Source organism: Mesoplodon mirus (genome assembly GCF_964341445.2).
Source record: "Mesoplodon mirus genome assembly, chromosome: 12".
Taxonomy (NCBI): Eukaryota; Metazoa; Chordata; class Mammalia; order Artiodactyla; family Ziphiidae; genus Mesoplodon; species Mesoplodon mirus.
The window spans coordinates 2,901,684-3,044,993 of NC_138988.1; the positions used below are offsets into that span (position 1 = coordinate 2,901,684).

Consider the following 143,310-nt stretch of genomic DNA (forward strand, 5'->3'; position numbering starts at 1 on the left):
ATGAACTGCCACCAAGAAGGGCTCAGGGAGCATCTGAGGAATGAGTGACTGAGTGGGGCAGAGCCCCCACCCCCAGAATCAGCACAGCTGTCCTGCCCAGAGCCTGTGGGCAGGAAGGTGCCCACCCAGGGCTCTGTGGGGCTCCCAGGCACCCTGAACCCTCACTGGTAGGAAGCAGGGGCCAGACAACAATGGGGGGCTTTCCCCTCCCCCTGCACATGCTCACCTCTACCTCTGTCTTCACGCTCCAGCTCACCCAGATCTTTGTTGAGGAAGTGCAGACAAGTGGTGGAAAGTTCCGAAAGACAGACAAAAAATGGTGGAAAGAGCCAGGACTTAGAAATCCTGCTTGGCCACCAACTTGCTAATAAGCCCTGGACCACCATCTTCAGCTCTTGAGCTTCACTTAACTTTTATGTAAATGGAAAGACTAATCCTCCTTTCCAGGCTGCTCTAAGGATAAATTAAGGTCATATATGGAAACATGGAGAAAGTGCCTGGCACGGGGTAGGTGTATATGACCTCATCCTACCTTTCCCCGACTCCCTGATCCTTGCCTCAGGGATTTATCAGCATTCACAAAGACCAAGTTGGAAGACAGACACTGTTAAACAATAAACATTATTAGAAAATGAACTATGTGTGTTAAAAATATAAAATTAGTCACTAGAAAAACAGAGATAGAAGGCATAGTTTTCAAAGCAGTAGGGGGGGAATGGAATAAAGATAATTTGATCAATTTTAAAATGAAACACATGAAATTATGATGAATTAAAATTAAAATAAGATGGCCAAGTAAGTCTAAACAGATCAACAGTACAATAAAGGTTAATGTCTCCCACTCTCCTATCAAAAGGCAAAGACGCAGACAGGATTCTCATAATGCCGAGAGGCATGTGTTTAGGAGAGTTAAGGCATCTCAAGAGCTCCCTGGGGGTTGGAGTCCATGCTGGCCACCTCCCACCCACCTCACCTGTCCTGATGCTCCACACTGCTAATTCTCAGAGCTGGCCATCAGGCCCTTCTCTCTCTGGATGGCTGAGGAGCACTTTGTGGGCACGCTAGCTAAGGCTGGTTGGTGATTGCAGTCACCTTATCAATCACCTTGTTTCTGCAAATCAGGAAGGTCCTCATTCCTCAATTGTCCCATGTTTTAGGAGCAGGTAACTGGTCCTAAACTGGTCCTACAACACTGCTGCTTTCAGTGACTCTCAGAGCAGCTGCACACAACCCACCACAGAACTGAAGCGCTCACCACGTCTCTCATCTGCAGTGCCAGGCTCCTGAAGCTTATGTGCACAGAATATAACATCAGGATTCAGGCCTGTTCTAAGTGCCTTTGGTCCACTCTCTGCTGGACCTATAGGGAAGACGTTGACCTGCGCTTGAAAGAAGCAGAAGACTATCAGAATAAGGAATCTTCAGAGTTAGATCCTTAGCACTGGAGCTTGTCTGGGTTAGCAATCCTTATTACAAATGGGAAGGCCCAGAGAGGGGGACTGATTTGTCTGAGGACGCACAGCATGTTAATTGCAGTCCACCCCAACGGAACCCCAAGTTTGGTCATTCAAATGCTGCCTTCGTGATGGCCATCATTAAAAAGTCTACAAATAATAAATGCTGGAGAGGGTGTGGAGAAAAGGGAACCCTCTTGCACTGTTGGTGGGAATGTGAATTGGTGCAGCCACTATGGAAAACAGTATGATGGTTCTTCAAAAAACTAAAAATAGAGTTGCCATATGATCTAGCAATCGCACTCCTGGGCATATATCCAGACAAAACTATAATTCAAAAAGATACATGCACCCCTATTTCATAGCAGCACTATTCACAGTAACCAAGACATGGAAACAACCTAAATGTCCAGCACCAGATGAATGGATAAAGAAGATGTGGTACATATATACAATGGAATATTACTCAGCCATAAAAAGGAATTAAATAATGCCATCGGCAGCAACACAGATGGACCTAGAGATTATCATATTAAGCGAAGTAAGTCAGAAAGAGAAAGACAAATACTATATGATACCAATTATATATGGAATCTAAAATACAACACAAATGAACATATCTACGAAACAGAAACAGACTCAGAGACATAAAGAACAAACTTACGGTTGCCAAGGTGGGGAGGGGAGGAAAGGATTGGGAGTTTGGGATTAGCAGATGCAAACTATTATATATAGAATGGATAAACAACAGGGTCCTACTGTGTAGCACAGGGAACTATATTCAACTATATCCTGTGGAAAAGAATATGTATATGTATAACTGAATCACTTTGCTGTACAGCAGAAAGTAACATAACACTGTGAATCAACTAAAAATGCTGCCTTCATGAATTTTGCCGAGTACACGCTAAACATGTATTTGATTTTTTCTTTACTTTGTTAAACAAAAATATTTTTAGTTTAAGTTTTCTTATCAAATATATTTAGTCTGAAATGAAACTTTGTATCTGTTGCCATAATTATGAGGTCATCCATAAAGTAAAGTAGAATGGAAAAAAACGTTAATTTCTAGCTAGAAATTGTTGTCCTTCTACACTGTGAGTGTGGGGCCTGTTCTTTCTCGATTAGCAAGTGCTGGAGGGGCGTTGAAGACCCAGCAGCAGGTGGCCAAGTGCTTCTCCTTCCTATAATCAGGATTGAAGGGAAATGGGCCTCTCTGCCCTGTCATCCCATGATGTTCAATGCTCTTGGGCCCACATCTCCTCAAACAGCCTCGGGGACTTTGTCTCAGGTGTACCAGGGCCCCACAGCGTTGTCCTGACGTCCCAGCCTCTGCCTTTTCATCTGTAAAATGGGGATAAGAACATCTGTCAATGTTGGAGGCTGTGGAATTCAACGTCCCTCTGAGGGACTGCAGTTATTATCACTCCGCAGTCTCTGTAGGAATGGGGGTGGGGGGCTCTAACAGTCCTCCTCATGGGAGGAACATGCCCAGTGGGGGTCACCTCATCCAACCTTCCCCTTTTACAGACGGGGCGCCTGCAGCCCTGGGACAAGGCCGCCCCTTTAGCCGCTGGGGCAGAGCTTCGGCAGCCAGGAGCCTGTCAGGGGCCCAGGAATGTGTTTGAGATGGGGTAGAGGAGGGAGGAAAAAGACACACTGACATGTCAAAATGAATAAATGTTTAATTAAATGTCCACAGCACAGAACATCAGTCAACTAGTCAATTGCATCTTGACTCAGCGCCATATAGTTATATATAAATTCTATTTAATGAGGCATGTGGGTGCTTTTTAATCTGTCTGCCGTGACACGGTGTGGATGTGCCCACACAGGGCCTAGCAGGAGGCTTAAAATAGCCCTGCCAGGAAAAGGAGGGAGCTGCCAAAGAGCCCTCATTCATTCATTCACTCATTCATTCTTTCTTTCAGCAAGCACAGAGTCTGCCGGGCCAGCAGAGGCCAAGTGAGGGGCCCTGATTCTCCCTCTGGGATCCTGTCCTGAACGTGATTCTCCATCCGTCCCCCCAAGACTCAGAGGGAGCAGGGCAGGCCTGACGTCACAATTCACCCAGTTAGCCGCAGGGCAGGATAAGCACCCAGACCTCCTGCTGGGCCTCTGCGGGGAGCGGGCAGGCCCGCATCCCCCTGGACCCTCTCCCAGCACCCCATGAATATTTACACAGCTGACCCTGGCCTCCCCCTTCCAGAAGTCTGCAAGGAAGCCCATTACAGATTCGCGGGGCACTGGCTGCATCTCTGATTAGGAGAACAGGATTGTTCTAATTTTAACATCACTCCCTACTACCTCGACCGCCTCCCCTCCCTGTCATTCCTGTGAGGGAGGTTTTCACCTCCCAGGAGCGCGATGCAGCCCCAGCTCTCTTGTCTGTTACTTGGGATGAGTCATCTTTTGGAGAATTCTCCATGACGTGGGTGGCTTGAACCACTTGTTCCGGGGTCCCTGACAGACACTTCCCCCATTAAGCTAAAATGCCCACCCATTTAGCACCTGGAGCAGGATGGAAGCTGGAGGCCACGGCCCTGTTAACCATGACCCTGAGAATGAAATCCAGCCACCTCCCCAGGTCGGCCAAGCCCCGCCTGCTTGCTGACTCATCTCCCCCAACTTCCCCCCTCCAGCCTAGGATTGCCAGATAAAATAGAGGTTCCCAGTTAAACTGGAATTTCAAATAAACAACAGATTTTTTTTTAGTATAAGTATGTCCCATGCATCGTTTGGGACATACTTATACTAAAAAAATCCTCTGCTGTTTACCTGAAATTCTAATTGCAGACATTTAACTGGGTGCCCTATTATTTTTATTTGCTAAAACCTGGCCACCCTTCTCCAGCCACATTGCCCCCATGCTGTTCCACAGTCAGACCCAAAGCACTCCCACCTCAGGGCCTTTGCACACGCCGTTCCTTTGGCCTGGCATGCTCCTCCTGCCCCATCTTTGTTGATTCCTTGGCTCTGAGATCTCAGCTCAAATATCACTGCAGAAAAGTCTTCCCCGACCAGCAAACTGATGCAGGGTCCCCTCCACCATGCCATCATCCTCTCTGCTACCATCTTGCTTCTCATGGCACTTAGCACTATCTCTGCAACCGGGTTATCTATTTATACTTTTTCCGTGCCCCCCACTACAGTGCCAGCTCCATGAGAGAAGCCGAGCCTGCCAGGCAGAAGGCCAGGCACATGCATGCCTATTGGATGTTGCTGAATATTTGCAAACACCCCTGCAGGAGAGGTTTCACACTGCCCACAGTGCAACTGAGGAAGTTGAGGATCGGAGCAGTGGACCACCCACCCTTGGTCTCTGGCTGGCCCTTTATATGCCAAGAACTCTTCCCAGTACTTTCCCTTAATTAACTCATTTAATCTCACATCAGCCCAAATGATGGAAGCACCATCATTGCCTCCATTCCCCAGGTAAGGAAACTGAGGCACAGAGAGGTTCATCAACTAACTCACGGTCACACAGCACATGAGAAGCAGAGTCAGAATTTGAACCCAGGCCTCCTGGCTCCAGAGCCTGCACATAGAAAACAGTGGCCTGGTCCAGCCCTTAACTTCACTTGCTTAAGTGTTTACAACAGACCTGCAGAAACCCTGCCCCAGACACATAACCTCAACATTCTCCTGACCTCTGCTACACACTGCCATGCTACTGAAACTGCCCGCCCAGCACACACACACACACACACACACACACACACACACACACACACACAAACTCCTTGTCCTCTCCCTGGTCATCTTTGCAAGTGCTGTTCCCTCTTCTTGGGAACCCTTCCCTCTTTCTCTTGTCCACCAGAAAAAGCTGTCACTATTCCACCAAGATGCCTGAGCAAGTGTCCCCTCTTCCAGGCAGCCCTCCCTGACCATCCCCTCCCCTACACTTGGCTGGGCCTCCTCCGAGCTCCCTCAGGACTGCTCCCCCTCTGGCCCTGGTCTAAGCCTGGGCTGTCTCCGCATGGGACATGAGGTCCGGGAGTGCAGGAAGGGGTCGGAAGCCTCCTGGGGCCCTGCAGCCAGTGCAGGCTGGGCTTAGAGGGTGAGTGAAGTTCAGGATTGCGAGGACCATCCCTCCCATCAGCAGGGAACCTCAACTGCTTTTGTCGTTTCTGTCCTCAGCAGGACTTTGGTCCCCATCCCTGGCTGTGCCAGGCCGACTGGAGTGAACTCCACTGGGACAGAGATGGCCACAGTCAGGGCGGCTGGTTCAGGGAGGGGCTTCCAGAAATTAAATCCCGGTTGGGATTTTGGCTCAACAACTCTTCCAACCCACCCAGAGAAAAGCACATAAGGCCATTTGCAGCAACATGGGTGGATCTAGAAATCATCATACTAAGTGAAGTAAGTCAGATAGAGAAAGACAGATATCATATGATATCACTTCTGTGGAATCTAAAAAAAATGAGACAAATGAACTTATTTACAAAACAAAAACAGACTCACAGGGTTAGAAAGCAAACTTGTGGTTACCAAAGGGGGAGTATGGGAAGGGAGGGATAAATTAGGAGGTTGGGATCAACATACACACACTACTATATACAAAATAGAGAACCAACAAGGACCTACTGTACAGCACAGGGAACTCTACTCAACATTCCGCAATAACCTATATGGGAAAAGAATCTGAAAAAGAATAGATATGTATAACTGAATCACTTTGCTGTACACCTGAAACTTATACAACGTTGTAAATCAACTATACTCCAATATAAAATAAAAATTAAGAAAAACTCTTGGGAAGAAAGAACAGCAAATTGAAATCGGAGCTGGCAATCAGCAGAGGGGCTACAGGTGATGTTTCTTTTCTTGTCTGTATTTTCTACTTCAATTAACTCAGATTACTCTGTAATTAGAAAAGTGCACACAAGTCACCTGGGGGTCTTGCTGAAATGCAGGTCCTGATCCAGCAGGTCTGGGGTGGGGCCTGAGAGTCTGCATTTCTAACAGGCTCCCGGGTGGCGCCCACACTGTTGATCCGAGGAGGACCAGAGTTTGAGTAGCGTGGCTGTAGGATGTCAGAAGAGGGAGTCGGAGGGGGAGGGGGAAGGGAGAGTGAAAGGGGGAGGGGAGGGGGAGGGGTGCAGGAGGCAAGAGGAAGAAGAGAAATTGCAGAAGAGGTGAGACTTCTGCCCTGAGGGGGGAGCCAGGCAGGGGGAGAAGGGAGAAGAGACAAACAGAAGGGCAGACCGGCCCAGGGGCTGACGGGAGCATCCCCAAGGCCCCAGCGGACCTGGGGTGGGAGGAGCCAATGAGGCTCAGATGTTCCGAATCAGTCAGGAAAGCAGGGCCTGAGTGTCCTGCCCTTCAGAGCCTCACAGCGGCGTGCTGGTTAAATCGGGCCGCCCAGCCCCACTCAGCTGTGGCCTCTAAGGTTTAGTCTCTCTCCTGCCAAGAGCAGGGCAGCCCCCGGGGGGCAGCAGCTGTGCTCCCAGAGGCTGTGGATCCAAGGGGTGGGTAGGTGGGTAGGCGGGGCCGGGTGTTGGGTCTGCTCCCTTCCTGGACCCACAGCCTTTTGGAGCTGGGGCACCTGATCAGAACCAAGGGGAAGCTGAGACCCAGAGAGGGGAGGGGACTGGCTGGACAGTCAGGGCTGGAAGCAGAAGCCTGGGGGAGCCTGGTGAAAGGACCAAGGGGCAGAGGTGAGGTGAGTGCACGTGTTTTCCCCAAATAGAGCCTGTCAGCTCGCACTGGACGAGCAGTCATCCTATTGGCTGCCCTGAAGGGATTCCACTCACACAGACACCTACCGCTAGAGTGACCCTCACTCTGAGCCAGTCTCTGGCCATGGCACACTCCTGCTCTGGCACCCTCCATGGCTCCCCACTGCCTACAGGGGAAGTTTCACAGCTTTTTGTGTGCTCCCTCATAGAATTTGGGAAAAACTCTATCCCCCACCACCATTTCTAAGTTGACATCTGTAGGAAGTAGAACATATGAAACAATTTACAGGATGAAATACAATGAGGATTAACCATAATTAGAATATTTTATGACAAGACTTGATAAAATAGGTTTTAATTATCAAATTAAATAACCTACTCCAAATCTGAAATTTTGTGAAATTTTACTGAAAATGGGTTTTAATGTAGGTCGAAAAACCTACAAGAAAGTCCAGTTAGATTGTGAAGAATTAACTTTGCTGACTTCTCCCCTCTGGGTGTCCTGAACTCAGAACATCTCAACCCAGTCACGTGTGCCCCTGGGGAATGTTACAGGACCGGGGGTGGGGGTGGGGGTGGACAGGAAGCCTGGTTTGAATATACTGACCCCGGTCACCCCAAATCAGTATTTCCCCACATCCCCTAGCTTGGGAGCCAAGAGCTTTTTATACCCAGAACAACATGCCATAACTCTATCCCAAATGGGTGAGGACTGGAACCCAGGCCACTATCTGTTCCTCCCCACAGGAGGCTAGAAGTGTCTGACCTTAGGCTCAAACCGGCCCCTCCGCCTAGACACCCATTGTTCCCGCCCTGGTTCTGACTCGCCTCCTCCCAGGAGCCTCTTCCAACCCTCCAACCCACCAAGGTCCCTTTCCCCACCTGTAGAAGGTGCTCTGAGCCTTGTCTGTCTCTCTGCCCCTCCACAGAGAAGCTCCATCTGACTCATCACTCTGCCTTCTGCCCTGCCAGCTCCTTGGGAAGCAGGGCGTTGATAAAGGCTGCCAACAGCCCCCCGAGGTGGTAACAGCATCTCAACCTTCCTGGCGTAGGGAACAAAATTATCGACTTGACAGCCGACACAAATCTGTCTCCGACTGGGGTGCCCAAGAAACAGCCCTTGATCATTTTCCTTTGATTTAGACCATGAGCGCCCATTCCCCTCCCCACAGGGATGGTGAATGTCATTTCAGTGGTTCCTGAAAACTTAACAAACTGATTACAGTTATACACTTAAACTTCCTACCTCTGCCCATCAATCTCCTCACCCTGGACCCCTGGACCCTGTGGGCAGTAGGGGCAGGTAGCTGGGGCTGCAACATTTGCCTACTTCTTCTGCATTTTAAGATGCTTCAGTCCCAAATCAATACTTCTGAAGGAAAAAAAAGACACATTCTAACATACACAGCATCTTTTAGCCACTCCCTCTGTCTGGTTGCCAGAGAAAAGATGATACCTTCGCATCTTTGGTTATAGGTGAGCTAAAACTAGTCCTTTCCTGCCTCTAAAATGAGGGGCTTGGAGTAGATTAGGGAGGACGATGGGACTCCTCTCCTCTGTCAACACCAGCTGACTGGCTGTGGCTGCCCGGATGCTGGATTGTAGGGAATCTGAGGCAGAGTCCTGCTTGAGCAGGAAAGAGTGCTGGGAGCAATTAGTAATGTCTGCCGGGGCCACAGGAAGGGACTGGGGAAACACACGAGCCAGAATTTTACCAGTTATGAAGAAATTCAGAGATTGAAAACTGGTGGCCCGAGGGCAGGTTTCTTTGGCCCACACAAGTTTGTTTTTTTTTTTTAATATTTTTTAAACTTTAATTTTATTACCATTATTTATAAGGTGGAAGGTTTTACTACCCCCCAAAGGACTTTTGGAGTCTCTAGAAAGCTAGAAGAATGGGCCCCACTGGGCTTTGTCCCCACCTGGCAGCTAGAGGTCAGTGGGTGAGGCCAGGCACTCAGGTTGCCAGCGTCCACCTCCAGCCCCTTGCATTCGGGGGCTGCCTGCCTGGCCCATCATCCACATTTGTGAGCCTGGACCTGACTGTTGATTTGCTTCAGTTGGCCGGGTGAGCAGTGACAGGGACTCCTGGGGAATGTGTCATGGCCCCCAAGAGAGTGAGGACAACTGTCTCTAATCACCAGGGAGAAGAAGGCAGAAAAGTTCATATTTACCGAGCACCAAATGTTTGCTCACCACCGTGCTGGGGGTTTTAATACAGGAGCTCATTCAGTCCACACGGCACACCTACGGAGGAGGTAGTGTGATAATTACCACTCTGCAGACGGGGAAACTGAGGCTCAGAGAGGTGACAGGAAGTACTCAAGGTCAAGGTCCCCTGGCTGGTTACTGGCACAGGCAGGAGATCTACCCGGTGCCTGGGCCTTGTCCACGAGGCTTCGGGCTGCTGCCCTGGGTCTCCCGATGTACCCCTCTGTGGAGAAGGACCCAGAAAGGGAGCCGGCACTGCCCTGGAGCCATTACACCTTGCAGCTGTGGAGCAATGGGAAAATGGGATTCCACTTTCCTGGTTCTTATAAATTGTCTTTATTTGCCTTCAGTAAATACTCCCCACATGAAAGTGGTCACCTGATGAGTCTGCTAATGAAATCTTCCACGGAAGTTTATGTGCTAATTACATACAACATAAAACAAAATAATAGACAATCACAAAACCCAAGGTCCCGGGCTTTGTTTTCTTCCTCTCTCTTTAACTGAGATTGCTCACTTTATGTGATGTTGAAATTGTGGATCTAGACAGGATCCTTGAGAATTAATCATAGGGTGAAAGGCCCACGCCATTGACTAATGCGTCCTCATGACCTGTGTCACTGCTCTGGGGAGGTGGGGGTGGTGGTGGGGGACGACCTTGACCTTCAGGGCCGGGGCCTGGTGTGCTACTCAGGGGTGGCCCCTGCTAGTCCCTTCCTGTCTCTGGGCCTCAGTTTTCCCGTCTGTATGATGTATGATGAGGGAGTTGAACAATAAGAAAAAAAGACAACCCATGATTGCTTTGTGTTAATGACCTTGACTCTTTTGTTAAATACATTTATTTATGTATTTAATGACCTTGACTTTTGACCCCTCCGTTCACATCTGTGGCTTTGCAGCTCCTCCCAGCCAAGGTAGACTATTCCTGAGCCTTGATTCTAGATTCAGACTCGTGACTAGTTTTGTTCAAGGGACTGGAGAGCACAGGCCAGCAGGCCCGTCCCAGCCCAGCCCCTGGGCGGGGGGGGGGTGTTCCCTCCCGCTCTCTTGCTCCGGGTTGTCGCCATGAGCAGGACGTGTCTCACCCAGCCCATTGGGGTGACAACAGGATGAGAACAGCAGCCCGGGGGTGAGGTTGACTGGGTCCCTCTCAAGAGGGAGGAAACCGGGGCCTCTGAGGTGCCTGCCTGAGTGCCTGGCCCAGGCTCTGAGCGCCAGGCACCCTTCCAGCCTCTGCCAGGGCCACTGGAAAGCCCTGTCCAGCGGGATGGGCCAAAGGGGCAGCCCCGGGCAGGGCCCAGGAGAGAACAGACTGAAGGGAAGGGGCCACAAGGCTGCAACCATGTCAATCAGACTCTGTGACAAGTGGCAGAAACCTGCCCTGATGGGCTCAGCCAGAAGAGAATCCATGCCACGCTTTGTATCAGTCACCTACTGCTGCAACAACACTGCCTAACAAACTGTCCCCAAAGTCAGTGGTTTGTAACTATCATCATTTACTCTCAAGGTCACAAGTCTGCAGGTCAGTTGGTCTGGGATGGGCAGATTTGTCTCAGGTCCCTCTTAGATGTCTCTCCTCCTCCTGGGGCCAGCAGCTACCTGGGTTTCCCTGTTATTCTGTCAACGGCAGAAGGACAAGGAGGGTGAGCAGAAACTGGTGAGGCCTCTTTAAGCGCAGGCTCTGAACTGACATGTGGTCACTTCCACCCACTTTCCGTTGGCCAAAGCAAGTCACGTGACCATGGCGCCCCCTCCATGGGGGGAATGCAATCAGCCTCTGGGGGAGGCACTGGGAGGCTGAGGGCTGGGAAGAGCATGCAGCCCACCTACCACCTCTTCCCCCAGAGCCACTCAGGGTGGCAGGCAGGCCAGATGCAGACAGGGGAACACTGCAGCGCAGGGAGGGAACACAATTCCGCTCTAGCCCCAGACGGGGGGCCTGCACCCCTGGCCACCTCATCTCTAAACTCCATGCCTTTCCCACCCACCTGGATGCCCAGGTTCTGGGCTGTCTCGTAGCTGGTATTTCAGACCTCGAGATGTAACATTTCCAGTATGCCCCCCACACCAACACACACACAGAAAAACAGGGGGAGACAGAGAGAGAGACACAGAGTTATTTTCTGGCCAAACTTAGGAATTCTGGAGGAAAAAAAAAATCTATATGCAATACTATAATTTTAGCGCTAAATGGTGCTAAAAGCATTTTTTGGCACCCTTTAGAGAGTGAAAGTTGCTTGGTTAGTTTGGGAACAGAAAGCTGAAGCACGTCACTGGGTTTTGTGAACGCCCTCGCCTCTGGCCGGGTCTGGTTGTTTCTAGGAGCACATGCTTGAAGATGACAGTGACGTCTGGGGAGAAGAAAGCCCAGAACTCTTGCCCGTATGCCTGGGCGTCAGGGGAGGCTGTCCCGGGTTGGGGTGCAGGCTGGACACAAGGACGGCCCAGCGACTCTGGTGGCCCGACTGTCCTTGCCAGGCAGAGCCCCACCGGGTCTGCTGAGCTGGCAATGATGGGACGGGAGGTGAACAGGGCACCTATCCCTTCAGGGCACCGTTTCACCAGCTGCCTGGGACACAGCCGCTCTGTTCTGGCCCCAAATGTAGTCACATGTTGGCTTCTAGCAGCACAAGGGGCTGGGAAATGCAAATTTTGCATTGAAATTCTGGCTGCTCTTTGCCCAGCTCCTCGTCAGGGGCTCAGACTCTGAGGAGGCCGGCAAGTGACGTCAGGGACAACTGGTCTCCACCAGCAGCACCTCTGGGTGGCCTGCGACCTTGCGTGGCTACCTGTCTCTAAGCCTCCATTCCCACCCGTGACACGTGATGCCAGGCCCTGCCCCACGGGACACTCAGGATGACCCCACACGAGTGCCCCGTGAAGGCCGCAGGCAGGGCCTGGGGCTGGGAGGGCCAACCCTGAGGGGCACAGGGTGAGGGGCCGGGGGACACAGAGGAGGGGCTGCCAGCAAGGCAGCGCCAGTTAACTAATGGGGCCGGTGTCCGGCTGTAGAGGCCAGGCAGAGCGCTGGTGACCCGGGGAGATGGTCTCAGGGGGTGGGGTGGTGGAGCCAGAGCTGCAGAGAGAAGGGGACGGCTGGAGAGGGAGGGGAGCTGAGAGGCCATCTAGGTGACCCCAGCGATGTGTGGGCAGGGCTGCCACGTCCTCCGACAGGGAAGGCCTGTCTGGGGGCCTTGAGCAGGCAGCTGTGGGCAGACACCACGGCACCCCGCCCTGGTGCCTGCTGGTCCCTCAGGGGTGGGAGGGAGGCTGGGCTGTCCAGCCAGAGAAGAGAGGCTGGCAGGACACAGACCCGCTCCCCAAATGCACACAACGGCAAGCAATGTCACCAGGCCTGGGTCACTTCTGGGCAGGACGCATGTGATTCTGGCAATAATCACGCTCATCTTAAGAAATTATATAGAGCTTTATTAAATAAACCAAGTAGAAATGCGCCTATTTACATCCAAGTTGCCAGTTTGAGCTCAAGTAATATGCAAGGCACAATTCTTCCTGTCTCCAGCTTTAAAAAAATAAATTGCGCGGCCCAGTCCCAAAGGGCTGAGGCAGATTCACATGTGCAGCTCGGGGTCCACGCCTGCCGGGCTCCGCCCTTCCTGGGGGCGGCACGGCACCCCGGCCTCAGGAGGAGCCGCGTCCTGGAGGTCTCAGCTGCTGTGTGGACGAGGGCTGGGAAGGAGGGCGTTTTCCGAGTCGCCCCCTCCCCAGCCCGTCCTGGGAGCTGCCCGGAGGGAGGCCGTCCCGAGGGGCGGCAGAGGCTCAGATCCGCGAGGTGCTTTGTACAGAGGGAGGGGCAGAGAACACGGGTCTGTGCGTGGGCGGAACAGTGGAACACAAGGAAAGTCCCTGTCTCCAGGCCAAGGACACTTCCCAGCTCCGATTCCGAAGTCCCTGTGCTGATAGCGAAGCCAGGAGAGGGAGGATGAACCGGACCCCCCAGGGCCGAGGCCAAGTACACCGCTCGGGAAACAAAGCACCACAGAGGATGGCCATCCACTCACAGTGGCCCGAGGGGGGCAGGAGGCCCAGCTCCCAGCTCCCCGGCGTCTCAGGCGCTCCCGAGGCTGAGCCGGGCGCCCTGGCCCCGGTCCTGAGGCTACTTGTGCAGGGATGGGGCGGCTCCTGTCACTCGTGTCTGTTCGCTGCAATCAATTCCCAGCAGCAGCCCGACGAGGGGGAGAGTCCAGTTTCCAGAGAGAGAAGAACCCACACAAGTAAAAAATCCAATAAAAAGTCCTTTCCCTGAGACCACTGCTATCACAGCATCTACAGACCCCTTCTCCACAGACTCCCACCGGCTCCAGGTCCTGAGAAGGGAGCGATTTTAGAGACCAAGAAACTAAAAGCCAAAGTGTACATCGTCCCGAAACCCCAGACAACCGGGTTGAGGAATGAGTCAAGGTCTTTGCCTTTGCGAGACTCTCAGCAGAACAAGACAACAACAAAAGCCCCCAGACAACAAACTTAAACTCCTACTTATAAGAACAAGCTCGTGAGCACGGCCTAAACTACAGTTACAGGAAGAGGGGTGGCGGCGGCGGCGGGGCTTGCTCCAGCCTGGACCCAGCAGGCCCGGCCCCGGGGTGGTGGAGGCACGGGGTCCTGGCCCTCCTGACTAGTGGGAGGGGTACACCCGGCTCCACAGCCCCGAGGGAGGGCTGGCTCTGCGAGCAGGAAGCAGCGCGTTGAAAGGCGTTGGCGATGAGGCAGGAACATCTAGTGTGGGAAGAGAGCCCCGGTGAGCAAGGAGCCAGAGGGAGACCTCTACCTTCCTCACACCCCGCAGGGCCTACGCCAGACAACGGCTCTGAGGGGCTGCTGCCTAGCTATGCCCCTGGCTCCTGGGCCAGCGCACGAGGCCCACAGGGGCCTGCTGAGCTGCGCACGCAGCGGCCTGGACCGTGACCCTGACCTCCCGGCGCGCACAGCCTGCCAGGTCCCAGGATCCCACAGCCGTGTCCCATCCACGGGGCACACGGGGAGCGGGCCTGTCCATCTGGGCAGAGAAAGCTGCACAAACAGACTCCAACGTGTGCGAAGGGTCTGGAGTGCTCAGGGGGCAACGCGAAGTCCCCGGCGTGGCTCCAACAAACCGGGGAGGGGCGTGCTGGGGGACGCAGTTAGCAAGACGAGCGCCCACTGCAAGGACAGCTGGATGATGAATCGGAGTCGACATGGGGAAGCGAGCTGCTGAGCAGTCCACGGCTTTCCCTGGGCGTCACAGGCCTGAGAGAAGGCTGTGATTCTAGGGGTCCAGGATGCATGTAGGATCTTGTCACCCCAGGAACACCAATCTATATACACAGTTGTGTCCTCTTTCAAAAAACCCATGGAGACCTTGAAGCCAGGCCATGGCCCCATAGGTCAGTAGACACCCCCTCAAGGATTCCTCGTGGAGGGAGAGAACCCTTGAATGGGAATCCGGAGACACAGGGCTGCCACGTACAGCTGTGCAGGTTGGGTACTGCACAGCCTCAGGGGACACCACTCACAGAGAGAGGAGACCCTGGGGTTGTGCAGGGTCACCAGGGCTTCAGAACCACCAGAGGCAGGTGGACCATTAACAGAAATGAGTCCAGTGATTCTTCTCCATCCGAGAAACACCTCATTGGGACCTCCCAGAACCCTCATCTCTGAGTCAGCCCGTCCAGCCCCAGCTGAGAGCCCTTCGCGGTAGCCCCAGCGGGTGGGACCCCGGCCCCACACGCACACCCGCAGACACAGGGCTCCCTGGCACCAGCCCCTCCGGGACCAGCATCCGCCAGCTCCCGTTCCCCCACCAGCTCCCAGGCCTGCCCTCTGGGCCTCACACCCCAGCTGCAGCTCGTGCCCAGGGCCAGGCCTTCTGAGACCTGGGGACCCTCCCCCGCCGCCCACTCCTCAGGGTGGCTACTCACAGTGTGGGCTGTGCCGAGGGCTGGCTCGCGGGGAGAGGGCTGGTGGTGCGGTGGGCTCCCGGGGTGTGCAGACCGCGTGGTAGGCTGCGAGACGCACAGGTGGTTAGAGTGGGGGTGGGGACGGGGGAGCAATCGGGGGGTGGGGACACGGCACGCCCGCCTCACCTATGATCGTGACCGCGGTCCCGGCCATCAGGGCAAACAGCGTGAAGAACATGACCTGGTAGGAGTCCAGGACGTGCTGGAAGAGGCCGGCGCCGTCTGTGGTCCAAGGAAAGAGAGTTACCAAACCGTCCGCGGAGCCCCTCACGGCGTGTGCGTGCTCAGAGGGTGAGGGGCCCCGGGTGAGAGACACATCCTGCATTTCTGCTCCTGCAGCCTTCCGACTCGCGGCTCCACTCCCACCTGGAGCACTCTGCCCGTCCCTGCTGCCAAGTCCCTCCCAGCGGGTGTCCCGTCCCGTAACGCACGAGCACCAGGTCCCCGGCGATCCATCATGAAGGCCACGGTGACAGGGATGGTGATGGCCTGGTTAGTGGTGGGGCTGGAGACGGTCAGGGTGGTGGACAGAGGCCCCTGGCTGCCGGCCGTGGGGTCCGAGATGCCGACTGTGTAGGTGACGAAGCTGGGCAGCCCCAGAGACTTCTCCTTCACAAAGGCCAGAACAGCCGGGGACCCCGACTTCACCTGGGAGAGACGTCAGGGCTGAGGGCCACACCCCACGTCTGCCTGATACACGTGAGGTGCCCTCCTGGGCCCGCGGGCCGATGGCGCAGACCCTACCAGTTCCCACTTCCCAGGCAGGTGAGGAGGCCTGGGCACTTCTAGCTGACAGGCGTGCAATCCGCAAACTCAGGGAAGCACGCTGTCTATGCTGGGGCATTTTTAGGGAAAGGACAAATCAATATCATGGAATTCTAATCCAGAGCTCCTTAAAAAAAATGCTGCACTGCGTGAGCGATCACCAAACTCCAGCTTCCCAAGGGAGCAGCCAGGAGCTCTGTCCGTGGCCCGTGGCCAGCAGCCCAGCCTGGGGCCCAGCAGGCGCTCCACCACCAACAGTGACGTCATCCCCGTGTCACTGTGAGGACATTCAGCTACATTTGCCGCAGCGAGACCAGAGAAGGAGCCGGCGGAGACGCCAGTGAGCCCTTCACACATCACCCTGACCTCCTCCCGGCCTGCCGGGCCGCAGGACCGGTGTCCTGCCCGCCACTCAACGGAGGGGGAAACCCAGGCCCAGAGATGGGGACACCATCGTCCCCAGGTGTGCGGCATCAGTGGATCAGTGATAGGTTAGAGGTTAGAGCTTTTCTTCCTGCCCCTCGTCAGCGTGCCCTCCTGCCCTGAATTCATTCATGGGCACGTGACACGTTCGCTGAGCAGATGCCATGTATCAGGCAGGCCCTGCACTCAGCGCCTCCCCCGTACGTCACTTCCAGCTGGGGAAGACCGGGGGCAATCACGACCATTCACACGATTCTACGGGCTGACAGACAGCAGCAGTGCTATGGGGAAAAGGGTAAAGGGACTTCATCTAAAAAACGTTTAGTTCTTTAATTTTGCGCCATGCAGCTTGCAGGACCTCAGTTCCCTGACAGGGACTGAACGAGTGCCCTCAGCAGTGAAAGTGAGGAGTCCTAACCACTGGACCACCAGAGAATTCCCTTAAAAGTTTTAATTTTAAAGAGAGGTGGTCCAGGATTTCCACACCCCAGCTGGTCCTCCCTGCCTCTTGGTCCCCTCTGAGGCCTTGGCTCCTGCCTGGTCACCACTCACCTCCAGGTTCTCCAGAACTTCCATGGCACCAAAGACCTTGACCTCGGAGCTGGTGTAGTGGTTGCTCAAAAGGATTTCAGCTTGGTCAGTGTAAAGCCCTGGGCTGAAGGGCACCTCAGCCCCGACCTGCTCTCCAGAGAAGTGGCTGCCTGGGAGGGAGGGAGTGACCAGCAGTGCTGTCCTCTTCAGGCTCAGGTGCTTCAGCTGCTTGTCCGTAAGCCTGAGCATCGTCACCGAGCAGAGGTACTGGCCTGTGGAGACGAGGGCGTTATTCCACCTCGTCTCCGCTCCACCTAGGCCCTGAGGCTAATCATGCTCCCTGGAGGACTCCTACCCACCCTGCAGAGCCCGGGTGAGGCATGCCCTCCTCCAGGGGCCTCCTGGGAAGTCCCTCTTCAGTGCCCCCCCCCACCTTGGACACCCTTTCTGTGACCGGCTCTCCCCCTCTCTGTCTCAGAATCCTCTGTTCATGGATTCCCCCAGGGCAGGAATGCCTGGTCCAGCTCTGCATTTCAGGGCCTGGCCAGTCTGGCTCAGAACAGGGGTGAGGGAATGGTGAACAGATACCAGGACCCAACACTGGCCGTACGTGAGTGGGGGTGAGCCCCAGTACTGCTGACGCCCCAGGTGCGGCAGCAAGTTCTGTGGAGGCCTGGTTGGGACTATTCAGGGTCCGTGCCTGACCCACAGTGGGTAAAAGAGCCGAATGAACACTGCTGAGTGGTGCCTCGGAAAGCGCCAGATCCAGGAATCAGGATACCTGGGTTGGGGTCCCTCCTGTGCTCCCACCAGCCAGGAGCCCCCAGGTGAGTCGGCTTCCTTGCTGACTCTGTTTCCCTTGTCAAGTGGGGGTAACATCGCACCCCTTGTGGGGCTGTGCTGGTGAATCCACAGGGCCTGGGACCACCAAGTGCCTACTCTGTGCTAAGCCCCAAGCTCAGGTCTTGCACCCCGTGTGCCCTCAGGATACACCGCCTGTATCCCACACGGCAGCCTGGGTGCTGAGGATGCTTTTGTGCTGCTGCCAGAGGGACAGAGACGCAGAGTGAACCAGGGAGAGGAGGGCCTCGCCTGGCCCCTGGGAGCTTCAGGCTGGTGGCAGCGGATTCTTAGAAAGAACTGAGCAACATGCCAAACGGTCATCCCCAGACCCTCTCACGACAACACCGACAGTCTCGTTGCACGAGCACGGGACTCAGCGTCTCGGCATGTGCATGAGCTGGGCACCGTGCAAGCTCATCCCAGGGACTGTCCTGAGCACTCATGGCATCCTGTGAGGGGTGGCCCTCCTCTTAGAGTGACCTGGTGACACTCAGGTCACTCCACTCGGCCAGCACGCCGCTCCCACCCGTGGTGCTGGCTGCCAGTTCCACGGCTCCGGTTACCAGTTCCGTGGAGCAGTTACACTCCACAGATGCCCATGCCCTCAACTACCAGTTGAATAAAGGCCTGTCCATCCCTCTCAGAGCCCCGTCACGCCAGCAGAGCAGGGCACCACCCCTCCCATTTCACGAGGGAAGCAGCCTCCTCGCCTGCAGGCTCTGAGCCAAGAAGAGCAGGAAAGGCCTGGAACCAGGTTCCCAACTCTGAACCGAGTCCTTTCCGCCAGGTGTAGGTGGCTGCTGAGAGCAGCTGGGAATGCCAACCCCTCCCGGCGGCTGCAGGGAACCAGAGGCCGGGGTGACGGCATCAGTCCCCAGGCCGGGCTCCTGACAGATGCCGCCCCCTGGACAGACGGCCATCGTGAGCCGAATGAACCGCAGGCAAACCTGCCACGCAGCTCAGTGTTCACTTCCAAACCCCGCAGACTCACCCAGGGCAGCGTCAAACTCCGGTTCTACAGTGAAAACCTCACGGGCTGGGAAGTCGAAGATGTCTTGCTTGAACTGTAGCTGGCAGCCAAGGAGGGATTCTGGGTGCAGGGCTGCGATGCTTTCCACCTGGCTGGGGGAGCACTCACCTAGAGAAGGGAGGGGGTGAGAAGGCCGCACACCCCGGCCCCCGAGGCCCCCACCTGCAGAGCCCCGGCATGAGGACATGAGAGCAGGCCACGTGGAGGCTGGCCGGCCCGAGACCCGGACCTGTGCCCACATTCCTCCTGATGATGCCGCAGTTTATAAAAGCCGAGGACAAATTACTCATTATGTGGGAATGGGGGGCATCCTGTAGCATGGGCCATTTCAGCATGTTTTCAGAGCCCACATCCAGGGGCACGGCAGCAGGTCAGGCCCGGTAGTGCGTGTCGCCTGCTCCCGTCAGCAGGGAAAACGGGCGATTTATCCCTGGACGTCAGGAGGGCACTAGTTCCCCACGAATACCCTGAGCAGCGTTTGGGCAATGGCACAGTGCTGTCCACTTGCACTGGAGCAGGGAGAGAGGTGACCCCGAGGCAGTAGAGGTGCGTCAGAACGACGACAGTGGTAGTGAATTCTACCGGTTAAGTGGTTTTTAAAAAACAGCCTGTATTGATGCGTTTATTTCTGGCAGCTGCTGTCCAGGGCGGTCACAGGCAGGGGATGAGGTCGAACGTTCTCTGCATGACTTGGCAGAGGTAATTACGAAAATCAAAATCGGCGGCGAGGCCTCTGCTGAGCCACATTCTCTGGGATGGATAGTGGCTTTCTCTACTTGGGTGCCCTCGGGCTGACACTGCATCTCCAGCCCAGAAACAGGCAGTTTCGCGGCACTGGGCTTTCAGGAAGATCCCTTCACTGCTTCTGCCTGTGGAGGACTCGAATTTCTAAACAGCTGGAAGGGGTGGGCCAGCGGGGGTTAAATGCCCTCCTCGGAGTCAGCGAGTTTGAGTGGGAAAAGCAGCAAAACCCCATCAGAAGGGCCCGAGGCCCCGAGCCTGGCAGGGCCCACGCGGGACACACGACCCCTCACTCCTTACCTCTCAGGTTAGAGCTCCGGTCTCCCACGGTGACCATCACTTTGGAGGCCGCAACCTCCTGGAAGCTGGTCTGGACGGGACGGGTGTACCGGGCCACGATCCTCTGAGGGACGCTGACCACTATCTGGGGGGGAAGCCGAGGCAGGCCCTTGAGCGCTGACCGCACAGGCCCGGCGCCTGGGACGCAGGCACTGCCCTCCCTGCGGTACAGGGGACAGGACTGAGGCTCCGGGGCTACGTGACCTGCTCTGACGGGGCAGAGCCGGACTAGACCCCAGGCTGGCCTGACTCTCCCTGGAGCCGGCTGCCCCAGCAGCGGGGCAGGGCGACACCAGGCCTGAATGGAAGCAGCAGTCGGGGCGGGCTGCAGACTTTGGCTCGCCTGTCAGTTATGATTGTGTCCCTGCACATCAGTTGGGTTACTTAATCTTTCAGCAAAGAGACAAGGATCCAATTTACTTCACTGCCATTTATTCAGAATAAATCAGCCTGACCAACATGCAGACCCACACGGCCCAGTGGTGGCGGCCAAGGCTCATCTCGCCAAGTTATCTCCTGGCTCACCCCTGCCATCTAACCACTGAGCACCTTCCTGAGGCAGGACGAGCCTTCCTAGGCCGGGTACCCCTTCCACCCTCCTGCAGGGCCAACACTCCGCTGCGCAGGCCCAGCTGCGGGCCACCACCTCCCGGTGGAAGGCCGTCTCCGGCTCTGGGCAGGCGCCGAGCACTTCCTGCCCCCCACGGGCCTGCTTCCACCAGCACGTGAGTCCCTCGAGAGCAGGGACGGGGTCTCACTCCTCCCCAAGCTCCCGCAGACCCCGCAGCCGTGGCCGACGCTGAGCTGGCCGGCCGGCCCGTCACCCTCCACACTGACCACAGTCGCCTGCGCCCCCGCCCGGGTCCTTCCCACTGCCCCCGCCTCCTCTGCTCCTGACTTCCGCTCTGCAGTCTCCTGCCCCGTCGTCCTCCTCCACGCCGGGCAGAGGGCCCCAGGCCTGGCCCCGCTCCCTCCTGCTCCGGTAGGCCCTGTGTGTTCCCGCCACCCCCAGGGCTTCAGACCCATGTCTGTGCTGCAGGCACCCCACCCTCCGCTGTCTCCAGCTTTGAGCTCCAGACGCGCCGGCCCAGCTGCGTCACCACCAGCCCCACCTGGAGGAGCTACGAACACCTCAAACTCCCCATCATCCTCCCCCCACACTGGCGCCTCCTTCTGTGCTCCCCTCTCTGCAAAGGGCCATCCTCCCCCTCGTCGCCCCAGCCGGACCTGGAGACTCATCCCCAAGGCCTGCCTCTCCCAAGCCCCACTTCCAAGCGGTCGCCAAGCTCTGGTGACCCTCCCTCCTGAGTCTCTCCAAACCCACCCTTAGTTTCAGCCTCCCCAGGGGTGCCAGTGAGGGCCCCTCCTCTGTCTCCCGACTGCCACCCTGCAGCTATGGCCCCTCCCTCAGGCTCTTAGACTCAGCCAGGCACCAGGCAATCTTTCCAAACATACTTCTGATCTGTATCACTCTTTGCCTTAACAAAGTCTCTGATGAATCCCAACTGTGTCTGGCGTCAGTTTCAACATCTTTACCCCGAACAGCAGCAGCAGCAGCTCATACCCACGGAGCACGTGCTCTGTGCTGAGTACCATGGTAAGGGCCTCGCACACATTAATGATTCATTTAATCCACACAACAGTGTTAGCCCCATTTTACCAGTAAGAAAGCCGGGGCACAGAGAGGTCAAGTAACTTACCCAAGGTCACACAGCCTCTCAGTGGCCCAGCTGGGATTTGAACCCAGGCAGCCCGGCCCCAGAGCTTAACCACTGTCATGATCTGATCGCAAAGCTAGCCTCCGTTTCCACACACCCCGGGTTCCAGTCCCAGGGCTGGCTCTCAAACCCTGCCCGCCTTTCCCGTGCAGTGCCCTCCTCTGCCAGCTCCCTCAGCCCTGCCCGACCACCCTCTGGAGCTTTTTGGGGGGTCGGGGGGGGCACTGCTTTACTCGTCTCAAGGTGCCTCTATCTGCACTGGGCTCATCCGCACTGCAGGGTCGCAGCACTAAACACACCCGCTATTAAGTTAAAGTGCTAGATTCCACAGGGCACACGCTGCTCTAAAAATGAGACGCGTGGAACGCAGCCAGATTCTGCTCATCGATTCATTCTCAGCTGGAGATAAACAGAAGAGAGAGCGGTTCTGTTCACCTCCAGAAAGACTCAAAAGGTGACTTGCTGGGGGAGTTTAACTTTGCCGGTGACGCCAAATTGCTAAGTGGGACCACCTACGGCCGCGACTCCCGGGGGACGCCCAGGCAGACAATCCTGCCCCCAGGGCTCAGCCGAAGCGTGTGGGCGCGGGGATCACCCCCAGGAGGCCGCCTCCGTCCTCCCACCACTGTGGACAAGGGAGCCGGCAGCCTGGGTGGGGGAACCTGCCCCGACCAGGCTCACGAATCCCCATCCGCCTGCCTCCTGAGGCGCTGGAGCGGCCTTCTCCCTAACAAACGGGAATCACTCAGTACAGAATCTGAGGGTTCCACCCCGAAAGGCTCGGCCACGTAGGCCCCCAAACCCCACCTCCTTGTAGGTCTTCAGGTGCCCGGCGAGCTCGTAGTAAACGGTCACAGATCCCGCTTCCCGGGCCACGGCCACGCCCGTCTTGGGGTCGACATGGAGGATGCTGCGGGCTGATGAGCTCCAGGTCCCGGGGATGCCTGGGAGGGGAAGCTGCACGTGACCCCTCTGTCCCATGACTGACACTCCAGCCACCGCGTCTCACCTGGGTCACCTGGGCAGTGTCCTCGCCGCCCCCAGCCCCACGCTCCACTGCCCCACCACTCGGCTCCTGTGTGCGGCCACAGTGCCTCCCTGCTGGGAATCTCTTGGTCATTTCCCACCCTGGGGTGACCCGGGCGCTGGCCCCCCAGGACCGGCCCACTGCATGCCTCCCCACTGCACCGCCCCTGCCCGCCCACCCTGCTCAGCAATCCCCTTTGAACAAACAAGACGGTGGCAGGCTCTGAGCTGTCACTAGACGGCGGTCCTCAGTGAAGAGCCAATCTCATCACGTGATAAATGCAATGAAAGGATTCAACAACCACATTCTACTTGTGGCAAATAATACGTGCTTTTCTTTAAAGGCAGCGTGTAACTTCCTTTTACAATGAGTTTAATTAGGTTTAAAACAAGGGAGCCAATTAGGAAAAAAATTAAGTAAATGACTCCACGTGTGGCTCGTGGATGCACGGGTGGTGCGGACAGTCGCCCCACCGCCTAGCGGCTTCCTTGGCTGAGGTTCCCTCCTAGAGGCACCTGCCCGTGTAGCAGCCCCGCCAAGAAGCTCATCAACACCGAACAGTCAGGGACTTCCCTGGTGGTCCAGCAGTTAAGACACTGCACTTCCACCGCAGGGGGCGCAGGACCAGGGCAACTATGATCCCACGTGCCATGCGGCACGGCCACAACCACAACCAAACAAAACACAGAACAGTCAGCTCCTCAGCTGCACCAGCCACGTTTCCAGGGTCCCGTGGCTCGTGGCTATGGGGGTAGACGGTTTCCACAAGGGTGGAAAACCCTTATAGCAGGGGGGGCAAGCTTCTCTGTAGAGGCCCAGACTGTAAGTCTTTGGGGCTGTGTGGGCCCGAGGGTCTCTGATGCCACCACTCGGCCCAGCAGATGCAGCGTGAAAACGGCCACTGATGACACGGAGATGGAGGGGTGTGGCCGAGCACCAATAGCGGCCTGTTGCAGAAAGAGACGGCAGGCTGGCTGTGGCCGGGGCAGCAGTTTTCCGATGCCCGCTCTAGAACGTCACCGAGCTCCATGTGCACACCTGTCACAGCAGGCTGAGAGCCCCGTCCCACCTCCCAACCACAGAGATGGCTCCCTCGGCCAGAATCTCTCGTACCTTCCAGGCTGACCAGAACCGTGGCCAGACAGAGGACGTCCCCCACCACCACTGCTCCGGACAGCTCGGGGGAGATGGCCTGCAGGACAGGCAGCGGGACGAAGTCGGAGAGGCCGCCGTGCGCTGCGTCCCACGCTCTGAGCAGTGTCAGGCCCACGCTGACCGCACGGACCACGCAGGTGTTGTTGGTGGCGCCCTTCCCGATCTGCACAAACTCGTCCCTGGGCACAGGAGACGTGGCTCTCAGTCTCGGGAGAGGCCCCAGCTCTGAGGGAGGAGCCCGCGAAGGGCCCCCACACCTGCCCACTGCACCCTGATGTCACCCAGGTGAGGGACCCACAGGCCACACCGACCTGATTCACCCACCACCCGGGTGCGGCAGGGGGACCCACAGCCCAGACAGGATGGCCAGCGTCGCCATCCCCCCAGAGGAAAGTGATGTACCCTGTGCTCCCATCCCTTCCCAGTAGGGAACCAGGACACTCGGGGAGGCACAGGCTGCCTTCTGACGTGTTACTGGGACCAGTGACATCGCCCCTGCCCACTTCCTCATCTGCCGAGTGGGGCTGACAATGTACCCACATCACAGGCTTGATGTGAGCCGCAAACCCGGTCAGCAGCTGGAAAGGGCTTAGGCCAGCAGCCGGCACATGGTGGGCACTCAGTGACGGCAGCCCCCGCAGGGCTGGATGGACGGCTGGCTGGGCAGGGGGAGGGTCAGGGTCTCTGCTCCGCTGCCTTCCTCCCCACACCCCCAAGCCCTGACCACTCTCTTGGAGACGGATGTTCCCTGCCACAGAAGGCCCGTGTGACTTCTGCAGGGGAGCAGGGGGGCTGGACATGGGGCTCTGTTCCCTCCAGGGCAGGCTTCTCCCCAGACCGGCAGATGCCCTGCTGTGTGCACAGAGCGCCGTGGCATGCCAGAAGCCCTGGCAACCACAGCCTCAGTTGGTGGCCCCGGGGACTAGGTCACGTTCTCCACGTGACAGGTGTGGACACAGCGGCCTGGAAGGGTGACCCGCCCAAGCTCACGGGCCCCATAAAGGGCCAAGCCCGGCTTGAACAGGGCCCAACTCCAAACCCTGCTCTCCCAGGGCCCGGGCCTGGGTGTGTTCAGCCACAGGGGACACATCTGCTCCAGGGCCCACGGGAAGCCCAAGCTGCAACGGTCACCAACACCAGGACATGACCTTCTGCGCCCAAAGAGGACTCTCTGGAGCGCTACTCCTTCCTCCTAGGTCTGGGGCTCCTCTCTCCTGCTCTTAGCTTGGTCTGCGTCCCCCAGGACAACGGTTCCTAACCTTTAGAATCACCTGAAGGCCTCATTACAGCCCAGATTGTTGGGCCCTGAGAATGTGCATTTTTAAGTGTCCCAGGCGGTGGTAATGATGCTGGTCTGGGGACCACACTTTGAGAACCGCTGCTCCAGTAGACTCAGACATGTGGGCAGGTCTAGCCTGAGGCCACAGCTCTCTCTCTCCTGGAGACCACACCCTCTCTCCTCACATTAGGCCTGAGGCTGCATTTGTATCTCAGAAGCATCAGCCAAAAAGAACTGCCCTTGGAGCCCAATGGGACGTGGTATTCAAACCCCACTTCCTGGCTGTGTGGCCCTGGACAAGTGGCTTGACCTCTTGGGCCTCTACGAACGGGTGACAGCGAGGAGTCGGCGAGACGGCACGCAGAAGGGCCTGAGCGTTGGAAGGTGTGTGACGTCTCTGACCAGCTTTTGTAGCAGGTATAACTGGTGCTCTCCATCCACTGACCACAGGGCCAGGCCAGCGACCAGGGCTATATGCACCTCCCCTGCAGCCCAGCCTTCACGGCTGCACAAGATCTTATGACAAACCCCAACATCTGGGTTTTACTTCCTGCCCACTGTGGGGACACCTCTGCTGAATGATTGCAGTCCTTCTGGTAATGAAGACTCTCAGCCACGCCTCTCCTTGCTCCTGATGCCTGGCCGAGCCTGGTGCTTCCCCCGTGGCCCTGCGAGCAAGGCGCAGCCCCTGCTCTTGCGAACCGTGACTAACAAACTCTCCCCTCGGTGGCGCTGCCCTCTCCGTGTGGTCATCAGTCCCCTGCGTGAATCAGATCTGGGTCTGATCGAGACGTGACTTCATGTGGGGAACGAGGGGGGGCCCACCCTGCCCACCCTCTACCTGTTAGTTGCAAAGTTGAGGACAGAGTTGTGAGCATGGAAGATATCTCCGGAGCTGTCGTGGAAGTGGACGGTGAAGGTCACGGTCACTCCCAGGGGCAGGGCCGCCAGAGCCTCCTTGTTCTGGGTGTGCAGGGCAGGGCTCATGGAGATCCTCAGGTAGGAAACAGGGGACACCTGGGGACAGTGAGCAAGGGCAGTGACAACTGCGCCAGGAACACCTCTCTGAAGAGCCCCCTCCCGAGAACACCTGGCCCTAGCCAGTCGCCGTCTCAGGAGGCATGGGGGCTGGACCGACTTAGGGTCATGGAGAGACCGGCTCAGCCCGCGACGTCGGCACCTCCTTGCCTGGCGGCCGGTCTCGCTCTCAGGAAACCCGACCCACAAGAGTCAAAAGCCATGACTGTGAAAAATTAGATCATTATTCATGTTGCAAAAATATCCTCTGGGCTTTGACTGCTCAGCTTCTTTGGAGGACCTGGCTCTCCGGGCATTTAAAGTAGAAACAATGCCCGCTCGGACTGCAGGGGCAGCGTTGCCTGGGGACCTCCGTACGCTACAGAGCTGCCAGGAGCAGATGCCCCATTTGAAGGGGAGACGGGAAAAGGAGGGGACGATGGGTTTCGGGAGCCCTAGAGCGCAAGCTCTTGAGAGAGCAGACGTGGTTCTCTGACTCCAGGTAAAATCCATCCTGGCCAAAAAGCCAGCCCCCAAAAAACCCAATTTCTTTGACAAAGATCAGGGGTGCAGTGACCGGCACAGAGCTGGCGCTCAATACTATTTGTGGACACAGGATGGGTGGTCAGTCACTTTCACTTACTCGAAACTAGGGTGGAGGGTTCCCTGCTAGACACCCATCTTGACACAAAAAGATGTCAGGAAGGAAATAGGCCCAGGACCCAAGCAAAATCTAAATATTACAGTGGTCGTGTGTTTTCTCTATCACTGAGGATCAGTTGTGCAAAGAAAACTCTGTCCAGGATAAACCCCAGGACCCGACCCAGGGACGCCCAAGGAGAAAGTCCTGTCTCTGAGGAGCACAGAATGGCAAGGGGACACAGGAGTGCTGGCCGGGACTGGAGGACACCGACCGGGCCAGGCCGACGTGGGCTAGAACCCAGAGCCTGACTCTCAATTACTGTGTGACACTCTTGAGTCTTGGTCTCCTTGCCTGTATGACAGGTCACCTCATCCTACGAGGTGCCGTCTGTAATGTAATGGTTTCTGGGTCAAGAGCCAGCACACATTCACTGCTGACTGGTCAGGACACTGGAGGGCCAGTCCCAGAAAACCACGGACCTCTCTGGGCCTCAGTTTCCCCATCTATGAGACGAGGTCATTGCCATCAATCATCTCCAAGAATCTTCGGCTCCAACATCCAGAAGATGCTGCAGCTTCTCACCTAGGACCTTTAATAAACTCTTCCAGACAATTTCTTGGCTGGAAGGTGAGTATATTCACTTACACACCTGCGAGGGGAAAAGAGCACTGCTGATGTTATCACTCCAAAAAGGAGGCGGACGGGATCCTACCTTGACAGCCACGATGATGGTCTGGTTGGCCCCAAAGGCCTCTTGGGCGGTCACTTCGACCGTGGATGTCCCGATCATGGACCCCGACACCAGGAAGCCTTTCTCATCAACGTGCACGATGGGAACCTTCTCGGGACCGTCCAGGACATGATAGCTCAGAGAGGCGGCGCCATCCCTTCAGAAAACAAACCAGACCCGTGTTTGCAGACAGCAAGAGTGTCACAGCAAGGGGCCCGGGGTTTGGGAGTCCCGCTGCTCCCGTGAGAAGAGGCCCAACCTCAGCCCTGCCGTGCACCAGGACCCTGTGCACAGCCTGCTGCAGCTCGTCAGTTGCCAACGGGATACCTAATTTGTAAAACCAAGGGTTCCAAGGAGAGCGGCACCTTCCACGAGCTGGTCAGTGGGAGGGAAGGATGCGGGAGCTGAGGGTCCCCTCAGCAGCACAGACGCTTGCTGTCAAAGACCCTTCCGTGGTCAACTGTCTTCAGTTTGCTGAAATAAGGCAGCCTGGTGCAGCGGGAAGAGGATGGGGCTCTGAGCTGGATGGAGCCCAAAGGCAGACCCAACAGCCCGCTGACAACTGTGCATCTTTAGGCACATGTGTCCCCTCTCTCGGCCTCGGCTTCCTCAACTGTGAAATGGGAGTTATGGCCCTGCCCTGTCCTATTTCCAAGGGCCAGTAACTGGATAAGGCCACTTGCTAAGAACGTGGTTTGGAAAAGTACTGATAATATGCACTGGGGAGAAGACAGATTATGCAGTATTTTATGCTCTTTTACATATTCATTGACGTTATAAGGAAAGAAAGGAAGGAAAAGCCTCCCAGGCCTGGCCCCCGCTCACCCTCTCTCTGTGCCGCAGCCCCACAAACCCTCTGCAGATGACTTTAAGCAAATGTCATTGCTTCTGCCTCAAACTTCTCCTCCCTCATCAACCCCAGCCTCTTAACCTCCTATGCATCCTTTAAGTCCCAGCTCCAGCATGTCCACTGGGGGCGTGCCTCCCCAGATCCCCGCATGGAAGGCCTTCCTTTGGGCTGTGGCTTCAACACTGTACCTCGTTTCATTACAGCCCTTCTCTCTCTACACTGCCCTCTTACCCCCTGGACTCAAGGGCACGGCTGTCAGCCACCTCTGACCTAGAGCCCTGCACGGAGCCGGGAGGTGACACTTTTGGCCGTGCATCCCCCACGTCTGTGTGTTTCTCCAGTGGTCCTTACAATGCCCAACTTTGCACCCGCAGTTCACACACAAGGCATCACTACCCAAAGCATCGTCTCAGAATGCTGGGCAGGAGGCAGGTTTGCAGGCGGGTTTCAAAACCCCGCTTCTCTGCGTTCATGCATGTCCCCACCACCCAGCAGGGGCCGAGATCCACATTTTCACGAACCCCCAGGTGACGCCCCGGCTCCTAGACTACACGGAACAGCAAGTCTCGAAGACACAGGGGCATTCGAGAAACTGAACACCTCCAAGCTGGCACGTTTCCACCTTTGAAGCAGTGGATGTCCGCAGAAAGCATGACAGGTTCTGGGCCACAGGGAGAAGAGGGGCCCATGGGGAGATGCTGCAGACGAGCAGGGGACGTCCACAGTGACGGGGGAGGAGGGCAGAGGTCGCACCCGCTTCCGGCACGACACCAGGAGGGAGGTGCAGCTCGCCCGAGGCACCCACGGCTCCTGACGACTTCGACAAATGAGCCGTCGGATGTGAGCACAGCTTCAGAACCTGGATGAAGCCGTGTTGAGTCATGTACCTGTTTGTCTGGAGCTTGACAAATGAGTTGGGCGACATTAACACGTGTTCTGCTTCTATTTCAGGGTTCAGCAGCCGCAGCTTTTCAAACACCTGGAAGAGAGGGGGAGTTTTGTTTCCTGTGACCCCCGGAACCACGTCCAGGGTCTGCTTGTCTCCCAGGGGTGAGAGAGCCCTGTGCCAGAACCTGTCATGCAGCTGGTGATGTGGTGGTAAGGGCTGAGCTTTAAGAGGCCGAAGGCATGGTGAGGAGGGGCATCCTCCTCCTTCACCCTGCGCTGGTGAAGCCCCTGGGGCTGCTTCACAGAAGCACGGGCCTCCCCTGAGCTCTCGGGACATATGTGTGTGGAAAGCAGCAGTGACAGGGTCTAAGGTCCTGCTCGCTGATGCTGCCAGGACGGAGCCTGGAGAAAGCTCTCCATTCGCCTCTCATAGAGACATGCCGTTCCTTACGTGCCCCTCCGAGATCCACCCCCTCAGCCCTGCCTCTCACCCTCTATCCTGCCAGGCTCCAGCAGGATCCGCACAGACCTGGTATGGGGTGCCTGGTGACCTCAGGCCAGCAGCCGATACACCCGATGATGTCAGATGGACTCTAATCCTGCCACGGGGCTCCAGACCCCTCTCTGCACGCAGCCTGACGCGCCCAGCACCCTTCAGGGACCTATCTCCAGGGACCCTCAGGGCTGCTGGCGTGCTTGGCATCCGAGCCTAGATGCCAAGCACAGCTTTGGCTCCCCGCTGGCTTCTGCTTCGATCAGACCAGCGGGACGCTCCTAAGGGCCTGTGTCTAAAGTCATCTGAACTGATGGATGATTTTCCAAGAGGAAACTGGCCTGACTCCCCGCCCTCTGCGCACCGCCATGTTCTGACCATACACTCAACCTCGATTTCCTCATCTGTAAAAAGGGTCTAGAAGTAATCATCCTTGCCACGCTTGTCTCACAGAGCTGGGGGATTCGTGAGACACGATGGAGTAGCAGTGCTTCCTGACAGGGCACGGAGCATGGCCTTGGGAGCCAGACCGGGTTCTGGAGTCACGTGAGCACTTCTGCCAGGCAGGCGGCATCCAGAATGAAGCTGCCTCACTGATTACGTATCTCGCAGGAAATGCACGCACACACAAGTCCCCTCCCACTTTTCTTAGGCATGGACCTCTGTGGTCCCTCTTGAGATGGAGATGAAGGTACAAGGGAGACCTTCCTCTCCTGTTATGTGGCCGGCAGAAAAGCACCATTGCCAGCAACATGGTGACCGGCCTCGGTGCCAGGGAGACGATGGGGGCTGGGGGCTGTGATACTGGGGGGCACGTCTCCATCAAGGGGAGGCTGGCCCTTATCTCTTGCTGGTTTTGCCGTGTGGCATCATGCCATGTATTCATATTGGGCATTTAGACAAAATCTTCCTATTTTTAAATGTTGGCAACAAATAAAAATTGTTTCAAAGCACGGAATGAGCCAAATTTAACACCTCTGTGGGCTGGACGCAGCGTCTCTAAGTTTCTGATGTACTCAAAACCCATCTGCCGTCAGCCAGGGACACCGAGGCGCAGAGAGGTTAGATGACCCGACTGAGGTCACAGAATTTGGCAGCTGCAAAGCCCTGTCTTTAATTTCAGGATAGGTGTCAGAACTTGCTTCGTTTTGTTTTCAGCTAGAAGCATGTATTTGTGTGTTTCTGTGTGTATTTGTCTGTGTGTGTTTCTATGTGTGTATTTGTCTGTGTATGTGTGCGTGTCTGTGTGCCTGTGTGTGCCTGCGTGTGTATGTGTGCGTGTCTGTGTATCTGTGTGTGTGCCTGTGTGCCTGTGCAGGCAGGGGTGAGGGGGGTTGGCAGACAGGCGTTTCTCTCTTTGAAATCTGCTTCTTTGCCCCTAATGAGGTACGTGCCTGGTTTAGAAATGGTTTGCTCCTTCCTGAAGAGGGGGCTTGAACCCATTTCTTTTCTCATGATACTTAGGGGCTGCTATCAGTTTTTCTTTTCAATTTAGGGGAACCCAGACATTACTGAGGCCCAGATTAGCAGAATGGGGTCCCTGAAGCTAAAAATGCTCTTCGTTGTTTTTACAGAGGGGCCCAGAGCGGGCAGGGGTGGTAGAGAGAGACGTGGGTTGAGCCCTGGGCTGGACAGGGGTGGCTGGGCTCCGGTCCTGCCTGGTCCGAGTCCTGCTGGGTGCCCCCTCGAGGGGTTCTGTGCAGGCCACCTCCCGTCCTGAGGCTCGGTTTCCATCAGTGAACGATGGGTCGCACCCTCTGTCTGCCAGGGCACATCCCTCGAGGCCGTTCAGGACCCTCTGCTGCCCGCTCCCTGGGACCCGCAGGGGCACTTCACCCCCAGGGCTGCGGGCTCATCTAGGGCAGCCACACCTGCAGCTCCTGCCCCGCAGGCTCTGTAGGAGCCGGCCTGGGAAGTGGGGAGAGTGTGTCTGCTTCTGCTAAGTGCGCCACGTTTGTGAAATATACAGACAACTAAATGAATGCCCGGCTCAGACAATTTTCCAGGCTTTTCCCCCAAGAAGGCACCCCAGACTCTGAGCTCAGAATTATCTGCTATTCTGGGAGCGCATCAAGCTACTTCAGACCTTCAGCCCTGTGCACATGCCAGGCCCCCCAAGCCTGAAACGTCCCCCATCCGTGAAGCCCTGGGTCACCCCATCTCTGGGTTCCCACAGCACCTCATACCCCCAGCCCCAACCCCCAGCCCCCTGACACGTGCCCACACGGCCCCTGGGAGGAGCAGGGCTGCTGGGTTGGCCTTTGCTCTCCCGCTAACGGTGGCTTCTGCCCATTTGTCCTTTACCTGGATTTGGATCTCGTCAGAGAGCTCTTTGGCGAGGCCCAGCAGCTGCCCGGCTGTGGGGTCCAGGGCCTTGACCACCACCCTCAGCCCGGTGCGGCCCTTCACCCGGCCGTGCACGTTCATGGCAAAGTTGTACTGCGACGGCAACCGGAGCGATGCCTGCGACAGATGTCAAAAGTGTCCCCAAAGGGCAGAGCCGGACAGGAGCCCCAGACTCCCCGCACTGCCTGCCTGCTCTCATCCTGCTGCCTTCCAGCCCCGTCAGGGCCTGCTAACTGGGGGCTGAAGCCCGTGGCCACCCACCCCAGCACGAGCGCGGGGCACCCCATGCTGCGATGCACGCTGTTCACAGCAGCCTGTGGAAGAGGCTAGGCCAACCAGCGTTCTCACACAGGACTTCTCAGGGCCTCGACTGTGCGGGAGGTCAGGCGAATCACCGAGAAGATGTTAGACTTGGGGTGTTCCCCCCCAGAGCCCCTGTCGTGGGCTATCTGTGAAAAAGTCACATGTCCGGGTACCACGGGAACAGTCTGGGGACAGGACTCTGGTCCCATAGGGTCGGGGGGAGGCCCTCGTCCTGCACTAGATGAGCTTCAGGCAGCCTCCAGAAGACCCCCATCCCATGCCTGGCCCCCTCCCCCCCATCCACGGATAAGACAAGAAGAAACCCCCGGCACCAACCCCACTCGGGTCCTGGGTGACCAAGGCCCACCCGGGGTGGCAGCCTGTAGTTACCAGGGCCGGCACCCGGCCCACAGCCCACTGGCTGGGCGACCCTGGGCGCGTCCCCCCTCCTCACGCATGGGCTCCAGCTCATACAAACGGGGGCAGTACGTTCTCTCCAGCTGAGACTTAGGGAGGGGCCGGGGACCCCCTAGGGAGGCCTAAGGGGACAGGGGTGGGGTCCTGGGATAAACCTGGAGAAAACCCCAGGGCTGCCAGGCGTCATCTCGGAAAGGGGGTCAGAAGCTACAGACTGGGGACCCCAACAAGGACCCCGAGATGTTTTGGAACTTCTGTGACGTCCCCACCAGGCTATCGTTTTTGCTGCCTTCCGCTAACAGGTCACTAAGCCCCTGTGCAGCGCAGTGGTCGGCAAGAATGGGCTTAAAATGAAAAGGCTGCGGACTGTCCTGGGAACCGCGAGGGGGGAGCTGGGCGGCCGGGATCCTGGACATGAGCAAGACTGAGAGGCCGGCAGGGACACCGGGGAGGGACAGTGTGGCCGCAGCCTTGGGAGAAGGAGTCGGGGAGCCGCGAGAGGGCGTGAAGCGCAAGACACGTGGTGAGAACCCTCCCACCCCAACACTGTCCGGGACGGAGTCGGGGGACTTTGGGGGGGGCAGGTACCTCGTGGTGCCGCCCCCGGACGTCCAAGATGTCTCGCTTGGTGACAGACCAGTGGAAGGTCAGGCCCGGCACGGCATTGCCGAAGGAGAAAGGGTTCTGGTTGTTGGTGATCCCGGTGACGTAGACAGGCATCTGCGGGGAGAAGCCAGGCCCATGACCACCAAGATCCAGCAGCCGCAGCCCCACCCCCCGGACGCTTGGGGCACTTCCCCGTCTCCGCGGGGCAACGGGAGCCGCACCCAATTCCTCCCTAAGCAGTGGCAGGCGCAGCACAGGTCCCGGGAGGCCTGACGAAACAGCAAAGGACTGAGCGGAACACAGCGCCAGCCCCGCCCCTCCCGTCCTTCTTGGGCCGCGGGCTGTCGCAGCTCGGCCGGGACACCCCATTCCTAAACGACCGCCTCTAGCCCTGGGCACCTGCAGCGTCCCCAGCCCCTGCCGCACAGCTTACCCTGCTCCCCTCTTTCTCAGTCTAGCGGGGGTCCCTGCTCACAAGGGGTGGACTCAGTCTCCGACAATCTGAATTGACCGAGCGCCGACCAGAGGGAGCACGTGGAGGTGATGCAACAAAAGGCGGGGACGGACCTGAGCCAGCATGTGGGTCGGCGCCCCGTCCCGCCGCCTACCAGCTGCGCAGACACCCTAAGCCTGCCACGTGCGCACCTCCTCCTCTGTGACACAGACGTGACCCCGGAGCTACCTCTCGGGGCTGTTATGTGCACCATGTGGACTAAAACACAGAAAGCACCGAGAAAGGTATGCACCGTGCAAACAGCGGCTCCGGCGAGGTGCCAGGTGCTATTCTAGGTGTGGGAGGGCAACAGACTGGTGGAGACACAGGCACCACCTGCTGACGGCACCCACACGGGGCGACAGGCGTAAGCGCCGTGTGTGAGAGGAGATGGCACCATTGGGGACAATGGCAGGGAGCCCTTGGGCTGCAGCAGGAAAGGCAGGGGAGTGAAGCCGGACCCCCGGGTAAACAGGGTCCAGCAGGTGAAGGGCATGGAGAACTGTCCCAGCAGAGGGAACGGCGTCCGGCCAGCAGCCCCAAGCTCATCCTGAAGCAGAGCTCAGGGCCTGACCCTGGCCAAGAGGCCGCTCCGAGAGCTCCGACAGGAGGGCCTGGAGAGGTTCCCGCCTCACCTGGGTCCCCGTCCTCATCCGAGTGATGGGGGCACGGATCCTCACAGCCTGGAGCAGCAACACCTCCACCTCCACAAGATCCTAGGAAAAGGGTTTTGGGGCTCAGGCTGACTGTGCGTAGGCGCTGTGTGCTAGTGACGGGAATTTCAGGAAGGGACACCCTCCCCAAGGAAGGAGGCTCCTACCAAGGCCAGCTCAGAGCCACGTGGCCAGAAGGCACCCATGACGTTCCTCTTCCCTAGGAGGCCTGGCTTTGTGGGTGGCTCGCCCCACCTGGACCTGGCTGCTGCCTCTTGCCTGCCCCTGGGGGTGCCAGCCTGGTCCTCTGAGCCTACAGACCTGTCTGATCCATCTGCTCTGCAGATGCACTGCAGAGACCTGGGGACACTGACCAGGGACTGCTCCTCTCTAGGCCAGGCAGCCCTCACAGGACAGGTCTCCAGACCTCCCAACCCCAAATCCAGCCTGTCTGTCTCTGAGCAGAGTACCGGGACAAACGCAGGAGCCACAGGCAGAGTGTGATTAGAATAGACTATATCCTCCTTCATTCTGAATTCTATACTCCTGTTAATTTGGCCAAAGACTAACTTTACTGGCTTCTTTGTAGTGCTGCTGACACATGCTGAACCCAGGCTACTAAAACCCTTAAGCCCTTTTTACATACACTCATGTGAGTCCATCTCCTGTGCCTTGTGATCTGGGCTAACTCCCGGCACATAGTAGGTGCCCAGCTAGCATCCCTTCCCTTCCTTCCCTTCATCCTTCTCACTGCTGTCTTCCCCTGCTAGTCCTGGACTATTCCTCGGCTTTGGGAGCTGATTCTTAGGGTGACCTGAATTGCACAGATGGAACCGTGAGCTTCTGACCAGAGTCGCATACCCTCTGGGACACGCGGACCTCGGGGCCTCAGGCTGAGCCCCCACCTGCCTGGGCTCAAGGAGACGCCTTTCAGATGGAGCTGGTGGTGCAGCCTTTCCATCTACCAAGGGGCACCGGGGCCTTCCCCCATCCCCTCCCCCAGCCTGCCAGATGGGAGACGCAGAGAGGTGGCCCAGTGAGGTCAGCCTAGAGAGGAGGTGGCCAGGAGGGACTGCATGGCCTTGTGTCCTCTGGACCAATCTCCAGCCAGTTGCTGTGTCAGCCACGCGGGCCCCCAGGAGGAGAAAAACAAGCCTGTTCTTGAGGCTGCAAACCTTTCTTTAGAGAGAAACAAAGCAGGGCCTCCTTGGTCCTTAATTTTACTCTCACATGCCCAGTGGTTTCTCGTCTTTATAAAATAGATAGGTAAACTTGGAGTATCCACCCAGTGATTCAAAAGGACTGCGGCGTAAGCGGGATACTTGGAGAGAGAGTGGAACTGCTGGGAAAGGAGTAAATCGACGCACTCAGTGTCGGGTCAAAGTCAGCCCCACCCCCTCCAGGGGGTCCCAGCGCCCAGAGCTGTGTGTTTAGGTGCTCCTAACTCAGCGGTGTTCCTGGACCGCTGTCAGGAGCCCAGTTCCTGTCCACAGCCACACCACCCAGGACAAAACGCCCTCTTCGAGCCGGGGTTCCAGCGTGGCCTGACCACCAAGCCAACGCTCCTGCGGGTCACAGCAGGCCAAGGACACGGGGCAGAATCCAAGCACCCTGAGCTCTTCTCAGGAGGGGGACATGCTCTGCCCTGTCCTTCCCAGAGGCCCACGGAAGTGCCTGCCCCTGGGAAAGACAGAAACGATCAGACTTATAGACATCCGCTTTCACCTGCTTGGAGTCAGTGCCACCGATATGGGACAGGGGGACCCTCCTGGGTGAGGCTTCCCCTGAGTCGGCCTCCAGCATCTCTGCTGACCCAGGAAACTGGTCAGGAAATGTCCCCCACTCCAGCGAGGAGGCGGGGGAGATGACTTTACTTCTAGCTGAGCAAAGACACTGGCGGATGACTCAGGCTTTCTTTTTCTCCTGGAAATATAAATCCAGGTCTGAAACACTACTGGTGTCCAGTTACCCTCGTGTACAGCAGCCAAGTCAGCACGTGCCTCCAAAAACATACACCATAACCCAGCAAGTGTGTCAGAGCCTAGAGCAGCCCAACTCTGCTAGAGAACATCTCCAAGCCCAGCTGGAAAAGAAGACCTGAAGGCGGGAGGGCTCTGATGCTGGCAATACTAGGTCGGGTCCTAGAGCAGCCGTGTGGTGGCCGTGGGTCGCTAGCTTGTCCCTCGGGGGCAGAGCAGAGGGTCCGGAGAGGACTTGGGGAGGCACGTAAAGCAGAGTCTGCTGTCACGACGGCTACTGCCCGCCTGCACTGCAATGTCCCCAGGGCGTGGGGCTTGGGGACCCCGCCCCTTAAGGAGCAGCCAGGGAGCCTCAGTCTGGAGGAGGGCAACCTCAGGGGTACGAGTGCAGGGCTGGCCCTGGTGGGGGTAGGTGACAGGCAGGGGCTTGGGCTCAGAGGGCAGAAGCAAGACCCTGGGAGAGGGCGGCCCTTGGCAAGAGCCCCAGCCCAGCAGCAGGGCTTCCTCCCAGCCCGGGTCACCAACCCCGCCAGCTGCCTGGGGAGTGGTGAGCCTCACCCCAGAGGCTGTGTCCAGGGCGGATTTGAAAGGTGCCCGCCGCGGTGCAGCCCACGCCCTCACCTGTGACACGACGACGAGCCTGCCGCTCTCGGCATCCACGGCCTGCACGACCCCCGACACGGTGCCGTGGCCCACGGAGAGGCCTCGCACAAGCCCGGCGCCGCCCACCAGCGCCACGGTCTCATTGCTGATGGAGAAGAGGATGTTGGACTGAGGCTGGGGGCCGCCCTCGGATGTGATCTGGAGGGAGAAGAGCCGCGCCCATCAGCCCGTCCCCCGGCGGCCCGTGCCTCACCCTCGGGGCAAGGGTGCCAACACCCCAGCACTCTCCACAGCCCGTCCTGAAGCCCCAGGCAGGGGACACAGCCAGAGCCCGGTCGCAGGTGGGGGTGGGGCGGGGGCGGGGCGGGGGCGTGGCCTTTGGTTCCTACCTGCATCGTGGCCCCGATAATCAGCGTCACCTTCCTGGGTATCAACCTAAACGGGGGAAAGACCTGGGTGTGGAGACACAAGGGAGAAAGGGGCCCGTTGTGTTCCAAGCTCCTGTGGCCGGACACAGTCCCTCCCATTCAATCCCAGAGAAGCACGGTGCACAGATGTCACTCCTCTGCAGGGGGTGCCGGCGAGCGCCTGGGGTCCTGGCCAACCCTGGGGGAGCCCGACCCAAGCAGTCCCCACGAGACCTCATCCCACCCCTGGGCCCGAGCATCTGCGGTTCTCGGGGCCGTGTTCTCCTCCTGTGGAAGCCACCTGGGAACTGTAGGAATGCCCGCTCCCCGGCCTGCCCCAGACCTGCCAGTCAGAGGTGGGGTCCTGCAATGTGTTTCAACAAGTCCCCACAAGATCTGACACGTGTCCAAGCTTCCAACCCACTGCTTTCGAGATTTCGCCAACTCCTCTTTGGAAGGTGTCTCTTCCACTAAATGTCTCCAGATTTCTACTCATTGCCTTAGAAGAGCCCTCTACGTCAACGGCCTCAACATTTGCCAGAGGAGGAAAGCAGGACTCGAGGGGCAGGGACGAGGATGCCCCCGTCTCTGCAGCAGGGCAAAGCCCCCAGGTCCTCCTCCTGTACCCCTACAACCCCTGCTTTGCCGTAAGCTGTGCCAGTCGGCCCTGGGCTGCTTTGTGCGTGAGGAGTGGTCTCCGTGTGGCTGCGTCATTTGTAGGCAGACAGGACTTTCTTCTCAGAAGGAGAAGAAAGGTGCACTGCCATCTAGAAGCACCAACCGCGTCCGCCAACACCAAGCCCACCGGCCCTATGTGGCCGAGACGGTGGAGGAGGGGGCAGGACCGGTTTAGTGCTGCCGAAGAATAAACTTGGACACGACTTCCTGGCCCTGGCGGCTGTGGGGCTCCCATCACAGCTGAGACGGTGTCGGGGCCCTGGAGCTCCCTCACCCAGAACTGCTGCTCCTGGAGTTCCCTCGAGGAGCGCACCGCCTCTAAGGCCCCGACTGTCAATGGGCACCTCTGCACACGAGCCCAGACCTGTCCGCACACCTCCCCAGCCACCCGCTTGCTGTGCGGCAGTAGCTCCCCTCCCGAGTCACGCCACGCCCCCTCCGTTCCGGAGACAGTGAAGTAACCCAGCCCCCTCCCTCCTGTGGCCCCAGGTCCCCGGGACCAGTGAAGGCCCCGTTTTCATCAGAGGACACAGTAGGGCGGTTTAATATGGCCCCTCCACGTGGCTTCCTGGGCTGCCCCTAAAACGCCCAGCCTATCACAAAAAAGCCCCAACATGCAACAGGGGCTGGGCCGAGGCCATGAAGCATGAGGGGAACAGCTTTACCTCAATCTGCTGTGGGGCTGAGTTGATTCTCTGTCCAGCCTTATCAGTCACGGTTGCGGTGAGACTGGTCTGGCCAATGGCCACGCCGTGGACGCGGAACACGGCAGTGTAGTCGTCTGGGGCCTCGTCGAGGGCCCTGGAACAGAGGGAGGAGCTGGGACTTCTTCCCCCAACAGACCTGTCGGCAATGCCCTGAGATGCCCTCCTCTGAGCCCTGATCCTGCAAGGACTCACACCAACGTGACGATCTGGGAGGCTGCCCGGAGATTCAGGTCCATGAAGGCCAAGTACTTGGCCAGGAAAGGCTTCTTGTGGAAGTCCAGCACGCGAACATATGCCTTGACCGTCTTCCCAATCTCCACCTACATCAAGGGGGACAGAGACTCAGGGGTGGTCTTCGAGTGACCAATGCCACCACCTGTGGTACCCTACGGCTCTCTGCGAAAGCATCAACAACTTCAAACCTACAGACCCAAGATGACCTTCAGACTATCGGCCCAGCAACAAATGAAAATCGGTTACGTGCTTTCTGTAGTCAAGGGGCCTCGGGGATACTTCGATGAATAAATGACACATCCTACTCTGGAGAACTAACAATCTTGGAGGGGATAAATTAGAAGTATGGGATTAACAGATACACACTACTATGTATAAAGTAGATAACTGGATTTACTGTATAGCACAAGGGCTATATTCAATATCTTATAATAACCTATAATGGAAAAGAATCCGAAAAAGAATATATATATGTATAACTGAATCACTTTGCTGTACACCAGAAACTAACACAACATTGTAAATCAACTATACTCCAATAAAAAGAAAGAATTAACAATCTAGTTAGAGAGATAATCCATAGCTTAGAATAGCAACAGGCATACAGTGGGGGTTTAATAAGTGCTCATTGACCCAAGAGTTCATACCTGGCACATAATACACATGGTGAAAACTCTGGGAAACATGAGTCAGAAATGTTTAGTGAAAGAACTCAAGTCTGGAAGCAAATCACCAGAGGAAATGAGATCAGAGGAGGACTACCTGAGGCTAAGAGAATACTGACTCTTAAGCAGTCCAAGTTGCTTGAACGTCCCCCTTTAATTACCAACTATTCTCTCCCCCCAGGAAGATAGGACTCTGACAGTATCCCTCTTTAAGCCTCACTGCAGTTACTTCAGGTATTTGGAGTAATATAAAATCCCTCTTCACATTAAAGAAAAGCCTAGATCTATTATGTATTCATTTTGCAAAAGCACTTGGCATTAGTACATCTTATTCACTTGCCACTGAAATTTCTGAGAATCCAAAATGTACATACTGGGGAGAAAATTCACATTCAGCAGTGCATGTACCGGGCTGGTTAGTAACTTGCACCAGTCAGAGGACAGGAATTCCCAAGCTGCAGCTAACGTGGGGACAACTTCCACCGGGATTTACAGCCAGGTTTTACAGGTGTCAACTGAGATGAGACGGATACCCTCGGAGGCCGCTCTGCACTGAGCCCAGAATGCTACGTGAAACAGCACTGCGAGCTGCAGGTGGACAGGAGGAAAGCACCCCCTGAACCCCCATCGCTCTCCAGGCCTCCGCAGGGAGGGAGCCATAACGGGAAGTTGACACTGACCTTGTCCACCACGCGGATGTACAGCTCCTGAATGTCCGAGACATAAACGTCAGCCTTTGCCGGGGCTGGGAAGGCTAAGCACAAGTCGTGGATCATGATGGTTGAGGTGCCCGGGAGCAAAGGGTGCACCTGCAAGGTCAGAGGTGGGTGTGGTTACACAGCTGCTCACGGCAGCAGCCTATCGCCCGTGGGACACTGTCTCCCAGAGACTGTGGACCAGGGCTTGGAAAACCCCACCCCTCAGCATGAGCACCCACTGCCAGCCAGGGGAGGGGCTTGGGATGTAAAACGTTAGTGCCAGGATAGATTTCAGAGAGCATTTATTTTAACTTTGCACAATTTACAGAGAAGAAAATGGAAGCTGCTTCAAGGTGGGGGTGGTCAGAGCTTGGCAGAGTGAGGACTCACACCCAGGGTTCCGTATCTCCTGTCCAGGCCACCTGCCCCTGCAGCTCCCATAAGAGAAGAGCATCCCATGGGGTCTCCTGTGAAACTGCAAGTCAGGGGCTGGTAGAGTGTGAGACCACTGCTTTCCAAATGAAGCTCTCACTGGGAAATCCTAATCTGAACCCACAGACTCTCAGAACCTGGGAATGGGCCGAGGAGGCCATCAAGTCTTCAGTGCGAGCTCTCTGAATCTTGCCCATCCCCACATTCACCTCTACCTCTGCTGTGTTTGCAGTAGAGCCCTCATAAAATGTTTGGAGTGCAGGAATTCATCTAAGCTCCTGTTTTCCACGCTTTCACTGCCAAAGGCCCCCTTTAAGTCTTCTTCTCTCTCTACCTCCTTCCAGGGATCCCACCTTCAGAAGAGTCTCTCCCCAGACAAACTGCATCATCACCACTCTCTCATGTTGGGGATGGACTCGCAGTAATTTGTCATATTGCTTAGGCTTGCATCTCAACTGAGTGGTCTTGGGGGCTGGGCAGGTGGACGCATGTCATAGAGCTAGTGGGTGGGCCCCACGGCTGCCTCCCATCTCTACCTGGCCCTGGGTTTGCTGCCTGAGATTTGTGGTCTTATATTCACTGGGGGTGGGAGATGGGTGGTGGGTACAGTGAACTGCTCGGTGTTGGCAAAGCTACAGTTTCAATGTGAAGAACCTGTGGGGGAAAGATGTCAGGAGACAACCAAATACTATCCCACTGCACCCAGGTTAGAAGCCTTCAAAGGCTGACCAGAGTGAGCCCACATCCTTAACACATCCTATAACAACCTGGCATGATCTGGCCCCTGCCCAGGGCTCTGGTTTCACTGCAAAACACCCTCCCCCATGGCCATCACACTCCAGCCAGCTGGCGCCTGTCTACCCGCCTCAGGGCTGCACAGTCCACCTTTGAGGTCTGGGGGCTTGTCCTCCCCGTGTCCACCTGCTGGCTCCCACTCACCCTCAGTCCCATTCAAGTGTCCCTCCTTGGTAAAGTCTTCCCTGATCCGGAAGGTCAGGACCTTTGCCCCTCTGCTCTCTTCTCCTGCTGCAGCTGTACCACTCTTCACTCCAACTCGGTGTAGACTTCCCTGTGCATCCTCCCCCCAGGCTGTCTTCTCCCCTAATGCAGCCTTAGGACCGAGCCTCACACCTGGCCGAGACCCCCGCCCAGCGTGTTGAGTATACTGAGATCCAGGGTCACAGCTCCAAGTCGCTGGTTAACGTAAGGAGTCCTGCACTTCCACCAGCTCAGCTTCAGTCCTGGCTTTGTCAACACTTGGGAATTTTTGAAAAAAGGGGTCTGCAAACCCCAGGTACTGTCATCTATTTGGGAAGTGCTGATTCTGGTCCACATCCTTCAGTGAACACATGGGGAGACAGGCCCACCCAGGGTGGGAACCCATTCCTTGAAGGGGCGGCACTGGGGAGGGAACACGGTGTCCGAGCCCCCAGTTTAGGGCTTCTTCTCCCACACTCAGCCACTTCCCAGAGCTGGATGCCACCAGCAGCCAGAAAGGAACCGTCGGGCAGGGGAGGCGGCAGGGGCTGGCAGCTTGAGAACTCTGCCAGCAGCACTGGGCTCACAGGCACATCCACAGATGAAGGGGGCCCAGGGTATTTCACACAAGGACTCAAGTCGCTTAATAAAGATTCCAGAGTGGAAATCACGCTGGTGCTCCGAACAACGGCTGTGTAGTTTGACCCAGGTCCACGCTAGCCTGGTATCAAATACGCTGAGGACTGGGGGCTGGAGGCCACAGGGCTCCAGTTTTGCGGAGGACGATTCACTTGGCTTATTACACATCCCCCAGAGAGAACCCATTTAAAAATCACAGGGAGAAGCGAGAGCTCTAATCTGATCCTCCTGCAAAAGTTGCCGCTGTCAGGAGCGGCACGTCCTTCATGATGCAGAGAAATGACGCGCTCGCTGTACCGATGGGGCCAGACCCGCACAGGGGGCACACGGAGGCGTTCTCTCTTTTTCTTTTTCTCTCCTTCGAAAGAGCCACTTTGCGCATTTTAAACGAAGACATAAATGATGGTGGGGAAATCGATTCCTTTTCCGCTTGATTTCCCAGCAGCTGGGCGTCCAGGCGCCTTCTGGATGATGGAGCGGAAGACGGCGTCAGGCTGCCACCCACCAAAGGGCCGCGTGGCCCGTCCGCTCATCAGCTCCTGCCAGCCCACTGAATGATGAACAGCGTTTTAAGGGCGTGCTGACCTGTCACTCCAGAGACAAACCACTGGAGGAAGGGAGGGGACGTGCCGGCCAGCAGATGGCACAGGGGTGGGGGTGGCGGGGGAGGGATCCTGTCCCCCCCCGACCGTGTATGTGTCACCACCCCCTTCTCCAGGCTCCAGACCCACCTGCTTCCTGATGGACGTGTGGGGGATGCATGTGCAGGAGGGGAGGTGGGTAAACCCACGCCCAGCATGAATTCTTGTTCCCAAGGGGTAAAGGTTCCCACTGAGAGCCCAGGAGAAGTCCTGTCATCTCTTTGGAGACGGGAAGGCGTTACTGTGCATTAAGATGCTATGTGTGGCGTCAGGGGCCGCTCTGCTCGCGCCGTCCACCTGCGCCCGCCAGGCCCCGAGGGGCCGCCACGTCATCACGGCCCCCCGCTTCCCAGGGCCCATCACACTTCACACTTGTCCCTTGACAGGTGGCATCTACAGAAGAGCAAGGACCCTGAGGATACTTCTGAACATCGCTGGCACCACCCGCTTCCGTTTCCCATGCGTGCCCGTCGACGTCTCGTGGTGGCCAGGCCGTGCCATGCGAGAGGGTGGGGATCCATGCCCCCGGCAGACATGGATGCCCTTGAGGCTGGTGGGGGATGACCAGGGTCACACTGAGATGAGAAACTTCATCCAAGGGCCCCAGCCAGCCCGGAGGCTTCCCGCAGGCGAACACACCGCAGACGGGACGCACCCGAGTTCACGCCCCACTGCTACCACTTACCACCCGCCCCGACCCAAGGAAGGACCCCCTTCTGATGCACCTCCTCAGAGGTACAACGTCACTGTGACCAGCCGCACATCCCAGGACCCAGAGAGGCCCTGTCTGACTGCTCCCCGCTGAATCCCTGGAGCCTGGACCAGGCCTGGCACGTGATGGGCACCCACCTTTGCAGGGTGAATGCGTTAATGAAGGAGTGAGGGCTCAGCACACGCTAGGTTACTTCCCAGCCGCCGACCTTATAATCACCCAGCTTCTGCATGGAGGGCTTATTTTGAAATGTAAAGAACTGGTGAGAAGAAAGAAACCCTGAGTTTAAATCAGGTAAACACCCCCATGTGTAAACTAGCCAAGAAGGAAAGAGAGGTGCCTTGCAGAGGGTTTGGGTCTGTGTGAGCCTGCACAGCCCTGGGTGCGTGGTGTGGGCATAATCACCCCACCACAGCCCCGGTGCGGTGCGTGAGCGCCAGACTGCCTTCCAGAGACGCTTGGAAGCTGACACACACCCACCAGCCATTCCTGCCTCCAAACGGGTATCCATAGGAAAGAAAGAGACAATTCTCTCTGAGCTAACTGAAGAAATGTTGTGGGCTTCCTTGTCTCTGTGATTAAGGGAAATGAGAATGCTGCTAATTAGCAGCTGGAAAATGCCATAGAAACGTGTAAACGTCCTTCAGAAACAGCCCTCCGAGAAGCTGCGAGGAGCTGTCATCGGCTGTCAACACTCCATGAAAAATCCCTCCCGCACTTTACAGAAGAGGCAAAGGGAACCAGAACCCGATTCCACCTGGAGCCGCAGTGGTCTTTGCACAGGCCTGACGTGGGGGGAAGCAGAGACCCTGGCGGCCAAGGCGCCTCCAGGATACTTTCTGGGCAAACATCTGCCTCTGAGAAAAACAGGAACGTTATGACGTGCTTCCTCGCCCTTCACCGAGGGGCTGCACTGTGAGAAAGCATCCTTCCAACAAGACAGCTAAAGACCAAAGTCGCCCACTGGAGGAAGGTAAGAAAATGTTAGGAAAACAAAATAACAAAAAAACTAGATCATCCTAGAAAGACACATGCTACAAAACTGACTCAAAAAGAAATAAACAATCTGGATAGACATGTAAGAAGTGAAGTGTTTCAATTCATATCAAAAACTACCTATGAGGGGCTTCCCTGGTGGCGCAGTGGTTGAGAGTCCGCCTGCCGATGCAGGGAACACGGGTTCGTTCCCCAGTCCGGGAAGATCCCACATGCCGCGGAGCGGCTGGGCCCGTGAGCCATGGCCGCTGAGCCTGCGTGTCCAGACGTTGTGCTCCGCAACGGGAGAGGCCGCAACAGTGAAAGGCCCACATATCGCAAAAACAAAACAAAACAAAAAACAAACAAACAAACAAAAACTACCTATGAGGAAAGCCCGTGACCAGGTGGCTCCACTGGTTAATTCTACCAAACTTTCAAGAGTTACTGTTACCAATTCTACCCAGACTCTTCCAAAAATTAGAAGAGGGAACATTTCCAAGTCATTCTATGAGGGTGCTATCACCCTGATACCCAAACCAGACAAAGACATCACAAAAAAGAAAATCACAAACCAAAATCTCTCAGGAATTTGAACATAAACTCAACAAAACACCAGCAAACTTTAACCAGTTACACGTAAAAAGAATTATATATCATGAGCAAGCAGGGTTTATCCCAGAATGCAAAGTTAGTTTAATATCTGAAAGCCAATTAATGTAACACATCATATCAATAGAATAAAAAACAAACAAAAAAATTATTTTAAGAGACACAGAAAAAGCATTTGACAAAATCCAATACCCTTTTCTATGTGTGTGTGTGTAAGAATAGGGAGGTGATTACTGAGGTATTTGGGGGTTTTTTGAGGTGATAAAAAACCTAAAACTAACTGTGGTGATGGTTGCCTGCATCTATGAATACACTAAAAACCACTGAATTGTGACATTAAATGGGTGAATTGTATGGTATGTGAAAGATACCTCAATAAAACTGATAGTAAAAATAGTAAAAGTTGGCGAGGGTGCGGGGCAGCTGTCCCTTAGCTACAGTCTCTGCCGTCTAGTTTACCGCAGCCCCCACCACGCCCTATTAGCCTCTGACGCTGAAGCTAAGCATCTGGTGCCGGTTAGCCCAGCTCTTCCCAGTATGTTCCTCACACCCCACTCATTTGCCTCACTTACTCTACACCTGTCCCACTTCAGAGACAACTCATGTTGTGGCCACTGTATCCAGACAGTCAACAGATGCAAAAAAAAAAGTCAGAGAAAGGGACCAGTGGGGAGTTATGGCTGGAAACCCTGCAGAGAGTGAGGTGACATACTCCTGATTCCCGGCTAGGACACACATTTATTGCACAACCATGGGCAAGGCAGCCGGGCTGTATTTCTGAAAGGAGACTGTGGAACCAGGTCTCTGCGAAGGCTAAGTCCCTGGAATGCGTGTTTTGTGCTCTCGCCAGTGGTGAGGGCTCCCCCGCACGGACGGGCAGCGCTGAAAGCAAGTGCGGGCGGCAGGATGGCAAGATGGCTCTCCCCTGGCTTCCCTGGCTGCACCACAGGAACCCCCACCATGCGTCAAGCACGGAGTGCCCCCGCCTCTCTCGAGTCCAGGACAAAGTCTCGCTCGGTGCTGGGATGACTGGAAAACTCCTCCAACACCTGGCAACCAGCCTTCACCAGGGGAAAGCAGGTCTTAGGCTCTGAGCAACCCAAAGGCCACAGCAGAGCTGCAATTTCAGGACACCGCATGGGTGTCACGGTCTCTTGGTTCTTGGCTGCCTGCAATTGCGACTCACAGCAGTGGTTTGACACTCACACTCAGTGGTCAGAGTTTCCTTTTAAAGAAAGTTCAGTTTTCACGACAGAATAATAACTCACTGCGCCAATATGCAGACATTTAGGACGTTGGTGTCTGTTTGCCTTTACTCTTTGTCATAATTATAGGGCGATTCGTTAAAAAAAAAAAAATTAAACACCCTAAATGCTCTACAAGGAGAGAATGGCTGAGTACAAATGACTGTGAGAAAATAATCAGCCAGCCTACATAGCAACACGGAGAAAAAAAACCTTAGAATAAAAGCACTGAAAAGAGCAGAATGCTCAATTCTTCCACACCATGGGCCCAGCTAGGGAGAGGGTCAGGAGAGGAACGTGGAGAAACAGAAAAAGCTGATACATCTTTTAAGGCAATTTCCTTATGGTTCTTATACTGGCACTTATGTAATAATATTTTCATCTTAATTGAAAGGAAACCAATTAAGATGAAAATATTGTTACTAGGTAATAATAATTATTATATAATTATTAACATTAATTAATCATTAAATTAAATCATTATTATTATTATTAGGCAACTACAGTGTGGGTAGTTTGTGGAGATGGAATACAAACCACAAAGGTAGCTCGTGAGTTTCGCAGTGAATCAGAGAATCTGAAGACTCTGCTCAACACACCAGCCGAGGTTAAGTGCCAGCTTCTACAACAATCTGTTCACTAACACGAAGAGGAGGGCAGGGGCAGGGCCCACACTCACCGTGGCAATGCCCAGGGCTTCCTGATAGGCCGCCTTGACCACATCTGCGTTGCTGGTGTTAAGGAAGAAGTAGCCAGAGCCTTCTCGGACATGCAGCTCTGCCTGTTAGGAGGGGCCAGGTTGGTGTCATAGGCACGGGGTCCCCCAGGGGTCACACCCAGGTACTGGAGCAGGGGGGAGGCTGTACCTGCACGCCCGGGTGGTTGTAGATGGCCACCTCTTCTGGACTGACCCTCACGTCCTCCACCAGCATGAGTTCGATGGAGGCCGACACGGGCATGAGGGGATGGTGCTGAAGGGGCAAAGCCAGCACTGTCAGATCCAGGGGGGCTGGGGGCCACCTCAGGCCAGCCCACGGCCTCCCCCAGAAGAGCAGGATGAGTGGCCCCAGGGGCTGGCACACCCCCCAATCCGGGACCTCGTTATGGCGGGGACACGAGCCCAGTAACACCCATCGTGCTTTGAGACCACAGCCCTGCGAGGCCTCCCGGAGTCATGCCCAGGTGGGCGCCCCATCCCACCTGCCAGGCTCCGGGGGTGGACGACTCACACGCACCCCAGGAAAGCGGGATGGCGTTGCAGGCAGTGGGAGCTGCGGGCTTAGGGGATGGGGCTGAACCAGCTGGGCACACTCAGCTGGGGCCGTAAGTTGGGCCGCGGCGGGGAAGAGGCTGTGGCCCGAAGGCCTGAGGGCCCCCGAGGCGTGCGCCAGAGACGGCATGTGGCGAGGCCCCTCTGCCTTTCAGCTGGATCCCTCTGTTGCCTGCGTGCAGGGTGTGCAGCGGGGGAGACTGAGGCAGGAAGCCCGATGAGGAGGCACCCCTGATCAGGGAGTGGTGGGTGACCAGGGTGCAGCCCAGCGAGGGGCTCAGGACCCTGGGACGCCGGGCACAGCACAAGAGAAGCAGGAGGGCTCCCCGCCCCGCCAGGGCCCTGGTCAGTACCGGCTGCTTCACTCTGGCCATGTCCAGGTGGGACTGCTGGTAGCCAGTGGCAGTGGCAGAGATGGCCGTGGTGCCCGAGGCCTGGTGAACTGAAATGGCCTGCAAACCTGAGTGCGGGAGAGAAAGCGGCGTCGGGTTTGGGCCCCATTGCTGCATCTGTGAGGCGGCCCCTCCTTCCCTCTGTCTAATTTGTAGCTTTAAATCTCCCACAGCCCTAAAAATAGGTGATGGGCTTCGTTTACACTGTGTGCACCATAAGAGTTAACGGGCCCTGAGCAAGGTTCCCGGGGCAGCTTAGAGGAGCTGGAAGAGACGGCTCAGCTCCTGGCCGTCGAGGGGTCTGTGATGGCAGCGTCACAGGGCCTTGGCGCCAGGCCGGTCTGTGCACAACCTGGGGTTTGAGACTCAGCTGCCGTGTGCCCCGAGCTGTTTCCCCATCTCCCACACAGAGAGGCCATTCCTACGTCACAGACGTGTGAGGATTAAAGGAGAGTCCCACAGCTCCCTGAGCTTTAGTCCCGGACAGAGGGGGTCCCAGCCCTCCACCCACAGCTGCCAGCCCCTCTCGGCACGCGGCTCGTCTGTCTGGGGCCACCGCTCACCACCCGGCTCACCGTGCAACTTCTTTTGGCCGCTCCCATCGTCCCGGGACACCAGCTGTAAGGGCGGGTCCAGCTCGATGCTGGCCAGCGATGGCCTGGTGGACTCCCACTGGACGCTCAGCGAGCTGAAATTGTCGAACCTGCGGCCCTGCTGGTCATAGGCGGCCAGGTCCAGCAGGGGGTTGCGATGGCTGGAGACTGGAACCTGCAAGAAGCCGAGGTCACCCGCTATGCTGCACCCGGGCCTGGGCGGGGCCGCCCCTGACCACACGGTGCAGCGGACCTGCCGGCTGCCTTGTAAGCTAGTAGGGGTCCCGGTGAGCCAGCGGGGGGCAAGTCGCGAATGGATGGTCACTACTACCAGCCAGCAAGGTGCCCCTCAGCCCTATGCAACCTGGCCTCCAGCTCCAGTCCGTGGTCCTCAACGGGGGCCTTGGCAGGGTCTGGAAGCATTTTTGGTTGTCACACTGCAGGGGGCGCAACTGGCATCTAGTGCGTAGAGGTTGGGGTGCTGCTGAACACCCTAGGGTGCAATGGGCAGCCCCCCAAGAAGGGAGGACCTGGCCCCAAATGTCAGCAGTGCCGAGGCTGGGGGACCCTGCTCCACTCAGCCCTCCCCTCTCCAAACCCTGCCACCTCCCCCCGCCCCATGCCCACCTCAGCCCCTCCAGGACACCCCCCTTCGTGGTTCAACAGGAACGCCAATTACACCCCAAAGTGTCCCAGAGCCACTGGGATGGCAAAGCTTTCAGAGCCGAGTTCTCAGCTGGCCTTGACCAGCCTGGTGATGGGGGCTGCCACCCACCCACTGAGGGTGAGGACGGGTCCCGGGGGCGGGAAGGGACGGAGGTCCTCGGCGGCTGAGCGGCAGGCCCCTCAGGTTCCACTCCAAAGCCCACCTCCTGCTGCGCGCACCTGAGCAGCTCTGCCCCCCAGGGCCCGTGGGGGAGCGGCCTCATTCCCCCAGACCGTGGTTCACCCCGCCCTCCCAGCCCGAATGGACGCCCAGCTCCCACAGCTCGGACTCAAGCCCACCTCCGCCCAGGCAAGCCACCCACTTTCTGGGGTTTCTCCACATGAAGTGGGAATTGTACGAGATCGTCCTTCCAGGGCTCTGTTTTAAATAAGGGTCGCGTGAGAGCATTTTAAGGGGCCTGGCTCGTGTCACTCAGGCAGGAACCTGAGCTCAGCAGTATCCATACTTCACCAGGCACGGGTCCAGGAGGAAGGACTGGGCTTCTCTGGCCCTTGCAGTCAGGAGTAAGGGCATCACTTGCTTTGGCCAGTGAAATGTGACAAGTGGCTCGTGACAGTTCGGGGGCAGAAGCTTGAATGGTCAGAACATGATCTGCCAGCTCTGCTTCTCCGCCCGCATTCAACTTGGGGGCCGCTCCACCGCCCAAGTCTTGGAAGGAAGATAACGACAAAGTGGGGCCCCCAGCCCCCTGCGATGCACACACTGCGTGAGCAAGATGTGAGCCCTTACTGTGCAGGGGTGTCGGTACTGCCGCCGAGCCCACCTGGCCCGCCCGACGCAGTCAGCAAACTCCCACCTCCCTCGCCCCCGGAGAACTCTAGACCAAAGCAGGTCCCAAATTCTAAATGCAGGTAAGCATAATCACCTGGGGATGCAAAGGAGTTTACAACCACTGTGGACGCAAGCCGGGAGCTGTGACTGTGGCCGGGGAGAACAAGGTGCACATTCTAGAGGCCCCACTGTGTCGCCCAGATGCGACCCGGGGCGGAAAACTAACGTTCTTCCCTTCCTCCTCCTCCCCGGGGCGGGGCGGGGAGGCGGGGGGACATGAACAAAGCATCAATCATGCTTGCAGGTTCACTGGTCCTGCCAATGGCAAGAGCATCATCCCCAAACGGGGAGGCTGAGGCTCAGAGATGTTAAGTTGCTTGCCCAAGGTCACACAGGTTTAGGGGTGGAACTCTCCGGTCTGATTTTAAAGCCCACAGGCCTCGCCAGACGCTGTGCAGCCTCTCCCCAGCACATGAGTCAGGAGGCAGCTCCATTCAAGCCCCAGCCTGTCACCTTCTGGCCGTGAGCTGCACGGCTGATGCCCAGCTCAGAGGACTGGGGTCAGGCCGGAGTGCAGTCCCACTTTGTCACTCCGACAGGTCAGCCCCGTTTTAGTGCCTGGCCTCGCTAGTGACCGACTCTGCAAACATGTCCTGGGCAGCCTCTGGCTTTGGAGACATATAAAGTGAAACTGATTTGCACCAGGATGTGTGGCAAAGATATATCTTCCTCAGGGTCCCCTGGTGAGACCATAAATCTCAGGGGCCACGCCTGACTGGCTTGCGGCTCTGGAATCGCAGCACGGATGGATCACAAGGCAATTCTGTGTTTGAGCAAAGATCTACGACACACGAGAGCCAATGCAGAGCTGCACTCACTGCCGGACCGACATCTTTCAGCCAAGAGACAACCCTGGGCTGACCCCGAGGTCACAGCCGACAGACGGCCAGACTCCACTCCTTCAGCCAGTAGCCCATGTTTAAGTACAGGAAAGAGGCACGTGGATCTGACTGTTTTTTCCTTTGAAATTGAGAAGGTTTGGCCAGCCTGGGGTTGAACAGGCTGGAGCTGAGGGGGGCTTTGGAGGAGCACCCGCTGTTCAGACCTGACCATCCCCCTCGCCCTGTCCTCAGCACCAGGCACGTGAGTCTACAGAATAAGGGCAGGGGGCGGGGGGTTGGGGAGGGGTCCCTGGATCACTCATCCATCCACCATGCACTGAGCTCCCACCACGAGCTGGGCCCTGAGAGAGAGAGACTCACAAAGATGAAAATGAGTACAGGTACAGCTCAGAGATGTTGCGCTTCGCAGATCCCTCGTTTTTACAACCTGAAGGTTCGTGGCAACCGTGTGTCGAGAGATTCGGTCAGTGCCATTTTCCCAACAGCATTTGTTCACTTCATGTCTCTGGGTCACGTTCTGGTAATTCTCGCAATAGTTCAGACGTTTTCATCATCATTACATGTACTTGTTAGGGTGTCTGTGATCGGGGACCTTTGAAGTTACTGCCATGACTCACTGAAGGCTCAGAGGTCGGTTAGCGTATTTTAGCTATAAAGTCCTTTTTAATTAAGGTCTGTACGTTGTTTCTTGAGCCATAACACTATTGCACACTTAATAGACTATAGGATAATATAAATGTAGCTTTTGTATGCCCTGAGACTTGTTTTATTGCGATATTCGCACTGTACTGCAGGGTCTGGAACCGAACCCACGCTGTCTCCGAGGTCTGCCTGTGCGTAAATTCTACAGCATTAGTTGATGGGAGGTGCTTGGGGGCAGGGAGGGGGAGAAGGGAACCGTGTAGGAAATGCTGAGTGGGGACCTTCAGATAAGGTCTAAGGCTGAGGAAGGCCCCCCACCCCGAGAAAGTAACGTGTGAATAAAGAGCTGTGGGTTCGGGAGGGAAACAATTCCAGCCAGGGGACAGCAAGCCAGAACGTGGGACTGTCCCAGCATCCGAGCACTGATCGCGGGGGGAAGGTGACGGGTGGTCTCAGGGCCTGCAGGTCCCGCTCTGACTCCCTACGTCCAGTCCCGCTATCCCCCACAGTAACTCTGGATGTCACTGTCATCGCTCAAAGGAGACGGCTGCACAGCGGGTGGGATTCAGGCCGGGCCTGAGTCCGGCTCCCCGGCACACGCACGGTGGACCCAGCAAGCCGGGTCTTCCAAGCACCCAGACTTACATGATGTCTTTCTTTCCACAAGGGCTAATTTGTTGAGTACATAAAAGTGATTTAAAATGTAAAACTTTCAGGACATTCATCTCAATAGCCCCCAACGTCTTTTCCTAAACACACACAGATTCTCACCTTAGGGAAGACGATCAGCCACTCCATGACATGCACACCCAGGCCTGGGACGGGGAGGGTGCGGCACCATGGCAACGAGCCTGCGGAGGGGCCCTGGGCCCTGGGCCCGGGTCTCCTCCGGCAGGAGGATGCTCCCTGCAGGTCCGCGGGGCAGGGGAGAGGGCCCTGAGCCGCACACACAGACTCCTCACTTTTACCAGTGCCATCGAGGCCCCAGTCCTCACGGGACCAGTGGAGGGGCTCACATGCCTCAGAGCTGAGGGGTCAGTGAAGCCCCCCACGATCGCCAGAGCAGCGGGAGAAAAGCTGAACTAAGCTCACAAGGACAGGAGGCCCAGAGGCACGGGCCAGATGGTCCCAGGCCCTGGACTCTGGCGCCTCCCCTAGAGCTTCAAAGGGATGCAACTTGACCAAACAGCAGCAGGAACCGACTCCCAATCTCGCTGCCCCAGGCAGGCAGCTGGACACGCCCCAGGGCTGACTGCAGGCTAGGGCTGGGAGAGAAGCATCTGCAGGGCTGCCGAGGAGGCACCGAACTTGGAGCTGGACAGACGTAGGTTCTGCCTGTGGGTCCAGCCCTCAGGGACGAGGAACAAGACACACACAGTGGCTCTGATCACTGTGTGGGCAGCAGGGATGCAGAGACCCTGGGCTGGCCCCGGGGCCTTTGCACTTGCTGTTCCACCTGCCTGGGGCACCCTGAGCTTGGCCCCTCTTGGCTGGCACCCCGAGCACGGGCGTGAGCCTGTGTGCCCTCCTCACAGGGGCCTTTCCCTATAGTCTGAGGTCCCCTGTCTCCACAGGGCTTCCCACCCGCCCATCCACCACGTCTGCTGTGGGCCTCCTGTCGGCTCCGAGGCCCAAGCCTTGCCTGCCCTGGCTACTCTGCGTTCCAGAACCTGACATGTGCCCGGCACAGGGGGTGAGATCCAACAAACGTATGCTGAGAGATGAGAAGAAACAAGCCTGGCTCCCTTCCGAGAAGGGCCGCAGCCGGCCAGCAGGGCGTGTGCATGCCTGACCCTGACCAGGGGGCTTCCAAATCCTCCACGTCCAGCCGTCCGGTCTCGAGGGTCTCAGGGGTGGAGGCTGGACTGCTGTTACCTCACATCCCTGCTCTCAGGGACCCCAGTGACTTTCTTCCCTCTGCTCGCAGTGACCTTGGAAACACAGCGCCAGCCCCCGCACTGTGGAGAAGGCTACAGCCAGCCACTCCCTCTGCAACTCCCGCCTTGAGACAAAAACCCCACCTTAACAGCCTCGAGCCACAGAGGAAAGCAACGAGATCTGTACAGACCGCCAAGTGCCCGCGCAGAGAGGCGGCAGAGTCCAGGCGCTGCCACCAGCAGCTGTGACGCAGGGGATGCCCCACCCCTCCAGGTCCCGGGCCCCACGTGTCGCACGCAGACAAGTGCCCACGGGACAAGGAGAGTGTAGGGCTGAGGGGGCAGCACCGGGCGTCGCCTGGCCTACCCACGCCGCCCCCCCAGAAGGCCACTCACCACCTGCTTGTTCTGCTGCAGCAGCGGGCAGGACAGGTCCAGCTGGGGGCTGGCATAGACGGGCACCAGGGTGAGCCTGGAGGGCGGCGCACACACGAACTTCACCACAGCGGGCTCCAGCGCCGGGAAGGGGTTCGTGATGCTGGGCCTGTTCCCCACCGTGAGGGCGATGACCTGGAGGAGCAGAAGCAGCTGTCAGACACCCCAAGTCTGAGTCCCTGCTCCACTGGGAGCCCCCGGGCCTCAGTGTGCTCTTCTGCAGAACTGGGATGGTGGTGATGCCCACATCCCAAGCGGGTTACAACGGTCCAGCGACACACGCCCAGGAGAGAGCTCCCTCAACACGCAAGAGACCTTCCGACAGGGGCCCTGGCGACCTCTACTAACAGAACAGAATCACTGCCTGCTCCTGGGCCCGAGGAAGAGGTGGGTCGGGGGAACACCGTGCAGCTTCCCGGAACCCTACGAAGACCCCAAGGCTGATGAGCAACTTGACAAGCTTGTGCGTTTTGAATGAGGAATCCATAGTGACTTGAAGACACCCATCACATCGAGGTGCAGGCGCTGGAGAGTGTGTCTGATGGACTGAGCCCCTTGGGGAGGGACCAGCTAAGGGGTACGGAGGGTGGGGCCGGTGAGCAGGTGCTGGAGCCACAGCCCTGCCCTCCTTTCGGCTCTTAGAGAAGCTCAGTTGGAGGCTGCAAAGACGGAAATTAAAGGTGCAAGAAAAGACACGGAGATTTATGTTTGCTTTCAGAGCTGGGACCTCAGAAGTCAAGCCCGGGCCGCGTTTTAAGAGCAACACGGCTCACGGCCAGTCCTGAGGGAGCGGCCCCCGGCCCCTCAGTGACACTCACTTTCACATGCCAGAACAGTCCGGTCCAGAAGCCCCTCAGCCTCCTGACCACGAGGCAGGACCGAGGGCAGTGTCCTTGGTGACCCCCAACACCCCAGGAAGCAACCCCAGAGCACCAGGGTAGGGGGCTCTCAGGGAGACCCTGCTGAGGGTCCAACCCCTACCGTCCGAGGGGGATACCTATGACTGAGCCAAGCCAGGGATAAGAAAGTTCTCTACGTTAATTTTTGACTAAGTTTATTCTTGTTGTGGTATTTATTATTATGTCTTTATTTTTCTTATTCTTCAATTGATTTTGTAAAAAAAAAACAATGAAGCCAGTGGAACTGGGCCTCTCACTGTGCATCTTTTCTGCTCACACCAAGCCAGTCTCGGTGTGGCCGGCTTCATGAGGGTGCCTTGGGGGGAGGGAGGGAGGGAGGGAGGGAGTGTGTGTGTGTGTGTGTGTGTGTGTGTGTGTGTGTGTGTGTGTGTGTGTGTGTGTGTGTGTGTGTGTGTGTGTGTGTGTGTGTGTGTGTGTGTGTGTGTGTGTGTGTGTGTGTGTGTGTTAACATCAACTGACATGCTTTGTACTAGTAAACAAACACAGAAAGGTGTTCTTCACTTCCCCCAAGAAATGGGCTCTCTCCTATCTTTCTTGATTCACGCTGGCCTCCTCACCCCTTGCTTTCTGTTTCCTGGCACCCTGGGAATGGAGGGTTACACCCTGGGACTGAGCCCGGGACTGCCAGGCACAGGGGAACGGAGGGGCGAGCTGCTGCCCTATCCAGCCGATGCCGGCCCTGCAGGGATCACAGGTGCATTGTGCTCAGTCCACCCAGGCTAATTTTTTTGGTTTTCAGCTTTAAAAAAAAAAAAAAAAATCAAGACGCTTCATACACCTGAAGTTAATATACTATTGTAAATCAACTATATTTCAATCTAAAAAAAAGATTTCACAGAAAAAAATATTGGGATTCTCGGCTCATCCTGAAACACCGAAAAGATCTGCCCACCCTGGGTCTGCAGTCTCACTCATTTATAATATTGATACTTGCCTGACCCTGGAGGCCTCCGACTTTGCCAGCCCGATCTCATCCCACCTGGACTTGACAGTGGGGAGTGCTGACGCCCTGGGGCAAGAGATCGCCCCAGGTGTGGAAAGAGAGGCAGGACTGGCCAGCGTGTAGCGCGGTCCCAACTGCCGCACCCCACTAGGCCCAGATGGTGTTCACTCAATCACCCCACCAACCTGATCCTCAGTCTGCCTGTCTATGAAATGGGTACAACAGCCACGGCTGTCTCTCAGGGTTGCCTCGAGGAGTTAGATAAAATAATGCTGCGAGGCACAGCGGGGTGCTTGGGGGACGTGACTTTCCATTCCTCGCTCTGGGCAAGGTGGGTCTGGGAGTGGCCGCCCGCTCACCTGCTCGCCCAAGACCTGGCAGGTCACAAGGATCCAGTGTTGCTGGTGACTCCGGGAGGCAGGGGGCCCAAAGAGAGCCAGACTGACGCTGTCCATGTCCTCAGAGGTGACGTTGCGGAAGAACTTGGAAGGCTCCAGGACCCAGGGTCTGGGACCCCCCTCGAAAAGCATCTCTTTTGAGGAGCCGAGGGTCACCAAGGCGACAGAGGAGGGGTCCACAGCCTGCGGGAGAAAAGAGGGGAAGAGTCAACGTCTCCCTGGGAGAGGCGAGCCTGCCAGGGCTGGGGTGGCTCACTCTCTGGTCCTTGCTTTACTTGGTGCTCGTTGTCCTGCCAGGAAATGATCTGTTTGGGCGTCTGTCTCCCCAACTGGCCTACAGGCTCATTAAAGGAAAGGCATGTCTGTTTCCTCTTGTATCTGCAGCGCGATCTCAACCACATGAGAAATGAAAGACCTTACAGACAAACTGAAATATTTTTAAGAGTAAATTACAACTACACTGTGATACTAGTTCTCTGCCATCTGATTAGCAAAAATCCAACAGTCTGAGCACACACACTACTGGTGAGTCTGCAGGGAAACACGTACTCTTTTATAAAATTAATTAACTTGTTTTTTGAGATATAATTGACATATAACATTATATTAGTTTCATTAGTACAACATAGTGTTTTGATATTGGTGTATATTGCAAAATGACCACCACGATAAGTCTAGTCAACATCTGTCACCACACAAAGTTACAATTTTTTCTTCTTGCGATGAGAACTTTTAAGATCTATTCTCTCAGCAATTTTCAAAAACAGTATTATTGAGAAACGGGTTCTATCCCGCAGGAAAATGGCACAACCCCAACAGAGGGAAATTTAGCAATATCTACTAGAATGACAGTCATATTTATCCCTTGTCCAAGCAACATTCCTTCTAGGAATGGACTCCGAAGATATGCCTCCACGAATATATAAAATATACACACAGAGCTATGCATTACAGTATTATCTTTAAGAGTAAAAGCTTGGAAACAGCACAAACACCCATCAGCAGGGGCCTAGTTAGGTAAACTGTGGTCTATCCATAGGATGGAATGTCAAACAAAGATCTTCCCATGTGGATGTGGAGAGATTTACAGGTTATTTTCTTTATCTTCCAAGCAAAGAAGCAAGGCGCAGAACAGGATATCTAGCATACTACCTTTGAGTAAGAGAGGAACGGGCAGGGCATAAGAACAAATAACCGTTCTTGCTGACTTTTGCAAAAAGAGACACTGAAACTGTAAAATGGAAACTAATCAAAATAGTTTTTGACAAGAGGCAGGGAAGGGATGGAAGTGAGGCTTCTGGGTGTACTTTGAATACAGGTTTAACTTGGGAACCACATAAACAACTTAGACAAAAAATAAGGTTAAAAAAAGCAAACCCTAGGGCTTCCCTGGTGGCACAGTGGTTGAGAGTCCACCTGCCGATGCAGGGGACACGGGTTCGTGCCCCGGTCCGGGAAGATCCCACGTGCCACGGAGCAGCTGGGCCCGTGAGCCATGGCCGCTGGGCCTGCGCGTCCGGAGCCTGTGCTCCGCAAAGGGAGAGGCCACAACAGTGAGAGGCCCGTGTACTGAAAAAAAAAAGCAAACCCTAAAACTGAGAAGAAATGGAAACAAATGATTCTACCTGTGACAGGTTGATCATCTCAATGCTGAGAAGACCAAACCTGCATCAATCCCCTCTTCCTGGACTAACTGACCTTAACCTCTTGTGAGTCCCAGTATCTTCTAGGCCAAGAGTTGCAAACACCTGTTAGCTCCAAGGTCCAACTCTGATTGGCTGGTAATGGCTATGGGGGTGGGGATCTGTGCTCCTGAGGCTGAATCAGTGCTTGGCAATAAAGGCAGCCAGGATTGATTAGCAATGTCTGCAGTGGGCATAGACTGGCACACACAGAAGCTGTGCCTGCATTAGACCAGAGTCCACAAAGGCAGAGTGACTTCTCGTTCAGAATCGCCAGTGTCCTAGGCACGTGGACGTTACCAGGAACCCACATCAAGGGAGTCCTTGACAGCTTAATGCCCAGAACACACAGAATACTTGACAGTTACCTCCAGGCCCAGCTCCCCCAAGCCCTACTCACCTGGACCCCTTAAAGCCCTGTGAGTGTTCGTGCAGATCAGGGCACAACGACCCATCTCAGACCCTCTGCAGCAGAGACCCTGTGGGGATGTCATGAGCCTGGGCTGAGCCAAAGCCTCTCCTACCCGGCCAGTGCCATCCTCCCCTGTTCCCTCCATTTTGGCCCACTGTGTTTGCCAGCCCGCTGCTGTGGTCATCTCTGCTGACCTGCTCATCAGACCCCTGATGCTCCGCTCAGCTCTTTCCATGCTCTCACCCCCATGGGGGCTGCTTCCCCCAACTGCCAACAGCCTGAAGCCCTCGCAGGTACAGACTGATAGCCACTCAGCTGTCACCGCAGTCCTGGACCTGGAGCAGTGCCCCAGCTAGATGCACCTCCGTATGGAGAGGGAATGTCACTGTGTGACAGCCTTAAGCTGTCACATACCCTTGAGGATGGAGGCAGGTCGGGGCAAGGTGATGATCTGCCGAGGCCTGTGGGGCTCAGGTCCCCTTGGTTGGGTGCTAAACCCTTAGTAAAGAAAGGGCATCACTTGTCAGTGAGAATTCTGTCCTTTTGACTTTTTTTTTTCAATATGAATAATTTTCTGAATTTGCTGTCAGTTAGCTCTCCAGGCATCCCTCCCTGAACACATGTGCCCAGGTGTGTACACACACAGAATTCCAAGGAGCCCCCCCACAGACTCTATCTTGCTACATGCCCACCAAAGAAACCATCAACAGGGCCCTTTTCCTGCACGTGACGAGGGCCTTTGGCCCTTCCTCCCTGGACCACCCCTCCCTCCTCGAGACAGCTGCACGGCCTGCTCCCGTGCTTCACTCAGGCCTCTGTGCAAACCTCCTCCTCAGGGAGGCCTTCTTGGCTCCCCCGTCCAAGGCAGGACCTCCTGTCACCTGTTACCTCCCTGCCCAGCTGGACCGCCCTTCTCACCACCTGCCAGCACTTCCTGTGTGTTCTTAAGTGCATTTGCTTCTCTGTCCCCAAAGCTAGAATGAAGCTGTCACTCAGCTGTGTGACCTTAAGCAGGTTAATGTCTATAAGGCTCAGTCTCCCATCCTATAAAATGGGTACAATGAGAACCCTGCCTCATGGGTTATCGCAGATTCAAGGGGGCATGAATGGGAGCCCTGAACACACATGTAGCATATGCTCAGTAAATGGCCCCCACTACTGTCAACTGTCACCCCCATTTTGCAGATGGAAAGAGTGAAGCCCAGCAAGCAGAAGCAACTCGTCCAAGTTCACCCAGCCGGCGGGCCCGGGTCTGTTCCGACTCCAGATGCCCTGCTCTCACCCGTCTCGTCACCACAACCAGAACAGCTCTGCTATGGACAAAGCAGGTCACTGTAAACCTTGCAGGAGGATTTTTTCCTGACCAGCCCAATAGGAAAGACTGTGCAAAAGTACCACATGTCCTATAATTAAAGCTGGAGAATGATCAATGATCACCTGGCTGTGTAATTCTCTTCCCATCCAGGCATACAAGTGTCACCGAACCGTGTGCCAGGGAGGTAGGTTAATAATCAGCATGGCTAATGAAGGACACTGATAAATCGTACTGGGGGTGTCAACACGCAGATACCAGAACAAGCCAAGCAGGAGAGGAGGGGCCCCGTATCGCAGTCGAGACCTTCTCTCTCAGGGACTCAGTTTCCTGGTTTGCAAAACAGGAGGGCATCTGGTCATCAAGAGGCCCTTAGCACTAGCAGTCTGCGTTTCCAGGAGATGGACTACCTGCCTCAGTCCAGGATCCAGAGAAAAGGAGAGGGGAGGGGAGGGGCAGTCAGAGGTGACAGTCCCCCCTTCCACCCCGGCACCTGGCTGACCCAGAGGCTCCAGGGTGCACAGTCCACGCTGACATCACCGGGATGAAGGAGACAGGCGAGGACCCCAGACGCTGGCACTCCAGGTCCCCAAAGGGTAACCTGCAGGTAGGGTGACAATGTACCCCAAACTGCTGCAGCCAACCAGGCTGAAGAGGAAGTGGTGTGTTGGCCGTGAAGGGAGTTAGAGAACCGGCAAGACAGCCCCCCTCTGTCTGCGGGCCAATTAGACAGAAGAGGTTACAGGTAAGTCAGGCGGGGGGGTGGGGTGGGGGGCTGGCAAATGGCACCTGAAAGATCTGGGGAGGGTCTTTCTTCTGCCAGTGGGGGGCGTCCTTACAACGTGCTTCCAAGACATGGCCACTCACCCTCCCCGCCAGCAGCAGGGGTCTCATGGGTGTGACTGTCCTTCCCTGACCTCACCCGCTGCCCACTGCTGCAGGAGAACATCCAGCTCCTAACGCATCTAAACCCTCGCTCGACCTGACCCAGGGAGCCTCCACAGTCTCATGCCTCACCCCGGGATACGCACACTCCTTCCGGTGCCCCACCAGCCGAGCTTCCTGCCTTCACACTCTCCTTCTGCTTCTGCGTTCACAGGTGACCTGTGCCCACGGGACTCTTCGTTACCTCTACTACACTCACTGTGTTTGTCTGCACGTCTGCATTCCTCACAGATGGGCAGCCTCCCAGGGCACAGAGGGTGAGATATTTCCCTAGATCTGTCTCCGCACCCTGAGCCTTGTACTAACAAAGCACCAGGGACTGTCTGCAGAGTGAACTGGCAAGCACAGGCTGGACAAGAACTGTTAGCTGCCTTTCCAGTTTCCACACTCCTCTCTTCCTCAGAGAAAGAACTTCCATTTTATTAGGGTGGTAAACTGCCCAGCTGAAATGATTCCCCAGTCTCTTACAGCTAGCTGTGGCCAGCAGATTAAGTTCCGGCCAATGAGGTGCAGGTGGAAGCTGCTCTTTTAGACTTCTGACAAGGCTACTACAGGAAGCTAACTCGGCCGAGAGATGAGCTCTTTCCCCTTCTGGCTATATGGAATGCAGATGTGATAGCTGCAGCTCCAGCAGCCACTTTAGAGCATGAGGCAACTTTGAGGATGAAATCCACACATTAGGATGATGAAGTAGAAAGACAGAAACCTGGGTCCCTGATGACTACAGAGCTGCCACACTAGACCTGTGTGAAACCTCTCATGTGAAAGAGGAATAAACTCTCTATTCACTAAGCCACTGTTATTTTGCGTTTTGTTACTTGCAAATACACCTACTCTTAACAGATATCAAGGCACAAGAAAGATGAGAGAAGAGACACATATCCTGTTCTTTCCCCTATAATTCCTCCAGTCAGGAAGCCACCTTTATTGGGGACATGTCCACTTTATCTTCATCCTTACATCTCAGCTTGGGACAGTGAGCTCAGGGGTTGGCCCCTGATGCTCCACCAAACACCCAGATAATCAGACCATGTGGTCATCTGGACAAGCACCCAGGAGGGGTCCTGAAGAACCTCCTACCCAGGCTCCGTCACACGGCTGGCTGTGGCAGGGCCTCCCCAGGATGACCGCTGCCATCTTAGGGACTCTAGTTTTCTCTCAGCCCTGCTCCCCGAGCCCTCTCACCTCCAGGGTCCTGGTCAGTGAGACGATCTTGACCTTTCAAGTTTACGCTGCCATCTTTCCTTCCTCTGCCCTCCCTATCACCCCTTCAACCTTTACTTTTTCCGTGGCATGCATATACAAAATACATCACTTATTAGTTTACTTACTGTCTGTCTCTACCTCTGTCTCTGCTACAATGTCAGCTCATGAGGAAAAGGATCTCTGTGTGGTTTTTTGCACTGTTGTACCCCTAACGTTTAGAGCAGGGACCGGCACCTATGAGTAGCTATTCATATATATTTTGGTTTGGGGGATCAGGAGACCTTGGATTCAGCCCTAGCTAGGTAACCCTGGACACATTTCCCCACTCATTCCTTCTAAATTAAACAACTCTTCTCAAAAAATTAAAACCAGAACTACCATATGACCCAGCAATTCCCATAAATACTTATGGGCATTTATCCAAAGGAAAGAAAAACACTTACTTTAAAGGAAATCTGTACCCCATGTTCATAGCAGCGTGATTTACAATAGCCAAGATATGGAAACAACTTAAATGCCCATTAATGGATGAATGAATAAAGAAGGTGTGACATATATACATATAGATATACAGATATAGATATAATAGAATATTATTCACCCATAAAAAGAAGGAAATTCTGCCATTTGCAACAACATGGATGGACCTTGAGGGTATCACACTAAGTGAAATAAACCAAGACAAAGACAAATACCTTATGATCTCACTTATAAATGGAATCTAAAAACAAAAAACAAAAACCACAAACTCATAGAAACAGAGAACAGACTGGTGGCTGCCAGAGGCAGGAATTGGGGGCAAAACGGGTGAAAGTGGTCAAAAAGTACAAACTTCCAATTACAAAATAAGTAAGTCCTGGGAATGTGAGGTACAGCACGGTGACTATAGCTAATAACACTGTGCTGCATATTTGAAAGCTAAGAGGGTAGATCTTAAAAGTTCTCATCACACACACACAATTTGTAACAATGCATGGTGATGGATGTTAACTAGACTTAGTGTGGTGGTCATTTCACAATAGATACAAATATTGAATCACTCTGTTGTACTAAGGAAACTAACACAAGGTTATATGTCAATTATATCTCAATAAAAAATCCAAAACAACCCTTGGTTGTGGTCTGCTCTGTATCAGGCAGTATGCCCAGGGCTAGGGGTGCAGCGATGAAGAATTCTTATGTCACTGAGCTTGCTTCTAATGGCTAAGGGGGAGAAGAAAATGCATCCTAAATCAAGGGGACCAGAGCTATCCTAGCGGCTGGGACTGGTGCCCGGGAAATGCAAGTGCTGACTGGCCCAGCCTGGGAGGCCCACCCCACAGGAGGGGCAGGCCCACGCTCCCCGCGTCTCCCGAGGGAGGCTGCCTGGCCACACCCTGGAGGAAGGGCCAGGTCTTCCTTGTTCACACAGTAACAGCTAACCCTTCCTGAGCGCTCAATACCTCCTAGGGACGGTTCTCAGCCCACTTGGTTCGTTAGCTCAGCTCAACCCTGGGAGGCAGGTGCTCTATTAACCCCATTTACAGGCAGGGAAACTGAGGCCCAGGGAAATTACATCAGCCAAAGTCACAGAGTTGGTGTTGGACCTGGATTAAAACTCGGGAGTTGGTGTCAAACAAAGGCAGCATGCTCTGAGTAGGAACACGCTAAATGCCTTCTGCACGGATACGCACGGGGGACCCAGACGCTGATGGTTACCTGGCATCAGGTGAGTGGCACATCCAGACCTGACCCAGGCCCCAGAATCTGCACCACGTGCCAGGGCCGATGTCCCCACCCCAGGGTTCTGTGGAGACCCTGCAGGGTGAGTCTCTACTGGACCAGGAGCCCCTCTGTGCGGATCCCTGTGGGAATCATTTCATCCACAAGGCTGTCGGCACTCACTGTCTGCCACCAGGGAGGCCCTGCCCCTGCTCCGTACTCCTGATTTCAGCTTGACAATCACCTCTGTAGCTGTCCCAAAAGCTACTCTGAACAATCAGTGTTTTAACACACATTCACCAGAGCAGATGGATAATTTGCATCAGGGAAGGTGGGGAGGGCAGGGCCTGGGGCTCACCTTGAGGGGCAGGTAGGCGGCAATGGTGATGCGGGCGCTCAGGTGGACGTGGCCGTGCCTGTAGCTCACGAGGAGTGCGGCATAGCCCTGGGCCTCTGCCCTCACCGTGACACCACTGCAGTGCTCAGGCCCCGGCCGCAGCCTCCCTGCAAGAAGAGAACCACGAGGTCACTGAGACCTTGCCTCAGGAAAGACAGGACAGTCTGACGGCCCTCTTCCATCCTGGGCTTGAAACAAATCTTTTTAACTTACCATTTTAAGTATGATTCCCACACCAAAGAGCACATGACACATGGTAAGCACACAACTCACAATTTTTCCCCCACAAGCTGAACACGCTCTGTTTCCAGGACCAGGATCAAGAAACAGTGTGACCTGCACACGACCCCTGGAATCTCCTGTGGACCCTGCTGGTCAGGAGCCCCGCCCCAGAGGAAAACCACTGTGCACTGACTTCTAAGAGCACAGTTGAATTCTGCTGGCTCTGGACCCATACGAAGGGAACCGCCTTGGTACCTATCCTCTGCAACTCAACACTGGCGGTGAGATTCCACCTCATGTTTCGCACGCTGTAGATCTTCCATTCCCATTTGTGCGTTATGCTGCTATGTGAACAGACAGCGGTTTCTCCACGCTACAGGGACCACGCAGGGCTGCGACGAGTCGCACCGCTGTGCACGTGTGCTTGTTTCTTTGCGGACGTATTCACCTCTTCGGAGGGGTGCACCCCGAGGAGTGGGAGTCCAGATAATGGGAGTGTGTGCTCAGCTTCCCTCATTATCGCCAATTACCTTTCCCAAAATGGCTGATGGACTTACGCTGCCTCTAGTGGCTGTGAATCATCCCTGCCAATCCTTGGTAAATATTTTCCATCTTTTACTAATTAAAAAAAATTCTGGGGCTTCCCTGGTGGCACAGTGGTTGAGAGTCCACCTGCCGATGCAGGGGACACGGGTTCGTGCCCCAGTCCAGGAAGATCCCACATGCCACGGAGCAGCTGGGCCTGTGAGCCATGGCCGTTGAGCCTGCGCGTCCAGAGCCTGTGCTCCGCAACGGGAGAGGCCACAACAGTGAGAGGCCCGCGTACCGCACACACACACACAAAAATCTGGTAAAATACACATTAACATAAACTTTTACCATGGTAACAACAACGTTTCCAGTCCAGTGGCATTAGGTACATTCACACTGTTGTGAACCACCACCCATCTCTAGACCACTCCTCATCTCGCAAAACTGAAACTCTGAACTCATTAAATATAACTTCCCATCCCTCACCCCCTCCAGCCCCTGGCAACCACCATTCAACTCTCTGTCTATATGAATTAATGCTGCTATAAACATGGACATACAAGTATTTCATCAAGATTCTGCTTGCAATTATTTTGGGTATATGCCCAGAAATGGGATTGCTGGATCATATAGTGGTTCCATGTTTACTGTTTTTTTCATTTTCTTGGCTGCATCAGGTCTTAGTTTTGGCACACGGGATCTTCGTTGAAGCACGCGGGATCTTTCATTGCGGCATGCAGGCTTCTCTCTAGTTGTGGCATGCGGGCTTCTCTCTCTAGTTGTGGCACCAGGCTCCAGGGCACATGGGCTCTGTAGTTTGTGGCATGCACGCTCTCTCATAGAGGCCCGCAAGCTCAGTAGTCATTGCACGCGGGCTTAGTTGTCCCAGGGCATGTGGGATCTTAGTTCCCCGACCAGGGATCGAACTCGCGTTGCCTGTGTTGGAAGGCGGATTCTTTATCACTGGACCACCAGGGAAGTCCCCCATGTTTAATTTTTTCATGACCCTCCATACTGTTTTCTACAGTGACTGCACCATTTTACATTCCCACCAACAGAGCACAAGGGTTTTAATATCTCCACATCCTCACCAACACTTGTTTTTTTTTCTGTCTTTTTGGTAGGAGCCATCCTGAAGGGGTTTAGGTGGTATCTCACTGTGGTGTTAATTTGAATTTATATCATGATTAGAGATGCTGGATTTATATCATGATTAGAGATGATCTTTTCATATACTGGTTGGCCATTTGTATATCATCTTTAGAGCAATGTCTATTCAAGTCCTTCATCCATTTTTTTCATTAGGTTATTTGTTTTATTATTGTCAACTTGTAGGAGTTCTTTATATATTCTATAAATCGATTTATTTATTTATTTATGGTTGCATTGGGTCTTCATTGCTGCACACGGGCTTTCTCTAGTTGCGGCGAGTGGGGGCTACTCTTCGTTGTGGTGTGCGGGCTTCTTGCGGTGGCTTCTCTTGTTGCGAAGTGCCGGCTCTAGATGCCTGGGCTTCAGTAGTTGTGGAACACGGGCTCAGGAGTTGTGGCTCGTGGGCTCTAGACTGCAGGCTCAGTAGTTGTGACGCATGGGCTTAGCTGTTCCCCGGCATGTGGGATCTTCCCAGACCAGGGATCGAACCCATGTTCCCTGCATTCGCAGGCAGACTGTTAACCACTGAGCCACCAGGGAAGTCCCATATATTCTAGGTATGAACCCCATATCAGACATATGATTTGCAAATATTTTCTCCATTCCATAGGTTGCCTTTTATTTTTAAGACTTTTTTAGAGCAGTTTTCGGTTCACAGAAAAATTAAGAGAAAGGCAAAGAGATGTCCTACGTACTCCCTACCCTCATACATACACAGCCTCCCCCATTATCAACATCTTCTCCCAAAGTGGTACACTTGTTACGACTGACGCTCCTACACTGACACACCACAGTCACCGGAAGTCCACAGTTCATATTAGGGCTCCCTCTTGGTGGTGTGCATACTGTGGGTTTTCACAAATGTGTAAGGACATGTATCTGTCATTATAGTATCACACAGAGTATTTTCTGGGCTCTCTATTCTATTCCATTGGACTGTAAGTCTGTGCAAATGCCACTCTGCTTTGATTACTGTAACTTGTAATAAGTCCTGAAAATGGGAAGAGTGAGATCTCCAAGTTTGTTCTTTTTTCAGCATCGTTTTTGCTATCCCAGATCCTTTGAGATTCCATATGAATGCTATTTTTCTGAATTCATTTTACACCTAAGAGTTTTTTTGGTGGAATATTGAGGGTTTTCACATATAAGATCATGTTATTTGCAAACAGATAAGTTTACATCTTCCTTTCCAATTTTGGGTCTTTCATTTCCTTTTCTTGCTTAATAGCTCTGGCTAGACTTCCAGTATTATGTTGAAGTGGTGATAGCAGGCAACCTTGTCTTGTTCCTGATCTTAGGGTAAATAAAAGCTTTCAGCCATTCACCGTGGAGCATGATGTTAGCTGTGGGTTTTTCTTATATGGCTTTTATTATGTTCATGTAGTTTCCTTCTATTCCGTTTGTAGGATGATTTTACCATAAAAATGTTTTGAGATTGGTCAACTGATTTTTCTGCATCAATTGAGATAATCATGCGGTTTTCTTCCTACATTCTGTTAATGTGGTGTATCACATCAGTTTTAGACTACTGAAACAATGCATTCCAGGAATAAATACCTGTACAGGGTGTTTAATCCTTTAAATACGCTGCTGAATGCAGTTTGCTAGTATTTTGTTGAGAATTTGTCCATCCATGTGCATAAGGGATATTGGTCTGTACTTTTCTTGTAGTATCTTTGTCTGGCTTTGGTATCAGGATAACGCTAGCTTCACAGAATGAGTTAGGAAGCGTTCCCTCTAATTTTTTAGAAGAAGGATAAGTGTTAGTTCTTTAATTCACCTGTGAAGCCATCAGGTCCAAGGATTTTCTTTGTCAGGAAGCTTTTAATTACTGATCCAGTTACCTTGCTAGTAATGAGGCTATCCAGATTTTCTATTTCTTTGTGACTCGGTCTAGGCAGGTTTTGTATTTCTAAGAATTTGTCATATTATCCAGGTTATCCAATTCGTTAGGGTACAATTGTTCATAATCCTTTTTATTTCTCCACAGTCACTGATAACGTCTCCACATTCACTTCTATTTTAATAGTTTGTCTCCTCTTTTCTTCTTAGTCAGTCTAGCTAACAGTCTGCCAACTTTGCTAATCTTTCCAAAGCACCAATTTTGGGTTTTGGTGGTTTCCTCTATTGCTTTCCTATTTCTCTATTTTATCTCTGCTCTAATCTTTATTGTCAGCTTCCTTCTGCTAGCTTTGGGTTTTTTTGTTTGTTGGTTGGTTTGTTTTTTATGGTACGCGGGTCTTCCACTGTTGTGGCCCCTCCCGTTGCAGAGCACAGGCTCCGGACGCACAGGCTCAGCGGCCATGGCTCACGGGCCCAGCCGCTCCACGGCATGTGGGATCCTCCCAGACCGGGGCACGAACCCGTATCCCCTGCATCGGCAGGCAGACTCTCAACCACTGCGCCACCAGGGAAGCCCTAGCTTTGGGTTTAATTCATTCTTCTTTTTCTAGTTTTCTAAGCTGCACAAAGTGAGGTTATTGATTTGAGATATTGTTTTTCAGTGTAAGCATTTATAGCTATAACTTACTCTCTTAGCACTGTTTTGCTGTGTCCCTAAGTTTGGTATGTCCTGTTTCGTTTTCCTTCATCTCTAAGTAAGTTCTAATTCTCCTTGTGATTTCTTTGACAAAATTGTTCTTTATGAGTATGCTATGTAATTTCCACAAATTTGTGAATTTCCCACTTTTCCTCTGTTACTGATTTCTAACGTCCTCCCACTGTGGTTGGAGAAGATACCTTGTATGACATCTATCTTTGAAAATCTGCTAAGAATAAGTTGTACTCTGACACGTGGTCTGTCCTGGAGAAGGCCCCACGTGCACTTGTGTGTTGTGTTGGTGGGTAGGGTCGCGTGTGTCTTAGATCTGGTTGGTTCACTGTGTTGTTCAAGTCCTCTACTTCCTCACTTGTCCTCTCTGTGGTTGTTCTATCCACCCCTGAGAGTGGGGTATTGAAAGCTCCACTATTATTTAGAACCGACTATTTCTCCCTCAGTTATGCCCATTTTTGCTTCATATATCTTGATGATCTGTCATTAGGGGTGAAAATGTTTAGTTTTATTTTCCAGCTGTACTGAATATACAGTGTTTTCTTTGTCTCTTGTAACAATTTCAGATTTAAAGTCTATTTGTCTGATGTTAGTATAACCACCATGCTCTCTTATGGTGACTGTTTGCATGGCATGGACTGTCTTTTTCAATCCTTTCATGTTCAAATTTTGTGTCTTTTTTTAAATTTATTTTTTATTTTTGGCTGCATTGGGCGTTCGTTGCTGTGCGTGGGCTTTCTCTAGTTGTGGCGAGCGGGGCTACTCTTTGTTGTGGTGCGTGCGCTACTCATTGCGGTGGCTTCTCTTATTGAGGAGCACGGGCTGTAGGCGCACAGGTTTCAGTAGTTGTGGCTCGCGAGCTGTAGAGCACAGGCTCACTAGTTGTGGCGCACAGGCTTAGTTGCTCCGCGGCGTGTGGGATCTTCCTGGACCAGGACTGGAACCCGTGTCCCCGGCACTGGCAGGCAGATTCTTAACCACTGCACCACCAGGGAAGTCCCAACTTTTTTGTGTCTTTGGAACTAAAATGAGTCTCTTATAGATAGCATGGCGGGATCATACATTTTTATCCATTCTACTAATCTGCCTTTTGTTCGGAGAATTTAATCCATTTACAGTTAAAATAATTACTAAAGACATTTCTTTTACTCTGGTGTTTGTTTTCTGTATGCCTTTTGGCTCTTTTGTCCCTCATTTCCTGCATGGCCATCTTCTTTTGCTCTTAGCTGATTTTTTGTAGTGAATCATTCTACTGCCCTTCTCATTTCCTATTGTGTATATTCTATGGCTATTTTCTTTCTGGTTACCATAGGATTACATTTAACATCCTAAGGTTATAATGGTCTAATGCCAATTTACACCAGCTTAATTTCAATAACATAAAAACTCTGCTCCTGTACAGCTCTGACACCACCCCCTTTCAGTTACTGATGTCACAGAATTACACCTTTATGCATCGTGTGCCCAAAAACAGACTGTGTTTTTTAAAAATACATTAGTCTCTTAAATCAAGTAGAAAACAAAACGTGGAGCTACCAACTGAAGTTACAGTAGCACCAGCTTTTCTAATCATCTGTGTATTTACTTAATTTCTTCATGGGGCTTTGTCCTTCATTTCAACCTGAAGGATGCCCCTTGTTGCAGCCAGGTCTGGTGGTAAAGGTTGCTCAGCTTTGGTTCATCTGGGAAAGTCTAAACTTCTCCCTCAGTTTTGAAGGACAGTTTTGTCAGATACAGGATTCTTGGTTGACAGCTTTTTTCCTTCAACACTTTGAATACATCAAGTCCACGCTTGACTCCAAGGTTTCTGATGAGAAATCTCCTGATCTTACTGGAGAAAATCAGATGAAAACTAACTTCCTCTCAGCTCTACAGATGCTAACAATGTACCTCCACACCCAGGTCAGGTCTCTACTCATCTTGCATGCAGTTTCTTCATATGCATTACTTCCTGGAGCCGACAGTTCTTAGAATTGATAGTAAATGCATTCCCCCCCCCTTTTTTTTTTTTGGTGAAGAATCGCTCTTTAATTGCACAGGGATGGCCCACAGGTGTAGCCGGAAGGACCACACAGAGAACACCTGGATTCCAGGTCTAGCTTTGCTCAAGCCAAGCGGTCCTTGCTGAGTTACTTGTTACAGGAATCATCGCAGAGAGCTAGGCAAACAGAAGGCATTTGTGTTTTCCTCTTTTAATCCCTAGATCAATTGTTTCCAGACTCCAGTATTTTCCGGACCAGCAAAACGGTTCACTTTATCTTATTGGACTGCTCGGTGAGCCGCTGGAATAGATAATAATCATTTGTAATTAGAACATCAATTCTTTGTAGGTAAGTAGGTGTCTTTGGGTTGTTTTAAAAGCCCTTTAATAGTAGCTTCCTTTAACTCCCAAAGAGACTAAATATTCCTCCTGTTATTTTCTTGCCTCTATCCTTGTGCCAGTAAGGCTCTTTCAAAAAAATACATAGCACAAAGGAAAACTTGGGGCCAATGAATTCCTATTTAAATTCTATTCTAATTGTTTCCTCTGTGTGGGTTAGTTGGATTGTGAGCTCCACAAGGGGAAGTCTGGAATCACCTCTCAACATCCCAGGTTTTCAAATACTATGTATTCGACATAATAACAAAAATAATAAAGGTACTTATCGTGTCTTATGCAACAGAGCATTTTCCTATAGTGTCGTGATGTCAGTTGAGTTGTAGTATTATTTTGAGACCAGAGTTTAAGGAAAAGGAATTCAACATTTCAAGTGTTGATATTATAAGGTCTTTAAAAGCCAAAATTATTACACATTTTCAAACTAGAAATGAAAAGGCACTGAATTATCCTAGTTTTAATTTCGAATAAAGTATATATCAATCTCTAATAACCCACATAAACAAAAAGCTCTTTACGTCCTTTTATTTTAAGAGTAAAGGGGTCTTGAGACCAATCCGTGAGAAAACCACTGTGGTTTATCCCCGTCTGTGACTGGTCCGTTTCTTGCTCTGACCTCCTAAGGTGCCACTGTGATGTATTCACAGAAAACCTATAGAAGTCCCTGAAGGACCCAGGTTTTTGGTCCTTATAGCCCAGGAAGCTGCCTTTGGTGACCTGATGGCCTTGGACCCAGAGTTGGCTTGTTCCACTCAGCCCCCCATTTTGTTTATTTTTTCCATTTTTCCTCTACTCTTTTTCTTTTTTAAAAAGTTTCTTTGCTCTTTTTCTCCTTTTATCTTGAACGTTTTTCCTTAGTATTTCAGTATCGTTGGACTTGTTGGTATAGCTGGCATAGTTAGTGTAGTTACTGTTTATTACCATAGTTAGTAAGCATAGCTTTGTCAGTATCACTAGTTAGTACTAGTTAGCATAGCTAGTATCGTCAGTATAGTTAGTGCAGGGCCTCACTGAGGCCTCCCTGCTGACAAGGAGGCTCGTATGGACTGTTCCGGGCTCCTCAGGACCACTGGCCGAGGTAGCTTCGCCAAGGTGACATTGGCCCAGATGGCCGTCAGGGTCGTGAAGGAAACTCAGCAGAGCTCCTCCAGCCTCCAGGCACTTTACCATGAAGTCCACAGCATGAGGGTTTTAAATCACCCAACATCATAAAGTTATCCGAGGTGACTGACCGGAGGAGACCTGTTGGACCATTTACAGGACCACGGCCGCAGGACAGACGGAAGTCCGGGGCACATGGGCAGCTGGTCTCCGCCCTGCAGCACGGCCACCAGGAGGGGATCGAGCCTGAGACCTGAGCCAGGATACCTCCTGTCTGAGGATGAGATGGACAGGACAGCTGCAGACTTGGGCCCCAGCGTGAGTTCACGGGCAGAGGAGCCTTGTGTCCCCACGCGGCTGTACGGGGACAAAGTGGGTGGCCTGAGGAGGGCCAGGAGTCAGGGCAGAGGCCAGAGAGCCCGCCAGTCCCCCAGCCAGCCTGGAGGCGAGGACCACCACCTCCAGCCCAGCCCTGCGGCGGGGCCCGGGGCCTCCCCTCCACCCACAGCACCAGCTGCCACACTGGAGCCTCAGAGAAAGCCACACGCCCCCAGGGCGGGACCCTCCTGGGCACCCTGACGCTGGGACCCCAGCCTCGCCCTCTGGCAGCCAGAACGGGCAGCGGGTGGCTGGGAGATTCTCGAACTTTATCAGAAAGCATCTACGTTTCAGGCTGCTGGGCAAGAAGCGTCACAGCAAAGGGATCCCAATGTGAGCCCTTTTGGACGGCCCGAGGAAGGGCAGACCGCACTCCCTGCATTTAAATGCAGAGCAAGAGGACGCGGAGCCAGGAGCCTGGCGACACTCCTGGGGCCACGTGGGGCCATGAGGGATGCATCGTGCTATTCTGAGCACGTGTGGCGTTTCGTTGGGGGGCATATTGCAGCATTTTTGTCAGGTGTGTCCCAAGGAGTGCAGGATTTCACCTCGGGTCCTTAGCACCTATGTTCAGCTTTCGTCACTTTTGCCAACTCTCCTTCCCCAAATGGCTGTGTCGAGTCACTCTGCGACTCACAGCTGCACTACATCCCTGCCAATACTTGGTATTTTCCACCTGTTTAAAAAATGGCATTCTGGTGGAATTTTATAGTTTTCTTTCCAAACATTTAGAAAGAAATCATGCTGTGAAGCTCCGCAAGCCTGTCCCCTAGATTCTGCAGCTAACATTTGTTTCTGTTTCTCTGCTGCGTATCTATCCTCCACCTTCCCATCCATCAGTCCATCCCACTTTCTTATGCCTCGAAAAGTGAGCCGTGGGACTTCCCTGGCAGTCCAGTGGTTGAGACTTTGCCTTCCAATTCAGGGGGTGCGGGTTTGATCCTTGGTCGGCGAGCTAAGATCTCACGTGCCTCATGGGCAAAAAACCAAAACATAAAACAGAAGCAATATTGTAACAAGTTGAATAAAGACTTTAAAAAATGGTCCACATCAAAAAAATCTTAAAGAAAAAACAAAAAAACGAGCCGCAGGCATCAGTACACTTCATCCTAAACGCTTTCGCACACACATAATTATCTGCAGGTCAGTATTTCTTTAGGGTTCTTTTTCTCTTAAGGTCAAATTTACACAGGAGAAACGCACAGATCTGGAGCAGGGCACGCCAGGAATTCTGACAAAGGCAGAGCTGGGACCTGGGACTGTGGAACCCAAACCCTGTCCACTATCCTTTATTCCTGGGACCTCCTGGCTGCAGCCTGTGGACGCCCCTCCAGGGGCATCTCCTGCCATTGGTGGGCCTCTCTCTCCCACACTGATGTTTGCTTCCACCCTAAACGGTGGCGTCACTGTGGACACAGTCCTTAAAGCCCGGTTTCTCCTGGACAGTCAGAGAGGATGCAGCAGCACCTCCACGGAAGGATGTGAATGCGATGATGTCCAGGGACGTTCTGTGCCGTCCGACAGCTTCACGCTCAAACGGCTCCGTGAGTGCCGACACCCGCGGTGGCGGCGTGGAAAGCCGCTCGGTCCCACAGGCGAGCCTACAAACACCTCTGCTGTCAGCTTCCTGAACTCTGCCAGCACCACGTGGTCATTCCTCTGCTCCAAAACCAGCGGTGGCCCCCACTTCTGGCCCCTGAGGTCCACGCCCCCCGAAGCCCCCCGTGATTCGACAGGTTCCGCCACGCCAGGCCACTGTGTACACACACATCCCACGGGCGTGCCCGCGAACGCTGCTCCCCGCCCACTCTAACCCTGCCCAGAGCCCTGCCAGTCCTTGGTTTTCGTCATCTGCAATCGGAGGGCACTCCCTGGGTTGACTCCCCTGGGAAGCAGGGGACTAAGACTCCAGGGTCAGTGTCAGACACACCCAGCTCCATATCCCTCGTGGCCCAGGAACCTCACGGGACCTTGGGCAGTGCAACGCAGCCTCAGTCTCTTCGTCTGACATGTGACCCAACCACAGCCCCTCTTCCCACGGTGGCTGTGACGCCTGGTGAGGTCACGCATGCCAAGTGCACACGCAACGCCCAGCAGGGTTGACACCCCGTAAGACGGTGGCTGAGCATAGCTGCCACCATCAACACCAATATCACTGCCCGGCCCTGCAGTGGGTGCCTGGCTTCGATGGCCCTGGAGGGATGGACCGTGCAGTCACTAAGGTGTTATAATTCTGTAACCCGTCAGAACCCCTATTGACAGTGTATTCTGAGCACGTGTCACATTCCAGGCACTGCAACGGGCAGGGTGACATGAGCCTCTACTTCGGATGACACCCATTTTAGAGATGTGGAAACTGAGGCTCAGAAAGCCGAGTGACATGCAATCACATGGCAGTAAGATCCAGACCAGACCACTGCTGATGGTGGACAAGGGGACAAATGCCATTTCTCAGGCTATGACCCTGCTGCTGGTGCAGCCCCTGAATTAGGAATCTGGGGCAGCCCACGCTGAGAACCCAGGCCGTCGGCCCCGACCCTGCCGTCTGGCGGCCGCTCACAGTGTTGCTTTACCTGGGAGCAGCTGGAACACGCCCTGGTTCTCCATCTCCACCGCCAAGTCGAAGTGGGAGCAGTCGCTCAGCGTGACCACCTCGTCAGCCCCACCGGGCATGAGGCCGTGGATCCTCAGGGGCAGCTCCAGGCTCCGGCCCACGCTGGCCTCCACTGGGCACGGGGCGAACGCCATGCCACTGGGCTCGATCACGTACACCTGGAGGACAGGGGCGTGCACGGTTGGCAGGTTCCTCACAGGAGGAACAGCCGCTGCTCGGCTTTCCTGATACCCTGGGTAGGAGCACTGAGGACCCATCGGTGAGAAGCCTGAGCTTGGGGGACACGATGGTGTGTACTGGGGGCGGGGAGACCTTCAGGACAGAGCCGTCAGGGAAGGCCTCCCTGGGAAGGTGCTGTAGAAGCTCAGACCTGGTCGCCATGTCAGAGGTAGCCTGACAGAGGTCTGGGAAGACGAGACAGTCTGCGCAAAGGTCCTGAGGCACATGCGGCTCAGCGCGTTGGAGGGACATGAAGAAGGGGAGTGTGCAGGGTGAGAGAGGCAGCACCAGCAAGAACACCGATACTTACACCACACAAAACTTCTCACACGCCAGGCCCTGTTCCAAGAGCAGAACGAACCCATCCCATCCTCTCAGCCTCCTTGTGAAGAAGGTTCTATCCTCAACCTGTCTGCTTGATGAGGAACCTGGCACGGGAGGTTAAGAGCCTGCCCGGCTGGAGCACAGTGGTGTCTGGACCAGGCAGGCGGCCCTGGAAGCCAGGTTCTGACCACGACACACGCTCAGGAACTGTCCTCAGGCTCTGGGCTGAGCAGCCAGGTGACAGGGGCACATTTACTACGATAAAGAAGCTTGGGGGCAAGGGAGGGGGCAACCTGGTCACAGAGTATCCAAACACTTGACAATTGTGCTGCGATTAAGGGGTCTCAGTTACAACCCTCCTTACACGAGTTAGATGGATCTTTAGGTAGGTGTGTGTGGATCGAAATAAAAAGAGGAGAAAAATGTGTACGTCAATGTCCCAAACAGTGTAGGAGAAGGTTGGGGATGGACACACTACATATGGAGCTTTCACTTCAGCCCTAAATGAGGTAATAAAACAGGCTGAGATCAGGGTCAGGCGTTCAGGAAAGAGTTGGGGTCCGGAGGCCACCAGGTGGGGCTGGCAGACGCTCGGCTGCAGGTGGCCACTCCCACCTTCGGCCTTTGCTGAGTTGGTCCCACGTCACTTGGGACGAACACAAGGTGTAGGGTCCCCGTGCAGGGACTCCCGACTTGGACCTGAACAGGAGTCAGAGGAAAGGAATGGGGCCAGTCTCTTGGAGTCTGGGGGCTTTCCCTTCACTGTGAATTTACAACCCATGCCCAGTGGCCCTTCCAACTTGGGAGATTCATAGCTTTCAGGTTGGGGGAATCTTCTAGAATGACTCCTTTGAATACCTCGTGTCTCTGTGTCCTCTGGTCTCCCTTCCAGAAACCTGGCTGGTTCCATCCCTGCCTAGTGTGGGATGGGACGACCATCTCCCTGAATTGGCCGTGAGCTCAGGGGCAGGGCTGGACCTGACACTCGATGCTCTCACCACCACCACCAAAGCCAAGTGCAAGACCGAGGTCAAAAGGGTGTTTCTGAATTAAGCCTGAGGCTGGTTAAGACGGTGGCTGCAGCCCACCACCCGAGCCTCCCCGCGGCCGTCCTGGCCCAAGGTCTCACCTTCATCTCACCGAAATGTAGCGGGTTCTGCACATCATGTGCCTGGATCACACTGAGGCCAGTGTCACTGCCTGTGGCCATCACGCCCTTGACGGTGACTGTGGCAACCACAGAGCTCGAGGAAGACCAGCTGAAGTTCCCACTCCCACCATGGGCCTGGGGAGGGAAGTCATGATCAGGTCAGCCCACCTGCCCATCCCTTGGTCCCTCTCTCTCTCACACGCAGTCGGCATCGCGCCACCACATGGTGACATGTGGCATCAGCCAACGTCTGGCTGGCACTGCCTCTGCCCCTCGCTCTCCCCACCCTGTCTCCTTCTGGTCCTCATATTCTGGGGACCTTGTGGCTGACACAAGCGTATGCATATGCCCATGACAGTGGCCCCCGGACCCAGGGGCACCTCCTGAGCTCAGGCTGGAATGGGAAGACCCGCGCCCCAGAGCTGGGTGCAGGACTCGGCTTCCCTGCCCCCTCCTGACATAGACCCCTGCCCGCTCCGAGTCATCTGCCGTGAAGTCAAGGACAGCTTAGAGGCTTCCAGACCAGGGGCCACCATCCCAGGACCCTAGAGGGGCCAAGAAGGTGACACACCTGAGTGAAGAGGCAGTGGGTCCCAGTACACACACAGGACACCTGTCCTCACTGCCGTGAGACAGCAAGGACTGATGGGACGGGGCAGGCCACGTGGGCTCTAGCCCCGACGGGCATCAGGCCCCGCCACTAACGCCAGGTGGGCACGTGAACATCAAAGACCAAGAACACCTTATATGTGACAGAGTTGGAGACACCTTCCCCTCGAATTCCAAATTTTTCTCTAAAGATCTTTACGCTGTTTCCAGAAAACAATAATTTTTTACAAAAAGAAACACATGTGGAAGTTAAATCCGTGTTCAGGACTTTCTTTACTATTTTTCAAGGTTTTTTCCTAATTACCAAAATACACTGCTGTGATAGAAACCTCAGAAAATACAGAAAGCATAAAGACTCTGATTTTGAATTCTCTCCTGACCACTAGAAGGTAATTATAACAGAAACAGAACGGACGTAAAGCCCCAACCCCATGGAAACACCCAAAGGAATGCACCCAGACGGGGTCTCACGGTTACCTTTATCGTGTACTGATAGGCGCCCGTCTTTGGTTGCCAGGGAAACGTCAAGATGCTTGGATAGAGGGTGATGGGGACATGGATTTCCACCTCCTGCTGGTTCCACACAGGCACCCGCAACGTGTGGACCCCTCCGTCCTGCAAGGGGGTGAGGGTGCCGTATGCCACCATGACAACCAGGTCAGCACTCAAGCAGGCCCCCGCCCCTCCCTGGGGACTGGTCTCCAGGGTAGATTTTTCAGTTGTGGGGGAGTGGGAAGGAAGATGCCAGGTACCCTGCGGCCTTCTCCATCTCCATGGAGATGAGATGGCTTTTGGTGGCTCTGCAACAGCTGCTGAAATAAATGCTGCTTGACTGCATCCTCACAGCACCCCTGACAGGATGCATGTGGTTTATCCCCACTCTACGGATGGGGAAATCTAGTCATGGGGCATGAAAGCAACTCGCCCAAAACCCCCAGCACAGAAGCGGTCACTTTGGTAGGAATCTCTGCCTGGTTCACAGGCCATTTCTGCCGCTGCCAGGTCTGGGAGAGGTGTGCGTGGGGTAGGAAGATAAGAACACCCGCGCCAAGCTTCCAATCAGTAAAATCGGCTCCCACCGAAACCGAATGGCCTTTTAAATACAGGGGGAAATTTAAAAACTTTGAAGGATCCAAGCAGCCAAAACAGCCAAAGAGATGCTCATGGGTCCTGGTCAGTGCATGGCTGGACACACGGGCCCAACACTGCTCCCAGCAAGGGATTCTACCCCCAGCCCCAGAGATGCAGGCTCACTTTTACAGGGGCCAGCAAAGGGCAGAGGAAGAGGGGCTCTGGCCCAGCACAGGGACAGGGGACAGGGAAAGGCCAAACCCCCTACCCCCAGACACCACCACTGTGAGCCCAGAGCAGGAGGGAACCCCGTGGTGCCCACGACAGCAGTGCACTCTTGGGGTCCCAACTGCCCCGGGCTCATGTCCAGCCTGGTTTGACATTTCCACCTGCGAAGGTCCCGGGGGTGGGGGGGTGGGGAGGGCCGAGGGAGGCGCCAACTTGCCTGGTCCACCACGGAGGTGAGGGCGGCCTCGATGGTCGTCTGGCCCCTCTTTGTCGCCCTGACATGATGGTACGACCCGTTCTGGGAAGAAGCCAGAACCTCAAAGAACTCCGCAGGGAGCATGGTTTCGATCTGGATGTTCTGGAAGGTGAGGCAGGAAGGTGAGAGGAGCTTCCGGGACAACTCAGGGACGTTGGGACGCAGGAAAGAAGCCGTGTGGCCCCAAAACAGCAGCCAGGCCAGGGGGATGAACTACACGAAGCCCTGGATCTGAGCTCTGACCCCTCCCAGGCTGCCCTCTCCTTGTGACCCGAGGACCTGGCGCTCGCGAGCCCGAAGGCTACTGTCGGCTCTCAGACCCTGCGGTCCCAACAAGAAAACCACCAAATAAAAAAAGGACATCAAAAGCCCTTAGAGCTAATTTCACCCAAAATGGTGATCGACCGAGCCTTTGCCTAGTAACGCAAGGAAGGCAGTGGCTTCTGCAGAGAGGCTGAAGGGGAACCTCGCCCCCTCCTTGAAACCTCAGACCCCACAAGGAAAGTATGGAGATTCTCATGATCCTGGGAATTTCTCACAAAGGACCAAACACGGCCGAGACTTCTCTCCACCTGCCCATTTGTGATGCTCTTTCCAGAGCCAGGAAGCTACTGAGCTTGGCCTCAGTCAAGGGGCCTTCTGGACAGGTTGCAGGTATTCCTGGCCCTGAGGCTCTGCAGGGTAGGGAAGGATGGATTCTCAGTGCTGTGAGGTCCCCGGGCTAATGAGGAGGGGCAGGAAGCCCTGTAGGGAGCGGGGCCCCTGGTGCAGACTCACAGGCTTACAGGCTCGAGACGCCCGAGGGGTCCCACGACAGTGTCTTCCATGGACCCAGCCGCACCACTAGGAAGCACCCCAACTCAGCCTGCCTGCTCAGGGCCCCCTGTGTTTGGGGGCTGCTCGTTGGGCAACTTCTCCAGGAGAGGCACCCCACCCCCCAACTCCATCAGGCCCAAGGGGGACTCACATCCGACAGGTAGACCTTGTTGCCGGACTTGTCAAGCACTTCAACGGTGATTTCGTACAGGCGGCCGGTCTCGAGCACCCACCTGCCACCAGGGTGGACTGTGAACCCTACAAAACAGGCAGGCACAGAGCCTTAGCGTTGAGGCCACAGGGGCCTGTGGCTGAGGGAGAGGATGGCACCAGGCCTGGTCAGCACCGAGGCCCCAAGGCCGTTCCTCTGCACTCCTCTGGGGAGGAACCAGCTGTGCGTGACGGTGAGACCTAATGCCCATATCAGGCCTGAGCCCTCAGAACCTGAGCTGACCTCAGATGCACAAGGACCAAACATTCCACACCGGCTGCTCCAGGGCCCATTCAAATTTGACCCTATCCACGGTGGCTGTGACCCACAGTGAGCCTATACTCTGAACCCACAGTAGGTCTACACTCTGAGTCCATTGTGAGTCTGTGCTCTGAATCTATAGTAGATCTATGCTCTGAATCCACAGTGAGTCTGCACGCTGAACCCACAGTAAGTCTACGCTCTGAGTGCACAGTAGGTCTACACCCTGAATCTACTGGGAGTCTCCGCTCTGAATCCACAGTAGGCACACACTCTGAATCCACCGTGAGCCTACACCCTGAATCCACCGTGAGCCTACACCCTGAATCCACAGTGAATCTATACTCTGAATCCACAGAGAGTCTACCCCCTGAATCCACCGTAGGTCTACACTCTGAGCGCTCTCCCTGTGAGCTGGCCCTGCCCTCCCAGGCCTCCAGCTCTGTTCCCACACACGATGCTGCCAGCTGTTGGCTGACCCCTGCAACGCCACGTGCTTCCCACCTCCACACCACCGCCTGAGCTGTGCCTCTGCCAGGATGACGAACCCGCACAAGAGCAGCTTCTGAGAAAACGCCTGCCTCGAGCACCATCTCCCAGAAGCCCTTCCGCTGCACTCACGTTTACTAACTCTTTACCACTGTCCTGTCACCTGTTTGCAGTGGTCTCTCCCTGCAAAACCAAGCACAAGGCCCCCACTTCCCTCCTCCGGACTCCAGTGCCCTGCACGTGCCAGGCAGACAGAAGGTACCAAGGGTTCTGAGCGATGGCGCTCCCAAGACACACAGGGCCACCCCGCCCGAGGCCACTACACGTCAGCGTGGGTCTCCCCCAACAGCAGTCTCACTCAGCAGCCAACAGGAGGACCAGGGGGCTGCTGGGCCCCAGTCAACAGCTCTCTCACCCAAACCACCTCAGGGCGCCCAACGGGAAAGGCGGCTCAGGCCCAGGGAACACGTGTGTCCAGACGTCTTTCCAGCGGTCGTCTCTACAGCAGCTCCTGGGCCCTGGCTGTGCCCGTCCGGGTCCTCCATGGCTGTGGACTCCTCCCCTCCTCCCTCAGCCTCAAGCCTCCCCCTCTCTTCCGCCAAGGCATCTTCCAAACGTCCATAGCCATGGTGAGGTCTGGGCAGAGCCCTGGTATAAAACCAGAAGACAGAGCCCTCCCCCACTCTACCCTATCCTGTTTCTCTCCCTGCAGGGCTGGCCACCAGCCGACCGTGGTCTACCCTCCGCTTATTCTGTGCACAGACAGGGGAAGGGCTGGGGGGGGCAGCCCCGGGAAGGGCAGGGTGGCACCGATGTCCCGGGCCTCCCCGCTGGCAGAGCTGGCCAGAGGGCAGCGTTTCCTGGGGGGCTGTTACTCTTATTTGACTTTTTAACTCCTGTAATCACAAACGACCCAGGATGCCAACACTCACCCAGGTACCCGGGTTCCACCACGTAGATGGTGCTATTGGGTAACCGGGAAGCGCCCTGCATGCGGATACCTGGATTCTGAATTAAGGAACAAATAAACCAGCTGGCAGGCGTCGGCTTCGTTATCATCAACATCATCACGTGGGGAGAAGAGGGGATGGGAAGGTCCCGGCCCGAGGCCACGCACAGCACAGGCCGTTTCCAGAATCAGCGGCCACAGGGCACTTCCTCCACTCCAAAAGGGGGCCCTCTGCAAGGACCCTGGAGACCACCCAGGGCATGCAAACAAGTTGGGGACACATGACAACCCACACGCTGGTGTGGAAACAGCCTTGGCCAGGCCCCTCAGATGAGACCAGAGAAGGTTCCGGAGGTGAGGTTGGGGCTCCTCTCCAGCCACCACCCCTCACCTCAAAACCTCTCCAGCAAGTCTCCCCAGAGGTGAGTGATTCCGCTCAGCTGGGGTACGATTTTGGTCCTTTCTGATTTTCAGACCTTGAGAGAAAACGGGGCTATTTTTAGCCTCGCCAAGCTTTCAGGGAGAAAAGTGACTTGACTTCCAAACAGCACATCTCCTGTGCAAGACACGCAGATGCGTGCGCGCTGCCCGGGGAAAGGATACTCTTGTGACCGAGGACCAGGCTGCTCTGTCCCAGCTGCACTGCGGTGACCAACGATGTGTCCTGGGCCAAGACTGCCACGGGCCGGCCCGGGTCTCCCTCGGGGCCCCAGACGTTGTTCTGAAGCTGTAGCTCGTACTGATCGGAGGGCATTGAGAGTTCTGGCCACCCAGAAACAAAGAACAACAAAGAGGGGAGAGAGAGCAAAGACAGGAGATGTTAAACATCAGTGTCACCTCCCTCCCCCACCCCAGTCCCTGGACCCTGCTGTCAGTACAGCTGCTTGATTTTTTTTTTTTGCTTCATTTTTTTTCAGTGCTTTAAATTTTAATATTATTCTCCATGCCTGTGGACAAAGCTGACACTCTCCATGAATTTTCAGAGGCAATCACTTTTTTGTGGATGCCATGAGCAGCTTTTTTTTAAAAAAATTAAGCACAGCCTGTGACTCAAACTGCCAGCTGCTGGCAGGATACCAACATCAGATCCTTTTCTGTTCATCACAGAAGCAAGTGAACTCTGCTTCTGCATCGAGGGGCCCAGGGTGGGGCTCACTGGCCCTAGGGGTCCTTTGGGGGTTTCCAAATAACCCACTCACTCTGCCTGCGTATGTGGCCCCGTTCCAGCCCTCTTGCATGAGAGAGGGACAGGATGCAGGGACCACAGACAGCTTCCCTGCTCACCACTGGGTCCCAGGCAGGGGCTGCCATGGGAGGCGCCCAGGACAAAGATCCTGGAGGAGTTTCAGCTAGAACATCCTTCAAAACTCCCAGGAATTCTGAAGGGGGGGCAACTTGCCCACCTCTTATGCTAGGGTATCTGTTGCGTGTTCCAATAAGTCCCCAAGAATTTGCCCTGGAACAGAGGGTTCTCAAAGTGTGTTCCCTGGACCATCAGCATCACCTGGGAAACCGCAAATAACTGGCCCCATCCCAGACCTGCTGAACCAAACTCGGTGGATGGGGGAGGAGGGGTGTGGGGGGGCAGCCAGCACTTTGTATTTGCACAGGCCCTGCAGGGGATTCTGACACTTGCTGGAACTGAGAAGCCCTTCCAGTCCACACAACCCACTTCCAGGTCTCCAATGGGGAAGCCCAGCCATGCTGGGCTGAGACTCTTATAGACGACGTACCCAGTGATCAGAACACAGCAGCAGTGCATCAAGGATACACGTCATAATAAAATAATAAGGTAACGCCACTGCTCAGAGAGCAGCATTACTCGGCGCTGCTTCAGGAATCACTAGCGTCCTCCCTTGTTTAACATTCTGCAAATGAAAAGGGCCCTTTTAGGAAATAAACAGACCGACTCTGGACGATCTTGCACCACATGATGTAACCCTATTTACAAAGACCGAAGGGGATGAAGAGGAGGGCTTGTCTGGCGGACCCCTTCAACACCTCTTTTTTTTTTTGTGCGGTATGCGGGTCTCTCACTGTTGTGGCCTCTCCCGTTGCGGAGCACAGGCTCCGGACGCGCAGGCTCAGCGGCCATGGCTCACGGGCCTAGCCGCTCCGCGGCATGTGGGATCCTCCCGGACCGGGGCACGAACCCGTGTCCCCTGCATCGGCAGGCGGACTCTCAACCACTGCGCCACCAGGGAAGCCCTTCAACACCTCCTGTATTGCAAGACCTCACTACTTCTCAGAGGCACTGAACAAGGAAGCCTTTGCAGATGTGAAAGGTCCCCATCTGTCCACAGGCAGAGGAAGGCTGCTCCTGAGGCCCCAATGCAGCCCTGCTATCACCCGCTGAGGGTAATGGGTCACCCTGTAGGCTGCCCTTCCATGGCCAGGAGGCCCACGTTCTCCTAGGAGACCCGGTCTCTGACCCCTCCCGACCCTGGCTGACCCCCCAGATGTGCTTCTGTCAGAACCCCCCACTCCCACCCCATGCAGGGTCCGGGGAGGACCATGGAGCTCCGGGGGCAGTGGGTCCGAGCCCAGAAGGACAAGCAGCCCACTGCCCTGCCTCCGAGCCCAGCCCATCAGACAGCCCAGCACGCACTCGCTCTGCGAGGCCACGGCTCAGGGTGCGATGGGTCCTTTACCAGCTGAGTCTTGGACGCAGGAACCCGTCCCACATCCGTCCTTTTTCCAACCTCAGCACAATTTATCGCAGTAATTTCCAGCATTCCCGTCACCCGAGTTCTTTTCAGACATCGACTCCCTCAGCCAGCTTGTCCTCCCCACATCTTGTTCTGTCTAATAGGTTGGTTACTGGGCCGGGCACATCAGCAACGCCAGCACCAGGCACTGAGCAGCAAGGGGAGAAGTCTGTGTCCCCTCTCCGTGCTGGGAACGCTACCCATGGCCTCACAGACACCCCTCGTCCAGGCCCCTCTCTTCCCTCCCCTGCCCCACGGGCGGGGGTGTCTGCAGGTCATCCCTAGAACTCCAGGCGGGAGGAATCCGGGCAGCCCCCTGACCACTGCAGCCCCACAGCAGTGCCCGCAGTACAGGGTAGGGACTCCGAAAACGGGCCCGAGAGAAAGGAAGCCACTACTTAACGGAAGGCAGGCAGACGTCGGGAAATAAAAATACGGAAGGCAAGAAGGAACATGACATGTTTAAGGAAGAAAGACTGAAAGAAAACATGAAGAACTAATTTGGGGTAACTGCCCTCTCACCTGTAACTCTCTGAACCTTCTGGGGATGCCGTGCAAGACAGGGGCTTGCCAAAACTCATGTTCCCTGTCATGATGTCATCCCCTGACTTTCCTGTCTAGCAGCCAGTTAAAAATGACAGTGATGTGAATTGTATCTCAATTAAAAAACAAAACAACACAACCCATCAAAACAAATGGACAGTGAGCTTCCACCCGGATGTCTTGTTCTTGGTGGACCTTTGCAGGCCCCTCCCCCATCTGTTCCCCTAGAGCATCTGTCTGGAATCCACTCCAGCCCTGCAGCACCCATCACGTAGGTGTGTTTATTTTTGGAGGCGTTTTCCATCTCATTACCACACAGATGCAAGAGAGGCAGCTTAACTACTTCCTGTCCGGGGGTATCTTTCATGTGCCCTGTTCTTTGACTTCTACCGTAGGTCACTGAGCAAACCCGAAAGTTCTCTGGGTGTCTTGGGATGTGCTGTCCATCTGGGCCATGCACCAAAGGGTAAGCTCTGAACCCCTCTTTATTAAATGCCCTCTAACCTCCCTGGTGGGGGCACAGCTCCCCGCCCTCATCTGCCCTCACAAAGGGGCCACCCGCCCTGCCCTGGGAGAACAGAAAGCCCTTCTTGGGCTCCTCTGGGGCCCAGCACCACTCGACCCTGCAGGAGTGATTAAGGTCAAGGACCCGACAGCTTGGTGACTGTCAGGCATTCTGTGCCTCGGTTTCTTCGTCCGGAAAACAGGGTATTAATGAAACCCACCTCACAGAGCTCTTGGGTCATAATGTGAAAAGCACAACAGCTGGGAAACTCTCATGATGGTCAGGTGTTCCAGACTGTCTCCATCAGGCCGCAATGTGTTCGAGACAGTGCTCCGGTGGAGACGGTATTTCTGAGAAGCCCCTGTGGGTGCCCTCTGGCCTTTCAACTTGTCTCCACTGCGTTCCCCCTGAGGACGCAGGGGCAGGGTCCTGAGAACTCCACCGCTGAGCCACCTCCCCTTTTAAGAGTCTCAGAAAGCCACACCCAGGTCCGTCCCTTTGCTTTTAGACTCTGCTTCCCTAAAGTCTGTGGTGCACGCCAGGCTCTGGCCAGGACCCCCAGCCCAGCTTTGTACACAACCCGCCTGCACGTTGACAGGTGCTAAAGAGCCGGACGCTCCACACCCGGCACACAGAGACACTTGGGACCCCCCATCTACCGCGCTTCAGCAGGGCACCCCGTGTGGGAGAGAACCGGGCCTCGGGGCAGGAGGGGCCTGTCCTCGGCTCTGAGGCCTCCCCAGGGCTGCAGCGCCCTGCCACACAGTAATGACTGACCAGACCCACTGCCCTCAGACTTTCAGACCCAACTATAGACCAAGCCCAGGCTGCTCGGATGCTGAAGCATCTACACGCTTCTTAACTGATGCCCTGTATTACAGACAGAGCAGCCAGCAACCTGGGGAAAGCACCTGCCCAGACATGCGTTCAAGCGCTCGGGCCTAGAATGGGACACTCTTGTACCCGAGATACTAGATGACCTGTGCTCTGACCAAGAAATGTGTGTAAACTAAACAAAAAGATGATAATGATAATAATTCTTAGGAGGCTTGGTGCTGCATTAAGAACACTCACCACTGAAAATGCATCTCATGTACAGGGCACTTTAGAATTTCCAGAAAAAATCCATGTCCATTAATTCATTCTGCCCTCAGCACAGGCAGAAAGGCTTTGAGGGCTCCAAGAGAGAAACTGAGGCCCAAAAGGGAGCGGTGTCTTGCCAAGGCTGCCCAGCAGTCAGTGGTAGACCCACGGGCAAAACCCACTCCAGCGTGAAGCTCATGGCTTTGGACATTCTTAAAACAAAGGGATATAAACCCAAAAAGATGGAAAGCAGGGTCTCGAAGAGATATTTGTACACCTATGTTCACAGTAGCACTATTTACAACAGCCAAGAGGTGGAAGCAAAGCAAGTGTCCACCAGTGGCTGAGTGTCTAAAACGTGGTCTGTACAGACAACGGAATGTTATCTGGCCATGAAAAGGAAGGAGATTCTGACACCTGCTACAACACGGTTGAACCTCGAGGACATTCAGTTCAGTGAAATAAGCCAGACACAAAAGGACAAATACTACGTGATTCCACTTATACGAGGTCCCGAGAACAGTCAGATCCATAGGAACAGAAAGTCCAAGGGTGGTTGTCAGGGTCTGGGGAAGGGGGTTGGGGAGTCAGTGTTTAATGGGCACAGGGTTCCAGTCTGGGAACACGAGAAAATTCTGGCGATGGATGGTGGTGATGGTTGCGCAAAATGCGAATGTAATCAACGTCACTAAAATGAACATTTAAAAATAGTTAGGGCCTCCCTGGTGGCGCAGTGGTTGAGAGTCCGCCTGCCGATGCAGGGGATACGGGTTCGTGCCCCGGTCTGGGAGGATCCCATATGCCGCGGAGCGGCTGGGCCCGTGAGCCATGGCCGCTGAGCCTGTGCGTCCGGAGCCTGTGCTCCGCAACGGGAGAGGCCACAAAAGTGAGAGGCCCGCGTACAGCAAAAAAAAAAAATAAAAAAAAAAAAAAAATAAAAAATAAAAAAAAAAAAAAATAAATAAAAAAATAAAAATAGTTAAAATGGGGGCTTCCCTGGTGGCGCAGTCGTTGAGAGTCTGCCTGCCGATGTGGGGGACACGGGTTTGTGCCCCGGTCCGGGAGGATCCCACGTGCCGCAGAGCGGCTGGGCCCGTGAGCCGTGGCCGCTGAGCCTGTGCGTCCGGAGCCTGTGCTCCACAACGGGAGAGGCCACAACAGTGAGAGGCCCGCGTACCGCAAAAAACAAAACAAAACAAAACAAAAAAAGTTAAAATGGTAAATTTTATGTTATGCCTATTTCACCATGATAACAAAAGGGTGCCGTTGCCATGAGTCCCAAGCTGAGCTGGTCCCCACCTGTCATCTTTCCTTGCCTGATCTTCTGCACCTTGTAGCGGATGGATGTCCCCACCATGAGGTAGATGTCATAAGCTGGGTTCAGAAGGATGTTCTCCAAAATCAGCAGCCTGACCTCCGCGGGGCGGACGTTCTTAGCATGAGGAAGAGAGAAGAGGCGAGGTGAGCCCAGAGCAGGGGTCCGTGTGAGCAAGAGAAAGCGTCTTTAGAACTTTTCAGTCTGTTCACGTGGGCACAGGGAGGTTAGGGTGAGAACACAAGGCAGTACCTTTGAACACCCCAGAACCCCGGGGAGCCCTGTAGTACAGCAGGCAGCCATTTAGAGGTCATTGCCAATGTACACCGAGCCAGGAGTGATGGATACAGAGGCCACTAGGGGCCCAGGCGCTCCACCCACAAAAGCCCCAAAGGCCCGTGCTGGGGGCCGTACTCCTGCGTCCCACAGGACCCTGACGATTGGAGAGACTATTCTTGGCAGGACACCACACCTAGGGCTCTGCACAGACAGCAGAGCGACACACGCCGGGCTTTCTGAGAAAGAGGCTTATCTGCCTGTGCAGAGGGGCCCACAGAGGGCTCTCAGGGACAGGGGCGGGGAGGGCACCGTCACAGTCCCTCTCCTCACTTGAGCGCGCCTGTTTCTTACAGAAAGGAGTATATACCCCCCCTCTGGTGCCCTGACTCTGGCAGCTGCTGCCAGAGAACGTGTCTCCATGCCTGTCTCTGGTGCCCAGCCATGGGGTCTGGGGTCCCGCAGGACCGGAACCGATGGAGAAAGAGTTCTTAATCAGCTACCAGCCCCAGGGCACAGCAGAGAAACCCGATCTTTCTGGAAAGAGGCCCATTAGCTAATCATCACGGCTGCACCTGAGGGGCGGCTTCTAATTAAACACACATCTAAGGGCTGACAGTAAACCCTTCCTGAGGCCTTGAGGGTTGGGGGGGACATACCTTCATGCCCTCTCTCTGCCCCACTCCAGAGTACTGGCATCTCTAGGACGGGGGCTCTTATACGTGTCTAGGACCCCAGCTCTTATACCTGGTGCCCTGGGTTTTGCGGCTGCCGCCCAGGGGAGGCCCCTGGATCACCTGGCCCTGGGGGCCCTTGGGCCCCACAGGACTGTCAATCAGAGACAGTGCTTGGGCTACGACCCCCGACACTGCACACACAGCTGACTGACAACCCCCCAGCCATTAGGTGGAAGAGGCCTACCTGCAGGAAAGGGGCTTTGGCCTGGAGGGCAGGCTTCAGGGTTGTCACATGTAGGGTTTACAGAGGGGCTCTCGGGGAACGTAGGCTGGGGACATTATCTTTGTACCCCCATTGCCTCACTACAGCTCATGGCATCTCCCAGAAAGGAGCCTGCACCCTTGTCTGGAGCCCCGATTCTTGTGACTGCCGCCCAGGAGACACCTCCAGATCCCCTGGCTCTGGGGGCCAGGGAGGCTCTGCTCACAACCCCAGAGGACTATACATATGTGTGTCCTTTAAAAGCTGTTGTCTGGGGACTTCCCTGGTGGTCCAGTGGTAAAGAATCTGCCTTCCAATGCAGGGGATGTGGGTTCAATCCCTGCTCAGGGAACTAAGATCCCACATGCCACAGGGCAACTAAGCCCGTGTGCCTCAACTAGAGAGCCTGTGTGCCCAAAGTACAGAGCCCACGTGCTCTGGAACCCACGCGCCACAACTAGAGAATAGAAAACCCGCACGCCACAATGAGACAGAAGCCTGTGCGCTGCAACTAAGACCCGACACGGCCCAAAAATAAATAAATAAATAATAAGTTAAAATCTAAAAAAAAAAAATTAATTAGAAAAAAAAAAAGCTGTTGTCTGAGGGTCTGGCTTCTAACCAGTCTGGATCTGGATCTAGGTGCTGACTGAGATCCTCCCCTTAGGGACAGAGAAAGACAAATAACATATGGTCTCACTTACATGTGGAATCTAAAAAACACAACAAAACACCCAAGCTCACAGACACAGAGAACAGATTAGTGGTTGGCAAAAAGGGGGTGGGCAAAATGGGTGAAGAGGGTCAAAAAGTACCAACTTCCAGTTATAAAATAAATAAGCCCTGGGATGTCCTGTATAGCATGGGGACTATGATTAACAATACTGTACTGCATATCTGAAAGTTGCTAACGGCATAGATCTTAAAAGTTGCCATCACAAGAAAAATATACTCTGTAACTACATATAGTAACAAATGTTAACCAGACTTATTATGATCATTTTGCAATATATACAAATATCGAATCATTATGTTGTACACCTGAAACTACTATAATGTTGTATGTCAGCTATACCTCAATAGAAAAAAACCAATAAGCTAAGTAATATCTTTGATACATTAAAAAGAAAAAACCACACAGAGCACCCACCTTGGGCCGGGCTCTGAGGTGGGTGCTTTCCACAGGCAGGACAAGGCCGCCTTGGCAGCTCAGCGGGGGCCCGGTCCCAGCCCAGCCCTGTGCCCCCATGGGGCCCAGGACACAAGGAGACAAACTTCCCGAATACTAACTGCAATCCCAGGCACGCTACAGGACTGCCCCGGACGTGGCTGCCTCACGTTTCCAAAACCCTCCAGGATTCCCAAACTACGGCTAAACCGCTGAAGAGAGTGAATTCTCATCTGTCACTTCAGAAATTAATCAGCAGATATACCGCAAACTGCCTGCTTGGGCTCCAGGAACCAGGCAAACAAGAGGAAGACCCCAGGTCTGCAGCTCAAAAGGAGGCCCAGGCAGGGCAGACCTGAGCCCACAAGAACCAGGGAGGAACCAGGCCTTGGTTAAACCCACTTCTCGCTGTCCTTTCTGCCCCTGCCCCACCTCCACTCCCAAAATGGGGCTTTGATGGAGAAGCAGGTGCTGGTGAGGCCAGACGATGGGGCGGCGGGGTGGGGCGGGGGGGTCGGAGTCCGAGCCCTCCACATGTGGGACCAGGCAACCAGTGTCAGGGCTCAAGGTGGGGCACAGGGTGAAATGGTTAGTGGACCCTGGCAGTTCCAAAGGCTCGGATGTGTCTCTACAGCAGGACAGGGGAGCTCACTGAAGATAAGCTAGTTGATGCCAACCCCACTGCTCCCAGACCTCCCTGGAAATTGAGGAGAGAAGATGCCTGTGACTGTAGAGGTGGCGGCTCTGGTGCCCTGGCCACCTGTTGCTAAGCCGTGGCTCACACCAGACACTGTTCCCGGTAGGGCATCTCCTCTCTGCTACTAAATATGTGAGGGAACCAGTCGTCCAGATCCCGCCCCGGAGTGCAGGTGCCCGCCTGCGCCCACCTTGTACACGGCCTCCTGGATGCGTGCCTTCAGCTTGGAGCTCCCCGTCTTCATCCCGGACACCAAGATGGTGTCCCCCTGCTTGGCCGCCTTCTCCATCTCTGAGATGTAGGAGGGAGGGATGTACGTGGACTCCAAAAAAGTCAGGATGCTGGAAAAGGAACGTGAGGTCAGACCTGATGCGTGGAACCCAGGAACCTCACACACTCACTCTCCGAAGCACCTCTGCAGGGTGCCAGACCCCGTGTAAGTGCTACTTACCTAGTCGGTGCTGCCTAGAAACCTGTCCCTGAAATGTCCTACATCAGAACTACCAACGTCCCTGTGAAACATGCAGATTCTCGGCCCCGGCCCGGCCCTTGGTCTGCACAAAGCCTGGGGATCTGCATTTTATAAAAATCCCAATGTGATTATGATAACAGGCAGGCACTGAAATTTGAAGACCGCCTGCTTAGTTGAAATGTTTTGGTCTCACAGACATGAAAGGTGAGGCTCACGGAAGCTGAGAGCAGGCCCAGGACCACAGGCCCAGCCAGGGTCCTTCAGGGCTCCCCACGCGTCCCAGCCCCCCTCCTTGGCCAGCTCCTGCATCTGGGAAATGGTTCAACGACCACGCCCTCCAGTGTTAGAAATAGGGAATCACATCGAATCCTACCTTCCCTGGGGTTAGGCTGTGGGGAGAAGGGAGGGAGAATTCGGGATGGGGTGGAAACCCCAGAACACAGGCTGGTAAGCGGGGCCAGCCTGAGTCTCTCCCTGGCAGCCTGCGATTTACAGATAAGCCCCCCAGTTCCACCCGAATGAGAGCAGTCAGTCGGACACGCTTTCATTCTCCCCCAGATCTGCCGGGCGCTATAGTATGCAGTGATTTATTTCCTGGTCCAGTTTTACAAGGTGTCACACACTGAATTTACTGAAAATCTGGACACTCTGGTTCTAGCACCCCTTAGGACCTTGGACTTTGGTCAGCATTCGACTTACATACCAGGTGCTTGGAAGCTCCGGGGGCCGTCAGGGCAGGAAACAAGCCTGGTGGCGCGAAGCGGGGCAGGCAACCAGCATCCCCTGAACATCTAGTATGTGCCGGGCCCAGAGGGGGGCTCTCACCCCCGTCAACGTGCTCGCCCACCCTGCCACCCTCCGAGGTGGGCACAGTGACACCTCCATCTGCTGCAGGAGGAAGCTGGTGCTCAGGTGGTCACAGTCCTTGACGACGGCCACAGGCAGGACATCATGAGGCCAGGACCGGAATGCAGGTCTCTTGGACCTAAAGCCCACATTCCTGACTTACTGAGACCCCAGAAATTCCAGTGCTCAACCAGAGACAGAGGCTGACAGCCCAGCCCCCGAAGAGCTCTGACCCAAGAGGGCAACCTGGCTTGCACAGCGTCAGGGCATGAGGGTGCCCGCCGTGGAAATGGCCGTGAGCTGAGCCTGGATGTGTCCTGGAACCCTGAGCTGGACTTTTGAAGGTGTAAACAAAAGGCCAGACTTGTGACTCCCCACAAAATACTTATCAATTGCAAGGGAGTAAGAAAGTGACTTCAGAGCAGGGCACCTGGCAGACCCCACCCTACCCAAGTGATGACAGCAAACAAAATCACTGACGGACCAACAAAATCACGACACGACGCAAGGACAATACGGCATCTCGCCTGTGACGTTCCTGCAAAGGTGCAGAACTCTGGGTCTGATCAGGAGGAACGTCAGATAAACCCGAAATGGGGGAGGCTCTGTAAGATAACTGGACTACAGTCTTCATGGGTGCAACGTCCCAAAAGTCGAAGAAGGACCGAGAAACCCTTCCACGCTGACGGAGACTAGGAGAGACAGGACAACACGCGGCAGGTGACCCTGGGGGGCATGTTCTGCTACAAAGGATACAACTGGGATAAACTGGTAAAACTTGAACACGGTCTTGTGACTGCGGGCATCAGTGTTAATTCCCTAATTGTGATGACCGTCTTGTGGATGTGCAGGAAAATGTCCTCAGAGGTAGTAAATGCACATTGAAATAACTGGGGGTCACGGGCACCAGGGTGGCAGCTTGCTCTCAGATGGTTCGGGGAATCCACTTTCTGTACTACACTTGCAACTTTTCTGTAGGCTAAAATTTGCTGCAAAATTTTAAAAAAAATAAGTCTTCCTCCCCCAAAAGGGACTATACTCTTTTAACATTTTTATAATACAGCATGAGGCAATGCAGCATAGCAGGGGATACTAGCCCAGATCTTGGGTCTGCACCAGCACTGGCCAGCAGAACCTTCTGTGATGGAAACGCTCCACGTCTGCCCTGTCCAGTGTGTGGTAACACCAGCCACACAGCTAACGAGCCCTTGACATATGGCCAGTGCATCAAGGATCTGAATTTTCCACTGTACCTAGTTTAAATTTAAACAGCCAGGATAGGGTTCATGGCCACCACACTGCACTGTGAGAATCTATACACATCTGAGTTCAAGTTCTAGCTCCGTCCCTTACCAACCTAAGGCATGTGGACAGTGGTAAGGAAGCCACATGGCTGTTGGGAGGACTGGCTGAGTCAAGATGGGTAACGAGTCCGTCTCACAAGGAGTCTGCCTGCAGGCCCACCTCCACCCCCGTGCTGGGGAAGGCAGCCTCCTGCGCCTGGAAGAGGTCATTGCAGGAAGGTCACCCCAGCCGCAACTGTCTCCCCGTTAGCTCACCCCCAGTGGGGCCGCACCCCACCCCTCGCCTGCAACCCGGGACAGCTCCCATGGTCTGGGACAAGCTTTCTCTCCTGCAGCTGGACAGCTCAGCCTCCTCGACGATGTCCCACAGAACACACGCCTGTGGGCTGCACAAGCAGCAAGGTTCCTGCACAACCGTGTGAGCCGAGGGGGATGATGATGATGGAAGCCCCCAGCCCACACGGAGCCGGGCGACAACCCCCTTCCCGCCTCCCCTCCAAGGCAGGCGCCTCTTACCGGAGCGTGTTGTGGGTGTCTGAGTACCCGTCGGCCTCTGTGTCCTTCACGATCATCCAGTCAAAGACCAGCCCGGCCAGGGTGCTGAACGTGTTTCCTGTAGGAGCAGGAGCAGAGGGGCGCACCCGAGTTACCCCCCCGGGGCCAGGGGCAGGGGAGGTGCACCAGCCCCTGCAGAGCAGGCGGCAATGCCTGCAGCCTGCAGCCTCCATTCAGCAGGGAGGGAGGGAGGGGAAACGAGGCTGAAAGGATCAGGGTCACGTGACCGTGAGGGCTGAGCCGGGTGAGTGAGCCCTGGCCTCTCAGGGGGAGCCATGTCCTTCCTGCTGTACCTCCTGCCTATGCGCACCCATCACCCCTCACGTGGCTAAGTGCTTTACAGTTTAGATGGTGGCTCCCGAGACTGTCACTCACTCCCCCCTCACCACCTCCCTGTGCTGGGAAAGGAACCCAGGCCGTCTGGTTTCATGTGCCCATCGTTGCCCTTCGGCCGAGATGCTGAGACCCCAAGTCCCGGGTGGAGGAGGTGGACGCTCGCACAGCCGGCCTCGGCTCTGAAGCCCTGGCTGCTGTCCGCGTGCCTTGGACCAGACGCCAGAACACGTGGAGCCTGGCCCGTGACTGGGCGACCGTTTCCAGAGGAGCAGGACTCAGGGTGGGTCTGAAACCCTCCGTAAACACCTTCTTAGGGTAACTGCAACACCTGGTTCTATGCAGACACCCGGGAACAGGGCGGGAGATGAAAACTGGGGGCTCAAAGGCCTGATCTGCTGGGAACTATGGTTTGTATTTTTCCCCAAGTGATGTTGATTACATTTTTTAACTGGCTCTCATCATTTCAAATTAAGAAATGCAGTATACTATATATCCAACTTCCAAGTTCAAAAGTCTGAAGACCCCGCTGCCTGGGCCCTGCTCCCTCTGGTGATGAGAGGCTGGCTCAGCCTCTCCAGCTGGTTTGCCCCACTCCCCGCCACACCCTATCGCCCACGCCCACTCCACCTCCATCATCTACATTCCTGCCTGGTCAGCCCCCAATACAGAGCATCTGGGGCCTAGGAAAGCTCTTCCTTCACTGCAAAGCGCAGAGCATTTAGAGTCAGGCCCCACCCCACCTCTGAGGTCTCAGGGCTGTTGAGAAGATCGAAAGAGAAAGTGCCCCCAGCGAGGTGCCTGGGGGGTGCCTGCCAGCTCAGGGGCAAGTACGGTTCACCACGGCCTCCTGAGGACGCGGAGACCGAGGCTGGGGGAGGCCTCCTTGGGTCTCTTAACCTGGAAAATGGAGACAGGAAACCCTGTGCTCATCCATTTCAGTGGTTACGCTTGGAGCTCTGTTTTTCAGACTCAGAATCCCCGCATCTCTGTCATCTTCGGATGTGAGGGGAGGGATGAATGTGGGATCATTCCTGGAGCAGAAAGCATCCTTGGACTTCCAGAAGTTTCACCCACATGGGCAGGTGCGCATGCAGGACCAGCTGCCTAATTTGCAGGGCTCTATGCCAATGAAAACTTGGGGCTCCTCATTCCAAAGGCAGGGAAAGCACCAGAAGGAGGCAGGTCAGACTTGGGAGAGTTGGAAGGAGACAGAGAAAGCCCCAGGCATGTGGCTGGCCGAGGGGGTGCTCGCTTGGGCGGGTAGGGACACTCAAGGTGAGTGCAGACCCTTAGAGGTACCCAGAGGCCCTGCCCTGCAATTTGGGGTACACATGGATGTGGCAGTTACAGGGGTCCCCTTCTGCCAGCCACTGGACCAACACACTGTGTCCTAGCTGAGCAGGCTCTGTGGAAACTGAGTCAGGCATCTCTCCTTCCCGCCCTGCTGATGCCCACGCTAAGCCTCTGTAGCCTGTGCATGGATATGCTAGGAAACCAGATGAGGGCGGGTGAGAGGCTCACTCCGGCCAAAATGCAGCCTCTAGAATGGACGTGCCCTGGGACAGGGATGGCCTCTGCCACGCTCCACCCCGACATACCCTGGAGACACGCGCCTATCCCAGGCCCCCGCTGGGGATGGAAGGTGGCCGTAGTCACAGGACAAGGCTGGGGAGGGAGAGGACAGGCAGGACCCAGGACACCAGGGCACAGGTGGCCAGGAACCCAGCCCAGGAGGCACGGAGGTGGCAGGGAAGCAGGATCTCAAATCACTGAGGCTCCAAGTCCCATCAGACCCCACTCACAAAACACGAGTACAAAAATAAATTTATTAAAATTTCAAGACGGCAACAGTGGAGCATTAAACCAAGCCTGGGGACCTTCGTAGCACGAGACCCTGTGTGAAGCTGGCCCTGACGTCTGGGTGACAAAATAAAACCACAGGAGATGGCATGTGACCTGACTACAACTTCCCAGAGTAGACAGTGAGCAAGGGCACCTTCCAGCAAAACAGGCTCCAAGACCCACACATTCAGCAGGAATTTGCAGGCTTGGAGGTAGGGGCGGTTCAAGAAGCTTCTGCCTAGAGTTTTGCCTTGTCTGTTTGAAAAGCAGCTATTATGTACTCCTGAAACTAACACAACATTGTTAATCAACTATATTCCAATATAAAATAAAAAAGTTTTTTAAAGCAGCTATTAGACCGACTGTGTGCCAAGTGCTCATATTAACAAGGAAATCCCAGGGCCCAGTCTCCGGAGGCTGCACCCCCTGTCCTGGTCCCAGGAGGGCAGCCGGAAAACACTAAGCAATTCAACTTAACAAACATTTGCTGGATGCCCGCTGGGCCCAAAGTCCAGTGTCAAACAAAGAATGAAGTGATCTAAATTCTGCCCAAGTGCGAAGCCTGACAATGAGTAAAAAGTGCCCCGTGCCCCAAGGCTGGGCCTGCGAATCACTGAGGGATTTCAAGGAGGGACAAACTCCACCTTGGGAGAGCCCTGGAGGAGAAAATATTAGAGGGGATGCCCAGAGGGCCTGGGCTTCGGAAAGCAGAGATCCGGAAGTGGGAGTGGAAGGTGCTCTGAGTGGGAGGGGAGGCGGGGCATTTGGGGGACCGGAGCCGCCCAGCACTGCCCAGACACCAGGTACATGCGGGCTGGGAGAGAACTCTGAAAACATTAACTCGAGGCAGGAACCCTGCAGATGGCCTCAGGCCAATAAAGTAGACCCCAGCCCCTGGTGCAGACCACGGTGCCCAGGAAACACGCAGCAGTTGGAGACAGGCAGCGTGGCCTAGTGGACAAGAGTTCCAGCCCCTGCTCTGCCGCCCATGAGCTGCATGACCCTGGGTGAGTCACTGAAGCTCTCTAGGCCGCAGCTTCCTTGTCTGTACAATGGGCTAATGTATAATTACCGTCCACCCTCGTGGGGTAAGAGACTACACTTAGGGCTGGGCTCCTAACAATGTCTGCTGAGCCACAAGCAGGGTAAAAACCAAACAGGCACCGACCTAGATAAGGTTCATCCCTTCTGAGACCGTGGGGCCCTCCGAGGTTATGAAGGTCAAGTTCGTCCTTACAAAGGAGACTGACCAGGAGGGAGGATACAGGCTCAGGACGAAGGATGAGGGGATTTCTAAGGAACTAGTCCAAGTGCTTCTGGGTGGGGACACCCTCCTAGTGAACAGGGAGGCAGGGAGTGAACCACCTGGTGCCACAAAGGTGGGCCTTGATCTGGGCTCTTCCTGAAAGGCCAGTGTATGCAGGCCTGGGTGAGCCAGGGTTCCCCCCGGAAGTGGCCACATGCACCACCAAAACCTTAGGAGTGGGAGGACTGTGAAACGTGATCCCCCAGGGCCACGGGGCACCTGTCCCACACAGGAAGGCTGGGCAGCCACCTTCCATTCTTGACACATCCACCAGCTGCCCAAGGGGAAAAACCAAAGTGACTTAAAAACGAATAAACTATTTAAAAAAAAAAAAAAGATGGAGAATAACAAGTGTTGGTGAGGATTTGGAGAAACTGGAACACTCATGCATTGCTGGTGGGGATGTGAAACGGCACAGCCACTGTGGAAACGCTCTCTGGCTGTTCCTCAGGAGGTACATATAGAGTTGCCCTTTGACTCAGCAATTCCACTGCTGGGTGTAGACCCAGGGGAAATGAAAGCCTATGTCCACACAAAGACTCGAACCCACGGTCACAGCAGCACTACTCACAACAGCCCAAAGGTGTCAGCAACCCAACTGTCCATCAACTGACGGATGGACAAACAAATGTGGTCCATGCATACAACAGAACATCACTCAGCCGTGAAAAGGAGTGAAGCGCCGCCACGGGCTACAACATGGGTGAACCCCGACAATATGCTCAGCGGAAGATGGCAGACACCAAAGACCACACACTGTATGATTCACTCATATGAAATGTCCAGAATAGGCAAATCTGTACACACAGAGAGTAGATGAGTGGCCGCCAGGGGCCAGAAAGAGGAAAGCACGAGAACTGACTGCTCATGGGTGTGGGGTTCCATTGTGTAGTGATGAAAATGTTCTGAAATGTGACAGTGGTGACGGCTGTACAACTTTGTGACTACACTTTTAAAATAAACCACTGAGCTGTACACTGTAGATGGGTAAATTTCATGGTATATAAATCTCGATAAAAATAAACAAAACTTGGGTCGTGGGGAGGGATAGATTGGGAGTTTGGGATTTGTGTGGATATTTGGGATTTGGGATAGTGTGACATGTACACACTTCTATATATAAAATAGATAATCAACAAGGACCTACTGTACAGCACAGGGAATTCTGCTCAATACTCTCTAATAACCTATATGGGGCAAGAATTTGAAAAAGAATAGATACATGTATAACTGAACCACTTTGCTGTACACCTGAACCTAACACAGCATTGTAAATCAACTATACTCCAATATAAAATAAAATTTTTTTAAATAAACAAAACTTTCTTTTTTAAGTGACAAGACAGGAAATAGACCAGAGAGGTTAAGAGCAGGGGTTGCCACACTACGGCCCTTGGGCCAGATCTAGCGCCCACCAGTGTTTGTGAATAAAATTTTATTAGAACAGCTACGCCCATTCATTCCACAGTCTGTGACTGTTTTAGAGCCACGCTGACACAGCTGAGTAGTTGCTGCAGAGACGGTCTGGCCGGCAAAGCCTAAAACAATTCCTAACCAGCCCGTCATGGAAAACATGTGCTGACTCCTGGCTGAGAGTGAACTCGGGACCCAACCAGGCCAGAGCTCAGATTCTGGCTCTGCTGCGTACGAAGGACCAGCATGTGTGTGTGCCTGGTCTGTGTGTGTCTGTGTGTGCACGTGTGTTCTCTCTCAGTCTCCGCTCCTGGAAGTGAAATGAGTCAGGACAGGTGAGGCGCCCAGGGACACCTGGCTCCAGTGAGCAGCATAGGACCCCCGCCACCGCGTCGGGCAGGTGAGCTCCCGTCAGCTCGCTGCACAAACCCCTCCTCGGTGCCCTCTGCCTCAAGACCAGGCGCAAATCCCACACCTGACACAAGGCCCCTTTATATCCTGCGTCCCTTGGCCTCTCCAATTTCAGTCTCAAGGATGAAACGGGGTCCCCGCCTGGCAGACCCCACATCCCTCGAGGCTCAGTCAAACATCCTGCCTTCTAAGAAACTGTTCTGACCCCTGACCTCCACGCCCCACCTCCAAGCCCCCTGGAGTTGCTCCCCCACCCAGTGGTCCCTTCACACTTTGCACCCAACGTGATTACAAACCTCAGCTGCCAGGATGCATGTGGGGCCTGATCTACATGTGGACCCCCTGGCCTGAGATGCTAGGGGCAGAGGCCCAGTGCGCCCGCCCCACCACAGCAGTACCCCAGGACCTGGCAGACCCGGAAGGCAGAACACACTCCATGGCCACCCAGCGCACTGAGCACCCACCACACACCAGGCGGGGCTGACCCTTCACACTCACTCACCAGGTCCTCGTGACCAGGTAAGCATCACTATGTCAGTTTCACCAATCAGAGGGGGGTTCAGAGAAGCTGGGCAGCTTATCCGATGAATGAATACAGAGCGGAAGGAAGGCTCGGACAGATGCTTCGGAACACTGATTCTGCTCCCAAGGGACATTTGGCGATGGCTGGAGAGATTTTTGGTTGTCACAACTCAGTGGGTGCTACTGGCATCCAGTGCATAGAGGCCAGGGATGCTGCCAGACACCCTGAAATGTACTGGACAGTCCCCACCACAAAGAATTATCTACCCCAAATGTCAATCCTGCCTAGACTGAGAAACCCTGATCTATAACAATGTTTTTAAAAAGCCGGGGCAGGGGGGGCTAGAGTGGTCAGGGGAGATTTCAAAGACAAGGTGAGTCCTGGCCTGGACTTGAAGTTTTAGAAGATCTTTCGTCTGGAAGATGCCTTTTGCCTGACCTACTTTCTTCAACAAGAACCTTAACCTACAAATTTTCCCTTCGCTCCTTGACCAAGAGGTCAGGCTACAGCCAACACAGTCTGCCAACCAGCAGAACAGACCTTCTACAAAGAATCCCAGCCCAGAACAAGCCAATGTTCTGCTACGAAGTGAAGGATGGTACGTGGGGCCGGCAGCATAGACGTGCTCTCTTCCACACCCACAAGCATACGCACGCGCATGCGTAGGCTGCAGTCTGGATCAGGAAGCCGGCCCCAGACCCCACAGCCTCTGCTGTTCACAGCAGTGACCCCGTGAGCCCCTCCCAGCTGTGCACAGGCACGGAGCTGGCCTCCAGGCCCTGTGGAGAAGTGGCCGTGGCCTCGCTGCCACCGTGGGCCTGGCGTCCACTTTGAGATGGTCCTGACCTCTTCCACGTTGCCCCCCTGGCCGGAGCAGCCCGCCTTGGGGGAGAGCAGGCCGCACGCAAGGAGAGAAAGAAACAGAGCCCGCCAGGCCAGTGGCCTCACCTTCCGAGTCCAGGGCCTGGATCTTAAGCTCCAGCGGGGAGTCCTCCAGGTAGAGCTCGCGGGTGGTGGAGACGATCTGAATGCCATGGATGAGGTCCACGATGGCGTCACAGCGCAGGACCTGGCCGGTGGCTGCAAGGGCGGGAACACAGGGTCAGCCGGAGGGCAGCCACCCCACCTCCAGCGCCTCATAGGCTGGGTGGTCTTATTCTTTGGCAAACACAAGGAAAACCAACAATACCCCCCAAAAAATGGGGCTGGAAGAACCGAGTCAACCCTCAGGAGACCCACGAGGCCTGAGAGTCAGCATGGACATCCAGGAAGTAAGGGCCTTCCAGACATTTTCATTGCCCATCTTGTACTTTTCCACCGCGAGCGCCAGCGTTTAAAGCTGTGTGCAAAACACTTCCTAGAATTCCTAGTTTTGTTCAGAGTGTAACCACTGAGCTGAACGACAAGGGTTCTGGTATGATAAGTTAGCATCCAAAAGGACGATGCTGTTCTGAATGCCTGTCCCTACTCTGAGATTAGCAATTACACCCAGAATTTGTGCGTTTGTGTGTGTCTGTGTTTACACTGCAGTTTTTGCATAAGACTATCAACTACACTAGAGTATAAAAAAAGAGCGTGCCCATCTGCACGGATTTTTTACTTGCTCCGTCAATAAGACACATAAATGGCATTACCTGGAGAATCCTCTAATGTAAAAAATAACAGCTTGTGACACAAAATCATTCTGACCATTCTCCGGGCACCATATAACTACTTGTATACCCTTAACTTTGTGAGAAAGCCATTCAGCCCCATTTATCAAAAACCTTAAAAATATTCATAGGCTGTGACCCAGCAAAGCTGGGAATCTATCCTTGGCAGGAAATAACCTGAAAGAACCCAAAATTGTTCCCTGAATGAAACTATTTATTTTCCTATATAACACTGAAACAAACATCTGAAAACAATCTGAATGCCTCATATAAGGGAATGCTTATAGCACAATCTCTGGTTAAGAATATTATCCGGCCATTAAAAACAGTTCTATAATAAAGGGGGAAACTTTTCATACCATGTTAGGTGGGGGAAAAGCATGACGGAAAATTCATTGTTTTCTAAGCATCTTATGACCATAATGTGGCAAATTAAATATGGGGAAGTGAAACATTGCACAACTTTCTTCATTTTGAATCAACGCCCATTAAGAGTTATTTTGGTAACAACTAATAACTTAGAAATGAAAGCCAGCCTCCACGGGAGGGAAGGCAGGACAAGGTGCTGGCAGGAGGTACCAGGGTTCACGCTGCTTGCTCAGTGTCCCCCCAGCTCCATGGGCGTCCTCAGGCCCAACAAGAGAAGGGAAGGCGTGGCCATGGGCTCTTCAGTCCCTGTGGCCCAAGGTCTCAGCAGGGTGTCTCCAGCCCCTGAGCCCCCATCCCCACTGGGGGCCACGCGGGGCACTGGAGGGCCTTACTGATGTCCTCCGCGAAGATGATGCTCGTCAGGCGGGCGGGCTGGGACAGGCGGGCCTGCACCACTGCCTTCCGGGAGCACTGCTGCTCGTCCAGGCCCAGCGGCTCAATGCTGGCCACCTCCGGCCGGGTCGATGACCTGGGGCAAGAAGAAGAGAAGTCACCCTCGGGAGCCACTGGAGAGGCAAGGCTGGGACCAGAAGCCAGAGCCGCAGCCACCCCCCAATCTGTCCCAGACTCGCAGGATAAAGGGGGCAGGCTCCACCAGCTTCAAACCCAGAGGAGACAGGCAGCCGAGGCCCCTCTAGTAGGAGTAGGACATCCTGAGGGCATGGACCTCCCCTCCCACCTCACCCCCACCCCAGCCCTGAACATATCACACAGGCAGAGAGTCACTGCTCGGGACACTGGAAAATACCTCCATGGTCAAGTCACCTGACAGGACTATTCCAAGGAACTGGAAACAACTATTGGTGGGAAAAGTGCCTACGGTGCCTGGGGAGGAGGAGAGGCCAGGTACCTGCTGACCTCTAGGCAGGACCTGGCACACGGCAGCCTCCCAGATGGTCACCTCCATCCCCAACAGGCCCTACAAACCCACAGCTCACCGACAGGAACCTTGGCAACAGGCACAAGGCCCAGCGCACGGGGCCGAGGTTACAGGGAAGGTGGGTGGAAGGGCAGGTAAACACCTTTGCCCCGGAGGGAGGATGGGTCATTCTTCACAGAAACAATGGTTCATCACCCTGCACCCCGAGCCAGGCAGAGAGCGCCAGACATGAGAGGGGACGACAGGCAGAGGCAGGTCCCGTCTGGCAAACGCAGAGACACCCAGACTGTTATTAAAATACAGAAATGTGCTGGGGCAGTGTGGTGGTTAATTTTACGTGTCAACCTGGCCAGGCCATGAGGTGCCCAGCTACTTGGTCAGACATTATTCTGGGTGTGTCTGAAGGTGTTTTGGGATGAGATTAACATTTAAACCAGTAGACTGGGTAAAGGAGATTGCCTTCCCCAGTGTCGGTGGGCCTCACCCAATCAGTTGAGGCCTGAATAGAACAAAAAGGCGGACGCATCTGCAAATGAGAGGGAGTTCCTCCTGCCTGACAGCCTACAGAGGTGTGTATACACACACACACACACACACACACATACTGTTTCTCTGGAGAACCCTGACCAATACGGGGAGGGCAAAGAAGATAACGAAAGAAACTATCTACCACGTGTTAAGCCCAGAGCTAAATACTTCTGTCCATCAGATTACTTAATCCTCCAGTAGGCCTATATGGGAAAACCAAACCGAGGCTCAGAGAGGTTGAGTAATTCCCCAAAGCCACACAGCTGTACGTGGCAGGGCCAGTGATCACAGCCAGGTCTGTGTGACTCCAGATCAGACAATCCTCCCACTACACGAGTGCTTTCCCCACGGTACGGAGCACACAACACCAGACAGCAGTGAGGCACCGATGATGTATCTTTACATTGACTCTTTAGGTCATTTAATTACTACACATTCATTTTTAATTGCTTCAGGAAAAACAAATGTATCAAACTTACGAGCTCCTAAATGTTAATACTGAAGAGGATGTCCGATGTTCAAAAAAGGAGTCATTTTGAAGAAAATAGTAAGTTTTTGTGTACGTGGTACACTGAAAAGGCAGCAGTCTGACAGTGTCATGAAGCGGCTGCATTTGGGAAGGAAACACAGCATCCCCAGGACAGCTGTGAGGGGCGGGGTCTGTCCATCAGCTGCCATTTTCCAGTGTTTCTATAAAACAAGGACAGAGCAGCCCCTCGCACTGAGAGCTGGAGCTCTCAGGACCAGCCTGTCCCCACACTGGTTGGGGAGGACCCACATGAGGAACGGAGGGAAGGGGGTAGAAAGCACGTGGGCCGCATCAGCTGCCTCAGCCTAACCCTCGCGGGCTCTGGGCTCATGGCCCAGGCGGCAGGACGGCTCCAGGGAGCAGGGCTCAGAGAAGGCGGGGTCTGCACAGAGCTGACAGCTGCGAGGCCCACCCAGAAACCAGCTCCGAAGGCCGAGTCACTTGGACACAGCATCACGTTCTGCCAAGGAAGCAGGTCCAGGCTCAATGGCTTTTCTGCCGAAACAGCCTTCCTGTGTCTCCAGTTTAAACGAACGGCCGCTGCTCAGAAAGGATGAAAGCTGCTCCAGCTCGCCCACCTGGTCATTCTGTGCATCTCAGCTGGTGGTTAGCACGCCTGCCCACCCTCCCCACTCATGCACTCGCCTTGAGACCCACGGGAGGAGCTTCAGGGGCCTCCCCGGGCCCCTGGCGCAGGCAGTGAGGGTGACATGGCCTCACCCTCTGCTGAGAAGGTTAAGGCCCAGGGCAGCAGGTTGCTGCCACCCGCCAGCTGTGTGACATGTGACACTGAGCAAACAATTCCACCTCAGTTCTCTGTGCCTCTGTTTCCTCAGCTGTACAGGGCAATAAGAGTGGTACCTGCTGCAAAGGGTTGGGGCGGATTAGATAGGATGACGGATGTAAAGCTCTGACTGCAGGGCGTCACACATGGTCAGCGAGATTCTGACCATAGAACTTTGCTTTTTAAAAAAGTAAGAAAACATGGGCCCTTCTAGATTGTGATCATTCACATGGGACCTGTCCATCCCCTTCCCTGAATGAAGCCTGACCCTGATCCCTGCTGGTGGGGCCCCAACCCCAACCGCAGACATCCTCAGAGCCACAGGCAAAGATTCAGGCCCAAAGCAGGGTCCACCACTGGCAAGAGCCTGAAGCCTCTGACTTCAAGCCTAACCTCCGCTCCGAAGTTCTCCCTCCCCCAGCTTCCCCCCCAACCCTCCACTGCTGCTGAGCCCTCCACTCCTCGTGTCCCTCCCACCGCTCTTGTGCGGCCCGGCCTTGAGGGCTCATGGGAAATGGTACCTCTTCCACAGACCCATCCCTGATCCTCCTCAACCTCCACTCAGCTCCGACAGCTTGGGGTCCCTAATGCACCCATTCATTCATTCATTCATTGAATCCATATTCACTGGGTGATGTGCAACATTCCAGGTACCATTCTAGGTGCTGGGGACACAACGAAGTACAAAATACACATTAATTCCCACCTTCACGGAGTTTACATTTTAGTGGGAGGAGAACAAGAATAGACAAAATGACTGAGCGAACGTGGGATCTCAGACAACAGTGCTACGGACAAATAGAAGGCAGGGGAGGGAAAGGCTGCAGTTTCCAACTGGGTGGTGAAGGGAGCCTCCCTCAGAGGGGACACGTGAAGAGGAGAGGCAGACACAGGATCCCTGAATACCTGGGAGAAGGGCTTTCGGGCAAAAGCATCGGCATGTGCAAAGGCCCCGAGACCAGGGCTGGCATGATCCTTCTCCCTGTCCGACCCCTCGGAGACTGAGTGTGAGGACAGCGCCCGTGGCGGGCTCATTTCTTGCCCTCAGTGCACCCAGCATAAGACTCTGGTGCAAGTTTTTGTAGATGCCCCGTATCAGGTTACGGATTCTCTTCTACGCCAAACTTGCTGCAAATTTCTATCATGAATGACTGCTGAATGCTCTGCACCTATTGAGACCGTTATATGGCTTTTCTTCTTCATTTTGTTGATAGAAGAATTAATTATTCATTGTTGATCAAGCAATTACATTGACTGGTTCACGTTAAACCAACACTGCATTCCTGAGATCCACCCCAGTTGGTCATAACACAATACGCTTTCTATATTTTTCTGGATTTGATGTGCTGCTATTTTGTTCCGGAATTGTGTACTCTGCGTCTGCGAATTTTTTTCTTATAACGTTTGAGCCTGGTTTGCAATCAGTGTAATGCTGGCCTCATAAAAAGGAGCTAGGAAATGATTGTTCTTCCCGCCTTTCCTGAAAGAGTTTATGAAGGATTTGTACTATTTCCTCCTTAAACATTTCCTAGAATTTACAAGTGAGGCCACCTGGGTTTGGAGTTTTCTTTTCTTTTTTTTTTTTTTTTTGCGGTACGCGGGCCTCTCACTGTTGTGGCCTCTCCCGTTGCGGAGCACAGGCTCCGGACGCGCAGGCTCAGCGGCCATGGCTCACGGGCCCAGCCGCTCCGCGGCATGTGGGATCCTTTCGGACCGGGGCACAAACCCGCGTCCCCTGCATCAGCAGGCGGACTCTCAACCACTGCGCCACCAGGGAAGCCCTGGAGTTTTCTTTATGAGAAGGTCTGTAATTATAAACTTAATTTTACCAAATGTCCTAAGGGGACCGAGAGGCACCAAGGGCTCTATGCCTGAGAACCCTTCCCCAACTCCTGCACAGGAGGTGGGGAGCCTGCGGTTCAGTGTTGGTGGGCATGTTGCTTCCTCTCCCCTCGAATTGCTCACCCACATCCCAGCGAGACCCCTTCCCAGATCACAGCAGCTCCCAACAAGGGCCCGAGGTGAGCAAACCCAGGGTATATATACTGCCCCCCACCGCACGCGCACACACGCACGCACACACACACACACACACAGCTGGGCAAACAGGAAGCAAGGCAAACGTGCACACATGGGTGTCATTCCTGCAGGGGACCCGTGTTGGGTTCTGGCTGCCCAGGCTCCATTCCCCCTCCTCAGTAAGAGCACCCAGCTTTTCTGGGGGTGCTGCTCTCCTCCACCCTCAGACCATGAGGCTCCAGGGCACCCATGCTCCTTGGACCCTGGGAGGCAGGTGGCTGGGGCCTGGCCGATCAGCTGTGCATCCCCCTGGATGGAGGTGTTCAGACCCAGCGTGCAAGGCTTGACAAGGGCTGCAGGGCTGGACCCATCCTCTTGCTACCCCAGAGGGCACCCAGCTGAGGCCCGAGACCAGGCCCTGCTGACATCACTGAGCCCTGTGTGCAGCCTGAAACAAACTCTGCCAAAACAACGTCCCTGCTTTATTTAAACTATTTTGGTTTGAGTTTCCTGTCACATGCAGGAAAGTCAGGAGAGTTGAGACAAATGAAATCCCCTGACTGATTTCTTCAAGACAACTTGCCTTATTACATTCAAACTACTGGTACTATATTTTTTAAAAAAGAAAACAAATTGTCATTTATTATGTGCTTACTATGTGTCAGGCTCGGAATAAAACATATCACAAATGTTTTATTTGCCTCCCAATAGTCCTTCTGAAACCCCCCATTTGATACACAAGGAAACCTCTGCATGGATGTGGAGTAACCTGCCCAGGGTTACATTCCCGGAAAACACCTCAGTCCGGCCTGGCTCTAGACCCCTGGTCCAGACACAACCTTCCCCCTTGTGGTGAATGCACCCAGATTGTTCAGAACAGAGCTAATGGCCTCCACCTACCTGGGGCTGCCCATGGGAGGGCCCAGGCTGCCAGACCTCAGTGAAAAATGGCTCAATCACCCCCTACCCCACATGCATCCTAAATACTGCTTCTTAATGTGTCATCAACTTCCCTAAAATGCTACTGAACCTGGGTAAAACAGCCACTGATGAGAAGGTCTGGCACACTTCCTGTGTATCCTAGGACTGAGCTGAGTCTGTGACCTGGTTTTGAATGTGGTTCTGCCTGTGAGTGGGGAAAAACATGCCAAGTATGCAAAGGAATTAGCAGAAAAACTGGTTCTGCTATTTGGTTCCCTCTGCCACCCTCACCTGCAACATTCAAAGTCCCTGCCTCTGGACTTGGGTCTCTGGCCACCCACCGGGGCAGCTGCCTGGACACCTGCACATTCCGCCCTTCCCGGCCCCCCATCCAGTTACATCCAAGTAACCTTCGTATCTTTTTCTTATTTTCTTTTATTTGTTTTTTTAATTTTTTTAAGATTTTTTTTTATGTGGACCTTTTTAAAGTCTTCATTGAATCTGTTACAATACTGCTTCTGTTTTATGTTTGGGTTTTTTGGCTGCGAGGCATGTGGGATCCTAGCTCCCCGACCAGGGATCAAACCCGCACCCCCTGCATTGGAAGGGTGAAGTCTTAACCACTGGACCACCAGGGAAGTCCCTTACATTTTTCTTTTAAATTGATTCTTCCTTATTGAAAACGTACTTATTTATTTATTTATTGGCCGTGCCCCGCGGCATGTGGGATCTTGGTTCCCGGGATTGAACCCGCGCCCCCTGCAGTGGAAGTGCCCCATCTTAACCACTGAACCGCCAGAGAAGTCCTGAAACAATACTTTAAAAGGAAACTTCGTATCACTAGTATAAATAGAAAGCCTACACCATTTGCCATCCGAGGTAAACATAAAAACAAACAAGAATCGAAACAATGTTACTGCATTTGGGGGTGGGGTGGGGGACACTGTCACCCCAAAAAAAAGAAACAGGCAGATATTACAGGGTATTAGGAAAAGCAGAAGGTGGTTGTAGGGGCCGGGGGATGGGGAGGGGTTAGCATTTAATGGGGACAGAGTTTCAGTTTGGGAAGCTGAAAAAGTTCTGGAGATGATGGTGGTGATGGTTATGTAACAGTGTGAATGTCTTGATGCCACTGAACTGGACACTTAAAAATGGTTAATTTTACGATATGTATATTTTACCAAATTTTTTTTAAAAAGAAAAAATGGAAACAACATGTTGGCACCAGAAATGAATTTTTTATCTTGAGGGTGTCTAATGGGACAGGGGAACCCGAGGACAGGGAGGGTCAGGCCAGAAAGCCACGGTGGAAAAAGGAGCAGTGACGGTTGTGCCAAGAAGCAGTGAGTGGGAGCAGAGGAAGACACAGCCCTCCCTCCACCCACCTGCAGGTCCACCCTTCCCTGCCCCCCATGACAGAGGCAGCGCCTGCAGGGCGGGAGCCACCTCAAGGGGCAGAGCAGGCTTGGGTTGGGGGGGGGACCCACAAGGAAAGCAGGAAGAAAACCACCCACGGAAGCAGGTCCACTGAGTAAACACACTTGCTGTCACCTCCTTCTGTGGGTCTGGGTGGGGGGACGTGACCAGCCCTGGGGGAACCACGGCTGCAACAGCCCGTGGGTCTGGTGCAGCAGGGAGAGTCAGGCCCAGGCCACCCTGCCCAACTCCTGACCCTACAACCCCCTTTCCGTCTCCGGTCCACCCTGTCCAGAAAGGCACTCCACCCCTGCGGTCACCGCAGCAGGCCATTCTCCCAGACTTACTATCATATGAAACACAGCCACAGACTTCATCTTGGTTTACTATTTAACTCCCACAATCAACTACAAACGCCATGAAAGGAGGGCCTCACCTGCTTGTTCACCATCCAAGCCCCAGGACCCGGCTCATCGCAAGAGTCACAGATATCCATCACTTAGCTGGTGAGTCCCCAGCCCTTACCTGTGAGCCACCCCTGCTGAACAGGGCTCGTCCCCGGGCATCAGCGGGACAGCCCTTCACAGTGAGCACTGTCCTGGGCACTGCAGTGGCTCTGGCATCTCTGCCCAAACCTCAAACCGCGAGAAATATGAGCCCCAGCTGAGAGGTCTCCAGTCCCAAGGCCCCCGCAGAGGAAAGAGGAGGGAGGTGTGATCCTGGGGTGTGAGGGGACACAGCGCCCGCAGACGGGCTGTAAAGGGCGAACGCTCTACACCCAGAGGAACAGAGGACAGCTTCGGGGTCAGGGAGGGCCAAATGATGGGCCTCTGGTGAAATTAAAGCCACTTTTTCGGTAGGGCTTCCACACCGCAAACTGTTTACGTCCATTTCTGAGCCGCTGCAATCTCCCTCGGGTGTTACTGCCCCACCCGCCCAGCCTCCTGCACCTGCCCGCCTCTGCCCCGCAGGCTCTGAGCAGAAGGCAGCGGGGCTGGATGCTGTTCCAACCTGGCTCCCTGGGCGGGCAGGGGGGTTTCCGGAGGCCACCCCCGCCCCTCCGCGACTGCCCCGGCAAAGGGCTGCAGGGTGACCCACGGCTGCCTCCTGCTGGGGGTGAGCAGAGGGGCCCTGGGACGTGCACGGCCTCAGGCCTCCCGCAGTCACGGGCGGGCAAGGACAGAGAGGCTGGGGGCTCCTTCTGCCCACCGCCTCTCCGAGGGTCACCTGACCCGCCTGGCACACGGCACGCTCCACGGATGAGCCCCACTCTACAGGGCCCAGGCAGCAGAGAGGGCTCCCTCTGGCCTCCCAGAGAATACTTCCGCCCTCGTCTGAGAGGTGCCTGGGCCGTGGACCGTGGTGAGAGCGTGCACCTTGGCTCGGACCAAGCCTGGCCAACACATTAGGCAGCTCCCAGGTGCTCAGGAGAGAACGAGGCATCCGGGCCCAGCTCAGTACAGTGGGCGCTGTGGACACCCTGCCAGATGCTCTTTACCAGGCAGGTCCACCCACCCCGGCCCCAGCTGGAGGCGGGCTGGGCAGCTCACAGTTTACACCTGCGACCTTATTCAGTCCAACACCCTTGGCCAATAGGTGCTTTGCCCAGAGGCCTGGGAGGCTGCATATACCCCCTTCCCCGGGGCAGCCAGTGGCTGACTTATAGTGGGTGAAAAAATGCAAAAGCTTGGTCTCCGGCTGGCCTCAAGGGAGGACAACCTGCAGCGCAATTCAACTCCAGAGGGTCGAGGATCAGCACAAGGCTGGACTTTCCCTGTGACCACACCCTCGCTCTCTCCCCTCCCCGACCTCGCTCCCCAGCAGAGTGCCCTCTCAGTAAACCAAACCCTGTCTCGGGCTTTACTTCTGGGAAGCCCACCTAAGACACTGACTTCCTCCAAGACAGGGCAGCCCCCTGGAGAATCCAGAACACCCTGGACTTCCAACTTCAACCCCAGGGAAAAGAATCAACGGATGATGGAACATCTACCCGGCAGCATGGTGCTCAGACACTGAAAACTTAAGATCATGAAGCAACATTGAAAAACAGCTGGGCTTTAACATTTGCTGGTGGTTGGCAGAGAAGAAACTTCCCAAGTGACCTGAATACCAGGTTTGAGCTTCGTGGGGCGGGGTGGGGGGGAAATAAGTGATCAAAAGGAAAACAAAATGGTGACTGACTGTGTTACAGTCAAAGGATTATGGGAGACTTCCGTGGTGGTCCAGTGGTCAAGATTCTGCGCTTCCAATGCAGGGGGCGTGGGTGTGATCCCTGGTCGGGGAACTAAGATCCCACATGCCACTCAGCCACAAAAAAAAAAAAAAAAGAAAAAAGAAAAAAAAAGGATTATGGGATACTTCTCTTTTTCTCCCTTTTCCCAACTTTCTCGTGTCATTTATATAAAGGATGCCTTAAAAAGAAGCTAATGAAAGATGCTTTGGAGCCCTTTCAATAACATGAAATATCAAAAAAGAATCAGGAGTTTGCCACATAACCAGCAATCCCTCGGTGTGACTGGAGGGGTTCAATCAGGTCTGGCCAATTCGCCAGAGGCTGCAAACCCCTGAAAGAGGTGGAACGGGGGCACGGTCCCAAACTCAAGACCGTCACCACTTACACGCGTACCCCAGAGCACTGCCCTGAGGCTCTGACTGAAATGTGAACAGTTTTAACCTGATGCTCTCTACAGTTCCCGACCTTAAAATTGCCTGATTATTTGATGCTATAAAATCAAGAAACAGGAAAAGTAGACTTAAAGCCCCTGGGGCTCAGGCACGCAGTGATTCCAGTAAAGTGGGAGCTTGGCCGAAAAGTCAAAGGATGAACAAAAATTCCCCCAAGGTCCAGGAAGGTTTTCATTTTCTCTGTTTTTCACCTCACACACTTCACAATGAACTCCTTGAGTGAAGAGGCTATTTTCCTCCCAGGTATAGATGAATGCAGATAGGAAGCTTGCCTTCAGGCCCACTCTTAAAATTCAAGAGGGGACTCTTCAAAACCTAAAGCAATACCTGACTGAACTAGGAAGCGCATACTAAAAATAAGGAAAACATTTCCAATGCTTGATTGACAGAAGCTTCTGTGAAGTTAAGGGGAAAATCACAACCACCAAACACCTCCAAGACACTTAAGGTAAGCAGTTACACATTTGCAATAAAAGCTATGGATCAGATTCAAAACAAGTTATAAGATACTTAGCATCCCTCTGATGCATCAGTGATTAGGAATGGTTTTTTCCCTTCCTCCTCAGAAACTATACAAGTAAATTAAAATCCACCAGCTCTTCTCAGAAAAGAAAATGCGGTTAGAAAAAAAAAAAAAAAGTTGTCACTTCAGAAACAAAAAACACAGCTCTAGAATCTCAGAGGAAGTAGCATACAAATACACCCAAACGGATTCATTTGAAGCCAGCTGTTTTTAATAGCCAGCTTCCCCTTTCTTGCCCCCATATCAAGAGAACAACTTCTACCAGAGAATGAGCACGATCACCTGCAAAGTGTGCACTAACAGGTGATTTCCCCACACCAGACGGCTCTGGACAGGGATGAAGAAAAGTTAAAGAGAAGATGTGATATCAAGCCAGAAATACGACCCTCCAGAGGAGGCAGGCACTAAACCCAAAATGCATTTGTCTGACGTGGCGTGTCCTTATTTCAGGAGGTGAACTTCAGAACACAAATAGGTACTAGTAAAGCACATAAGCTAGAAGGTAGCCTGAGCTCCGGCACCAGGCTCGCGGATGTGCACGGATGATTGACTATCCCAACAGACTTAACACACGTTGGACTCTGTACTGTGATCACACCCTGTTACACTGTCTAGCCTTGAAACAGGGGACCAAAGGGAGGAACAAGGGTGTGGCGCGTGGGGATCACCCGCTCCTTTTCATCGCCAGCAAGGTGGCGGGGAGGTGTGGTAGGGCCTTGGTCATACCCAGCACCGCCTTCACCCTGCTAGGAATGAACCTGCTCGGGGTGGAGCCCCGAGGCCGCTTCAAGCTGCTGCTTCTCCATCTGAAGGATGGAAGGGCTGGACCACATCACCCATTTACCGTGAGGTGGGGCGGACCTCTAGTTTCATTAGTTCCTGCGGTTCCCAGATCACATCCCCCACAAAAGGTGCAGAACTCCTGAGTCCCCCCAGGAAGCTAGGGATCAAGGCAACCCTGCTCTGTGGACAACCTGGGGTGAACCAACCATTCCCTTGCCTCTCTCATCTGTAAAACAGGTGCATCATCTGTTAAACACCTAGGGTTTCCTCCGAAAGACCTTTCATCAAAAGTTTACGTTCCTCCCAAAGACGCGGAACGACTGATTCCACTCCCACACACACCTTCCCCACTTCTCCACAAGCCCAATTCCCACACCTGTCCAGCGCCAGGCATGAGACCCGGTCACCAAACTACGGAAAGCGGCGTCCCCAGCCCAGGGCTCTATAGGGCCCTGACCACCTCTCCCGGAGCCTGGACGAGAAAGGCGTGCGACCACGTGGACGCGCATCCCGGGACCAGCAGCGCCGGTGCGACCCTCTCCCTCCCGCAGGAGGTCCCTCCGGCAGCCCCGGGCCGGGCAGGCCTTCGCGGGCCCTCCGCCGCGCCCGCCGCACGCCCTCCGTGAGTCCCGCCGACAGCAGGTCTCCCGCCCGCACCACCTCCCCAGAGGGCCCCCTTCCCGCCAGAGCGCGCGGAGGCCTGGGCGCCGCCATGCGCAGTAGGGGCGACCCAGGCGCACGCCGCCGGATCACGCGCGACCAGCCGTCAGGCCAGTGGCCGCCCGGCCGGCAAGCCGGCGCCGGCGAGCGCGCGCCGGCGCACCTGCTGCGCGGGCCTGCTGGGGGCGCGCGGCTCCCGGCCTCCTGGCGCCGGCCGGGCCCGAAGGCCGCGCGCCGCAGGCCCCGCCGGACCCGCCCGGGGCCGCGGCCTCCTCCCCGCGCCCGCGCACCTGCAGCGCGCCCGCCCGGCCGCCCGCTCCCGAGGCCTGCCTCCCGCCCCGGCCCCGCGCCTCACCAGCGGTAGCAGCCCTCCGAGGCCTCCAGCGTAAAGTTCACGCGCGTGGCCCGCGTGAAGGGCAGCAGCACCTTGGGGATGTTGAGCTTGGCCGCCGGCGCGGGCAGCGCCAGCAACCCCGAGAGCGCGAGCAGCAGCGGCCACAGCCGCCGGCCCCGCGCCGCCATCCTCGCCGCGCTTCACCTCCCGGGACCCGGAGCCCGGCCGCGCGCGCACGCGCGCGCGCTCCCCTCGCGCCTGGCCGGCAGGTGATAAGCGCGGGAGGGAGGGAGGGGGCGGGGCGAGGGCCGAGGCCTCGAGCCCCGGCGGGCCCTGAGCGATGGAACTGTGGGGGCCGGGCTCCCACCCCCGGCCCCCGGCACTGCGGGGCGGAGGGAGGGGCTGGGGAGCGCACCCGGGGACACGCGGGCCTGGGTGAGTGGGGTGAGGCGCGCCCCCGAGTCACCGTGGGCGGGGGAGAAGGGATGAGGCGCCCTGCGGCGGTGGCGCCCCTCGACCACGCGGGAAGCACTGCACGGTTTTCTGGCCTCCACACTCGTAGCCCTGGTTTCAAACTCTTGGTTTCAAACTCTCGGGCGGCACTGCACGCGGATGTGGAGCCTCTCAGCCGTCCCGCAGCCATTCATTCGGTCCTGTTCAGCGCCTCTGGCCAATGACCCTGGCCAGGGCCCAACAAACGAGTCCGCCAGGCTCCTGAGACCTTGGGCTCAGACCATCAACCCACAAAGGAACAGGCCCCCAGGAAATCTGGAATGCGGAGCGCATCCTGGCCCAGGCATCCAGTAGAGGGGCCCAGTTCCGCAAGGGCAAGCGGCCTGCTGAAGCCCTGGGGGCCCTGTGGGTGCTCCCTCCCCCTTCAGCCTCCTCCAAGCCTTGCCAGGGAGGCTTCATGATCCCCAGTTCTCCAGGAGGAAACAGGGTGAGTTGGCCTGAAGACCACGCAGCCACGAAGGGCAACACTGAGGCTCTCAGATCCCAAAGCCCTTCTTTGCGCCGCACCCACTGTCTTCCGGAAGCCGTGAGGGGGTTACCCAAAGGGCAGTTTTAAGGCGCCAACACTGCCAGAGCACATCCTACCCCTCCCCCGCACGCACCAGAGAGAGAGAGAGAGAGAGAGAGAGTTCAGCATCACTGAATTGTGCGTGCAGAAATCTTAAATCTTAACTTCACTTTACAGGTTGTGCCCTAGGTTTGTAGTAGTGTTTGTCACGAATTACAGGAGGGGGTGAGCTCTGCAGTTACCCTGTGCACCAGTGCCTTTAAGATGTTAATCTGCTGCGGTGAGGGCCCAGCCTAGTGGGAGGTCAGGAAGAGGCGGAGTAAGTGCACTGGGGCCCAGCCTGTGTGAAGGGTCCAGGAAGTGTGCCCTGGATTGTAACCGGATAGGCACATAGATGCCCCTGCCTGATGATGGAGGGAGAAGCTGAATTTCAATCAGGCTGGGAAAGGCTTCTTGGAGGAGGTGGCCCCTGGGCTGGGCATAGACACCTCACTAGGCTTCAGAGAGGCCCAGATGGTCTGAGCGTGCCCCTCAGGGGTCATCCAGCTTTTGGATGGTGAGGAGGGGTGTTTGGGGATCACCCTCAAAGCCTAAAGGCCCGAGACCAGAGATCTCTTGGAGCTGGGCTCTTCCCTGGGTGGGGAAATTCCAGTGGGTTCTCTTGTCTAAAGAAACAAGAGTTGTATGGACAAAGCAGCCTCAGAGCAAGTATCTGTGAGGAATTTTTAGTGTTCTTGTTTGCATGTTTTATTGATTCATTTTTTAGTCAATAACAGATGGGTTTAAGCTAAAAAAGGCTCAAAAGGGCTCACAGTAAAAGTGACTCCCCCTTACTGCCCCTCACCCAGTACCCTTCCCAGAGGCAACCAGTATTTTCTGCTTGTGTATACTTCCAGACAGATTTTACGCATATACAAGCAAATACCTGTGTGTATACAGTTAAAACTCATGATATAACTTACCATGTTCCAATTATGCCCACTTAAATTGGCAAACCAGGAGCCTTGCCCAGCAGGTAGATAAATACAAAGGACTAGGCGGGGCATCAGGGATCTTAAGCCCATCTGGCCTGTTAGGAGCATGAGTCCCTATGGCCCCATCTTTCCAGATCTTCTGATTATTGAGAAGAAATCAGTAATGTGGATTTGTAGATGAAACAGCTCAATTGTAAATGAATGCAATTGATTTATTTAAAACAAACATCCACACTCTTGGCCGTTTATCCCAGGAAACTGAAAACGTATGTTTACACAAAAGCGCCTACATAAAATGTTCAAAGCAGCTTTATTCATAATAACCCAAAACTGAAAACAGCATAGAGGTTCTTCCACAAGTGATGGTTAAACAGACTAGGTGCATCCACACCATGGAATGCCACTCGGCAATAAAGGAACAAACTGTTGACGCACTGGACAACTCAAATCTGCAGGAAATTATGCTGAGTGGAAAAAAAGCCGATCGCAAAAGGTTACATATGGCATAATTCCATTCATATAATGTTCTTGAAAAGCAACGTTATAGAACTGGAGAACAGGTGAGTGATTGACAGTGGGTGAGGGCCACATGGGGTAGGGGTAGGGGGGTGATGTGGCTATAAAAGGACAACATGTGAAATCTTTGTGCGGCTGGAAATGTTCTATGTCTTGACTGTGTCTATGGTAAATCTTGGTTACAATGTCCTGTTTTTTTTGTTGTTGTTTAATTGAAGTATAGTTGATTTACAATGTTGTGTTAATTTCAGGTGTACAGCAAAGTGGTTCATTTATATATATATTTTTTTCAGGTTCTATTCCATTGTACGTTATTACAAGATATTGAATATAGTTCCCTGTGTGTCCTATAGTTTTTCAAGCAGTCACCATTGGGGGAAACTGGGAAAAGGGTGCATGAGTCTCTCTGTATGTCTTAAATATGTCTCTCTATATATGTCTTTTTTTTTTTTAAAGAATCAATTTTATTTATTTATTTGTATTTGGCTGCGTCGGGTCTTCCTCGCTGCGCCCCGGCTTTCTCTAGTTGTGGAGAGCCGGGGCTACTCTTCGTTGCGGTGCGCGGGCTTCTCAGGCTCAGTAGTTGTGGTGCACGGGCTTAGTTGCGTGGGATCTTCCCGGACCAGGGCTCGAACCCACGTCCCCTGCTTTGGCAGGTGGATTCTTAACCACTGCACCACCAGGGAAGCCCTCTCTATGTCTTAAAACTGCATGTGAATCTACAGTTATCTAAAAAGAAAAAAGTTTAATTACACAAACAAAAAAGCAAACATACAAGCAGGCCTAACAAAATAATCCGGGTGGACACAGCTTGCTGACCACCTATATGCTTAATTTAAGGCAGTCAGGAAATTTCCCCAGCAAAAAACTACAAATGGGAAGCAACAAAATGATGGATAGAACATTCTTCCATTTGAGATGTTTCCCTTTATGTTGTCCTTAACTCTGTCCCCCCTCCCATTTTCACTTGCCAGTGAACCTGGTAAGGGACCATGTCGGGACCCCGGGGTCCATGCAGCACCCTCCTTCCCTGCCTTTGGGTGCCTTCTCTGGGTATCAAGTGCTTTATCTGAGGTTCAAGGAGACAGTGGGCATGGCCTGAGCAGGCCATGCTGCCCCAGGCACAGAGACCCTCGGGGATGAAGGGACCCCAGATTTGTCTACCTGATAAATAAAATGATATAGGAAAAAGACTTCTATCGGTGACTTCCACTCTCGGCATTTCCTACCACGCGGAAAAAGCTTACAGTATCTGAGTACCGTCTGTGCTGTTATTTCCTATTTGTCTTTAAATCAAAGTGTTTACATATATTTCAAAAGGAAACTTTGTCACTCTGGTAAGTAGAAAAACAGTATCTGTTGCCAAAATAGAAGTAGCCATAAAACAAATACAACGAAAAAAAGGGATGCCATTAAGTTACAAGGAGACACTGTTTCCTTCCAAAGGCTCAGAGCCCGAGGCCTGTTTTCACCATTCAGCAGGAGAGGACCAAGCACTGGACGATAGGGGCCTTTCTTCTTGAGCAAATAAGGGTTGAGAAGGAATTTCAAAGGCAAGGAACTATTCCTAGTGGCATGTTGTCATATTAGAACCTATCTGCCATCTTTTTGCAACAAATACATTTTTAAAATTGTGCAGTGGAGAAGCTCAAGCATTCACAATAGTTGATAGAATAGTATAATGAAGCCCCAGGCATGACCGTCCAGTCCCGTGACCATGCGCCTGCAGCCAACCCCTCACCCATATCATTTCGCAACAAACCTGAGACATCCCATTTCTAAAAGATAAGGACCGTTTTAGATGTACACTCTAACCACAATACTATTATCACATCTAAAATATGAACAATAATTCCTCAGTCATAAAATATCCAGAGTTCAAACTTCCAACTGTCTCATAAACATCATAGCTTTTTTTTCACAGTTTGTATTTTCAGAATCAGGATCCATGTTAAGGTTCACACTGCAATGGCTTGAAATGAGCTTTTAATGTCCAGGTTCCCCCTTCAGCGCTCTTTCCCTCCTGGCATTGTCTGTGTTGCCCCTTTCTGCTGGAGTAAAAGCTTTTCTTTAGAGCACCCTCACTCACACCCAGCACACCCCCATATGCAGGACCCAGCCCAGCAGCAGTGGTTTCCCTGCTGCACAAGGCTGCAGCTACCTTCTGGTCACGGTCCCTGGGGACTGAGGAAAGGGGGTCCCACTGTGGGCCTTCAGCACTGTCTCTGGGCTGGAAACCTCGACGTTTGGGGAAATAAAAAATAAGAAAAAGTCTGGGAGCATTGGAACAGTTTCAGCCTTGGCAGAATGCTTTCCAAAACTTCATCTTGTGTAAGATAATGGCGCCATTTAATTACAGAAATCGCTGCTTTTTATCAGTGCGCAGACATGCTGCCTGCTCACAGGATCTAGTTTCTATTTGTGCTTTTACTCTCACTCAGGACGGTTTTCTTCCACTTGCCACGTCCATCCTCTGCCGGAGTCAGGGACTGCTTCGGCCAGTTAGCTTTCCCTGGACCACTGAACACCTCATCCTCACCCACCTACTCCCTTCGTCCCCAAAGGCATCGCTATGGGACAGTGGCTGCAGGATAAGCTGATTGCAGCTTCATACCGTCAGGCCCCCTTAGAAGTTCTGGCACGTGTGTTATCCCAGCCGGCTAAGTCTGACACCAGCAGCCCTGGAGGGACACACAGGAGTCCTCAGACATCACTAGGCCACCAGAACTGGAGGAGGGTACGTCCTACCCCTGGCTCCCCAAATGGCTATTTCATACCTCCAGTGTCGTACCTAGCCCATCAAACCTCTTAGGTAGGAAGATTTTTTTTAATACTCCTTTATAAGAAAAAATTATTTTCTGTAATAAACATTAAATGAGGGAGTTCCCTGGCGGTCCAGTGGTCAGGACTGGGCGCTTTCACTGCCATGGGCCTGGGTTCAATGTGCAATCCCTGGTGTGGGAACTAAGATCCCACAAGCCATGTGGTGTGGCAAAAAAAAAAAAAAAAAAAAAAAAAACATTAAATGCAACATAATAATGGCTGGGAAAAAATAACTTTTTAAAACTTGTTTGATTGAGCTTTGTATATACAAGCAAGCTAGCAAAAGCAAGTTTTTAATTAAAAAAATAAAATAAATATTACTTAATAGCCAAAAAGGGAAAGGTAATAGATTAATAATTTTTAATGACATTAATGTATTTTTTAAAAACTTATACTGACATATTGGCCTGTTACAATAATAAATAATATCAGAGTGTACTGGTCCATTTAATAAATGAGAATAGCAACAAAAAAATTTTATTCTTAATCTAATATGAAAATTCAGTAAAGTAGTTCAAGTAGAAGGTGAGATTTGCACTTAAGCAACAAAAATATTACCCCTTACAGTTTGCACTCTGTTTCACTGTCTTAAAATTTAAACCAGGTAAGAATCATAAGTGGGCTCATAGGATGGCTGAATAACAATAACAGGAGTTGTTTTCTCTGTCTTGACAATCATGGTGCCATCATTGATCTTTTCGGATCTACTGTTTAGGCACAGAAATGTGTACCATGGTGGAGGCTGGAGACAAGAACTGTGTCTGAGGCAAATTCACAGGATTCCAAAAGTTACTCTGGAAACAAACACAAATCCATATGTATGGGGCCTACTGTGTAACTAAGAGTTTTCAGAATTAACATCCATGTAGAGTACGTTGTGTGTTAAAGCATACATTTTTAAAGTATAATTTTAATGTTTATATGTTATTAACATTCAACAGTGCACAGGCAACCAAAGTAAAAATAGATAAATAGTACCACATCAAACTTCAAAACTTCTGTGCATCAAAGGATGCAATCAATAGAGTTAGAAGGCCACCTGTAGAATGGGAGAAAACATTTGCAAGTCACATATCTGATAAGGGGCTAATATCCAAATATAGAAAGAACTCCTACAACTCCACAACACCAATATAAATAACCCGATTTTTTAAAAAAATGGAAAAAAATAAAAAAATAAAAAAAAATTTTTTAAAAATTTAAAAAAATTAAAAAAAATGGGCAAAGGACTTGAATAGATTTCTCCAAAGATGATATACAAATGGCCAATAGGTACATGAAAAGCTGTTCAACATCATAATCATTAGGGAAATGCAAATGATTTTTGCATGAGATCTCATCTCACACCCATCATGATGGCTACTATTTTTTTTTTAAAGGCAAAACCAGGGCTTTCCTGGTGGCGCAGTGGTTGAAAGTCCACCTGCTGATGCAGGGGACACGGGTTCATGCCCCAGGCAGGGAAGATCCCACATGCCACAGAGCGGCTAGGCCCTTGAGCCATGGCCACTGAGCCTGCGCGTCCGGAGCCTGTGCTCCGCAGCAGGAGAGGCCACAACAGTGAGAGGCCTGCATACCACACACACACACACACACAAAAAGGCAAAACCAGAAAACATGTTGATGAAGATGTGGAGAAATAGGATTCCTTGTGCACTGTTGGTGGGAATGCAAAATGGTGCAGCCACTATGGGAAACAGTATGGAGGTTCCTCAAAAAAGTATATAATTACCATATGATCCAGGAATTCCACTTATGGAACCCAAACAATTGAAAGCAGGGTCTCAAAGAGATATGTTCATAGCAGCACTGTTCACAACAGCCAAAAGATAGAAGCAACCCAAGTATCCATCAACAGATGAATGGATAAACCAAATGTGATGTATACACACAATGGAATATTATTCAGCCTTGAAAAAGGGAGTACTGACACATGATACGATATGGATGGACCTTGAGGATATTATGCTCAGTGGAATAAGCCAGTCACAAAAAGACAAATAGAAAAAAAATTCCACTTATATGAGGTCCCTAGAGCAGTCAGATTCATAGAGGCAGAAAGTCGGACGGTAGCTGGGAAGGGGAGCAGAATATGCCACCCCAGAACGTGCCACGCTCACATGTGGATCATTCTGAAGACAGTCATGGCCCAAAAGACTCAGGAAGAGCTGTGTACCTCCCTTAACTGCCTAAAAGAATTAGAAGGCATGGTCCGGGAACAGAGCTGCCACCAGAGATAACCAGCGTGTGGGCTGGCATAGTGAGCTGGGCGTTTGGCAGGGCCTGACCCTGTCGTCCTGCAGGGCCTGACAAACCTGTGTTCACCGAGCACTTGCTCTTCCCAGCTTCCTGTGACTTGTCTTCCTCGCCCTGGAGCCCCAGAGCCCTAGCCCTTCACCTTAGCTCAGCCGGCACACAAGCCTCCATTGCCTGACTGTCTTGGAACCTCTCATGTCTATGTGAGGCTCCCATAAGGACGATAATAAATTTGTTTGTCTCCTGTTAACCTGTCATATGTCAATTTAATGAATAGACCAGCCAAAAGAACCTAGAAGGGTAGAGGAAAAAGATTCCTCCCCTACAGCTGCCAAGGGCTAGGGGAGGGGGAATGAGAGGTGGTATTTAACGGGTATGGGGTTTCTGTTTTGCAAGATGAAATGCCTGGAGATTGATTGCAAAATAATGTTAATATGTGTGACGCTAATGACAGGGAAGTCTACTCAATGCTCCGTGGTGACCTAAATGGGAAGGAAATCCAAGGAAGAGGGGATATATGTATATGTGTGGCTGATTCACTTTGCTGTACAGCAGAAACTAACACAACATTGTAAAGCAACTATACTCCAATTTAAATATATATATATACACACACATACTTAATGCTAATGAACTGCACACTTAAATATGATTAAGATGGTAAACTTTATGTGAATTTTACCACAGTTAAAAAAAAAAAATTTTTAAACCCCTTAACAGTAGCCACAGCAATTCTTTAGAACTTAAACCTACAGAAGTTTGCAGGGATTTGTGTATTTTATCCCTGTGTGCTAAATAATAAATACACAGTGTGTATTTTATCACTGACATTATTTAATATTGCCTGTGCATGATGGTCATAAAAACCAGACAAGCTTCAGTCCATCTTGTTACTGTTTTCAAAATCTCTGTGGACAACGCACCCTCGTGCTGCAGGCGGCCCCCCTGCCCACCTTGGGCACAGCTGGCTTTGAGGCCTTTGCAAATGCTGGGCAGATGCTGGCTCTGCTCCCTACTGGCTGCGTGGCCCTGACAAGTTAGTTAGTTACACCTTCATTGATAACATGCAGCTCCTCATGCTATCTAAGGCACAAAGATTCCATTAATCACACATGTAGCATTAGGACAGTGCTTAGCACAGTAAGTGGTCAAGGAGTCACTCCACAAGGAGGCCCTATTAACCATCAGACAAAAAACACTACCCAGATTTCTTTCATTTGAATGGTTTCCCAATATTTAAAAATTAGGCTATTTTATATAAAATCTAGATTGATAATTTCTTTCAAAACATCAGAAGTGCTGGCAACACTGGGCTCATATTTCCACACGGCAATGACATGCTGGAGATGAGTGGCAGCCACTTTTTTTTTTTTTTTTTTAATTTATTTATTTTATTTGTTTTTTTTGGCTGGGTTGGGTCTTCGTTGCTACGTGCAGGCTTTCTCTAGTTGTGGAGAGCAGGGGCTATTCGTTGCAGTGCACAGGCTTCTCATTGATGTGGCTTCTCTTGTTGTGGAGCACAGGTCCTAGGCACGCAGACTTCAGTAGTTGCAGCACGTGGTCTCAGTAGTTGTGGCTCACAGGATCTAGAGCACAGGCTCAGTAGTTATGGCACACAGGCTTAGTTGCTCCGTGGCATGTGGGATCTTCCCAGACCAGGGCTTGAACCCGGGTCCTCTGCATTGGCAGGCAGATTCTTAACCACTGCGCCACCAGGGAAGCCCTGGCAGCCACTTTTAAAAGAAGGATTCGTGACCTCCCTGGTTTGCCACAGTTCCCACCACTCCCTTTTGTACACCCCAGCCAGCTTTACATTATACATTAAAAAAAAATTCACACCCAAGAAACCAATACACATTAGGAAACTCATTTCACGCACCGCTTCGCCAACACAGTGATCAAGAGGAATTCTGTTTTTTCCATAACTTCCCATATGTTCACTGAAGGGGGAGCCACAGTTATTCTGTCAACCTTGCAGCAGCCCTCAGATTGTCTGCCCTCCACCTGAGACGCCTATCAGAGCGAGGGCGACTTTCTGTGTGATGCTCCAGTCTCCCTACCCACGGAGCAGGCTTACTTAATCATTTAACAGATCAGGCAGGTAAGTTTAGCTAAACAGTTGACAATATCACAACATTTACATTACAAAGGTACACATTAGACTGTGACGAACCGTAATGTCCTTAAGTCATAACCTGACTTGACTGGATAATTTAGGTTTTGTGGTTTTGCACCCATAAGAAAATTAAATGAGCTCGAGATTTAATTAACTTGGGGGAGGGTGTCTTTCCTGCCATTTTTACCATGTGGGCCCTGAATGCTTCTTGTAGGATTGAGAAAGGCAGTGTCCGGAGGGAAACTACTAATAAAATTGACACAAGACACATGAACAGGAGAAAAAGAAAGAAATTTTAATTTGTGATCATAGAGGTTTCATAGAAATGGGACCTAAGAAGTGGCCAAAGCAAGCAGCTTTTATAGTTTTTAGACAAAGAAACAAATTTGAGAGGAATTGACAGGAAAAAGAAACTTAGGCTTTGGGTACTTAATTAGGGAAGACTCTAAACAGGGTTTGGGTTTGGGGTGGTAAATTAAAGAAGTAACAGGTTGTTTGTATAGACTCCCGGCCCTGAATTCCCTAGTTCTGGCAAGAGAGTGTCCTTCTACCTCCAAGTGCAGAGAGTGGACCTTTCACATGAGAGATTTATTTCCTGCTTTCAGGAAGACAGAGAGGAGGGTCAGAGTGCCCCTCTTGTATCAGCTATCTCTTAAGTAACTTTAATTCAAAATAGTTACTATGCCATTAAGGCATATTTGGGGGTGGCCTGCGCTGGGTCCCAACAGCAGAAATCATCTTTATTTGAGATTTCTTACTTTCTTTCCTACCATTATTATCTCATGGAAAAAAGATAAGTTTGTGAGACTAAATCCAACTTCACTTCATGAGAACAAAAGACCCGCCTATCAGCCAGGGAATCCCAAGGGATTTAAGAGCTCTGTGTAAGGATCCAGGGTTAAGGACCAAATATTAGAACAAATGATGCTCCTAGTGCTTTTATCATTTAGGAAATTAAAAGGGCTTTAGGAGCTCTGTGCCACGAACTGGGGGTGGAGACCAATTACACATTTCCTATTATTTCATAGTAGGCAAGTAAAACCAACCCCATTTCACAGATCTGGAAACTGAGCAAGGCCAGTGGCTTCCAAAAGGTCACATGATCACTTGGTTGGTAGAATAACACTTAAAACCCAGTTCTCCTGACATCCAGGCCAGTGCTAAGGATATTTCCAATGACATGTGGGGTTTTTTTGTTGTTTTTTGAAAAATATTTATTTATTTATTTTGGCTGCATTGGGTCTTAGTTGTGGCATGCGAGGTCTTCATTGAGGCATGCGAGATCTTTAGCTGTGGCATGTGGGATCTTTTTTTTTTTTTAGTTGCAGCATGTGGGCTCTTAGTTGTGGCGTGTGGGATCTAGTTCCCTGACCAGGGATCAAACCTGGGCCCTCTGCATTGGGAGCACGGAGTCTTAACCACTGGACCACCAGGAAAGTCCCGACATGTTTTTTTAAAAATGAGAATTCTCTTCCTGTTTCGTTTTTACTTTGAGTGTGAGGTGTCCATGAGAACAGGAACTGGACCCATCTGTGTTCTCTCTTCCACACTAATTAGTCTCAGTTTGATTTTGCTCAGGTCAGTTCAGGGACACACCGAAACGAGGATATTAGTCATTAGAAGAGATTTAAAAGGAGCTGCTGTGAAGTGCTGTTGTTTTCCAATGCCAATTTTCATCCCTGAGGTGGGATGAGACGTTTGCCTGTCACGGAACTCTGTGTGTCTTTCAGCAAAAATGGGCTGCATTTGGATGCTAAAGAGTTGACGTCCTGAGAAACTTGGGCTTCAAATATCAGGTTCTTTTCCTCCTGGGCAGAAGAAAATGACACCCTGCCTGCACCTCAGCTGTTAACTTTCCAGATGCCACTGTCAACTGTGATCTTTCCATCCTCCCTAAATATCAAAGCACAAGACAGAGGAATTGGGAAAGTTTTCAAGAGACCCAGCAAATGCACGCTTTTATGCTCACTCTCATCTTACAGGCGAGGACACTGAGACCCAGAGACGCAGAGTGAGGTGCCCATGACACCACTGTGTCTGACTGAGACCTTGGCCCCAGTGCATGTTCCTGTATTTGGGGGCTGCGATCGAGGTGAGGTTAGAACACTCCACACACCCCAGGACAAGAGCATTTTGTTAGTTGGTTTAATTATTTCTCTTTTTAAAAATCTGATCTTGTTTATTCATGTATTTATATTTTTTTATTGAAGTATAGTTGATTTACAATGTTTCAGGTGTATAGCAAAGTGGCTCAGATAGATACATATATATCTATCTTCAGATTCTTTTCCATTATAGGTTTTATAAGATATTGAATATAGTTCCCTGTGCTATGCAGTAGGACCTTGTTGGTTATCTATTTTATACATAGTAATTATTTCTTTTCAGTCAGGGAAATGGACCACATTCCTGCTTAAAATAGCTTCATGGTCCTTAGACCAATGACCGGAAAATTGTGAATAATAATCATTTTTTTTTTTTTTTTTTTTTTTTCTTTTTGCGGTATGCGGGCCTCTCACTGTTGTGGCCTCTCCCGTTGCGGAGCACAGGCTCCGGATGCGCAGGCCCAGCGGCCATGGCTCACGGGCCCAGCCGCTCCGCGGCATATGGGATCCTCCCAGACCGGGGCACGAACCCGTATCCCCTGCATCGGCAGGCGGACTCTCAACCACTGCGCCACCAGGGAGGCCCAATAATCATTTTTTAAAGAAACATGATAGATTAGGCAGAACATGCTAGCTTCTCGAAGAGTGTCCATGGAATCCTGGTTCGAACATGAATGATAGGTTTTGACTGTGAGCACAGACAAACAATAGCACCTCCAGGGATGAAGGATTCATCACCACCTAAGCCGGCTGCTTGCTCTGTGCCCCACTCAATCCAGGATCTGCCTTCCCACAGCTTCCCTCCATCCGTCGGCCTTAACTCTCCCCTCGGGAGCACCGCTGAGGATGAGCCTGACACGGTCCTCGCCCCACTGCTTGTCCTCTACACTCCTGACACAGGCCTGCGGGAGGAGGGGACTCCGAGACACAGCTCAGCTTGAGGGTGAGGCCCCGACGCCACTCCGAGCCTGAAGGTCTGCACCCCAGTCCTGGATCCTCCACTACTGATGGCGGGGCCTTGGCCAAGTCACCTCGACTTCCTTTCTGTCCTGAGAAAGCTGATTGCGCACCTTTATTCTTTCCTGACACAACTGCTTAGAGTTTTATTAATCAGGGTTCTCCAGAGAACCAGAATAGGATGTTCATGCGTGTGTACGTTTCAAGAGATTTATTTATTTACCTATTTATTCATTTATTTTTAAGGATTTTTTTTGATGTGGACCTTTTTTTTTTTAAGTCTTATTGAATTTGCTACAATATTGCTTCTCTCTTATGTTTTGGTTTTCTGGCCGCGAGGCATATGGGATCTTAGTTCCCCCATCAGGGATCGAACCCGCACCCCCTGCATTGGAAGGCAAAGTCTTAACCACTGGACCACCCGGGAAGTCCCTCAAGAGATTTATTATAAGGAATGATTCACATGGTTAATGAGGTTTACAAATCCCAACATCTGTGGTCTGCAAGCCGGAGACCCAGGAGGGCCAATGCTGTGGTCCAGCCCAAGTCTGAAGGCTTGAGAACCAGCAGAACCAATGGGATAAGTTCCAACCCAAGGGCAGGAGAGGATCCAAGTCTCATCTCAGCACTCAGGCCAAGGAAATTCCCTCTTACTCAGCCTTTTTGCTCTATTCGGGTCTTCAGCTGACTGGACCGCATTAGGGAGAGCAATTCACTTTACTCAGTCTACCGATTCAGGCGTTAATCTCATCCACAAACACCCTCACACAGAGACCCAGGATGTTGTTTGACCAAATGTCTGGGCGCCCCCGGGACCCAGTCAAGCTGACACATAAAAATTAACCATCATAAGAGCTACTAATTTCCCACAAGCAGTGGTTTCTGGGCTTCCCACAAATTATGAACTGCTGTGTTTTCACTCTCATCCAGTTGAAAATATTTTGAAACTTCCCTTGTTACTTTGTTTTTTATTCACTGCTTATTTAAAAGTAGGTGGTTTGATTTTCAAATATATATATATATATATATATTTTTTTTTTTTTTTTTTTTTTTTTTTGCGGTATGCGGGCCTCTCACTGCTGTGGCCTCTCCCGTTGCGGAGCACAGACTCCGGACGCGCAGGCCCAGGGGCCATGGCTCACGGGCCTAGCCACTCTGCGGCATGTGGGATCCTCCCGGACCCAGGGCACAAACCCGCGTCCCCTGCATCAGCAGGCAGACTCTCAACCACTGCGCCACCAGGGAAGCCCTTCAAATATTTTTGAAATTTTCTGGATAGCTTTTTAATTTTCTTTCTCATTGTAGTAAATACACATAACAGATATGATCTTCTTAACCATCTTTAAGTGTACAGTTCAGTGGCATAAGTACATTCACACTGTTGTGCAACCATCACTCCCATCCATCTCCAGACCTCTTTTCATCTTGCAAAACTGAAACTCTGTCCCCAGTAAACTCTAACTCCCCATTGCTCTCTCCCTGAGCACCTGGCAACCACCTTTCTACTTTCTGTCTCTGTGAATTTGACTGCTCTAGGTACCACAAATAGGTGGAATTACACAGTATTTGTCTTTTTGTGACTGGCTATTTCACTGAGCATAATGTCCTCAGGGTCCATCCATGTTGTCGCCTGCATCAGAATTTCCTTCCTTTTTAAGGCTGAACAATATTCCGTTGTCTGCAGAGACCACATTTTGTTTATCTATCATCTGTTGCTGGACACCTGGGTTACTTCTACCTTTTAGCTATTGCAAATAGTACTACACCACACAGGTGTAAAAATATCTCTTGAAATCCTGCTTTCAATTGTTTTGGATGTATACTTAGAAGTGGAATTGCTGGATATAGTAATTCTATGTTAAATTTTTTGAGGAACTGTCATACTGTTTTCCCCAAAGCTGCATCATTTTACATTCCCACCAGCGACGTATCAGGGTCCAATTTCTCTACATCCTTACCAACACTTGTTATTTTCTGGGTTTTTAAAAATAGTATCCACCCTAATGGGTGTGAAAAATAGCTTATCTTTATTAATACCTAATTTAACATGATTTTTGAGAGTTATTTTATGGTCCAGCATGTGGACTATATGCAATGTATATTTCATGACTACTTGAATAGAATGTGTATTCTGCAAGCGTTCAGTCTATAAATATCAATTAGGACAGTTTGTTGATAGTGTTGCTTAAATATTCTATATCCTTACTCATGTTTCATGTACTTTTTTGTCTACTGAAAGGAGGTGTTAAAATATTCAATATTGGGCTTCCCTGGTGGCGCAGTGGTTGAGAGTCCGCCTGCCGGTGCAGGGGACGCGGGTTCGTGCCTCGGTCCGGGAAGATCCCACATGCCGCGGAGCGGCTGGCCCGTGAGCCATGGCCGCTGAGCCTGTGCGTCCGGAGCCTGTGCTCCGCAACGGGAGAGGCCACAGCAGTGAGAGGCCCGTGTACAGAAAAGAAAAAAAAAAAAAAAATTCAATATTATATGCTAATAAGTTTGACAACCTAGATGAAAGTAACAAATTCCTTGAAAATCACAACTCAGTGAAATGGATACAAAAAGAAATAAAAAATCTGAATGATCCCTTAACTGTTAAAAAAAAATTAAATTGTAATAAAGAACTTTCCCACAAAGAAAAATCCAGGTCAAGATGGCTTCTCTGGGGACAGTAGATCAAACATTTATAGAAGAAATCATTCTAATTTACACCATCTCTTCCAGAACATAGAGGAGGTGGAGATGTTCCCTACTCTTTTTAGTGGGCCAACATAACCCTGATACCAAACTCTGACAAAGATATTACAAGCAGAGAAAAGTACAGATCAATATCCCTTTTAAACAGAAAAATTATTAACAAAATATTGGATGATAGTTATAAAGCAGGAACCAACACACCATTGTAAAGCAATTATACTCCAATAAAGATGTTAAAAATATGTATTGGAAAACAGAATCCAGAAATATATAAAAATATAACACATCATGACCAAGAAGTACTTATCCCAGGAATGTGAGTTTGGTTTAGCATTCAAAACTTAATCAGTACATATCATCACATTAAGGAATTAAAATGGAAAAATCATATGACCATCTCATTAAGGCAGAAAAAGCATTTGAGAACATTCAACACCCACTCATGCTAACAGCTTTCAATGAAGTAAGAAGAAAACTAATAAAATGCATCTATGAAATACACAGTTACCAGCCTTCTTAATAGTGAAAAGTGGAAAGCTTTCCTTCATATCAGCAACCAGGCAAGGATGTCTAATCTCACCATGTCGATTCAACGTTGTATTGGAAGTTCTAGCCAGTGCAGCAAGTAAGGGGAAAAAAAAGGACATACTGGGGACTTCCCTGGTGGTGCAGTGGATAAGACTCTACACTCCCAATGCAGGGGGCCCGGGTTCAATCCCTGGTCAGGGAACTAGATCCCACATGCATGCCGCAACTAAGACCCAGTGAAACCAAATAAATAAAACCAGTGAATAAATTTTTTAAAAAGAAAAAAAAAACATATTGGAGGAAGAAATAAAGCTGTTTCTATTTGCAGGCAACATAATCCTGTATACAGAAAACCCAAAGAATCATAAAAACAAAACCAAAAAATTACAAAAACCAGTAAGTGAATTTAACAATGTGGCAGGTGATATGGAGGAGGAATTTTTCCTGGACGCTTCTAGGTTCTTCTGGCTGGTCTAAGAATTAAATTAACATGAGACAGATGAACAGGAGAAAATCAAACAAAATTTAATAACATGTATACATGGGAGAGACCAAGCTAAATGCAGGAATTCAATAAAATGGCTGAATCCGTTACCTTAAATACCATCTTCAGCTAAAGACAAAGAGGATGCTGGGGGAAGTACTTTGGGACTTCAAAGGGGAGGAAGGCAATTCACACAGAGATGGAAAAGCATGTGTTTGGTAAACAAGCTGTGGCTGGGCCAGGCAGAGACAATGGGACACAGAGAGGAAGTTTAACCAACAGACTTTGCTGGGTTCCTCCTTGTGTACACACCGAGTTCACTGTACACACCTAATTCACGTTATCTATAGTTATCTGTGGAGATAGCTCCCTTCCTGGAACAGCTCCTCTATCTACATTTGTTTTAGGCAGTTAGGGGGATGTCAAAGATTCTTCCAGAATCTTTTTGGCCTTGATTATTTTCAACTTGAAATAATTCCATGCCAAAGAGATACATTTGGCATGGCAAATTTTGCTCCTTTGCACAGGATATAAGATCAACATACAAAATTTGAGTTTACATAGAGTAGCAGCAAGAAATTGGGAACAAAAATGTAAAAAGACATCATTTGTAATACCATACAAATATCACATATTTAGAAATTAATTTGATAAAATAAATACATGATTTTTACATTGAAAACTATGAAACAACGCTGAGAGGGCGGATACACTATGTTCATAGATGGGATGATTAAAAATTCGCAAGCTGTCCATCGTCCCCAAATTCACCTATAATTTAACACAAATCCAAGAAAAAAACTCAGTAGGCTGCTTAGTAGGAACTGACAAGCTGATCCTAAAATTTACATGAAAATGAAAATTATCTAGAAGAACCAAAATGATTCTGGAAAGAACAAATTTGGAGGACATCTACTTTTTTATTTCACCACTCACTGTAAATTAATCAAGCTTTTATGGTATTGACATAAGAATAGACAAATATATTTATGGAACAAAATGGAGTCAGAAATAGGGTCAGAAATAGACCCTCACATACATAGTCAACTGAATGTTGACAAAGATCCTAAAGTAATTCAGATGGGAAATGCAAGCTTTTCAGAATACTGCACAAAAACATAAAAAATAATTTGAGATCTAGGCAGAACCATAAATCTTCTAGAAGAAAACATGGAAGAATACGTTTGTGACCTAGGAGCAGGCAGAGATTTCTAAGTAACAAAACCATACAAGAAAAAAAGTAGTAAACTGGATTTCATCAAAATTTTAAATTTCTCCACTTTGAGGACACCGATAAGAGAATGAAAAGACAGCCACAGACTTGGAGAAAATATCTGCAAATCATGTAACTGATAAAGGAATTGTACTCAGAACAAGAATGCTCAAAACTAAATAAGAAAACAATCCAATTAAAAAAATACACAACAGATTAGAGCAAACTCTCCACGAAAGACATATGGGTGGCAAATAAGTAAAGGAAGATAGACACAACATCCTTAGTCATAAAAGAAAATGCAAATTAAAACCACAGTGAGATACATTACATAGCTATTAAAATGGCTACAATGAAAAAGATGTATCAAACCAAATGCTGATGAGATTGTGTTGGAATTGGAATCTTTATGGAAAGCTAGTGGGAATGTGAAATTGTACAGACACTTTGGAAATCAGCTTGGAACTTTTTGATAAGTTAAACATATACATACCATATGACAAACCAATCTCACTCATAGGTATTTACCCAACGAAAACACAGCATATGTCTCAAAAAGATTTGAATACAGATGTACATATTGGCTTCCCTTGCTCTAGCCAAAAACGGAAAATTCCCAAATAACCATCAGCAGAGGGGGGAAAAAACAAACCGTGGTTTCTCATAGAATGGAATATGTCACACTAATACTAGAACAAGGTATTAATACCTATAGAAACAGAGATGAATTTAAAAATACCTATCATGAGTGATGAGGGCTGCAGGGAGGGTGTGAAGGAACTCCAAGTGAGGGAGGGTGAAGGGACCCTGCATGACGGAGGGAGAGAGGGAGCCCCAGTGAGGGAGGGAGAGAGGGAGCCTGAGGGAGGGAGGGAGAGAGGGAGCCCGAGGGAGGGAGGGAGCCCGAGGGAGGGAGGGAGAGAGGGAGCCTGAGGGAGGGAGGGAGAGAGGGAGCCTGAGGGAGGGAGCTTTAAAAAGAAAAAACAAAGCAAAACAATGAAACAAAGGAAAGCAAAAACACAAAACAGCTGAATAAAGGAAGCCAAATTCAAAGGGAGGTACACTGCATGATCGCAAATATAAACAATGATGCAGACAATGAAAACTCATCTATCGTAATAGATAACTTATCAGTGGGTGTCTGGGTGTGGGTTTCAGGAGAAGGGCCAAGGGTGCAATAGGGATGAATCACAAAGGGGCATCAGGAAAGCGCTGGGGGTGATGGATACTTCAGTACTTTATTGTAGTCTTGGTTTTCATGATGCACATAACTGAAATTTTATTAAGTTATACACTTGAAATATGTGCAGTTATTTTAAGTCACTTACACCCCAAAGCCGTTTTTAAAAGTGAGAAGAAACTTGAGCTAGGCAAAACTGAGAGAAAATATTTAGAATACGTAGGTCCTGACAAGGGAATTGTTTCAGAATATGTGGAACATAGAAACAATTCAACAAATTAATACTAAAAAGACGAAGAGTCCAATAAAATAAAATTACATAAAAATGAACAGACATGGCTTCCCTGGTGGCGCAGTGGTTGAGAGTCCGCCTGCCGATGCTGCCGATGCAAGGGATGCGGGTTCGTGCCCCGGTCCAGGAAGCTCCCACATGCCGTGGAGCGGCTGGGCCCGTGAGCCATGGCCGCTGAGCCTGCGCGTCCAGAGCCTGTGCTCCGCAACGGGAGAGGCCACAACAGTGAGAGGCCCGCGTACAGAAAAAAAAAAAAAGAGCAGACATTTTATAAAAGGTACACAAATGGCCAATAAGTATATGAAAAAGAGTCCACTGTCATTAGTTATCAGGAAATACAAGGTAATACACAGTGAGACGGCACTTCCCACCCCCTAGAACAGCTGTACCAAAGGAAAGGGACAATCCCAATGTTCCCAGGGCTATGGATCTACAGAACTCTCATCTGTGGCTGGTGGGAGTTTTAAATGGTGCAATGGCTTCCAAGAGTTGTTCGGCAGTTTCTTATAAAATGAAACTAACTCTATGATCCAATTCCAGCTAGATATTTACCCAATTAAAGTGACATGTCCACACACACACAAAAATTTTGTATGCAAATGTTCATAGGAGCCATACTTATCATAGCTCCAGACTGGAAGTAACCTAAATGCCCATCAGCAGTAGGACTCATAACTAAATTGTGGTGTATTCATAAAGTGGGTACCAGTCAGCAGTAAAATATAACAAACTCGCGCTGCACATGAAGATGGAAACAAATCTATAGGCATAATGTTGAATGAATGAAGCCAGAGACAAAAACAATGTCCAAAATATACAAAGAACTCATACAACTCAATAGCAACCCCCCCCAACTAATCCAACTTAAAAAGGGGCAAAATACCTAAGACATTTTTCCAAAGAAGATCTATGAATGGCCAATAAGTATATGAAAAATGCTCAACTTTACTGGTCATTAGGGAAACGCAAAGCAAAACCACAAGATACCACCTCACGCATGTTAGGATGGCCATCATCAAAAAGACAAGGAATGAGAAGCACTGGCCAGGATGTGGAGAAAATGGAACCCTTGGGTACTGCTGGTGAGACTGTAAAGTGGGGCAGCCACTATGAAAAACAGTATGGAGGTGCCTAAAAAAATTAAAAATAGAACTGCCATATGATCCAGTAATTCCTCTTCTGGGAATATATCCAAAGGAAATGAGAACACTGACTTGAAAATATATCTGTACCCGCACATTCATAGCAGCATTATTTCCAGTAGCCAAGATATGAAAGCAACCTAAGTGTCCATAGATGGATGAATGGATAAAGAAAATGTGGTATATACATATATATAAATGAGGGAATATTGTTCACCCATATAGAAGAGGAAATCCTCCCATTTGTGACACCATGGATGGACCTTGAGGGCATTATGCTAAGTGAAATAAGTCAGAAAAATAAATACCACATGATCTCACTTATATGTGGAATCTACAACAAAACAAAAACTTACAGAAAAAGAGATCAGATTTGTGGTTATCACAGGTTGTGGTGTGGGGGAGGTGAAACTGGAGGAAGGTGGTCAAAAGATACAAACTTCTGGTTATAAGATAAACAACTACTAGGGATGTAACGTGCAGCGTGATCGCTACAGAGACCACAGCTCTATGGTGTATAGGAAAGTTATTAGGAGAATAAAACACGAGTCCTCTTTATAAGAAGAAAACATTTTTTCCATTTCTTTTTACTGTATGTGTATGAGATGATGGATGTTAGCTAAACTTATTGTGCTAATCATGTCACAATCCATGTAAGTCAAACCGTTATACTGCACCCCTGAAACTCATCAGTGACACATGTCAATTATATCCCAATAAAACTGGGGTGGGGGGAAGACTGGGATTCCAAGAGAGTCATTCCACATCTATGTCCTAGCTGCCAGACAAGAGGAGGTCTGCTTTCTTCCAGGAATTAGGTGAGAGTTTCACCTGCTCTGTCCCAGATCAGGAGAGTCCATGGAACGTGGGGAATGAAACCCTGGGGCAGGCGCTGGGGCCTGATGTACCTGTGAGCAGTTGTTTCACACCTAGCCACCACCAAACTTTGTGGCTCAGAAAACCATCACTTACTGCTCATGGCTCTGTGGGTCAGTGTGGCGGTTGTGAGCTGAGCCAGGCCTGGCGGATCCTAGCCCTAGTCCACGGGCAGCTCAGCCGGGCTGTCAGGTCTAGGATGGCCTCACATGTGCCTGACAGTTGGCCAGCTGTTGGCTGGGACGACGACAGGAGTCACTGGGCCACGGGTCTGTCACCCTCCAGCAGAACAGCCTGGGCTCCTTCACACGGCAGCTGGGCTTCTTTCAGTGACAGAGGGGAAGCGTGAGGGACCTCTCGGGCTGAGGCTCGTTACTGGTGCAGCCTTGCTCCAGTGGCGGTAAAACCATCAACGCAAGGGGTAAACCACAGGTGCCGCATCTCGATGGGAAGATCTGCCACATCACCTCGCAACGGGCAGGGATATTAGAGAAATGCACATCAAAACCACCACGAGATACCACCTCACACCCACCAGGACGGCTGCAATCAAAGCAACAGAAAACAACAAGTGTTGGCCAGGACGTGGAGACATCTGAACCCTTGTGCACTGCTGGTGGGAATGTGAAATGGTGCAGCTGCTGAGGACAACAGGATGGTGGTTCCTCAAAAAGTTAAAAATAGAATTAACATGATCCAGCAATTCCACTTCTGGGGATATACAGAAAACACCTGAAAGCAGTGTCTTAAAGAGCTATCTGTATATTCATGTGCACAGCAGCACTCTTCCCAAAAGCCAAAAGGTGGAAACAACACAAGTGTCCATTGACCGATTAATGGATAAGCAAAACGTGGCCTGTACATACAGTGGAATATCATTCAACCTTAAAAAGGGAGGAATTTCTTCCTGACACACGTAATACCACAGATGAACCTCGAGGACCCTATGCTAAGCAAAAGAAGCCAGTCGCAAAAGGGCAAACATTGTATGATTCCACTCATATGAGGTCTCTAGAATAGGGACAGGCAGTAGGAGGGTGGGGGCCAGGGGCTGGGGGAGGGGGAGGGGAGGTGTCGTTTACTGAGGACAGTTTCAGTTTTGCAAGGTGAAGAGTTCTGGAGGTTGGTTACTCAACGATACGAAGGTACGTAACACCACTAAACTGTACAATTAAAAATACTTAAGATGGTCAACTTTATGTTATGTGTATTTTACCAAAATGAAAAAAAGAGAGGTACAGATATTGAGACTAGTGGAGGATTGGGACTAATTTTGTAAAACATCCACCACACTTGGGTTCTAAGCTGTCGGATGTTGCCGGGTTACCTCTCTGAGATTACCTCTGAGGCTGAACTTGCTGGGTGGGGCCCAGGGCAGGCTGCCCCCAAATATACCTCAATGGCATATTGATTATTTTAAATTAAAGTTACTTAAGAAATGGCCAATGCAGGAGGGACTCTTTGACCCTCCTCTCTATCTTCCCGAAAGCAGGAAGTAAATCTCCCATGTGGAAGGTGCCCTCCCTATACCAGGAGAAAGACACCCTTACTGCCAGACGCAGGGAATTCAGGGCCAAGAAGCCTGTATAAACAAACCTCATTACTTTTTTACTAATTTACTACCCAAGCCCAAACTTAGCTTACATTCCTGACTAGTTAAGCACCCAAACGTGTTTCTTTGTCCTGTCAATTCCTCTCAAATGTATTGTTTCTTTGTCTAAAAAGTATAAAAGCTGCCTACTTTTATGGAGGTCCCATTTCTATGAGACCTCCCTACGTACAAATGAAACTTCTTTCTTTTCCTCCTGTTAATCTGCCATGTGTCAATTTTATTATTAGTCCAGCCACAAGAACTCAAGAAGGATAGAGGAGAAATTCCCCCTCCCTGACAAACTTCCTTCTGTGATCTTTATTTCCATTTCACAGAGGTGCACATGAGACAGCTGAAGGCCTTGCTCCAAGATTAGAAAGCTGGGGCTTCCCTGGTGGCGCAGTGGTTGAGAGTCCGCCTGCCGATGCAGGGGACACGGGTTCATGCCCCGGTCCGGGAAGATCCCACATGCCGTGGAGCGGCTGGGCCCGTGAACCATAGCCGCTGAGCCTGCGCGTCCGGAGCCTGTGCTCCGCAATGGGAGAGGCCACAACAGTGAGAGGCCCGCGTACAGCAAAAAAAAAAAAAAAAAAAAAAAGATTAGAAAGCTGGCCTTGGCCTTTCTCTTGGTCATGTGGTCCTTCAGCTGCCTCGGAATGGCAGCTATGGGCATTTGGGGCCACCTCTCACAGTCGGCAAGGGACTTCCTCCCCGGCATTTTGAGAATTCTCTTCGCCAGCCCTCATCTTGCCTGTGTCCTGCTCATCACTCTGGTCCCAGCTCAGACATCACCTCCTCCCTGCCCACTCCAGACAAAGCGGCCCCCCTGACTCAGTCTTCACCCGTCACCCCATCTCATCTTTCCCACAGCAGAAATGGCTTATTTACATATTTTCTTAGTGTCTTTTGTGTACCTCTCCCACCTAGAATATACGTTCCTTGAGGGCAGGAAGCAGTCTGGTTGGTTGTTGGTATTGCTCGTTTCTGTATCTCCAGTAGCTAGGATATGCTCACAGAGTATTTCTGGAGTGAGGGAATTTGATCCTTAAAGTCCTATGAGATAGGGATAATTATCTTCATTTAATAGATGAAAAAACTGAGTCTCAGAGAGGCCAAGTAACTTCCAAGAATCACACAACAGGTAGCTGAAGAATCTGGGGCTGAAAGACAGACCACACGATACCCGATCTTGTAACTACCATGGTGCAGGAATTTCAGTCTGGCTCTTCGTGGGGAGGGGATACATTACCAGTAAACCAGTCCCACAAATCCAGATGAGTGGGAAGGGTGTGATTCACTTGCAGCCTTGCAAGAGCTGGTGGAACACTGCACAAGAGCATGCCCTGATCCTCACAGACCTGTAGGGCTTCCTCTTGTTCCCCACTCCTGTGCTGTGTTACACCCGGTAAGTCACCGCCCTTCTCTGGGCCTCAGTTCCTCTACCTGTACAATGCGGAGCCAAGGGAAGGAGGGGACAGTGTCTGGAAATGCTGTGCTAGGTCCATGTCAGATGCCCCACGTTCTTTTGCCTTTCCTGGTGACCTGCTCACCTGTGAGTGAGCAATACCTAGGGTACAAGTCACTTCCTGTCTGGAAGCTCGCCTCCTTGATCCCAAGGCAAGGCTGCACCCCGTGGCTCCGTGGGCCTCAGAGAGTAGAAGCAGGATGTGTCCTGAGGATTTGGGGCAAACTCTACCCTGAAGGGAACTGGTCCCTTCCTATTCACTCTTGTAAAGTCTAAAGCAGAGAGGTGAAGGATTGATCACTCTGACCAGGGGCTGGGGGTGAGGGCAGTGCAAAGAGACCAGTCTGGTCGGGAGGGCCTGCCCTCCTTGAGTCTGGCAATACCTACTCTGGCTCACTTAAACCAAAAGGGGGGCTTACTGAAGGGTACTAGGGGCTGCAGGATGCCTGGGAACCTGGAGAAAAAGGCTGGCAATATGGGCCAGAACCCAGGGTGCTAGTGGTAGGGGGTCGGGCAGCAGGATCTTTAGCAGAGGTCCTGCTGCAGGAGCAGGAATGGGCCACTCTGCATGTCCCCACTTCAGGACAGTCAGTATGGCCTCCAACTGTAACCGAGAAGGACCCTAAGGGACCTTCCCAAAACAGGCCCCCAACCATGTCCTCTGCCTGCCTCTTTTCTGTAGGAAAACTTCAGTCTCCTAGGTGTTCCCCAAGTTCCAAAGAGTACATTTAATCAGAGAAGTGACAAAATGCACAAAGAAAGGAAAACAGTCAAGCAAGACAAAATAATAACAGTTTAGCCATTAAACAAAGTCAAGGACCTTTAGTTCCTCCTCAAGGGCTATAGATAATATTCTGAATCATGTCCTTTGAGCTGTTTTGCGGACACTGAGACCCCCACCAGGTGGAAGAAATTAACTGTATGCTGCCTACAAGCCCACAGACCCCAGACGGGTTGGAATCAGAAGATTGATGATGTTGAGTCTTGGTTATCTCACCACCAACCAATCAGAAGAATGTCCATGGGCTGATCACAGCCCCACAACATACCTCCCTCACTTCATCTTTAAAAACCTTTTCCTGGGCTTCCCTGGTGGCGCAGTGGTTGAGAGTCCACCTGCTGATGCAGGGGACGCGGGTTCGTGCCCCGGTCTGGGAAGATCCCACATGCCGCGGAGCGGCTGGGCCCGTGAGCCATGGCCGCTGAGCCTGCGCGTCCGGAGCCTGTGCTCCGCCACGGGAGAGGCCACAACAGTGAGAGGCCCGCGTACTGCAAAAAACAAACAAAAAAACAACCTTTTCCTGAAAGCCTTCGAGGAGTTTGGGCCTTTTAAGCATTGGCTATCCTAACTACTTGCTTGGCGCCTGCAATAAACGCTGTGATTTCCTTCACCACAACCCGGTGTCAGGAGATCGGCTTTACTGTGCTCAGGCCAGCGGACCCAGGTTTGCTTCAGTAGCACGATCATTCATGACCGTGGCTCCCCGCTGAAGGATCCAACCCTGGGTAACAGCAGTGGGTTGGCCACACCTACCTCACAAGCCTCTCCACACTCCCCTGGCTGGGCTGGTGAAGGAGGATGTAATGGACGCTGTAGGTTGATGCTCCCTCTGGGCTGAGGCGCTGTTTCTCTGGCTGTCAGAACGCTTTGCCCACTGGCAGCTCATCTGGGCTCCTCCCTCATGGCCTGTCCTGGGTGGAAGTGGGGGGTTGCTTCCCCCAAAGCGAATGCAGCACATCCAATGACCATAGCCAATGACAGGAACGGCAGGGTGTTTACAAAGGCCCGCTGTGTGTCCTTCCTCACCAGCCGCTTGAACTCCGCTCATCTCTGAAGGGCCATCTCCACTCCAGAGCTCCTTCCATCACGAGCTCCTCCACCCCCACATCCCCTGAGGCCTTTCTGCAACTGTGTGGCAGTTAAGTTGCTTGCTTTACCCATTCGTGCTTCCCTTAGTCCAAGACCCCCTCCCCGCTGTTGAGATTGGCTCCCTGGGAACCCCACCTGCAACGGAGAGGGTGGCTCTCCATCCTCTGCCCTTGGCTGCTCTATATACTGCCACCAAAGGTCCACTCCACAGGGGCTCCTGGGCCACTCAGCTCTCCCTGCCCTCCTAACAGAAGCCACGCACTTTAGCAGCGCCGCGGACGCCCAGCTAAACACATTTCCCGCTCTCTTGCAGCTGCAGTCATGTGACTAAGTTGTGGCCAATAGGATGTAAGCAGAGTCATGTGAGTCACTTCTGGCCAATAGGGTATAAGCAGTCCTATGAGCCGCTCTTGTCCAGTAGTATAAAAGCAGAGTCACAGGAGCAGCTACTGGGGCGAGGATTCAGGAGGAAGACACTTGCCCTTCTCTTCCTATTTAGATGCTTATGGAAAGGGGACAGTCATTTTAGAACCAAGAAGCCATGCACAGGAGGTGGCAGAGCAACATCCTGGATTATTCCAGAGTTGGATTACCTGTCCTGGGTCACCCACACTGACTTTTATGAGAGAGAGAAACAAATTCTAGCTGATTTAAGCTTGCTGTTATTTCTAGTTTTAGCAGCCAAGCTTTTAATGCAATCAATTCAAAGGATTCTATAAAAAGAAGAATGGGGGGCTTCCCTGGTGGCGCAGTGGTTGAGAGTCCGCCTGCCAATGCTGCCGATGCAGGGGAGGCGGGTTCGTGCCCCGGTCCAGGAGGATCCCACATGCCGCGGAGCGGCTGGGCCCGTGAGCCATGGCCGCTGAGCCTGCGCGTCCGGAGCCTGTGCTCCGCAAGGGGAGACGCCACAACAGTGAGAGGTCCGCGTAACGCAAAAAAAAAAAAAAAAAAAAGAAGAAGAAGAACGGGTATTGAAAGGACAGTAAATAAAAGGGAGGGTTCTAATACACTGACAATACAGATGGGGTCCTTAGAGGGCATCATCTCTTTGCCAGCCCCAAGTCTCAAGTTTCCCTCCCCCTGCGCAAATTTCCAGCACAACCAAGGCTTCCTGGGAAACTGACCCATGATTAGACAGAATTCAGGAGTATTGATCAGCAGCTTGGCGATGAATGCTGAGGCTGGAAAACAAATTGGAATTACTTGTCTTAGATGCACCTGGCCTAGTTTCCCCTTTCCATTTTAAGTGGGAGGTCATTAAGCCTTATCCAATAATCAAGCCCAGGATTTTGCAGTCATAACTGCAGACCTAGGAGCAAACCAGAAAAGCAAAAAAGAAACCTCAGGAAGGGACTGTGCCTGAAGCAAGGAAAATTCGTTGAAAAGACAATTTAACAACAAAATTAAGGGTAACTTGTGCTTTATTTAGCAGCTTGGGGGTACAAATAAAGTCCACCTCTAATTTTTCAAATTAAAACAGATTTGAGTCTGCACATACTAGGTAAGTTGTTTATCTTCCTGAATTTTTGGAAAACTTTGAGGAATTAGTCCAGCAATTCAAAGGAACTCTTGAAAGAGAGCTGGATCCAGCCTCCAGCAGGGCGCGATTTGGTTGGGATTACTTCCGTGCTGCCACACGCTGTTTCTGTGGAGCACCAGTCCTGTGCAGCCTGGCCGTGGGCCAGTGTTCTCACTGTTCTGGCAGTGCTGTCCCACTGTTTAAGGCTTGGATTCACAATCTCATATTCAGCCATTGTCCCCAAATCATGCCTACCATGCCAGAGTTCCTAGTTTGGGTACAATATATGCTCCCCTCCCCCTACACAACTAGGCCTGGTGTTGAGCCCCAGTCAGAATGCCCCAGTGGTGGTTTCTCCATGGGTGACTCTACATGTCCGTTCTTGCAAGGTGTCTTCATTCAGGAACACCCCAGTCTGTCAGACAGGTTTACTATAGTGGGATCTCAAAAGAGAATGGGCTGGGATCTTGCTTACTTTGTGCCCAAGAGGTAATTTGGTCCCAATGCAAAATTTCTTAACTTTTCCCCAGCCACCAGCTTTGATAGCTAGTGGAGCCCATTATAATCTCCTTCTCCCAACGTCTTGGGTGCCCCTCCACACTTGCTTTTTTGGATAGACTAAGTCAATAACTTAGTTAAGTAGACTAAGGTAAACTAACAGAAGCCACTTATAGTTCTTCTCTAAATAATAACAATCTACTCTAAAGTGACTTTTTGAGTTCATCTAGACAAAGAAATGAAACATAGCTTCTAAAAAGCAACTCCTGTTACTTCAAAACAGAGCCCGCACCCTAAGTTCCTGTAGTTGGACACCTGCGGCACCAAGTAAATGACCACCCATCATCACAGCGCCCATCACAACCGCCAAAAGTGATGTCTGTGTGCTCTCTTCCTGTCCTTGACGCCACACGCGGACTTATCTTTACAGAGCTGCTCAGGTATCTGGGCCAGGAGAGAACCAGCAAGGCAGAAAGCAAGATTCCACTGTGCTGACGTTCCAGAGTGAATCCTGAGGCAGCGACTACAGCACCAAGGCTGCAGATGGGACTTGCCAGCTCGTCCTCTCTCTGCCTGGCGTTACCCTGCAGGATGGGGCCCATTGGGGTAAGTCAGCCCCCAGGGCCCTAGATCCACTGGTTTGGAGGAGGAGACTCAAGGAAGATAAAGGGCCTTCTGTGGACATCAGGTTCTAGAGCCCGCATACAAGACTCAAATGCATTATAGTCAATTTACGCTTGAAAATTCCTTAAAACACCTGAAATTAACAGAAGTTAAGGCCTTGGGAAGTTCCAAAGCTCATAATTAACTTTCTTCTCTTTTCAATTTGGCCTGGCTTGCCTTGGGACAGTGGAGACCAAGGTCTAATTTGAATGGGGTGGGAACTGCAGAAGGCTTAGGGGTTCAAAGACCTGTCTCTCTCGGGTGGGATTTGTTGTAAGTTCAACGTACCTATGATATACCTCCTGAGTCTA

General features: G+C 52.8%; 1 protein-coding gene across 1 annotated transcript; it reads right to left on the reverse strand.

The window, feature by feature from the left end:
• Positions 1-12,754: 12,754 nt before the first annotated feature.
• On the reverse strand, positions 12,755-114,426 carry NUP210 (nucleoporin 210). The gene is made up of 40 exons (XM_082638305.1): positions 114,238-114,426; positions 102,487-102,623; positions 101,022-101,153; positions 94,204-94,300; positions 91,256-91,406; positions 87,970-88,102; positions 82,435-82,593; positions 81,815-81,883; positions 80,073-80,179; positions 79,067-79,207; positions 78,028-78,165; positions 76,921-77,076; positions 75,208-75,406; positions 64,284-64,429; positions 56,629-56,850; positions 54,368-54,541; positions 49,035-49,227; positions 48,421-48,527; positions 47,664-47,768; positions 47,477-47,578; positions 40,547-40,675; positions 39,160-39,287; positions 38,926-39,061; positions 37,565-37,627; positions 37,194-37,373; positions 34,576-34,656; positions 33,430-33,561; positions 32,080-32,238; positions 29,282-29,373; positions 27,527-27,701; positions 25,996-26,171; positions 23,834-24,054; positions 22,501-22,637; positions 19,937-20,060; positions 18,857-19,003; positions 17,044-17,294; positions 15,735-15,951; positions 15,430-15,525; positions 15,265-15,348; positions 12,755-14,083 (listed from the first exon to the last, which is right to left on the reverse strand). Exons 1-40 carry the CDS (start codon positions 114,402-114,404, stop codon positions 13,983-13,985), a joined length of 5,664 nt encoding a protein of 1,887 aa, XP_082494431.1. The 5' UTR covers positions 114,405-114,426; the 3' UTR covers positions 12,755-13,982.
• Between the last annotated feature and the right edge of the window lie 28,884 nt (positions 114,427-143,310).

Coding starts and splice junctions, on each gene's coding strand:
- NUP210 (XM_082638305.1), bottom strand. CDS start 114,404: ATGGCGGCGCGGGGCCGGCGGCTGTGGCCGCTGCTGCTCGCGCTCTCG. Junction 27,702..29,281: donor GTCAAGCTCCAGACAAACAG/GTACATGACTCA, acceptor TGTTTTCTGAAG/GGATGGCGCCGCCTCTCTGA. Junction 19,004..19,936: donor CCGGAGCTCTAACCTGAGAG/GTAAGGAGTGAG, acceptor TCCCTTCTCTAG/GTGAGTGCTCCCCCAGCCAG.